General features: G+C 36.7%; 14 protein-coding genes, 1 long non-coding RNA gene and 1 pseudogene across 17 annotated transcripts; 6 read left to right on the top strand and 10 right to left on the bottom strand.

Moving 5' to 3' along the window:
• Positions 10850–31572, bottom strand: LOC18785995 (callose synthase 2). The gene is made up of 43 exons (XM_007220512.2): positions 31336–31572; positions 30546–30781; positions 29772–29872; positions 29383–29504; positions 29191–29284; positions 28981–29091; positions 28780–28896; positions 28600–28692; positions 28403–28494; positions 27921–28047; positions 27297–27434; positions 27121–27197; positions 26946–27039; positions 25921–26043; positions 25721–25838; positions 24271–24605; positions 24034–24086; positions 23876–23936; positions 22154–22235; positions 22034–22083; positions 21849–21935; positions 20890–21030; positions 20665–20759; positions 20460–20547; positions 20222–20382; positions 20004–20127; positions 19815–19912; positions 19592–19727; positions 19266–19417; positions 18131–18240; positions 17905–18030; positions 17726–17794; positions 17444–17633; positions 16756–16915; positions 16400–16519; positions 15836–15951; positions 15618–15701; positions 13632–13744; positions 13324–13553; positions 12447–13241; positions 12291–12341; positions 11469–11654; positions 10850–11299 (listed from the first exon to the last, which is right to left on the bottom strand). Exons 2-43 carry the CDS (start codon positions 30727–30729, stop codon positions 11042–11044), a joined length of 5862 nt encoding a protein of 1953 aa, XP_007220574.1. The 5' UTR covers positions 30730–30781; positions 31336–31572; the 3' UTR covers positions 10850–11041.
• LOC18786693 lies at positions 44262–47502 on the top strand. Its single transcript, XM_007218531.2, has 3 exons — positions 44262–44586; positions 46730–46837; positions 46990–47502. The coding sequence occupies exons 1-3, from the start codon at positions 44524–44526 to the stop codon at positions 47209–47211; spliced, it is 393 nt and encodes a 130-aa protein (XP_007218593.1). The 5' UTR covers positions 44262–44523; the 3' UTR covers positions 47212–47502.
• On the bottom strand, positions 48110–50048 carry LOC18785167. Its single transcript, XM_007220708.2, has 2 exons — positions 49806–50048; positions 48110–48562 (listed from the first exon to the last, which is right to left on the bottom strand). Exons 1-2 carry the CDS (start codon positions 49940–49942, stop codon positions 48310–48312), a joined length of 390 nt encoding a protein of 129 aa, XP_007220770.2. The 5' UTR covers positions 49943–50048; the 3' UTR covers positions 48110–48309.
• LOC18787309 (citrate synthase, mitochondrial) lies at positions 50638–58209 on the bottom strand. Of its 2 annotated transcripts, XM_020557490.1 has the most exons (20): positions 58097–58209; positions 57848–57924; positions 57634–57696; positions 57324–57365; positions 56934–56999; positions 56653–56718; positions 56412–56525; positions 56049–56112; positions 55655–55737; positions 54784–54833; positions 54617–54694; positions 54146–54274; positions 54015–54057; positions 53745–53831; positions 52576–52677; positions 51939–52046; positions 51784–51834; positions 51406–51479; positions 51256–51307; positions 50638–51158 (listed from the first exon to the last, which is right to left on the bottom strand). In XM_020557490.1, exons 2-20 carry the CDS (start codon positions 57896–57898, stop codon positions 51060–51062), a joined length of 1422 nt encoding a protein of 473 aa, XP_020413079.1. In that variant the 5' UTR covers positions 57899–57924; positions 58097–58209; the 3' UTR covers positions 50638–51059. The 2 variants fall into 2 exon arrangements, with proteins under 2 accessions (XP_020413079.1, XP_020413078.1); XM_020557489.1 differs by having other exon boundaries at positions 57848–58191.
• On the top strand, positions 58419–60130 carry LOC109947457. Its single transcript, XR_002270190.1, has 2 exons — positions 58419–59375; positions 59749–60130. It is a non-coding gene; the product is annotated as an uncharacterized LOC109947457 (long non-coding RNA).
• On the bottom strand, positions 65183–65698 carry LOC18784580 (VQ motif-containing protein 25). The gene has a single exon (XM_007219733.1). It carries the CDS (start codon positions 65696–65698, stop codon positions 65183–65185), a length of 516 nt encoding a protein of 171 aa, XP_007219795.1.
• LOC18786344 lies at positions 69209–69761 on the bottom strand. Its single transcript, XM_007220430.2, has one exon. It carries the CDS (start codon positions 69663–69665, stop codon positions 69375–69377), a length of 291 nt encoding a protein of 96 aa, XP_007220492.1. The 5' UTR covers positions 69666–69761; the 3' UTR covers positions 69209–69374.
• LOC18787033 (E3 ubiquitin-protein ligase RLIM) lies at positions 69233–74185 on the bottom strand. The gene is made up of 2 exons (XM_020557491.1): positions 73019–74185; positions 69233–71260 (listed from the first exon to the last, which is right to left on the bottom strand). The coding sequence occupies exons 1-2, from the start codon at positions 73758–73760 to the stop codon at positions 71250–71252; spliced, it is 753 nt and encodes a 250-aa protein (XP_020413080.1). The 5' UTR covers positions 73761–74185; the 3' UTR covers positions 69233–71249.
• On the bottom strand, positions 81766–83232 carry LOC18784950. The gene has a single exon (XM_007218513.2). It carries the CDS (start codon positions 82390–82392, stop codon positions 81973–81975), a length of 420 nt encoding a protein of 139 aa, XP_007218575.1. The 5' UTR covers positions 82393–83232; the 3' UTR covers positions 81766–81972.
• On the bottom strand, positions 83178–85651 carry LOC18785150 (AAA-ATPase At4g30250). Its single transcript, XM_007218902.2, has one exon. The coding sequence runs from the start codon at positions 85034–85036 to the stop codon at positions 83354–83356; it is 1683 nt and encodes a 560-aa protein (XP_007218964.1). The 5' UTR covers positions 85037–85651; the 3' UTR covers positions 83178–83353.
• On the bottom strand, positions 90197–92693 carry LOC18785517 (ATP-dependent Clp protease ATP-binding subunit CLPT1, chloroplastic). Its single transcript, XM_007218236.2, has 6 exons — positions 92238–92693; positions 92100–92135; positions 91900–92009; positions 91162–91341; positions 90772–90899; positions 90197–90699 (listed from the first exon to the last, which is right to left on the bottom strand). The coding sequence occupies exons 1-6, from the start codon at positions 92465–92467 to the stop codon at positions 90670–90672; spliced, it is 714 nt and encodes a 237-aa protein (XP_007218298.1). The 5' UTR covers positions 92468–92693; the 3' UTR covers positions 90197–90669.
• LOC109947188 lies at positions 92780–98942 on the top strand (annotated as a pseudogene).
• LOC18784894 lies at positions 100134–100804 on the top strand. The gene has a single exon (XM_007220056.2). The coding sequence runs from the start codon at positions 100245–100247 to the stop codon at positions 100635–100637; it is 393 nt and encodes a 130-aa protein (XP_007220118.1). The 5' UTR covers positions 100134–100244; the 3' UTR covers positions 100638–100804.
• Positions 103836–105122, top strand: LOC18786667 (protein YLS3). Of its 2 annotated transcripts, none has more exons than XM_020556843.1 (3): positions 103836–104327; positions 104511–104615; positions 104758–105122. In XM_020556843.1, exons 1-3 carry the CDS (start codon positions 103991–103993, stop codon positions 104889–104891), a joined length of 576 nt encoding a protein of 191 aa, XP_020412432.1. In that variant the 5' UTR covers positions 103836–103990; the 3' UTR covers positions 104892–105122. The 2 variants fall into 2 exon arrangements, with proteins under 2 accessions (XP_020412432.1, XP_007219100.2); XM_007219038.2 differs by having other exon boundaries at positions 103838–104327; positions 104761–105122.
• On the top strand, positions 129625–136870 carry LOC18787490 (major facilitator superfamily domain-containing protein 12). Its single transcript, XM_007217926.2, has 13 exons — positions 129625–130026; positions 130791–130974; positions 131744–131813; positions 132707–132903; positions 133323–133398; positions 133490–133573; positions 133661–133740; positions 134413–134539; positions 134795–134854; positions 134959–135009; positions 135100–135258; positions 135843–135975; positions 136525–136870. Exons 2-13 carry the CDS (start codon positions 130817–130819, stop codon positions 136692–136694), a joined length of 1365 nt encoding a protein of 454 aa, XP_007217988.1. The 5' UTR covers positions 129625–130026; positions 130791–130816; the 3' UTR covers positions 136695–136870.
• Positions 136837–138142, bottom strand: LOC18784612. Its single transcript, XM_020557681.1, has one exon. It carries the CDS (start codon positions 137543–137545, stop codon positions 137042–137044), a length of 504 nt encoding a protein of 167 aa, XP_020413270.1. The 5' UTR covers positions 137546–138142; the 3' UTR covers positions 136837–137041.

Below are 143057 nucleotides of genomic sequence, written 5' to 3'. Positions count from 1 at the left end.
ACTCAATGAATGCAACCCCAGCGTTCGCGTGAACAAATCGCCCATTTGTTTGAAAAAGTAAGTTAGTTGGGCCCATTTTTTCAAGAAACGGGCAACTTTACTCCACGAACGTAACTCATCGCGTTCGCGTGAACAAAAAGCCTGTTTGTTTAAAAAAGTAAGTTAGTTGGGCCAATTGTTCCGAAGAACGAGCAACTTTACTCAACGAACGCAATCCCTGCGTTTACATGAACAAATAGCCCGTTTGTTTGAAAAAGTAAGTTAGTTTGGCCATTTTTTCAGGGAACGGGGAACTTTACTCAACGAACACAACCCCTGCATTCGCGTGAACAAATAGCTTGTTTTCTTGAAAAAGTAAGTTAGTTGGGCCCATTTTTCGGAAGAACGGATAACTTTACTCAACGAACGCAAGCCATTGCGTTCGCGTGAACAAATAGCCCGTTTGTTTGAAACAGTAAGTTAGTTGGGCCCATTTTTTCGGGTAACGAGCAACTTTACTCAACGAACGCAAGCCCTGCGTTTATGTGAACAAATAGCCAGTTTGTTTGAAAAAGTAAGTTAGTTTGGCCTATTTTTCTGGGGAACGGGCAACTTTACTCAATGAACGCAACCTCTGCGTTTGTATGAACAAATAGCCTGTTTGTTTGAAAAAGTAAGTTAGTTGGGCCCATTTTTCAAGGGAACGGACAACTTTACTCAGCGAACACAACCCCTGCGTTCGCATGAACAAATAGCCCGTTTGTTTAAAAAAGTAAGTTAGTTTGGCCCATTTTTTCAGGGAACGGGTAACTTTACTCAACGAACGCAACCGATGCATTTACGTGAACAAATAGCCCGTTTGTTTGAAAAAGTAAGTTAGTTTGGCCCATTTTTTAGAAGAACGAGCAACTTTACTCAATGAACGCAACCCATGCGTTTATGTGAACAAATAGCCCGTTTGTTTGAAAAAGTAAGTTGGTTGGATATATTTTTTCGGCGAACAGAAAACTTTCCTCAACGAACGCACATGTTGCGTTGGTGTGAAACAATACCCCGTTTGTTTGAAAACGTAAGGTGGTTGGGGCATGTTTTCGGCGAACGGGTAGCTTTTTTTAAGGAACGCACGTATTTCGTTCGTTTGAACAAATACCCTATTGGTTTAAAAAATTAGCTATGTTGGCCTTCTTTTTCGGCAGAACGCCGAGTATTTTTGAACGAAAGCAAACCCTTACGTTCGTTTGAACAAACTCCCCATTTGTTTGAAAAAGTAAGTTGGTTTGGCCAATTTTACAGGGAACAGATAACTTTACTGAACGAACGCAACCCTTGCGTTCACTAGAACAAACACCCCGTTTGTTTGATAAAATATTTTAGTTAGTCCAATTTCTCGGGGAACGACTAGCTTTACTCACCGAGCGCTCCCCTTGCGTCTTCGAAGTAAAATACCTTTTTTGTTGAGTAAATCAAGGAGTTCGTTGGGTAATTTGGTCAACGAACAACATTATTTACCCGATGAACGAGTCGCTTAGCGTTCTTTAGGTAGGTTTGTTGGGCATAAATTACTGAATATAACTTTCATGATTTACTACTAATTTAACCCAATGAAGTATTGAGAATAAAATTGAACTTTGTTGATTATCTCCAATTATTCCTATATTGTTAATTTAAAAAAAATTCAATAAAATCAAACATATGATTGTTGGTACAAATATAAATTTAAAAGCTTTCACAAAAATTATTACTTAATGGTCGATTGATTGAGTCACATTGAATTGACGAAAAAGAAAATTGGACCTTTTCGATTATGATCAATGCCCAATTGATAATATATGACCACGAAGTGAAGTGGAAATATGAGAAGTCTTCTTATATCCAATCTCATTGCTTAGCCCACATACGAATCATATTCCAAGGATTGTTGTGCTATTATGATTGTAGACTAAATAACATAGATGCAAACAATGATTTTGCCCATAAATGATGGTGAAATATCCAAAAAAGAACGCAATATCACATGTTTGGCTTTAAGGCATATATTTAATATCCTTTCATATTATTTAATTTTACATAATTCAATTATGTTTAACGTATGAAATGATCAATGTGCCCTCATATTTAATGACAGATTGGACGAAATGTTAGGGAATTAAACGGCAGGGGAGACATTGGTGATAAAGAAAATTCATATCCGTAATATTATGAAAAAAAAGGTCATGCGATAAATTGAAAATTGGATACAAGTTCAAGGACTAAATCAACAATTTAACCATGTTAATGGTTTTTGTGGGCATATATCGCATATTTGATAGCACGTGTGCAATTCTCAATTTATAGTATCCATATGCATATGCCTGTATGCAATCGCGTAGCATCTATGTGCAATCTCATTTTACAATATGCAATTGCATATATATATATATATATATATATACGCAATTTCGTAACGTCTGTTTGCAATTATTAGTTTACAATATGCAATTGCCTTCCGCCCTTTTTTTGGTTTTTAACTTCTTTCGTTTTTACTAGAAGGCTCATTGGCTCACACTCTTATAACGTATGCAAAGATCACCAAATTTCCTCTTTTTGGCTAGAGGGCCTCTTTTGTGTGTGTGTTCATTTGCATGACAATACGGATAATCTACTACTACCTAAAAGCTATAGAAAATTATATGTGATATCATCTATTTTCTCTAACCAAGACTACATGTCACATAAATAAGAAATAAGATCTCAAAAAAGAAACATAAACAAAGAAAACACTTCACCTAAAATATTTTGTAATACGTTTAGCTCAATTTATAACTTGTAGAGTACACAAATGTTAGCCCCTAAATATTAGGCTCTCAGAAGAAGGTGAGAATCTCACCAAGTATGCATGAAAAGTCCAAGTGAGCATACCCCTTTCTGCAAATGAGAGGGAGGTAGAGAGAGATTATTCAAACACTGTGATGGTATCTCAAAACACATATTTCAGTGTAACAAAAATGCACTTGTCTTAACTGCTCTTTTCCTGACTCCTTAGCCAGAGCAACCAATATATAGCAATTACGGCAATCACAACAACCAATATCAATCATGAACATCACATTTAAACCATACACTTACAGATTTAGCAATACAATCTTTGAAATGGTAATGGCAACCCAAGACACTTCACCTAAAAAAAAATTATACATATATATATATATCATGTCTTCTTCTTTCTCGTGAACTCTTATTTTTTCTTACCGAACATACCAACATTTAAATTTATCAAATGACCGCAACATACTCAACGAACGAAACCTCAATTGTTACTAGATTGTTAATGGGTAAATAACTCAATGACATAGCATTCAAGTCAAACGTTTCTTTAAACATCACACTGTCGCTAATTGCATACAGGGGGTCAAAAATTGCATAAACTGTATGCAATTGCATAAAAACTATATGCAATTGCACATAAGAAATAATATAGCCAAAACCAAAACCAGTTATGAGGTTTCTTAGTTAAAGAACTCATCTTTCTCTTTTGATGCCAACCTCAGTTCTCCACTAACAAGCCCGAAAACTCCAATTGGATTCATCATGACCAGAGTTCTTGAGTAATAAAACAAATTTCAAATTGAAAAAAAAAAAAAAAAGTAGGAAGAAAATTCAAGAATCCAAGACTTTAAAGAAAATCAACAACCTGATTGTTCAAAATTTCATACCTTATTTTGAAGCACAAATCCATAACCTCATACATGGAAGAAAACAAATCCTCCATAAAACGAAAATTACATGGGTTTGATGGAGAAAGGATCACAGTGGGTCTGATGCTGTGATGAAATTAAGAGAAAATATTAAAATATTAAAATATTAAAAATTATTAAAAGAGGGAAAAAAAATCACCAAGATTCAGTCCAAGGCGTTGAATTTTTTCTCCCATCAAAGGCTCTGCAACACAGACATCCTCACTCCAGATTCAATACTAAGTCGTTGAATTTCTACCCAAATAAAGGCCTTTCACACCACCCCCGTCGAACTCGACTGAATCACCCACTCTGTCTCCTCTCCGATGGTTCTTGCATCGCAGTGTCGGCAGAGAGGAGATGCATCAGATTCCAACTTGGGGACAAAGATGAGGATTGGATTTGAGAGAGAGAGAAAGAGAGATATATTGCAAAGATGAAGCAGCTCCCAGTGCACGCGATGTCCGATGACTGTTGCATCTCAGCGTCGGCAGAAGTGAGACGCCCAGATTCTGATTTGGGGACATAGATGAGGATTGGATTTCCAAGAGAGAGAGATCGATCCCAGAGATAAGCAGGTCCAATGCACGCCAGGGCTTCCGCACGTTCGTTGAAGCTTTTCACTTGTTTTCTCAGTCACGTGTATGTCACGTGATATTTAATAACAAAGGGCTCAACAAGTCTTCAGGTCATTCAATCTCAACCCTTTATTTTTAAGATGCAATACTGACCCTTGGATAACGGGCTGTACCGATACAGCTGAGGCACCACAGAATTTTCCACATTTCAGACCACTTTATCTGACCACATTTTAGTTGTCACCAAGATGTGAACGTAACTAGACTAGCTACATCTTCCTCTCTCTCAAAAATCATATAATGTATACTGGTGATTTGGCCCATGAACTTATACCTACTTTTTAATTAACTTTTTTTTTTTTATTATAGAAAATTAAGGATATGAATTTTTTTTTCCTCCAATTTCTCCTTACTGTCTAAATCCTCAACATTTCATACAATTTTCATTTAAATCATTTTTAAAAATTGAAGAAAAAGAGGAAATTGACCACCACACCAAAAAAAAAAAGAAAAAAAGAAAAAGACACTAAAGAAAAAAAAATCCAGAGAATCCAATCCCAATTCTAAAAATAAACATCATGACCATGTTGAACATACTAAAAGGCAGCTTTCTAAGAAGGAACTGAAGAAAAAGGGACTCGAAGAACTTGAAGTTGTTCTTGCAGAGCTAGGATACGGTGCCAAAAGCGAGACCAGCACCCTTTGCCCAACTACACTCAGTTCGCCATGGCCTACTATGTCATCAACTACTCCAATCAAACCCTAACCTTCCTCCAATCGAAGCCCTAGAATCTCAACCCCTTACTTTCTCTAATCTGTCTATTGAAACCGTACCTCCCAATTCTCCCATGACCACCCCTTACCCCTACCACCCTCCCCCACAAACCCAGAAACCCCCTTCTATTTCTTATCACCCCGCGCCTGCCCCAACCACAAACTCTAGTCTTTACCGGCCAACCCCAGCCTCTCCAACCACTTAGTCACCATCCTCCAAGCCACAGCCAAATGACGACCCCCATCCCCACGCGAGCCTGCAGACAGAGAGAGAGAGAGAGAGAGAGAGAGAGAGAGAGAATTTCAGTTATGTTTTTTTTAATGTACAAAATGACCATTTTGTCCTCATTTTTAAAGGCAAATTGGATGAAATGTTGTGGATTTAGACGGAGGGGGGAAATTGGCGAAAAAAAAGAGTTCATTATAGGGAGTAAATTAAAAGTTAGGTACAGGTTCAAGGGGCAAATCACTAATATACCCTAATACATAATATGATTCATGAGAGAGAGAGAGAGAGAGAGAGAGGGTGAAATTTGTTAGCGAGATCCTAGCTTAATTAGGAGATTTATTTCCTAGTTTATTATGACTATATATCTTTCCTTTTGTACAAATATTACGTAATTAGGATTTTATCTTGTTTCCTAGTTTGACCTTACTTGGGTTACATCCTTGTATTATAAATACCTCCTTTTGGAGAATGAAATACAACCTGAAACTATTTTACCCATATTATTTGACTTGGCATTAGAGCCAACTTTTTTGGTGACCTATGTGTTGTGCCCACCCGTGTTCTAGCCTCATTTTTTTTTTCTACTTTGTCATGTGTGCCCTCTCGAGTTTGTGTGTTGTGTTGTAGTGTTCATGCCTCTACTGTGTTCGTGTCATTCCTGTCTTCGTGCATCTGCCGTATTTGTGCCTTTGTTGTGTTCCATTGTGTACTCTATCATGTTCGTGTCTCTACTGTCTTCGTGCATTTGATGTATTTGTGCATCTGTTGTGTTTCATTGTAGACTCTACCGTGATATGTTGAGTTTATAATGCAATTATGGGTGATAATTGCATTGTTGGTGCTGTTGCTGCTTCTTTTGCAAAATTGAATGTTTCTGACTCTATTCCAGGTACTGGCTTCAATACTTAGATAATTGACATTGGTGCTTCTGATCATATGACTTATGATGCTAAATTTTTTGATGAGTTGTCTAGTAACACCCGTGCAAAGTTGCAGTGTCAAAGATAAACAGCAAATTTGGTTATGGCATCGTCACTTGGGACACCCATCATTTGGCTACCTTAAGCGTATGTTTCCATCTTTATTTCGCTCTTGTGATGAGTCTAGTTTTAAGTGTGAGACATATATTTTGGCCAAGAGCGTTGCACTGTGTTTCCTTTGAGTGACAGTAAAACTGCAAAGCCTTTTGATTTAGTGCATTCTGAATGGATTTCGTTGGTTCGTCGCATCTATTGATGATTGTACCCCTTTACTTGGGTTTTCTTGCTGAAAAATAAACATGATGTTGCTTCCATCCTTCCAGAGTTTTGTACTATGACGTCTACTCAGTTTCATGTTCAGGTAAAAGTATTCCGGACTGATAACAGAGGCGAATATGTGAATAATACTTTGGCTTCTTTTTTTCGTGCTCAATGTATTATTCACCAAACGACAACCCCTTTTACTCCTTAACAAAATGGTGCGTCTGAAAGAAAAAACTGAATTGCTTGAAGTTGCCCACTCACTCATATTAGATATGTTTGTTCCCCATCATCTTTGGGGGCATGTTGTTATGTTTGTTGCCTATTTGATTAATTGTATTCCTAGCTGGGTTCTTGATTTCAAGACTTAGCATGATGTGTTTGGTAATCATGTTTCCCTTGTCTCTGTCTTTGTCTCTAAGCTGCCCCCTAAAGTTTTTGGGTGTGTTGCCTATGTTCATGTCTACTCTCATCAACGGAGTAAACTCGATCCTTGTGCTCTACGATGTGTCTTTATTGGTTACTCTTCTACTCATAAGGGTTATAAGTGCAATCATCCACCTGCTCAGAAGGTGCATGTTACTTTGGATGTGACTTTCCATAAAGAAGTGCCTTATTATGTCTCTCCCTCATCTCCAATTCAGGGAGAGACGAGGAGTGAATTGGAGAATCTTGAATAGGAGAATCTTGGACTTGAATTTGAGAATGATGTATTTGAAGATAACGCTCTCGGGAAGGAAATGACCGCACTAAAGTAAGCGACCGGTCGCCCATATTTGGAGATGAAACATGTAGTCTTTGTGAAGAAACGACTGGTTGCCCATATCTGGAGATGAAGCAGGTGCTCTTGGTGTTGAAACAATCGGCCGCATTGAAGCAAGTGACCAGTCGCCTGTATCTGAAAATAGTGATACTGATTCTTGTACATACGAGGTCGATGCAATACCCTCATCTGCCTTGCTAGTGCCCCAATCTACTCGTGATATTGAATCAAGTGAGGTAATTTCTAATGATCTACCTGTGTCAACTTATCAATTACCCCCATAAACCACTCGTGGGAATATTCTCCTTATATAAGTGCGAAATCTAAATATCCCATTAGCTATTATATGTCAACTCATCGAGTGTCTAAGTCATATGCTTCATATTTGTGTCAATTATCTAGTATATGTGTGTCAACTAAGATGTAGGATGCTTTATCTAACCCCAAATAGATGGATGCCATAAATGTTGAAATAGATGACTTGAACAAGAATAAAGCATGAGCTTTAGTTCATTTGCTACGAGGGAAGAAAGCTATTGGATGCAGATGGGTGTTTACTTTGAAGCTTAAGGCTGATGGTTCTATTGACCGTTACAAGACTAGATTGGTAGTAAAAGGTTATACTCAGACCTATGGAGTGGATTATTTGGAGACCTTTGCTCTAGTGACAAAGCTCGATACTATGCGTGTACTATTGTCCCTGGCTACTAACTGCGACTGGCCCTTATTGCAATTCGATGTCAAAAATGCGTTTCTACATGGCAACCTTTAAGGAGGTGATTTATATGGATCTCCCTCCTAGTATTCCTATAACTTCTAAGGAGGGTGTTGTGTGTAAGCTGCAGAAATCCTTATATGAAGTGAAGTAGTCTCCAAGAGCGTGGTTTGGGAGATTTGCAACATCTATGAAGAAATTTGGGTATGTGCAGAGTAACTTAGACCATACTTTGTTTCTAAAGCGTCATAAAGGTAAATTGACAGCTTTAATAATTTATGTTGATGATATGATTGTGACTGGAGATGATCAGGCAGAAATGCAAAATCTTCAGAAGTATTTGGCTTCCGAGTTTGAGATAAAGTCATTGGGTGATTTGAAGTACTTTCTTGGGATTAAAGTTACTAGATCTAAGTATGGTATCTTTCTGTCTCAAAGAAAGTATATTTTGGATTTACTTGTAGAGACTGGAATGCTGGATTGTAAACCAATTGATACTCCTAGTGAATAGAATCATAAGTTGGGATTGTATCCATATCAAGTCCCTATAGATAAAGAGCGTTATCAACGACTTGTGGGGAAATTGATTTATTTAGCTCATACACGTCCTGATATTTAGTTCAGTTACTGATAGACGTTCTACGTCTGGGTATTTTACATTTGTTGGTGGTAATCTTGTTACTTGGAGAAGTAAAAAGCAAAAAGTAGTGTCTAGGTCTAGTGTCAAGGCTGAGTACCGTGGAATGGCTCAAGGTGTATGCGAGTTACTATGGTTGAGAAGATTGTTGAGAGATCTTGGGTTTGGACCCCAGAAACCCATGGATTTGTATTGTGATAATAAAGCTACAATTACAATTGCGCATAACCCTATGCAACATGATCGTACAAAGCATGTAGAGGTTGATCGACATTTTGTTAAAGAGAAGTTGGATGCTGAAATTATTTCTTTTCCATTTATATCATCCGAGTATCAACTGTGAGATGTTCTTACAAAAGCTGTGTCTACTATAATCTTTCTCAACTCGCTTGACAAGTTGGGCATGTGTGACATCTTTGCTCCAACTTGAGGGGGAGTGTTAGTGAGATCCTAGCTTAATTAGGAGATTTATTTCCTAGTTTATTATGACTATATTTCTTTCCTTTTGTACAGATATTGTGTAATTATGATTTTATCTTATTTCCTAGTTTGATCCTACTAGGGTTATATCCTTGTATTATAAATACATCTTTTTGGAGAATGAAATACAACCTGAGAATATTCTATCTATATTGTTTGACAAAATTAAGATCGATGGTGAAACATTTCAGCCACCGCCATGAGTTGTGCTCATATCAAGTGCAAGAGGATGATGAAATCATTTGCTCCAGCTGTGAGCTACCTCTAGACCTCATGATGAATTCAGGTACTTCTGCTTACAAATGCACCAAGTCCAAGTGTAACTTTTACCTCCACGACTTGTGCTTTGAACTTCCCCAAGAAATCAAACACAAGTCTCACCCCAAACACCCTCTTACTCTCTCCACCCCTCCCTATGAATATGGTGAGTTCACGTGCGATGCATGTGGTGAATTTGGCACTTGTTTCACCTTCCACTGCACCCATTGCAAATATGATCTTCATGTTCAGTGTGCTACTTTGCCTGAAACCCTGAGCCATCACCATCATCACCACCTGCTCACTCTGCTTTATTCATTGCCAGATCATCATGAGAATGAAGGCAAGCTTAATATCTGTGATTTTTGTCAAGGCACTTTCCCTCGGGGCTGCTGGCTCTACTCTTGCAGAGATTGTGACTATAGTATCCATCTGGGGTGTTCAACTGCTGAATCTGATCAAGATTACCCGGAAGATCAAATAATAATCTCATCTTGATTCAATTTTAATCATTTTCTCCCGCATTCTTTGCTCTCTCTCTCTCGTCCTTGTAACTTTCCCCACTTTTATGATAACTTCTTGTTCGAGGACTGTTTGTTGGGTTATGATATTATAGTGTGGAGTAGGCAGATGAAGGCATAGGGAACCATGTGGGTACTCACCACCTCCTTGCTGCCGTGAACAAATCATTGTGGTATTAGGCAGATGAAGGCTTAAAAACAGGCTTGGAGGACAGAGAGATGGAACTATGAACTTACACTAACAGGAGACAGATTCTTCTGAAAATTAGAATTGAATGCATATTCCTAATCTTCCAAAGGCAACGAATGAAGGAAAAAAAACCCAAAAAGGACAGGCTGCACTATTTTTTGGTTTGAATGATATGTGAAATACCATTATTTGCATTATGATTTTTAGGGAAAAACAAAAACTTATATGGCATTGTTGCAAGTTTTAGGTTTTGCAAGGGTTGGATGATATATTTGGTCCCCTTGAAAAGTCAAATAGGTTTTTTTATTAGAGTTTGAGTATTATAGGTTTTTTTTATATATTTTAGGCCCTATTAATAGGCTTTCATGTGAAAAGCCCTAAGAAAATTTGATACATACCTATAAATGTCTAGAGCAAGAATTAGTTTATAACATACCTTGATGTTTTTTTTTCTTTTATGCGGCCTCCAAAACCTGTCTTTCATGCTCACCAAACGTTTAATTATCAATCTGCAGGAGAACAGGTGGTTTTGTTTTAAGATAATTTCGTCATATAAAGTCTGTTCCTTCACATAATCACAACTTTTGTTATTTGGGTCAATACTAATCAAACTTCTTACTTTCTTACTATGGACAACATTTTCAAAATCCTCAGTTCAAACTTTCCAGTCATGAGCACCAAATTTGCGGTCTTCTTTTTTCTTTTTGTGGTCAAAACATTGTTTTAAACCAGGTATCTCGTCCTCTTAAGATCAGCTGAAGATATATATCATACATCAAACAGGCAATGAAATTGTTAAGTTTCAAACCTTTATCATAAATATACATGTACAAGTATTCTAAGTTTGACAAAAAAGCATAAAGAAAGACATCTATGAATTCTTTTGATGAATAATTTGAGCAAGCACTGGAGCTATTTACATTGAGCTAAACTAGACCATCCTTAAAATAATTTGGATAAAAATTACTCCTTGTTGCTGGAAGAGTGGTGGCCCTTCCTTTGTCCTCCTCCTCCAAGAATACGTGAGATCTGTAAACCTCGACTGAATGCTTGGTTGAACAGCATTCGTGTTTGGAATTCGGAAACGAAAGGGAACCAAGCCAAGAATGCAACTGGGGTGAAAAGAAGCAACCCCATGATTATTTCATAACCACGAGCAAGTGTTTGAACTGACCCCCAAAATCCTGCTTGTTGAATTAGTGGCTTACAAGCTTGTGCAATCTATAGGAATATTTATGAAGAAAAAAAAAACAGAAGAAACAATTAGAAATAATTAGAAATAATCAACGAGTTAATAGACAATTGAAAACTAGGTTACAAATATTAAACACTAAATAGTTTGAACAGGAAATTAGCAACAACAAAAAAAGGATTAATATGATTTACTGACCAAAAGCAATCCCCATCCAGTTGGCATGAAGGCAAGAATGCAGACTACGACATCCCGAAGCGTCATATGAGGGAGCACTATTAAGGTAATGAAAATAGATAAAAATGTAATAAATATAAATCCCTTAACCAGTCGAAACAAAAGTTGATAGTCTGCACTTAATCGTCGCCTTCCAGCAGACACGGCCTGAAAAATTTCAGCACAATTGTCAAAATAAATCTAAGAAGCAATAAATTGATTTTTTACCGTCGTAAATTAGTTTGCAATAACAAAAGAGCTGGTAAAAGCCAAGTAAAACATTTTCTGACATGAAAAATATGCAGAAATTAACATAACCACATACACAAGCTTATTGACTCCAAAAATGCCTATATGAGCATTTGGCTTCTATGTAAGTACGTTGAGAACAAGACTCTGAAAAAATGGTTAAATGGTTTGTCAGATTTTGACATGCAGCAAAAAGTTAAGTACACTCCATTGGTTGGTAGAGGAAATCATTTTTCAGAGCCTAGATGGTGACAGTTTAAGAACTGTTTCTGTTTTAACGCTGTATTTGAGAGAACAAGAAAAAATAAAGTCAGATTTTTGGTTAATTCAGTTCTTAAAAGACAGATTTTGATGTTTATAACCTAACAAATACAAAATGCCTCTGCCTCATAAAAAGGCACGAAAGAAGAAAGCTTCTACGTGGTAATTTTTGCCACCAAAATAACTCATGAATGACATCTTAGGAAGTTTCAATAAATACAAATCTTGAAACAAGAAAGTATGGCTATGTTTGGAAATACACATATTAGGAGTCCTGAAATTTTAACTACCCACCTTCATCAACACCAAAATTAGAAGGATCACCAGCCACGAAACACCATAGACCTGCAAGCGCATTGAAAGGAAAATTAATATTTCCACCTGCTTTATAAAAATAATAGATATTAGAATGCATTAATAACGGTCGAAAGACGCATAAAATGCACATACCAGAAAACTTTTGTTTTTTGTAATGTTGAGGTGATAGACAAGCCCATACTGGTAGATGAAAAAGCGCAATGCTAATATTATCTCAGTAATGATACCACGTATTCCAGAGTAACGAAGATGCTCATGTTCCTTTTCCCACCAGGATTCCCAACTTTTATCGGGAGAGACACCGATGCCTCCATGATTGTTTATCCACTTCTTCCAATCCGTCCAGTCATCGACAATCTTTTGCCACTCAAACCCTGATGGATTGAAGAGGAATGGAGCAAAAAGCCATGTTCCAACCATGAACCAAATTTGTATCGTAATGAGGATATACACAACTGCACTTCTATATGAACGACCAAATATGTGGTACACAACAAGCAGAATCAGTAGCTCAATGCCCTTGACAAAGTGGCTTCTGGAGTAAAGCCTGTAATTATCAGCGAATTTGGCATGAAACACTACAAAGCTACGACCCGTTGCTCGGTATTCTGCACCTCCATGAAGTAATGTCTTTCCATAATAATGCGTCTTTGTACCAAGAGAAAATGTGAAAAATACAGGGGCCAATTGTAATTGCATTAATATGAAATCGCTTAGTGCAACACGGAACCCCTTTTCTAAACCAATTTCCATAACCATAGGCAAGGCCATCAAAAATCCAATTTGCACAACAGACTGAGAAGCAAGAGCTATTTGAAGAGGCTTATTGTCTCGAATAGCTCGATGAGTACTCAGACCATCTTCAAGCCCACTGAGAACAAGATAAAGGCGACCGTAGAGAAACACATAGACCGTAAGCACAGTCAACTGTCAAACCAGAAGCAAAACATTTGAGATAATGGTAAAGGATTATATAATAAATGAAGAGAGAGGTATATTTTATACATACTAAAGTGCTGAAATAGAAACCAATTGTTGTGAAGTAGCAGGATAGCATCCGGAAGAAATCAAATCGATGCCCAAGCCTATAGATGTCACGACTCAGTGTCTGTTCGCCATTCCCATTAGCTATTTTTGCCTCAAAAATCGAGATCTGGTTCAGGCCAACATCTCGTCCTTTACCAACTTGTATATATTCATGATGAGTAACACTGCCTTCACGTACAGTAGAATTGAAACCTGCAGACAAGAAACATGTGAAATTGGTACACTACCAATCCAAAACAAAACAAGTCTTAAACAAAGTGATGAGAGTGCCTGCAAATATGTCCTCGCTTAAATTGATGACTTTGGAAGCTTTGCTGACACCCCCTCTAGTCAGATGAAACAGTCTATCAAATACATCTGGATGGCCATAGTGGAATCTAACTCTGAATGAGGAAAAAAAAAGGATTCAGCAGCTTGACCTAGATAAGAAACATATGGTAACTGAAAATGTGTGTAGTGTGTTTCTTGAAACACTTCAAGAAAAACACAACCAAAAAAAAATAATGTCTAGTATCATACACTTGTGTTACAAATACGCCCTAGAGTTTTCAAAATTGTTCCTATCTTTCCCTGACCCGTTTAAAGGAGGGCCATGAGTAATAATTGATCACATGTAATAGGCCCTTCTTTGTGGTCGGCTTTGATTCTTAGCATTACTTTCTTTAAACATAACTTTCTCCATGTTTGCTTTATATTTGAATAACTTGGTGATTCAAAACACGTAACTAATGTTAAAATTCCACATACAGGATTCATAGTCTAAAACAGTCTAAAGCTTGATGTTGAAAACTTAGTCAACATCTATGCGTTCCTAGAAGTTAATATCCAAATTTTAAAAACATCCAAAAAAATTGATTTTCAAACTGAAAAAAAAAACCCTGAAACTCCAAAGATATAAAAATAAATAAAATACCAACATGACTACTCTAAGCTGCTATTTTCAATTTCGTAGATTTAAATGCCTTTTTGTCATATTTTGGACTGCATTATGTTTATTTAAGTGGCTTAGACCGCATTTTTCGATGCCAATTAATTGGACCTGTTTCTAATTTCAAGCCAAAAGTTGATACCAGAAATAAAAATTGGAATTTTTGGATCCAGTATCTGATAAATACTTTCTATGTGGAACAATCCAATAGCATAAAAACGTAAAACTGGTGTCCCATGTTGAATATTCAAAGCTTCGTAACTACAGATACCTATTAAACTAAATTGAATTACAGAACTGTTACTATTATTAAAAGTTTCAACAAAAAAATACACACTTTCTCCTGAAAACTTTTGTTGGTTAAATACAACAATATTCCATTAAAATAGTGCGACTTTTATTGTCCATGTTTATTTTTTATAAAATAAATTATTCTTAGAAAGTACTTATCGAGATCAATGAAATTGTATAAAAAGATTTAATGTTTTTGTCTAAAGAAATATAAAGAACAATGGATAATTAATCAAACTATCAACTGTGTAGTGTATTAAAAAACAATTCCATTGTAGCATAGCTGGGTTTCTAATTAGAACTGCATTAAGACTGCATAACCATATAAGAAAGTAGTTATAATCTATCTGTTCTATTGAATATCTAATAAGTTGTGCCACTGTTACCTTTAACTAAATAATGCAAAACTATGACACAAGTAAAGAATGCAGTAATCAAACTTTGCAGATGAAACTAATTTAATCATGTCACAATTACTATGATTTTTTTATTTTTTTTTTTTTGCATAATTCAATATTTGACATCGACTTTGTTTGACAAACCTCAAAAATGTTTCCAGGATTACAAATGTTATCACAAACAGAAGTGTAAAATGGAAGTTATAACTTATAACATTTTAAAGTTGATACTTTAGCTTTATTATAATAATGAAATTAATTTGGATATTTTCTGACAAAAACACATGCGCTCCTTAGGGATATTGTAACCTGCTTAGAGGGATTAAATTTAACAAAATCAACAAAGCAGGAGCATAGTCCAGGAAAAAAAAATACAGAAAATCAATAACCACCATTCCAACAAACAAAATACAGAAAATCAATATCATACGGGACCGTAGACAAATTAACTAATAAATATTTGAATGAATGTTGAATATGAAAAACATTCTCAGTCTGCCTAAAATCATAGTTGGTACGAAATTATGATGATCAAACGATTAACACAGATTGTGACAGCTAAATTCTCATTGGGCTGGGAAATAAATCATAAATTAGAAGTTCTGGAAACAGAATATAAACAAAATTCCGAATTCTTACCTCAGAGGGTTAGCCAGCAGTCTCTGTCCAATAGTTACAAAACTAGTCTCCTGATTCGACATGAACCATGCAAGAGATGAAACACTGCAAAAGATAACCGAAGACATGAAACGCCACACACAAGCACAAAAGAAAATTTTAAAAACAAAAAATTTATGAAGTCTTAATTTACTAGCAGCACTGGAATTCCTGCTTCAGAGCAACAACGCAACAAATACCTGCCAGTGAATATATGCTCCCTAAGTCCAAGTATTGTCGGATATCTAACACCATCATGTTTCTGAAATTCTTGCAGCAAATTCCTCATTTTGAATGCTTCTTCCAAATAGTTATCCTGTTGAACAGATACAACAACGCGGTAATGAGTTTCAAAAAAGCACAAGCATATAGAATTTATACCTAAACTGTAAGCGTAGCCGATACCCTATTCCAGTGTGACCCCCAACTTGTGTCGAGCTTTTTTCGCCAAAAGACCCCAGCATTAGACACATAAGTTCTAGCGACTCTAAATACATAAGGATTGTAAACATGTCAAAGAATCTTGAAATCACTTAATGTCCAAGTTCCAAAATGGCATATTTCATCCACCCTCTCTCATTGCCCTTTCCTCTCTATGACCCAAACTTGGCCACTATTCCTACTTTTTTTAGCCTTAAAATCCTAATTCCTCTCCTCTTAATGACTTGGTAGTTGGTGCTTTTGTTCTTTTTGTAATAACTAAGTATATACTTTTTCACACGCATGCACAGCATTTGCATATGGTCGTTTGTGTGTGTGTATACCTGGTTCATATCTATTGTTTGCAAGCCTTCCCCACGTGTGAAAATGATTGCATGGTTTTGATTTTCTGGCTTTCCCTCTCCCAATATTGCAGGTCCAGGAAGCTTTATCCGATAAATATCCTGTACAAGGAGATTTAAACAATCCATTGTAAAGCATTATTCATGCATAGAAGATGTGTTACAATGTTACAATTGCCTACTGTTGGATTGAAATAAAACAATAATTACTCTAAGAAGCACAAAAGTGAAGGAAACAAACTTGGGGTGACCCCTTCTCTTACAGGTCTAGGAAGCTCTGCCAGAAATATCTCAAATTACTGTCAATGCCCAATATTGAATGTTATAAAAATTATTACCTGATCCAACCTTTGAACAGGATCAGTGGAATCAATTGTCTTAGTTGGAGGAGCTGCCTTTACAAGAGCCGAATAGTAGACCTTCCGAACATTTTTTTTGGATTTATCTTCGCTAGTTTTCTCAACCTCGTCAATGTAAGCTACCCGAAGAGATGGATAACTGCAACAGGGAAAATAGGAGACATTACCATGACTTGCTTCTGGAAGCACCTAGGCCATGACTTGCTTCTGGAAGCACCTAGGCTTTCTACAAACACCTCTGTGTATGCTTGTGTGGCACGAAAGTTTATCTTTACAATATCATTACATGAAAGGTAAAGTTTTAGCAATACCACCTGAACTTAACTCCTTTTGTCAACTGACCACCTGAAATTTTTTCTTTATTGTTGCCCACATGAACTAAATTGTTGTTATATTAGTCAAAAGTTGATTTACCATTTTAAACCCCAAATTTTTTTTTCCTGTAAAATAGTTATAATTTTTTGTGTGAAATAAGTAAAGCTTTGACCATTTGGGAGAAGTTTGGCATAATATAACTACCTCGCTGAAAACTTGATGTTTGCTTAACCTATTACAATAAACTATAAGTATACTGTATTCATATCACACACACACACACACACACACACACACACACACGCACAAAATAAAAAATATAGATAAAAATACTAGATAATGAAGAACATACGTTGCCATAAGTTTCAAAATGTCCTTGGCACGAGCATCACCAGATCGCTTGTGAATTCCATATTGTTGGCATGACACAACATATGAGAATTTCATGTCAACTACTGCTTGGCATTGAGCTAATAGTGACGTTTCAGATTTTGAGTGTTCCTCAATAGTTGATTCAGCAGCCTTATAGCCTTCCATTAGAGCTAATAATAAGGGAAAAAATAAATCAATATGCCCTTTACAAAATTAACCGCACAAGAGATAGGGTAGTTACACTACAACTAAGTTTCAATACCTTCATCTTTTGCCATATCCAGGAAGGCCTGAAGTTCCAAAGCTTTTCGGTAATACATCATACCTCGTACTTAATTGTAGAGAATAGGGGAAGACAAAACTCATAATCATACATAAGAAATATAACAAATCAAATCAAGTGTCAAAGAGAGGGGGACAGTAGCCTGCATCTGCTTATACCAGTTTTGGTCAACGTTTGGCCTCGATATGATGCCCATAGACGGAGTTTCTCTTCCAGTTCATCATTTGCTCTAAGTTCTTCTTCACTTTCACATTTGACCCGCTCAAGAAAGTTAGTCCATTCATCTGCAATCAATCATGGGTTCATAAAAGAACAGTTCAGATAACAATGCACACTATATTGTAAGAGGAGAAACAACAAAAAACAAAACAGAAAACAATTCACCAGGAAAGATCTTTTGCAAGTAGAAAAGAATAGAGACACCATCTTCGTTCTGCTTTTCCAGGTGATCGACGGAGAAAAGAACTTCTTCTGAATAGTATGGTGTCAAAACCCTACAAAGTAATTACGAAAATATCAGGCGATATATGGTTAACAAAAAAAACTTTTGACCCACAAAAAGACAAAAATATCTGCCATCCCATATTATTTTACACACTTATCAAAATTATAAAGTGGTTGATACAAAATATGTCCAATATTTATTTTATTTTGAAATAGTGAAACCATAAGTCAGATCATCAATTTAAAATACGGATCAACTACAGAAAACCCCCCAAACTATATGGGTAAATTCAAATTCATTCAAAGCCACATAGGCAGTTAACGCTTGGACTGAAGGATTGGAGTGGTTTAAATGTAGGGTTTATGGGAATTTCTGTACGCGTTTATGAAAAAGTGATAGTTCGTGAATGAATTTGAAAATATCCCTATAGTTTGGGGGTTTTCTGTAGTGAGATTTATTATGTCCTTGAAATGGTTAAACCGAAGAATGTATTACTTCATTAACTGTAATGTAATACCCAGTACCCAAATTTATTGGATCATTATACTTGAAGAACATTTAAATTTCTGTTGTGTAAAATAAATAGGGCCTATACAGTTGCTTATTCGTATTAGCTAACTACATAGTTGGTCAAAGTTTCTGGTTACAAATTACATGCTTATACTGTTATATATATCTTAGTGTATATATGTGACCACCTTGCAATTTACTTGAAACTATAGTATTGTGAAGATGTGTCAAGTACACTTTCATTTGGTATTATCTCTCCTTGTCTCAACCGTGAGACAATGGTGTAGAGAAAAGTTTAAATTTATTATTTGTCTACGCTTCCACAAACAGTTTAGTTACTCGAATTGGTTTAGTACAAGAACTTATACACCTAACATCTATCTTATTGGTCATGGCTGCAACACCTGGCCAATAAACAAAACTTCAATTTGAGAAAATATTAAAGAACATTTTTCCCATGTCAAGGGCGTGACAATAATTGACACTGAAATATCTTCACCCCCGTCACCCATGAAAGGAAAAATGCAACAACAATGAAGAAAGTCCAAATTTAAGATAACTTACGAGAAGGAAAGCATATTTCGAACTTTAGGTGCAGGAGGCATGTCCATAAACAATGAGTTAGAAAAGAAAGAAATGCGCCTTCTAGCTTCCAAGTTGGATGGGACATCCATAGCAGACTCCTTCTCCGTAAGCAATAGATGAAGCCTTCTGATCTATAGAAGATAATGGACTCACATACAGGATAAATTTATTAAATGTAACTTTTACGAAACTCATTCAGACTGAGAAACCAGATATGAAAGGTCAATGTACTAACATTAATATTCAGGTCATGATGACTGTAGCTAATCCAGCTCTGAAATCATAACATTGTAAATGAAACATACCTTTTCTTTCCAAGCTTCTGTTTTTGGGGTCACTGGCACTGGGAAATTCAGTTCACCGAAATATGTATCTCGTTGATCAAGGGGTGTCATTCCCTCATCTTTCCCATAAGTTCCCCCATGGCTTGAATCTAGCAAGCTGCATGAAAAAGAAATTAATGGAGGATTGAGGGGAACAAAATTAAAATATTAACCTAGTTGAGATATCAGATTCCAAATCATTTACGTGGGAATTTCATCCTCCATTATGTCCCTTGTCACAACCTCTAACATGTTAAGCAAGACAATTACAACCTGGTCCTTGTCCTCCTTTTCGTTTTTCAGCTGTAGGTCATCAGAAAGATATGGTTGGGACTAGCGACAATCTTGATTAATCAATAAAAATATGTGAAGGTTCACTGTCAAATAAGAATACCAGATGGTCAATCAACTGAACAAATTGCTCATGGAGGCTTGGGAGAGCACTCATATTGAACTCCGTTGTCAGATTTCCCTCAGCAATATGCGCATCAACTAAGGAGAAGATATCATTTATAACCCTGGACAGAGGAGTCATCAGGAAGATAACAAAAGTCTGGCAGATGAAATGTTTTCTTTTTATTCTGAGACATATTCAAGTAGTATTGAACTCACTTCTTTTCACGCTCTCCAAGGACCAAAAAATTAATAATACTTTTAAATGAAAGATAGCACTCGCGAATAGCACAGCGCATATAATTGTCTGTACTCATTCTCTTTTTCAGCTCACGATCTTTATCTTTGCTGTCTTTTGCCATGTCCAGCGCTATTGGGATCTACAGAATTAGCAGAGTAAATACACGTATGGGTCTTGGTGAGACTAATGGAAGAAATTACTCATGAGAACATAGACCTTGCTAGCAAGCAGAAAAGGAGGCCACTGGATGAGGTCTACTAAATCTGGGTCAGCCCCATATGGGACAAGCAACAAGTTCTTTTCCCTGAAAAACAAATACAAGCTTTCAATATCAAACTATTTAATCCAAAAAGTAAAATAATGGAACTCAACATTCATTCAAGTTAAGGAAAACATTTCCTTGTCTGGCATCATTATTTACCTATCACTTATCAGATCCTCCTCTCTGAAACTGCTGATTATTTCGTTCCACATCTGTGCAAACTTTGCAGCCTCTTTCTCTTTGCTAGACGCGCTCTGAAACAACCAGCCAATGTGCAAAGACTCAAATGATGGTCTTTCAATGATTAACCGAGGGAGGTACCAAATTGTGCAGAGAAGGTCATTATCTATATTGGTAACTTCTCAAGCAGAACAGTGATCAAACCTTATCAAACTTGCGGGAGAAAGTGGCTTTTAGTATTCCCTTTTTCTTAGTCTGCTCATTCTTCTCCACAGGAATCAAGTAATTATTAAAAGCACCAGGCAGTGATTCAAATCGAGATCTCAACATTCCCAGTGTACGAATCTGGAAGAAAGAGAAAAATTTGGTAAGGTGATTTAAGTTGAAAAAACCTACAATCAGAGCAAGGATTATCCAGGCAAAATATCATAACCATCAAGTTTTTAAATTCTCTTTCAAGGATTATCCATGCAAAATATCAGCTAAATAGAAAAATTGTTCAGCCATTTGATTATCCATATTTTCATTTCAATTTCCTCTGAATGATTCTTTGCAAGGATAGCCCTTGAAGGATGAGCTCAAATATAGACGGATGTGTGCACTTTTCTCGCAATAAGGACACCTTAACATAGGAAAAACTCATCATATATATAAGGTGAAGATTTTATGCAAAAAGCATACTAAAATGGGAAGATTTAATTTGTCACCACAATAAGAAAAAAAGAATAACAGACGAACAGAACCAACATCTACAAGATATTCTATGGAAAAAAACTGCTCGTGTTGAAACCAAGTGAGGATCCTTTTCTCTATTTTTCAGAAAGCAAAACAAGTTTCTATTTCCACGGCAACAATCTCGCATAATTTCTATTAGTATTGCTTCACTTTATTTGTTAAAAATCATAATTGGACATTTTTTTTTAAAATTGATTAAACCTCGAATGCTTTGAAACAAACCCCAAGTGATGAGATTGTAGATTCACCATGACTCAAAAGCAATTAATTAGAACTACCCGGCATTCTTTTACTTTTTAAATAAAATCGCCCAACCAAAATGAAAAATAAGGATGATTGGGCTTTTGGCAGATTGGATTTATTGAGCTTCATCAATATGGAAAGTGATATAAACATGAGGATTGAAGAGAAAATAAAACTCCACCAACCTCTCCAAGACGGCGAAACGCGCCATATATACCTCCAAATATTGTGGAAAAGATGGCATACCAAATTTGAGTATCCATAAAGTAGACCTATAGAGAAAAATATGAATAAAATTTTACGAGCAAAATGAAGACAACTAAGTGAATGATAAGACACTGATGTGAAAATGGGAGAAACATTAACATACAAGAACAATTGGAGCCCAGAGTGCAATCACCACACCAATGTTATTCTTAGCTGAAAAGGTCAAATCATGACATCATAAACCATCTGAATATAAGGAAGTTTATATCATTTATGCATTTACCTTGAGGAAAAAACTCATGCCATTGGTAGGTCCCTATGTGAACTTTCATGATATCTTTAGTTGGTTTCACAAGAGGCCTAATCTGCAACAATGAAGAACAAACGACGCTGATTCAACAAGTTTGGTACTCAAGTCTTTTTCCTTTTCTTTTTATTTTATTTGTTTGAGAAGCACAAATCTTATCAAAAGAGATAATAAACTACAAAAAGTGAACAAGCCTTTTTTTCCTGTGAAGAAACAAATCTGATTAGAAAGAGATAAAAACTACAAAAAGTGACAAGCAGTCAATCATTGAGCAGGATAAATACCGATCACAGAAGAATTAAACAAAGATATTATCCCATATCTGCCCTTCAATTTAACAACAGATGCCCAAAGTGAAGATAGAAATGGATCACCCTCTCCAGAAGATCTTCAACCCCCACTCCCTTATAATTGTCAAAAATCCTCCCGTTCACCCTAAACCAAAGCCCACAAGACACAAGACAGCCATCCTGCAGCAACCCCACAAAACTCTAGCCTTCTTTCCTCTACCAAAGACGGAAAGTCACTAAGCACTCACTCCAGCCTACCAAATGATAAATACCACAAACTTAGAGCTACTGAACAATGAACAAACAGATAGTACTCTCCTATTTTATCTAACACATATACAGGAACTATGAGAAAGACAACAATTAAGTCTCCTTTTCTGAAGCAACTTATGCTTATTCACCCTCATGTCAGCCACTAGCCAACCCTAAATTTCTGAGAAAATATTTCTAGGAGAAGTCCCCTGAAATTTCCAGCTTCCAACGCCTCAAACCCTCTCTGCCTCCATAAAAATGAACTTTTATCTAATAGCAGCAGCAAAACTGATAACTCCATTACCTCTACTCCTTCAGAATTTCTTCTGAATCCAAAATCCCAACTCCCTGACTTAAAAGGAATAGATGCAAGCCAGGCGATGACTATATTATGAAAGCTGGATAACCTGAAAAACCGCAAGAAAAGCGACGCCAAAGGCTGTTCTCCCAACCACAACTCCTCCAACAATCTGACACTTTCCTTATTCCCCACCACCAATTGACACTTACTCCACTGCCCACCACCAATTGACACTTACTCTATTGCCCACCACCAATCTGACAATTTTCTCATCTTCTTTACCCAGCTTTAAGACAAGACTATTGCCCCATTGCCAAACAGGATGCTATTATTAACAAATCATAGACAAAACTCAAATTGGCCAAAAGATTAAATAACTAAATCTGCGACAAAGCCCTTGGGGTTAGCCCAAGTGGTGAGGGTGGGTGCAAAACAGGTTAGGACTACTCAAGGATTCGATTCTCTTCCATTGTAACCATAAGTAAAAAGTCTGCGACAACATGCTAAGGTCATTGCTTAAGCGTTTTCCTATTTCATTGATATTCTGATATTCAAATGGGCTTTAAATTCTCCCCTCAAGCAATTATGGGTAAAAGAAAAAGATGAAGAAAAGGCAAACAATTAAAAGGGGGGAGGAGGGCGCCCTCCATTACCTAATAAACAAATAAGTCATGATAATAAAATGGTGTTGACCCTTACTAGTATGTGCCCCTCTAACATCATAAAATTACAAGTATGCCAAGAATCATCGGCATTCACAAGAAGTAATCATTCAAACATAGATATGGACATAAGAAGAAAAAAAAGTTTACTCTGCGGATGCTTGTAAACGTTGAAGAGGGACTAAAGAAGTACCTCTACATAGTAACTGAAGGCTAATTTTGACACAAGCAGAAGAACCCAAAAAATGGTATACCTAGAAACAAAAGCAGTCAGTAACAGTGAGACCAGTGAATGTCTATCCCAGGCCATTCCAATAGAAAGAAAAGACAAATCAAAATATCTATGGTTACTTGAAAAGAGAAACTGAGCTTTCGTGCATTCCCCTTCCAACATAAAGCCGAGACTGCAAACATATCAAAGAAATGAATTAGACTGAGGCGAATATACTGGAAAAAAAAAAAAAATTTTGAACAAAAATTAAATGTCTAGAAAATGAATGATTCAGGTATCATATCCATAGGAGGCAAGTCCTGACTGCTTCAGTCCATAAAACACTTTACCAGAAATTACAAGGTACAAATACGCACCTGAGACCACCACATCATGAGCATCACAACCCTCAAGTGTGACCTTTCAAGAAACCGACGGACAATTGGGAACATAAACAACAATGCAGAGAGCATGTTTGGAGATAAGTAGATGACAACAGCCAAAATGAACAAAGAAGATGAACTTGGACCATTTCCAAACCAATTCCTGATAATCCGTGCAAATCCAGGAGGGTTTTTCCAACTATAAGCGTAAGTCACTGGTAAAATAATAACCCATGCTGCAGCAGAAACAGCCTTCAAAACATATCTTAGCCTGACAAAGAAAGACATGCTTCGCCTAGCTTTCCAGCTCAGAATTAAATCAAGAACAGCTGTAAAAAAATGAAAAAATATTAATCAAATTATAAAATTTATAAGATATCATAGAAGGCTCATATTAGTCATCATTAAACAATATGTATTCGAGGATAAAGCATCCTTGTGCAATTCTACAGAAAATCCCGTCATAATCTTCACCTCATCAGAGGTATTACATATTTGATATTACTGAGTTAAAAAGAAACACCAAATGAATCGTTCACAAGTTTAAACATAGCTTAAAACTCTTCATTACTGAACAGTTTCCTTATAGACTACGACCTTATAGCCTTATGCCAAGTGGTAAGAAAGGTAACATTCTAGGTTCTGGCTGGGAACAGGTATGACCCAGCAGTACAGATTAATTTCTTCCAAATTTTTCAGAAGATGATTCGCTTAATGTTGGCCTGATATTAGGGCTACTGACTGAGTTAATTTAGATTTGATTGAGCTGATTTGCAAGATTTCTAGTAACATTTTCTAGAAATTTTACATTGATTTTTTTACTCAATTCATATGATCCTCTTCTCCCTCTCTTAACTTTCTTTTCAACAGGATTGACCTACTTGATTTAATTAATTTTCTAAAAAGATAATCTAAGGAACTTTACATAAGGGTTGCCCCTACTTTATAGCTAGACCCCCCTTTGGAATATCACTAGATTATTGTGCAGGCACATAGAATGGGACCGTTCATGGTTCTATCATCCATGTATACCAATAAAGGCAAACATGGTTAATTTTTCATAGGAAATGGCATTGTAGTGATTTTCCAGCACAAGTATGTCACAGTTGAGGTCGATTATGTTGAGAATATTATCCCACGTCCGGGAAGTAAAGCCTTGCACCAAATAAGATATTGGCCTCTCCACCCATTGCCTATTGATTTAGGTTGGATGCTCTAATTGAATTATGGTATCAGAGCATCCAACCCAAAACCAAACGGCGATGGGCAGAGAGGCCCAAGATCTTTTATATTGTCGTGAAAGGCATTACTTCTCCCGTGTGAGACAATACCCTCAACAGATTATAGATACATGGAACAGCGACAAATTTGAATTTTGACCACAGATGCAACACTAAAATGAATAATAAACCAGCAAATAATAAGGTTAAATGGTTTTATTTACCTTGTCCAAGCTTCATTATCGCAGCAGTTATGAAAATACTCAGCACTTTCTTAAAGACATCACCTTCAAACATGGAACTTAATTTCCCCGATCCATTCCAAGCAACAATGATCATTGCCTAAAGGAAATTATTACGTAAGTCCAAAGAGTGCACAGACATAAGTACAGAAGATAAAGAAGGATAATAAGAAAAAATTCACCTGTAAACTCAATATATAAAAGCTCCACATTCTATCAAAACTTCTGAAAATGTGCCAAAACGAGCGTATTTCAACAAAGTTGACTTTACCAATCCATCGTTCCCCATTGTGAGGTTTCTTATTCTGAAATCATAAAATTTCAGAATCAAAAAACAAACAGTTAAACCAAAGAGTAGAATGAGAAAGATAAAAGCTTTTGTGATTATAGAGTACCAAAAAAGAAAGTTGTTTTGACCTGGTTAATCTAATTCCTACTTAAACATCTACAACAGTGGTAGCTTTTGATTTTTCCTATAGAGACTTCATGTATTCCAATAACAGATAACCTATTGATAAATTGCATCAGTAAAATTATCAGAACTGAAACTGTCGGCATTCAGATATGTTATCCATAAAACCTGAACTTGTAAGAACATGACATGATGATTTGAGACAAACTGAAAGTGCTGCATATACAGCCGTCAACGTAATTTCTGGGGGAAGATTTTATCAATGAAATCAAGAAAGTTGAACTATAAACAAGTAGTGATAAATGATCCATGTCATTAACTAAGTAATTTGTAAAGTTATATTCATGCATTAAGAATGTTTGATGATGATGGTGAATTGCATAATCATCTAGAGTATAGCCACTCTAATTGAAACCTACGATTTAAGCTTTAAGCCCTGCAAGGACCATCCAATTAACAAAGGTAATTTGTTCAGTGGCAGGTGTCTGTGATTACCACAACAGATTACCACAAACACCTGCCACTTGAAGTTTTTCCTTAAACTTCCCACAAGCAGAGGGCCAGTCCCACTTACAAGGCAGATGCTGAAGCATCTTTACTAGAAATAATAAATAATAAAAATTGAACAAACAAACAAAAAGGTTTGTACAAAGCAAGGTTGCAGATACCATAACAGTACAAAAAGAAATGGATATTTTTACAGTGGACGAATTCAATAGTTACATAATGAAAATCAGGGATGATAAACAAAGAAAGAAGGAAAACATATATTTTATATCCAAAGTTACAGCATACCTCATCTTTTCCAACTTGAATCTCTTCGACTGGCTGGCAAAAGAAATCAGCATCGGCACGCATAGGCCATCCTAGCTTAAAACAATCAACTGACCTACAATTCCATACCAAACAAATCTTGTAATGTACAGTCTTAGCATTGGAAAATGCAACCTAAACAGAGAAAAGCTTGTACCAAAAGTATTCATTCAAATCATCATAATTCCTCCACTGAGAATGCTTTGATTTTCCTCCTTTGCTCCTTTTAGCCTCCTGTAAAAAAGAAACAAAAAAAATTTAACGAGATATGAAGTAATAAATGTCAAAAGGAAAGAAAGAAATTTTATTAACAAAAGAAAAGTAGCAGAACACCTTTGCTATTGTATCATATATTGGAGTTACTACTTTCGTCAAAAAGGCCTCTTCTTCACCACCATAGGCTGGTTTTATGTGCTCACCCGTCATTGGACTAACACTCCCAGCTAGCATTCCATACAATTCAAATGCCATCTACAAAGTGTAAAGTACAACTGCTGAATCATACTGCTAAATTAAACATAGGCTTTCTCCCAATTACTTTGGCTTGGGTAACAAATAACAACGATCGCATTGGTAAGAATAATATAACTTATCCAATAAAAATATATATAGAGAAAATTAATTTAATTTAATTTTTAAATAAATAAATAAAAGCAAAAGAACATGAAAAATTATTTATAACATTTAACAATCTCAATACATAGTTGCAATATGTCTATAAAGAATCCTGACAATAGAATAGAGCATGAAGAAATAAGCTTTTAAGCTTCTAGTACACCAACCCTCCACCCTTCTGCAACAATTGAGTCCCAAGGAGAAAAAAGTAGATAACGTAACTGTCAAATCCTATGTGTTTAAGGTGTACTTGGGGTTTAGGGACTACAAGATGTTGTAGATTAACTTGAATTCCAGGAATACACATGTCATAAAGCAAGGCAAAAACATCTTAAAGCGTACATGATGATAAATATAGCAAAGGCATTCTGGCATGAATTTCAAATTTGCAGCTTCTCCCCAGATAAGAAGATATAAACCCATGTATAGTAATTTTCGCTGCTGCACTTCCTGCTGAATTGTTGGCAACCTGCCAGTTAAAAACAGATTTTGTATGTTAATAGTGTGGAAACAAAAGGACAGAAGCAAATCACCATATTTCAATGGACCACTATAAACCACAGCTAAACAAATCAGCAGCTCCGCTTTTCAGAAGACTATAACTAATCCACTTTAACATTTGCTAGAAAATATTGTTGGCGTGATATATTAGGTTTAGGGTTTATTATTTAATATAGTTGACTTTGTATACTTACCTTTTTTGTATACTTTGTACATCTTATAAATACCTCAGAAGAAGGAGAATAAAATAATTCAATTCATTCAGATTTCTAGAAATATCAATATTACATTAAATTACAAAGCTTTCAAAAAGGATTCCTTACCAAAGGCTACTTTTGCGATCCAAGTATTTACACCATTTCTTGTAATTTTTGAAAAGTTTCTTCATTACGTCTGTTAAAGCACGATCGTCCAACTATACAGGAAAAGATTTGGCAAATAGAGTAAGGTAGTAGCAGGAGGAAGGGGAAGAACTAGTTCAGAAAGGGAAAAATAAGGTAGAACTGAGAAGGATAACAACCTTGGGCTGTTGATCAGGCTTTGGTAATTGTCGTATGTGAACATTAGCAACCAACAGAATCAAGTGCTCCCTTTGATTTGCCACATTATCCTTCTGCACATTAATGAGTGGAGCTTAAGCTGCTCGTAAAATATGAAAAACTCAGTAGTTTATGACATTCATTTTTGTTAGTCACTTCACCTGGAAACCAAACATAGCCTGGAGCCAGTCTAGAATGTCTTCATCTACTTTCTTCTTGTGGTCCTTCGGCCATGGTAGGCCCCTAGTGTTACGGAGTGCTGAAACAGTTGCATGAATCTGGAGAGCAAAAACAAGAGACAATGTGTTTCACCTGTAATCTATAGACATAATAATCTCAGTTTTAAATGAAAATGTTCAAACCTCGGGAAATCTCATGATTGCCTGATTTTGACTATCAGGGTCAAGAGGAAGAATATTGTAAGGTACATATATCTGCTGTTTTTCTTCAACCTTGGTGTGAGCTTCCAAAATCTACAGTACAAAAAATACAGATAAATTTTACAAAGGAAATAGGTGTAAAACGAAGATTAGTATTATGAAAAAGTTTCAGGTCAAAAATTTCTGTTTCACCTCCTCAGCTACTTCAACAGCTTCCGTCTGATTGACAGCCTTCAAAACCTCAAATAAAACAGCAGCAGTTTGGTATGCTTTGGTCAGTTGCGCCCTGGGTTAGGAAAAACAAACCTTAAAAAACTAAAATATAAAGCAGCTGAGCAACTTTTCAATAAAAAATGGAACACGTCAATACTCCTAGAGACAAACCGATCTGCTTTATCAACAGCATTCTGCAAGGCTTGAATGTATTTTTTGTAGTAATCTCGATAAAAACTCTGCATTTCCCGAGCATCACTCTTTTGCTTTCCTGCCAATGTTGTTTCATTTTCCTGAAAAGAATCAAAATGATAAGTAATATCTCTGCTGAATTCCAAATAGTCCTAGATAAAAAAAATTAGGAGATATAGTACATATGATTTCCAACAAATGAATAACTTCTTATTGTTTATTATTTATTATCTAGTTATCTATCTGTTTATTTATTGTTTATCTATTTCTTTCTTTCTTTCTTGCTTTGGTAACAATGTCACTGAAAGATCACATCACATATATGAAAAAAGAATTTGTTGCAATTACCAGGGGAAATGAAGGCTTACCCTTTCTAGACGCTGAAGAAGTGCAGTTTTAAACTGGCGGACACCACGTCCACTAGATGTGGGATCTAGTCTGTGAGCTTTCTCAAAGGCATAGAACCGACCTAATTCCAACATACACATTAGTATGAATTGGACTCCCAAACATACAATATAGTTCATTAAAATGACTTTGAGTTTGTCTAAAGGTCTTTTTTTGCCATGATAAAATGTTGAAACATAACCCGTCTTATTACAATAGGTAGATTATCAACTAACCAACTATTCCACTGACTATGAATAATAAAGTAGCCTCAAGCATTGTAAACAAAAAAAAACAAAACAAAACAAAAGTTACTAGAAAAAAGATGCATTTAAAAACCCCAACTGATGGCTTCATTGACAAGCCAACATGCCTCGGAAAGCATAATTCTTCAAGTTCAACCCTTGGGGCCAGCTCCTCGGCAGTTGTGGTACTCTTCACCACATGTTTCAGAAACAAGTTGGTACATTTATAAACAAAATCCATCATGTATTCCTTTCACATATGACATGCCCTAATATTTGAATCATGTATAATGAGTATCAAGACAGACAATTTACATCCATCACATTTTCCTTTCACATAACAGCCAGAAGCTATGGGAATAAAGTCCATACTGCAGTGTATCCAATCCAACCAGTTTCATGAGCTTTGATTAATCAAACATGACTCCCATTACGAAACACGTGTGACTCTTACATACAAAGAGATAATAGAATACAAGCTTACAAGATGAGAAAACAAGTGCAACTCACATAGATAGGCAACTCTTGGATTCCTGGCCTCAACTTCATTTGCAACACGGAGAATAGGAGCAATATCCACCAATGAAGAAGGCACCACCTCACTATCCAACATGGGCTCTCCAAAACTTCCTGCAGTCTGAGTCCGCAGAATCCGCCTCTGCGGCTGCTGATCAAACCCCCTTCTATATGCCATCTCTACAACTTAAGCCCTCAAGGGCCAATCAAACTTGCTTGTCAATGTCTACCTGTTGAATCCAAGGACACGTAGCAAGTGGCATAAGCATAAGGAGAAGTGGAAAGTCCCATAAATTCCTAATCGGGTAAGGATCAATTTGGATGCCAAGTAGAAATTCGGTCTTAACCGTTTCCCAATTTGTGATCCATGGAAACTATAAATTTCACTCAAGCGAGTCTAGTAATTCAACTATATGACTTTGTTTTGAGTAATATTTCCATCAAGAAATTTAAACAACGGAAGATGAAATATGTGTACTTTTTGGAAGTCTTCCCTTAACAGCAGAAGAGATTGAAACAGAAACGGAAAAGATCACAAATTAACTACTTGGTCACTTTCGGGGAGATAAAGAAGAGCAAAGCATAGCATATATATAGTAGAGAAATGAAAGTGAAAGACAGAAACAGAGCAATAAAACTCAAAATAGCAATAGGCTTTCTCATTCTGAACTTGTGACTGAGCAATAAAACCCACCAGGACCATATATATTGTTCCTAATCAAAATCAACCAGAAAACGAAACCAAGAAAACAATATGCGCTGAAATCTGAAAGCTTTTTTTTACCGCTTTGTGTTTCTTCCAATTACTTAGGCCTCAGCTTGTGTGGGCAAGGCAGCGAAAGAAGCAAGCAAGAGAGAGAGAGAGAGAGGTGCGGCTCATATGAAGTGGGTTGTTGTTGTGTTGGGGGGGGAGGAGGAGTTGAGTAGGAAGAGGAAAACGTAGTGAAGAAGATGGAAAAGAAAAGCGAATAAACGCTTTACCAGTCGTTGCTAGAGACGAGATCCCTCAAGTCTCCAAGAAACATTAAAATAAGGAAACCAAGATATTTAGATATTTACACCTGTAATCATACACATGCACACACACTGTGATGTGAGACACTGACATTTAGAGAGAAGAGAGAAGACAGAGAGAGATGGGCCCTACCTATGGTCCTATGATGGGTGCGCAAGTCCAAGTGCAAGTGCAAGTGCACTGCAGCGTTGCTTCTGTTCAATTCAATTCAACTTTATTAGAAGGTGCCGTGGGTGGATGCCAAGCGCTACCTACAAACAAAGTTCAAGACAAGACTCAATACGCAGGAAGAAAGAAATGCATAGAGCATGACTATACTCTCTCTCTCTCTCTCTCTCTCTCTCTCTCTCTCTCTCTCCAAGTCAAGGCACTGGGTCCCCAATACCCAATGAAATCGCGCCACGTCATCACTTAAGTTTCTCACAGTGTCTCTCTCTCTCTTTCCTCTGCGATCTTGATCCTTTTCTGGGACACTGGACAGTGTGATATAAAAAACTAAAAAAAGGTGGGTGGTGAGGTGACTGAGGGTCGGCCTATCTAGTACGCACATGTGTACAGTGTACATACATGCCCCAAAAAACAAACCGCAAAACGGCAAATCTGAATAAGAAGGCGAAAAACAGGAAGCCAGCAAGGCGTAGACCACCAGGGCCAATTAAAAGATCAAATGTGTAAACTGACCAAATAGGCATGAAATTTTAATTACAAGGCCATCAAAAATGGAAATTTCAATCTCAATCAAACACTCATGTTGGATCGTCAAATCCCGCATGAACAGTAGAATGAAGGTCTTTCTCCTACCTTGCCAGTCAGGATAGCTCTTCTTTCTTTATCATATCCTTTGCACAAATACTGTCGCATCAAATAATTATAATTAATATTAAAGCAAGCTCTTTTCAATATTATAATCATATCATCTCCGGAGATAAGCTTGCCAAGAAAGAGCTACATGGCTATACATGGCTATACATGGCTATACATGGCCCCATTCCCTTGACGACGACATATAAATTATAGTCAACAATTCCTCATGAAACGACCCTCTTTTTTAATCTTTTAGCGCAACCAAACGGAGTTCAATATATCCTATTCACATTTTGGCGGTGTAAAGTATCTTTCGCGCTAAGGTTTGATTAGAAAAGCTAAATTTTCCGCTTTAGAATCTTCATACCTTAACACATTTTTTATTGTCACATTGACAATGTGTTTGAATGAAATAATTCTAATTTTCATAGAAATTGTAAATGGTGGAATTTCGAATTACATCATTTTAAATGTCTTCAGTTGTAAATTTCAGTACTTGAATGTCATTTATGTGAAATTTAAGAAATGACTGTAATAAAATGATATTGGAAGTTGATGTTTTTCTATTAAAGTATTTATTTAAGCACAAATTTGCACTTCAAAAGTCTCACTTTTATTTTTTTATTTTGAAGAACCATATTATTTCCCTAATTTTATAATATTTAACTAGCCTCTCACAAAAAAAAAATATTTTATTTTATTTTAGAATTAAAAAAGATAATGGGTAGTTGTGTTCCATAAAAATAGGATCCATAATCTGATTTTTTTATTAATTTTAATTTTTTTTAATATGAAAAAGTATGAATTTACCATATTATCCTCATTTAATTAATAATTTCAATTCTTAATGTTTGCATTAACTAAGTGTATTTTTTGATATTTTAAATATTTTACCATTCTCTATACTAGCCTCTCTGCACGCGCTTCCGCGCATGCGAGAGGTTTTTTTTAAAAAAAATTTAAATTTATTTTAGAATTAAAAAAGATAATGGCTATTTGTGTTCTATAAAAATAGGGAATTTTCTTTTAATTTTAATTTTTTTAATACGAAAAATTATGAATTTACCATATTATCCTCATTTAATTAATAATTTCAATTCTTAATGTTTGCATTAACCAATGGCATTTTCTGGTATTTTGAATGTTTCACCATTCTCTGCCTTTTGCTTTATATATACTAGCCTCTCTGCACGCGCTTCCGCGCTTGCGAGAGGTTTTTTAAAAAAAATAAGTAAATTTATTTTAGAATTAAAAAAGATAATGGGTAGTTGTGTTCCATAAAAATAAGATCCATTATCTGCTTTTTCTTTTTCTTTTAATTTTTTTAAATATGAAAAAGTGTGAATTTACCATATTATCCTCATTTAATTAATAATTTGAATTCTTAATGTTTGCATTAACCAAGGGCATTTTCTGGTATTTTGAATGTTTCACCATTCTCTGCCTTTTGCTTTATATATATAGATATATATATATATATAGATATAATTCATATATGTAGCATTAATTCTGACACGTAGGTGGTAGTTTCGCAAAATAAAAAGCCAATAAGAAAGCGATTGATTAAATTAAATAATAAACATAAAATATCAAAAGTTAGGGATATGTTAGCATCAGCAAGATAAACTCTATCTGCTCAAGAAAGCAGCATGAGCACGAAAAATGACAAATAATGGGATGAGACCAACATGTATGATAAATGGCATGATGTATGATGTATGGCCTAACATACATTTATTACCAATCAGGACATGGAGAAGGAACTATAAGGAGCACAAGCACTTGACGCCTATCATGTAGATTGCAAACTTCACTTGCCAGAAAGCTTAGGACCTAATGCAATTTTGATCATAACTACTTTTGGGAAAAGTATTCCGCGGTACTTCTTCATAAGACACTTTTATGATCTACAAATCATTTTTAAGGTTTTTCGTCAAACATCTTGAGAAACGTTTTTAGTTATCAAAAAAACATTATTAATCCTTTTAGAAGTAATATCAAACTGATAACCATTTAAAATTAAAAGCACAAATAGTCTAATATTATGTAATAAAAGTTAAAGTTAATCTAATATTGAAAATCCACTTTTGTATTTCCTAATGTGAATTTTGAAGACAACCTTTTTCCAGTGAAATGTACCTTTTAAATGTTGATGTGAGTAAATCAATTTGTTAGTGCAAAGTAAAAACTTACCATGATTAATTTTCAAGAAGAAGCAACCTCTAAATATGTTTATTTATCATGAATAGATTCCTTTTTTAAAATTCCGAGAAGCTGAGTTGTCATTCTTCATGTGGGCCACAAACATTAAAGGAATTAATAACATTTTTTTTTTTTTCATAAAAAAGGAATTAATAACATGGTTACTTATTATGAATGAATATTGGAATGACTCTAATTCTTACTCTTGTGTGTATGGATATTAGAATAATAATACAAATTTATCTGACAGTCTGAAGTATTAGAATAGAGGTGGGCTTTGTTTGATTTGGTTCAATTTTGAGCCCAAACCGTGCGCCGAACCGTAAACATCAGTTTGGAGAAAATTCAAACTGTGCGCCGAACCAATGAGGTGGGAAACTGATCATCTCGGTTAACCGGTTACCTCGGTTTGGTTTGGTTTGGTGAAAACCTGCTTGAAAATATTTAGACTCTAAATTCATTCAAAACCTGTTGAAATTCATTCACCATTCACATCACAACATATTCAAATTCATTCATTCATTCAATCCTTTCAAACTAAAACATATGCATCGTTCATCATTCACATCCATTCAAAGTTTCAAAGAAAATCATATGCATCATTCACCATTCACGTGTATTATAATTATTTAATTACATATAATTTAACATATTCGGTTTGGTTCGGTTAACCGATGGTTTTTAAAATTAGAAACCGGGCACTAGCCCATGACCACCGGTTCGGTTTGGTTCATACACCGTTGACCAAAAAGAGAAAGAAAAAATCAAACCAAACCGAACCGAACCGACCAATTTGTTTCTGTCGGTTTGGCCGGTTTTCGGTCCCATATGCCCAGCTCTATATTAGAATGATTCTAATTTTTAACTTCCCTTGCATTTACTATCACATAAGAATAAAAATGAGATGTTGATTCCACATTAAAATCTACAATAAAAAATCAAGAATGAGATCAACTAGAGGGTCCCTTATCTAAATTCCCCGATTCATGGCTTCCCCGATTCATAAGGGCTGGCTGACGCACAGAAGGATAAGGCAAACCCATGGCAGCCAGAAAGTTGGTTGTGAAGGTCCATATATCGGCGCCCCAATAATTGGCTGGTGTGCGAAGTGTTCGACCAAAGGCCTAAATGAAAGAGGGTGTGTTATTTTAAGCGCCTGGCATGTGGATGTATTTCCGTGTTTCATTGATGTAGGTGATTCAAATATTTATCAAAACAATACCTGGTGGTCAGTGAGAGCGACTGTAATTTATCTCCTCTATATTGAAAGTAGTATTGTTCATCAAAGATTTTCCTTCTCTTCTCACCGCCAATGAAGTACTCTTTTTTCTATGGATGTTGTCTTATGCCTGTGATGAGAATCATTAAAGTTATTTTTGCTCTATTAGTGAACTCACGTTGTGGGTTCTAAAAAAAGACCAGATCAACGAAAATTGTAAAAAAATAGCAAATTGGACATACATAAGATGGACAAGAGATCAGATTCGACACAAATGAAAGTAATTAGGTGCTGAAAAATACAAGACAAACAATTTATATTAGTTTAGTATGATAATCAGGCAATCAATTTATTTGTATCAATTCAAGGAAGTAGATAAAAATGATTTGTTTTATTAGTTTAGTTTAATAATCAGACAATTGTAACTTGTATTGTTGTTGTTTTTGCCATGAATTATGAATGAAAGTACTATCTTTCTATATTTTAGTGTTATTTTTATTTAGAACTTTTACACTACGATCGCATACGGTAACAATCATGAATCCGCTATTGTCCATTCCTGATAAATAAATATGCCAAAGGGTCACTTGAAAGTGGTAACCGTGCTATACAACCCAACTGTTCTATGATGCTTAAGTTACTTTACCCTAAAGTAGCAAAGGCTTAAAGTGGAAGAAGATGGTGTACCTTCTTTATGTAAGTACTACGATCATTTTATAAATGGATACGAGTTTTGCCTCTTATGTTATCTTTCAATGTGGAATTCTTGAGTACTATCTGACATGGCATCCGTTGAATGGTTGGATTGACTATTCAAGACATGCCACCTAACACCTACTAGCTCATTTTGGGAGAAAAACTTAGTTGCAACGGGAATATCACTGTTTTGCTATTCAAGACCAATAATGCTATGTCACATGAAAGTGTTATCACACGAGTCATAGCTTTATTGGTTGGGATATATCAAAATAGTGTTATCCCCGTTTTATGAAAATCTTTCTCCTATTTTAAGGAGTCTGGCGTCATGCACATGTTACTTCATTTATTATGTGCCTCAGAGCCATTCAATGTAGGGAGAATTTTTATTGGGTTTTTCTTTTTTCTTTTTTTGGAGAGAATTGGTACTAGTATTGTGGAATGATGACTTTCAGGTTAATTAAAAAGATATTATTTTTATCTTTGCACTCCAGGTACTACATTTGATTCTCCCTAGTATCATTTGTATAAAAAGTGTATATTATTTTTATATGGAAAAAATTATTGTTTTTAATTTCTATGTTTATATAAATTAAATACATGTGTCAAATTTGATGTAAAATAAAAAGAGGTAAAAGGTTTCTCACACATACTATGGAGGTGCCATGGAGGTTTGAACTTGAGACCATTTGTCTAAAAATCAAGGTAATTTCTTTTTTTATTCATGAAAAAGGTCATTTCCACTTAGTTTGACCGGTTGGTATTTTTAGATGTGATTGACTAGGGGTGGTTGCGGTTGGGTTACCGCAAATGAAACTGTGAACCGATCGATATATTGCTGTATACCGCAATTATCAGCATAGGGAACAACATAACATCAAAGAACTTTCTATCAACAAAAAAAAGTATGCTCATGCTTAAAAATACTGTTGAAATAAGCAGAACTTTATATCATTAGCAATGATTTCTTAACTCATATACGGAGACAATGAACTTTATTAGTAAAAACCAATACAATCCACAATCATGCTAATGCACAATTAATCAACTAAATCGTTGATTGCAAGCTAGAGATTATCTCAACTAACCCACTAATAATAACCTAACAAAATTACCAACACAACTAATGAGTTTGCAATACTAATTGAAACACAGGTTCCTACTAGATAAAAGTTTAATTATTTACTAATTAAGTTATATTAATTTATTAAATATTCAAATGATATTTCTAAGAGAGAAAGATTAATTAGGGTTTAGGGTTTAGGTTCATCTAAATGATTTTTCGGTCTATACTACATTATTTGGATATGTGCAACTGCATATTGCAGTCGATTTTATAAACCACATGTTTTGATCGATTTTCGTGATAATTCAGTTTAGATACGGTAAAACTTCAGTCGTGTTGTAAATATATGTGGTGGAGCCCACCTCTACTTACCTATAAATAAGCCCCCCCTTCTCTTTGTAATACACATAAATGAGAATGAGAAATCAGTTTCTCTACTTTCTCTCTCTCTCAATTTCCTCTCCAATTTCTCTAGATTTATAACACGTTATTAGCACGAATTCGCTAAAACAATACCAACTGAATTCTCTGATGAAACCCAGATCGCCTCAACACACTCTCTCTCTCTCTCTCTCTCTCTCTCTCTCTCTCTCTCTCTCTGTCAGCCACAACTACAGAACCAAAAAAAAAAAAAACATCTCTCTACTTCACAATACAAAATCCCTCTGACTCTGGGGATATTCCATTCGGTGTCTTAAATTCACAAATCACTCCAATCTTTTACTTAACAATTGTTTAATCATTTCTCCACCACTACACTCAACTTGTTCAGTGAAGTTGGTACACAATCTCACTCACTCAGAGAAGTCCCTCGTTTGGAGAAGAAGCAGAACCAAGATGGGCTCTGTTTCTCTGAAGATTGGTGATGGAACAGCCAGTGCCTTTGTTGGACTATAACCCAATTCAATCTCATGATGATCAGAGCTTGTCGGCCACCTTCGACGTGAGCATCACTGCGCGAAACCCCAACAAGAAGATCGGCATCTACTACGAAGGCGGCAGCCGCCTGAATGTTTGGTACACAGGCACTAAGCTCTGTGAAGGAGGTTTGCCAAAATTCTACCAGGGTCACCGCAACACCACTCAACTTGTAGTCCAGCTAATAGGACAGAACCCAGATGCAAGCGGCCTGCTCAGCACCCTCCAACAACAGCAGCTCCCAGTCCTCAGAAACGAGTTCCAATTTTGGTGCTGTTCTCCAGCCCAAGAAGGAGAGAGGTAAGAAGAAAACGAAGGGCAGAAGCAGCAATTTCTTCAGCACTTTAGGATACGGCGCCGGCTCCGATGCCGGGAATGCAAGGGTGGCAAGCGGTAGCGTTTAGGATATCAGGTGACAAGGCATACTTCTCAGGTTGTGGCTTCTATCGTGCCCAAGACACACTTTGTGACGATGTGGGGCGCCATTACTTCAAGGATTGTTACATTGAGGGTTCCATAGACTTCATTTTTGGGAATGGTCGGTCCATGTACAAAGACTGTGAGCTGTACTCGATAGCAACCAAGTTCGGGTCAATTGCGGCCCACTACAGAAACTCAGCGGATGATAAATCAGGCTTCGCTTTCATGAACTGCCGAGTTACGGGCATGGGTCCTTTGTATGTGGGTCGGGCCATGGGCAAGTACTCCCGGATCGTATACTCCTACACCTACTTTGATGACGTTGTCACTCATGGTGCCTGGGATGACTGGGGCAACACAACCGCCAGCACTACAACAAAGACACCGCTTTTATGCAGCTTGAGGAGAAGGTTCGGTGACGGAGATGTAAAAGAAAGCAACTTCTGAGTTGGCATGGTTTCTATTCAAAGACATTAATCGGAAATTTGGGGGTTGATCATTGAGTTGCTTTTGAAGGCGTGCAATAAGGAGGCAGCAATGATGAAAGCAAAAGAAAAAATAAAATAAAATAAAAGATCACTCAAGGGCACTGACCCTAAAGTGCTGAAGCATCTTTTAATAAAAATAGCAAAACCTACCGACCCACCGAAAGAATAAGCGATAAGATCTCTGCTCCCTGATCTTCCCTATTATTTCCTATTATATTTATCTGCTTTTCTATTACTAACCATTAACAAAAATGGACCCTTGGTAATACTAAACATATTATCAGTAGGAGACCGTTACTAATACTAACACTTTCCTTATCTTGTTCAGTGGTGGTTTTTATTCTCACATTTATTTTATTTACTGTATGGTGTAGGTTTATTACCCATACAACAGTATTTATTTAAAAGGGTGGTGCGGGTTTATCGTCCACGCCTTTACTTTTATTTAAATGTATGGAGCAGAATTAGTGCCCATACAAGCACAATTTACTTTACCGCACATTTAATTTTATTTAAAGTATGGTGCGGGATTAACTTCCATACAGCAAGCAATTTAATTTATGCATTTACTTTACCGCACATTTAATTTTATTTAAAGTATGGTGCGGGATTAACGTCTATACAGCAAGCAATTTAATTTATGAATTTAATTTACCGCACATTTATATTTATTTAAAAGGGTGGTGCGGGTTTATCGTCCACGCCTTTACTTTTATTTAAATGTATGGAGCAGAATTAATGCCCATACAAGCACCTTAACTTTATGAATTTAATTTACCGCATATTTACATTTATCTAAAGTGTGGTGCGGGTTTATCGTCCATACCAGTAATTTATTTACCAGTAATTTATTTTATGGATTAATTGTGCTGTATGATGAGTTTTTACAGTATGCAGATCAGGACCAGAAGTTCCTTGATCCTCATCATACAATTACATCAGGACTTGAAGATCCTTGATGATGATGTTAATATGAGAGCTGGCAGTCTCTCCGGTACTATATTTGTTAATGTGATTGGACTTGAGGGTCCTTGATCCTTGACATGTAAATAAGGACCTGAGGTTCCTTAATGATGTAACAGTACCGTATTGGTTCATAATGCCGTACACATGGATGATAACTGTACTGGCAAATGTACTGTACACATGAATAGTGCCGTATACATGAATAGTGATGTATGCATAAATATTTACCATTTTGGGTAAACTATCACCATTCAAAAGGGAACCTGCAGTTCCTTAAACTCATTGATGAGCAATTAAATGAGATGCCAGAAGTTCCTCAAAATATGGACAATTATGTAAGGGCTTGAAGTCCAGAAATATGTACAGAAAATTGTAAAAATGTCCATACCATGAGAATATGTGATTTTGGCCTGAAGTTCAAAATCTAAGGGGATTGAATGTCCATACCATGAGAATATGTGATTTTGGCCTGAAGTTCAAAATCTAACAGTGTTGAGAACCTGAAGTTCCAACAATTAAATGGACAACCCTTGAGGTATTATTGCAAATTGTGGTACGCCACATATTTCTTTGGCATAAGAGAATGATGAATTGAGGCTCCCCACATATTTTGTTATATCTGGGCCGGAAGCTCATGAACCCAAATATATGAGATATTAGCATGGCTTTTACTCCATTCATATTTCATGTCCATTTGAAAAGGGCAAATAAATTCTGAGTTTGTGTTTAGCCCAGGCCAAAAGTTCCATACATTGAAATATGAAATTTGGGAGAGTCGATGTGGTTATTTGAACCTATAAGGCACAATGTTCCAAACCGTCACTTTGAAAAGACGTAAAAATCACAGGTGCAAGTTTAAGAATGTGCGCAATTATTATAACAGGAACATACAACAGATAGATTTTTTCCTGCAATGAAGGTGCAGGCCCTGTAAAATCTATAAAAATACATTATGTTCCGGAAGCCTCTGAAGGAAGAGGACGACGCCTCTTAAGCTTAGCCATGAGCCTCTCATGGTCTCCCAAAATTCTTTCATTGGAGACCTGCAGCATGTCTAGCCTTCTCAGTGTATCAACAGAGTACGAACTCACCAGTTTCAACAAGGCATTATTCTCTCCTTTAAGTTTCTCAACCTCCTGTTGAGACTCATGAAGCATTCTTTGGAGAGACGAATTTTCAGTTGTTAAATTCTCAACCTCGTTTGCTCTGGCACGCAAACGATCAGCCATGTTAGAAACAGAAGCAGCACTCTGAATGCTAAAAGCCATTGAGTCATCAATAGCCTCTTCCTCTGATCTCCCTGTCAACAACATTTCATCCATTGGAGTAATGAAATTCCTAGCTACTATGACAGCAGTAGCATCATTCATCATCACAGAATCATTAACTGTGAGATGACGATTTTTGGATACAAAGGATGGACGCCAAACTTGGGCGTCACTGGTTGTTGTGGGAGTATCATTTAAATTGAAATGATTTGGGCAGGAAGAAGAGGAAGCCATTTTTAAGAAGGTTTCGAAGAAAGCCTTAAGAAAACTAAAGTTTCAGAAAATGAAGGAAGTTAAGTTGAAACGCAGTTGCTCCAATCAAGTTTTGCAAAGACAATATCTATAGGAGGAAATATGGCTACAGTTTTTTCAGGATCCCAATATCTTTTCGGATCCCCATATTCTCTTTTTCTTTCCCAGAGTCCAAAACTTCACGTGGCCTTTGATAATGCCTGTCGGCACTTTCGGCGTTTTCAAGTATTATTTTTGTCAAAAACCGATCTTGCTTTGCGGATTTCACGGAGCTACTTTTTCAAAAGTGCCCCGAGAATCTCGCAATTTTCCTATGGTTAATTTGAAATTCACCGGTTCTACCTATTCCTATTATTTGTGTATAAATGTGTTACTAACGAAATTTTCTTTGCAGAAGACATCCAGTTTTCTCCATACCTAGTGATGCGATATCTACTTGTTTTTCTTATCAGTAAGCAATACTTGTGTTATTTTATGCTTATATACTTATTTGATATTTTATCTTGAAAGGTAACCAAATTTCCAAAAGAATGACTTGTATGTATCCATGAATTATTAATGCAAAATTTTACAGATTGTAAGTTGGATACATTGATAATACACTGCACAGATTAAGGCCCCATAAGAACAGAATATGGGTATAGCAGTGATCAATATGATGCACGCCTGTTGCGTAGCAAATGATGTGGATTGAAGTCCCGAAAGGACAATCCTTTGACATGTTAATATTGATATTATGCACGCCTAATGCGTAGCAAATTATATGGGTTAAAGTCCCATAATATGGGTTAAGGTCCCATAAATTAATTGACATGTATGTATTAATCTGTGGCATGCCTTCAGCATGACAGATATATGGGTTCTAAATGTTCCAACTCCCTAAATGGAGATTATCCACGCCCTACTGCTAAATAACGCTCCAATGGAGGTTATAATCCACATTCTCACATAATAAAAGCCCCACGAAGTGGCTTGGGTACCCAAAAGCAAAGAAATGCTTATAATTGATGCATGCGCATACAAATGAGAATGGTGGGATCATGAATTGATGAATGAAAATTTTGGTTTTGGAGTAGCTACTCAAATCATCAATGGGCTGTGTTGATTGGAACCACGTTCAATTATTAAATGTCGACAATATCATTGGCCAAAATGGAATGAGGTAATTCCATTATAGATGAGAATAAACGTGAATGAACAAACCCACAGTACGAACCCCAAAAGATGTTAATACTGAAATTTATACTTGGGTGTTCGGAATAAAAGGGAATATACCTACTTTGTATGACACACTGTTTCTGGCAGAAACAAGGAATGCTGGGTTTTCTCCATATTTACAGATTCAATTGTGCCCCCCCTTATTACACAATTACGGAGACCAACATATTATCTTTAAGGGTTATTAAATGCACGGAGCATATCGAGAGAAGCGATTTCCTAAAGATGATAAATAGCTGGGTAAAAGCTATATAATGTGTTATAAAGTTTAATCCCTTTTTAGACAAAATCCGTTGAGAGGATTGACATTGCATAAAGCAAGTCCCTAAAGGACATGTGCTTGAAGCACAAAATTTGTACTCAATATTAATATGCATAAATTACCTCAGTGAGTACATTGATTATAATGTGATTGCAACACATTAAAGCTTCTGCAGAATTCATGAAATATTTGTCTCGATCGAGCATTATGCCAACGAGATTCTTGCTTATACTAAGAAAGTATTGAAGCATTTTTATGAGTCTTATCCGTTGGTCCTTAAATGTTTTTCCGGAAGTATACTAGACCAGATAGAGCTCAGCTCCATCACTACCACTTTGGGATGGCTAGTCATAAATTTTTCAGGGGGAGATATTCATCAGGGGGAGCGTGGTTTTAATAAAGACCTTCATACACTGTACTCTTTTTCCTTCATCCAGGTTTTTATCCCACTGGGTTTTTCCTGGTAAGGTTTTAACGAGGCAGTGTCGCTCCAAGATTGACTCACAGAAGCAGTGTCAACTACGATATTCAGAAAGGTGATCAACAGTATGACTTAAAGATATTTTGCCAAGCATCAGGGGGAGCGTGCTATCAATAAAGATCTTCAAACACTGTACTCTTTTTCCCTTCGTCCAGGTTTTTATCCCACTGGGTTTTTCCTGGCAAGGTTTTAACGAGGCAGTGTCGCACGCGCGTCAATATACACAGAATTTTATGTTACACATGATTATGTACTCTTTTTCCCTTTGACCAGTTTTTGTCCCACTGGGTTTTTTACTGGCAAGGTTTTTAACGAGGCATATCTCATATCATTTGTGGTCTCCAAGGGGGAGTGTTGTAAATATATGTGGTGGAGTCCACCTCTACTTACCTATAAATAAGCCCCCCCCTTCTCTTTGTAATACACATAAATGAGAATGAGAAATCAGTTTCTCTACTTTCTCTCTCTCTCAATTTCCTCTCCAATTTCTCTAGATTTATAACAAGTCGGTATTTATAGTTTTTCGGTCTAAAATGTCAGCCCTATGATTGGCAATGCTTAAATGTCATAATATTTTGACATATATGATTGAGTGCTCAAAGCAAATTATCGGCTGCCCATATAAATTCCCTAGGTACGAGCTGAAAACAGAAACAAAAACGAAAAAGATCCCAACAAACACATATGATCCCATCCCATGGCAGAGGAAGGAAAGCCAGATGCCCAACTGTTTCAGCTCCTCTCTGGTATCCTCCAACAGGTGTTATTATCCTCTTCTTTCCAAATTCACCCATTATTTCATTCAATTTTGCCCGATTTGATTTGCTTCGCTTTGCTTTTGTATGTTCTCCAACTTCTCTTTTCGGTTTTCATATGTCATAATTATGAATAGGAACATGGTTATAATCATCTGGTTATGGCAGACAACCGTTTTATGTTTTGCCTTGATGATCTGGGTGTTTGAGTTTGTGGTGTTCTAAGGTGTTTGGATGGTAATATTTCTTCCTTGAGTTTGGATATATCCCATTCGTAGGTCAAAGTTTGCTTTTTAGGATGTGTTTTGCTAGGGCACGTGGGTCCTTAATTTTTGGCTTGATTTGGATTCTCTTGAGAAACATTTGATAATTTAATAGATGTCCTTGTTAGCCATTTGTTGTGTATTAGTTGACTCTTGAGTACTTGGGTTATATGATTCTAAATGCCTGCGTAAAACCTTATTCTCTCATGCTTAGTATGCTAAAGATAACATTGAATACAGCCATGCCCGTCTAAACTGTTATGCAATGTGATGCTGTAACACAATGTGAGAGCTTGTAGTTTCAGTGGTAGTGAACATTTACCCCCACACTTAAGGGCAGTGTTTGAACCCCCGCCCCTCCTCTCCCCCATCCCATATGGCCATCTTTGTAACGAAAAAAAAAAAGTCTCTTCTGAGGGATGTGGTACATCTTTGTTAAAAAAGGAACCTTGTCATGGACGTATGTAGGAAATCATTTCAACATGATGTCCAATTAAGAGGTGAGCACTGGAAGAGATTCTGGACCATGTCAAGCGTGTTATGTGTTACGTGCACAAGTTATTGTGATTTAACTCAATGCAAAAGAGGTGACTGAAATCCCAAAGAGAAAATTGAAAGAAAATTTTTAAGGTCAGCATTTGAGATTGATACTGAGGTTCACTGCCTCTTTCTTGGTAGTAATGATGCCAAATCCTTCTTCTTTTCTATTGAAATTTGAAAAGCAAGTAGGGGAGTCTGGGCTAGCTTTATCCTCTGAGGGTGAATAAGATGCTGTCATCTGTTGGACCAAAAGTCCCATTGATGGGCAAGATGCACAAGTGTATGCTTGCTACGAAGCAATATCATTCTCGTGATTTTATGACACCTATGCCCATTTTGTTTGCTATAGGACCTATTAGGACGTATCTAACAGAGTAAGTTTTATCTGTCACTCTCTCTAATTTTGTTTAGTTTAGTTTGTTTGGATATTAAGGGGATCTAGGGCCTGGATTGTTGTGATTTCGTGATGGATGTGAATGGGTAAAAAATGAGTGTTATACACCCTGCACAGGGTTCATTTTCTATCAAATTAATGATATAAGTAGCAAGGAGAAAGCCACAAGGGATGTAGGTGTCATGAAATTGAAATAAAACACAACGATATCCTGTATTTTAAGAGTAACTGCACGGGTCTATATTTTTGTTTTATTGATAGAAATGATCCTTACTCGTTTAATATATATGCTTCTTTTTCCTAATCTTTTGTTTTTTATTTTTGGGTGCGAATTATCACCTCTCCTTCAAACCTTTCACTCCAAGGAAGGTTTCAGATTGTAAAGTTTGCATAGCCAAGAAAAATGGTTTAATTATAAATTCCTTGATGTAAAAAGGAAGTTATATACGTTCTTCTGAGGGTCATTGGTATTAATATAATATGAAAGACTATAATGAAGTTTTATAATATGATTATAATGAATTTTTACAGTTAATGTAAATATAAGGCAAGACTTGCAGCAAAATATTTGGGGTAGTAGTTGGAAAATTCAGTCATAAGAACCTTCTCATAGCCTTGCTTGGAGATTGTGTTTTTATTCATGAATGTAGTAGCATTGCAAGTGCACCAAAGCCTTGGATTGGTATGCTACATGATTACTTTATCCTTTCATCTTTGTTCTCAAGTATTGAAAGCATCACCTTATTGGGAGAAGAGGGTCGCTGTGGGGTTTAATGGGATGACAACTATCCTTTTGTCTAGTGCTGAATTACACTTTTCTAAATCATGGTCTGATCCATGTTGTCTTCGTTTTGGTGCTACCTTTTGATGCTTGTCTGAATGTTTTCCTTTCACTTTTACCTAAAGAGACTTTCCATCAACAGAACATTTTCTATAACTTATATTGTGCAGGTTGAAGCATTGACCAATGAAGAAGAGGTTGAATTGCGTTCAAAAATTGAAGCCCTTGGATTAGAGGTTACTAAACTTCCGTCAAAGTCAACTCATCATCTGGATGAGGTAGTTTTGAACATACATTCTCTTTTCCAAGTTTTCCTCATTTCTCCTCTAAGTTTTACCATATCAGAAACAATACAACCATGTATTCTATATATGAAATAAACATTTCAATGTCTTCTCTCTGTTGGTATATCTGCATACCATCTTTACAGCTGGAAATAGCCAAGGAGTTGGATAAGTTATCGGCAAAGTTGGATGATGTAGATGAGATGATATCTTCAGCGATGGCTTCAGATCCACAGGTGAAGTCACTGCTGAGTGGTACTGCTGATGTATGGATGCCAGTTATTACTGCCAATGCTGATGAACGACGTAATTTTACCTCATCAATAGCAGATGATAGCCCAGAAGCAAAAGGGAAAAGTTTCAATTAGTTGTTGAATCTTATTCTAATATAGTTTCATTTTTCATGTTTGTTTGATCTTCCTAATAAGAAATATATTCTTCTTCTTTTAGGCTCTTACATGGCTAAATTTTTTGTTTTGTTTTTATTTGTATTTTGATTTTTTTTTTTTCATCAATGGTGGAGGGAAGATTTGAACTTGGGACCTTCCAAGGTTGGGAAGAGAAATACCAGTAGACCAAATTGGTGTAAATGTTTTGTTTCTTATGTACTCATTGATATATGTAATATGTGTTGGTTGTCCATTTTTAGAAACTGTAAACATATCTAACTCTGTTAAGTTTCAGATTTTTCAGCCTCTCCAAAGTTCCGGGTTTTTGTTGTATAGTGAACCATCCTTATAACCGTCTAAGTAGAACACTGTTACTAATGATGATGAGTTCCAGGTTCTACACTGGTACTAATTATATTCAACATAAACCCATAATAAGATCCTGGATTTGTTTTGGTGGTTCTAGCGTTACTCATTTTCCATGCAAGAACGACAGCAAATTAAGCCGCTCATTTTCGGGCCAAGCCCAGTGGGGAGTCAAAATAAGGGTCCTTTGCTCGAGCTATCCTCCCTCAGAAGATTGTCATGAGAGTTTGCGTGTTTGGTAGATGCAACCAAAAAAATTCTCAAATGAGTGATCTTTACACCTTTGACACAATTAATGGTTGCCCATCAGCTTACTTAAAATGAGATGAAGTGTCATTAGGCTCAAATGGCTATCGGTGTTTGATGCGCATTGCTCAAATCAAACCAATCATGTTAAATACGGGTTCAGACTCATAAAGATGATATTGTGCCTGTTTTATTAATCCCAACAAGGAGATAACATTCCTCTTGCCTCGAATTTCAAAGTGAAAATTAATCAACTAGAATATCGACCTGTAATGAAAAATAATTTATAATGAATATATCAGGTTTTACATTACATCTCCATTCACTCGTCTCTACAAAAGGAGGGGAAAAAAACAGGCAAGGAAACAAAAATTTGTGATCCAATACTCATGTTCATTGTTCATAAATATAGAGATGAGTACATGCTTTTTAAAAATAAACGGCAAAATTGATGAAAATATTTTCTTATTTAGGTGGAGGAAATCTAACAACTAGACCAATCAACCACATTAGAGTTGACCCCAAAATCCAAAATAAGAGAAAAAAGACGACAAATCCAGCCACAATGGTAAGCAAAGGAGGGCCTTGTGCAGCATCATTGGTTTTAACCCCACCTGATTTATCTTCAACGGAATCTCCACTTGAAGGGTTAGAGTTTGATGCAGACACAGCGTGCCAGCTTTCCCTTATTTTCAATCTCAAAACATTCCTCTCCAAGCTGATTAAAGGAAAGAAACTAAATTTAGGATATTTCACATCATCTTGACATTAACTTAACTTGCAGTAAAACAAGCATAACAATATACGAAGAACCACCATCTTATTTTCTACTGGTTCAGCCAACTAATCAAGAAAACAAGAAACGGAAGTAGACAGAATGAAATACCCACAAAAATTCTCATATCTGTTGTTTAGATGGGAACCATGACAAATAATGCTAGTTGTCGAGAGCATAGGCTTAGAACTTGCAATAACGACCCGAAAAGTTAGGAAACATTTTCCTTCAACCTTGAAGGGCCTTATCCATATTGACATATTAATTTAGCGATTGTTAATTAATAAGATCAAAGCAGTCCATCTGCATTGGATGTGACCCTCCAATTACATAACTAAGAAAATGACTCATCCATATTTGTAGAAATATGGTCTAGTAGAGTCTAGACATGGGCTTAGGGATATATGAGAATTCAAAGCTTAATGTGGGTAAGGTGCTAGCTTAGTTAACTAAAACATGAACGTTTACAATTTGTATATCAACACAACGAAGAACGAGAGATGGAAATTTCAGCCACAGAAAAATACATTAAGTTCAGAAGTGAGAAGAAGATGGTAAAAAAGTGGCTCCAAGGCTATGAGTTTCATCATATTTTCCACCATGTACCTTTTTCCTTTTATTATTTTATCTATAGTTGTGACAACAAAATTTGGATAATAAATTTGGATTTTTTTGGTTAGAGAGGAGGGAAAAGAACCCTTGACATATCTTAATCCTAACCCATTACCTCAACCTAGCTCAACCTACCTCACCACGTGATAAATAGCCAAAATTTTGATTGATTCGAGGAACTTTTCTGAGTCATTAATTCTGCGTTTAAAGTTGGGGTTTTAGAGGCAAAGGAACTGCATTTTCTTCTTAAGGAACAAAAGCGGCAACCCATATCTCACCCAACTCCATAACAGCAAATTTCTCTTCCACAAGGTTCACTCACAGCAGCCTAATGCTAGACGACCATTTTCAGAGAGGAAATATTCAACTAATTAAATTGCTCAAAGTTTCGCAAAGGAATAAGCACCAAATAATGCAATTACTCCAACGGTAACGCGCTTAAGGAAGTATCCGTAAACAAATACACCACAATGAGCTCAGAAACCCATTCGAAATAAGAAACGAACATCAAATCGTTACAATAGAAATGAAATGGGTATGAAGACTGAGGAGGTAAGAAGAAACTCAAAAGTACCTGAAATCGAAAGGCGCTGCTTTAACGGCGCTGCGTTTGAGGGAGTGAGTGATGGGAATCTGATTCTGAGGTATTGGACGAAGCAGCTGGGATGAAAGTCGTGCTTGTGCTGCAGCCAAGACGGATGCCATTTTCATCCAATTTCAATCAATTTGTGGGTGAGACGCAAACAAATGTAATGTAAGCGGCTCTAACATTTTAAGACTTTTTTCATATGAAAATAGAAACATTTGTTTTGTATTCTTTATATATTCCAATTTTCTCGTACAGACGTGCGGTTTCATATGGATTTGTTTAGCAGAAATTATTTTCGTTATCTATATCTATATCTATACATATAAAGCAAAATGTTGAGAATGGTGAAACATTCAAAATACCAAAAAATGTCATTAATTAATGCAAACATTAAGATTTAAAATTATTAATTAAATGAGAATAATATGATAAATTCATATTTTTTTCATATTAAAATTAAAAAAAATATCAAATAATAGATCTTATTTTTATGAAGCACAACTAAATTTAAAATTAAAAAATAAACCTCTCGTAGACAAAAAAGAGTGTGCGGAGAGTAGGGTTTTCATAAATTCACAATTCATATGGAATGGAGCTCCTTTTTCTTCAAAATTTTTCTAAAGATCAAATTTAGAAAATTAAGTCAGAGTCGCTGGCGTCCACGTTTATACTATATGGTTCATTGTGGAGCATGCAAGAGGAGAGGTAAAACCGCCCATTTTACTGTTTACCAGTTAACTTCCGAAGTATCCTCAAAAAAACATATGACAAGAAAAAGAAAAACCAAGCATAGCAGAAGAAAATACATCGTGCAAAATGAATATTTTGTAACTTTTTCTACACTCACAAACATAAGTGCACAAGGGTAAAAAAATGAGTGTTAAAATTGATTTGCCCAATGCAATTACAAATGTGACTACATCGGCTTTACAGTAAACATCTCCAAATCTGAAAGAAAAGCCTAAAATGCAAGGGCCATCTTCGACTATACTTATTATTCCAAATATCTTCTTCAGTGCGTTTATTAAAATCAGACAGAGCAGTAAAACACCCTGAGCCTAAGTAACTTCAAAATTTCTTCTAAGTACTTAAAAATGCTCTAGTGTTGAGGTTTTCCTGTAACAACTCAACTAAAAACAGCAGAACCTGAAATTTTACACCCCTCAATATATCCTTCACAAAGCCATGAATTCATCAGAGCAATTATTACTGAAAGAGAATGATACAACCCTCCGATTCTCAGGATGAAGCTGCTTTCTTGCAGTAATTTTCAAGTGATTCCATCGTAACGCTTTTTGGCCTTTCAAGAGGCAAACCAAGAGCCCGGTCCCATATCAGCTGAACCAAACAAAGAAACAACGAAAAGTTAACAATTAGCATTAAATTAGAGAAAGGTTGGTGGACGGGTAGAGAGAGAGAGAGAGAGAGAGAGAACCTGAGAACCAATCCCTATACTCCTTGATACGCCAAAGAGAACAGTAAAAAATCTGCCCACAATTGAATTTGAAGAACATTATCATCTCACAACGGTTAACATCTTCAGAATATCAAGGAACAACACAATAAATATCATGAAATATCATACCTTGCCTCGGTCAAACCAAAATGGTTCAACAGAACTCCACTGTGAGCATCTACATTGGGCCAGGGGTTTTTAACCTACAAGCATGGCAGATTTTCAGGTATATCCAACATCAGATTGCTCCTTTGGTTGATAAGAAAAGACAGATATAATAATTGAGTGAAAATCATCAATTTCTCACTCAGCTTTAGTGTCAAAGATCCTAATTCCAGCCACCATAAAAAGATTTTACACGCTTTGTAAATGAAACTATTAATTTTTCAATGCAATATAAAAGATAGAAGCATATTTCAGAGGGGAAAAGATAAAGATTAGGTAATTCACAGCAATGACAACTCTAGTGAAATATTTTACATTCATAAAATGAAGTTATTAAATTACCTTGCCTAGTTCGATAAGAATGGGAGGCACGACTTCATAAAGCTTGGAGACCTGTTAAGGTAATGACTAAGTCAGCTCATAAAGGATGCACTTACAATTATGATCCAAGAGTGCATGAAAAAGGCACACCCTCATGTGATCACGGTTATTCATACCAGCTGAAACAGCGGATCATCAGGCAAGTGCTTTAATGCAAACTCCCGTTGACATGAGTATCGTGGATCTGTTTTACGCAAGACTCCGTGTCCAAAACCAGGAACAACCTGCAATATGAGCAAAAGAGGGGATAATTAAAGACAAGACTATTAGCAGCTCATCAGACTAAAGCATAGAATGTAGTTTTGAAAATAATTTGAAATAGCCAAGATTCAATAAAATGAAAGCCCATTTTTCTCAGGGAATAATACACAAGCTAAATGAATAAATCAAGTCCCATGAGGTAACTTCCTTGGCAAGTTTAGGACTTCTACAAGGATCATAGGGCAAAATACTCAGACTACCTATTAGTTGTGAACACCTATTTTATTTATTTATTCAATGAAAGGACGGAATTCAGTAGATAAGTTCTGACAGGATTGTACAATTTAGCCATTTTCTGCTAGAACATGGCAACGAGCAAAGAAGCCTATTGCCCACTTGATAATAAATCCAGACAGAAACGAACAATCAAATTCATGAGCAGAGTCAACCGTGCATGTTAAATTCAATAACAAGAGAATTAACAGTTATCAAGAATAAACTAATCATAGCACAAATTTAAATTGATTATTTAGGTAAAACTGATGGCATTACCTTCCCACTGTTTAATGTTTTCCAGACATAATCTTTCAACTGCTCTGTAGTTACGTTCTCCCCAACTTCATCTACCACAGATTTTATCCAGAGCAAAACTTCCTGCAATCAAAGTAGTGTGGCCTTAGAAAGGAGAAAGCTATGAAGACATCATTAAGCCAACGAAGTTAGGGAAAACACAACTTTGAACTCCAAAGTTCCTAAATTAACAGTCTACCTAATGTCAATTAGAAATCTGAACAACCAAAACTAGCAGAAGAGGGATGAATCTTTTTTATTTTAAAGTAGATCATGTAAATTGTAGATTTGTGATAACAATAGCAAGATAACTACAAGATGATTGATTAACCCAAAAAAGTCCATCCGCACAAGATTCATTAACAAAACTCCAGCAATTATTCACATTGGCTGCTCTTCAATCAATATATCATACAAAGTCCACCCTTAAACTGAAAATACATATATTCTGACATTTGCCAACTAGCTGTATGGTAAAACAGAAAACAGACAAAACGCCATTCTTCCGGACATTTAAAGAATATGCATCTGCACAACTTCAAGTCACATCCAAATCCAACACTAGTGCAAGTGAATATTCCACGCATTTTTTTTAAGAGATCCAAATATTATTGACCTCCTCTAAGAAGTACAATAGTTGTGGACAAGAAGTTCACATTAGAACTACAAAAACAGCTCTACAGTCAAAGATTCAACATCCCCGGCCAAAGCTAAAACAAAAATGTAACTCTCTGGCTGCTGCCTTCCAATCTATTTAGGCATGATGCGTAAACATACATGTGCAGTTCTTTTACAATTATCACTGCTGCACCAAGCTGAGTGCAATGCAAAAATCCAAACAAGAGCGCCTCACATAACAACAGTCGAGGTTTGGTAAAGCTTACAGTTTACATCAATACCAACAGTAACTAAAAGCACAAAAAATATTTTGGATACCATACTGTGAATGAAATCTTCCTCAGTATTGAATGATGTTTTTTTTTTTTTTTTCAAACAAAAAATTATGAGAAGTATTGACTGATGTCATTTTAACCTTTAGAAGCATGCATCATTTCTTTACATCAATCAAATTTTTTAGATAAACAAATAATCGCTAATGCTTTCAAAAGAATAGACAGATGGAAACAACAGGACAACAACAAATGTAATACCTGATTAGCCAAACCATGGAGTGGGCCAGCCAACCCATTTAATGCAGCTGCAAATGAAAGATAAGGGTCTGACAGTGCACTAGCAACCTGCATTCAGAATGTAATCAATTAGTGAACATAGACATCAACATTTAAAGGTAAGAAATATCAAGTTATGGATCAAATAATCACATCTTTCAAGATTAAATGATGGTTAACAGAGTTCTCATAATAGAAGTTTAAATTAATTATATGAGATTTAAATCTTAGAACAAAAATAGGGTAGCTTACAAGGTGGCCGGTGTGAGCACTGACATTCCCACCTTCGTGATCACTGTAATGAATAATTACTTAAAATTCATAAAGCTTCGATTTGTAGTAACATATCATGTATGGTCCTAGGAAGAGAAATTTATACAAACCTATGAATGGTGACATAAAGCCTCATAAGCTCATGCATCTTGGGATCGTCAAAGCCCAACAAGTGTGAAAAATTTGCACCATAATCCAGGGAGTCATCAACAGGTATTACTTTTCCATCCTTAAAAATTCTTCAGGAAAAAAAAAAGCAATGAATTAATCCCAATGCTATTTAAGACAAATCATATATAAATATTACATAGGGACTAGAAAAGACAGATGATATCCATTGGAGTCAAAAGACTGGTGGTGGCTGCAGATCACATGGAGAAAAGCATGCCATCACTCATCAGTCAGTGGACAATGTCGTACATAAGAAACAACTTTTTAACACTTTTAGAAAAAGTTTTACACATTAAGATTAAATGCAGTTATTAAACATGTATAAATCAGTCGGTTAAACATTATTTTTCGTGGAAAGAACACAAGGTCAAACATTTAACTATAAGTAATGTGTAATATGCTTTACCAACCTCTGGTAAACATAAGAAGCTACTACTGGCAGTTGTGCAATCAAGCTAAGTGAATCCTCAAAAGTTGGCTCCCAGTACCTAAAAATAACTCATGTTAGGAAGCTTTAAGAAACTAAAAACCAATGGAAAACTGAGTATCAAGATCACAAAAGTACAAACATATTTACTTCGATTTATGTATCCCCTTATCGTATGCCTTCTGGAATTCACTCTGAACCTGAAAACAGAATTAAATGATTAGAAACTGTTAGTTGCATTGCATCTACTGGATATACTCAGAAAAGCTGGTAAATGAGTCCAGCCACCCTTTTAATGCACTATTCAGGTATTTTATTTATGTGGACTAGATTTCATTTTCCTAGAGAGAAATATAATTAATAAAAGTTTTTTTATAAAACCCAAAAGAAACACTGAATCTGACTAATGCTCCAACAAAGAATATTCAATTGAAAAATTTAGCCTCCTTAACTCTAGATCAACAAGAATGAAACTGAACGACAATACACGTCTTTGTACCACATAAGAAGTAGCACGTATCAACCTTTGCCCTTCTGGTAACTTATTGTGATAGAAAAACTTACAAAGTAAACTCAGGTCAATTAAGTCTTTATCTAAAAAAGAAATTGGGAAAAACTTACAACTTAAATAAACTCACATTAAACATATTAGGGATGCTGATAATCATAATTTGTAATATAAAATAAGAAAGGCTAAAGAGGGTAACAATAAGAAACATCTGTGTACATGATAACCAATGATGTATTATGGATCAAAATATCATTCAAGTTATTCTCTTGTATAAATGCATCCTTAGCTATGGATAAGGTTAAAAGATTATGTCCCACTGTCTTCCATTGCATATTTACCGTGAAGCCTGAGAGTTCTGGTAAAGACAATTTGGGTGGAGCCAACCAAAAAGTGCAAATCTAAATGCATAAACAGAACACACCAAATAGTTTCGACCAGACAATGATTATGCCAAAAAGAAAATGTAAAATAACTAATATATTTGTATGAAAAGCAAGCCCATTTACCAACCTGGAGGGCCATAACACCGGTGGTAAACTGAGTCATTGGATGTGCTGTAATAGGCAGAGCATCAATGGCCTTATACACATAATCTGCAACCATGAATGGCAGCTATTTGATGAGCAATCTTGTATTAATGACCATAAGAGTATAAAACTTCAGTGACTGCTAACAGAAGCACTTCAATCAAACCTTATGCACTTAAAAACTTTCTAGATACAAATGTTTAAATGAAACAAACATCTGCAGTTCGTAGCATTCTCACATATGACAACTTTTTAAGTACCCGGTTTAAGCCATCATAACTATTTAGTCTTTCTTAACAAAATATATAATATAATCCTGACTATTATTCAATTAATCAAATATGGGCAGTGAAATTGATAAATATAAGCTACAGCACCTGGAACTGCGGCACGGCTCCTCAATTCCTCCGATAATGCATCAACTTGCTCTTTGCTTGGTACCTATTGTGCATAGGCAAGACAAAAGGTGTGTTTAATATTAGAATAAACCGAAAACACCGCATACAAAGCAAAAAAAATAAAAGAATGGATAAATAAATACAAGTAATATGTTGGTACATGTTATGGGCAACTTATAGACATTAAAAATGACTGTCAGCTGATTCTACATCTTCCAGAAGGTCCATATGAAGTAACAGTTATCTTGTATGGCTACTCATTACATTAAATCGACACTTTGTTTCCTTTTAAGAGTGCATTGTCAAAAGATCTTGTAATGAAATATGACTAAAGCGACATACCTTTCCTGTTAAAAGTAGCCACAGAAGACCCTCAGGCAAAGGTTCCCCACCAGGCTTTGCACCTGGTAATACTTTCTGGCATTCTGGAATTGACAAACCCCTGAAACGAATCCCCTGCAAAAAAACAGACAAGATATCATATTATATGACCGTATGTTTGTCGACTAATTGTTAGAATTATGAAAGAAACTAGTTCATAATAATTCACAAAGTTTCAAGACTGCATAATTAAAATGTATACCTCATCTGGGTCAAGTAAGGAAGTTTCCCACAGCAACCCTGTCATTCCTCTCATTCCACCAAGAACCTATGCATTAAAAAGTGAATCCAAAATGAATTACGCACTATGATCACATATTTAGTTCAAAGTTGCAGTTTCACTCTTTCTAAAAAGAAGAAGAACAAATATCAGATGAAGGTTCGCTATTTTTCCAGTACTACAAACATTAACTTCTTCCATTGATAGCAAAGAGGCACATCTTACAAGAAAACTTATAAAGAAAAAAGAGAAAGATACTTTACCATATCAACAGTGATATTGCCCAGTTGAACTTTTCCATATTCTGCCTTGATTTTCTTCAGACGTTCCTGTAAAAAAAAAATATAGGTGTGATAATACTCTAAACAAACTTATTAACATATTCAATGTTTAAATATAAGAATTCTTTATACACAAAACAAACTGATTCACCCATCCATTATACCCAGTCATCTCAACAAACAAAGAATGCACCAAAAGGAAGTAGCTCAACTTATATAGACATGGTTGAATTATTTTGCACTACTAATAGAACACCAAAGCAACACTCAATATCAAGAATACAACCTATCGATCTCCAAGCATGAGTAACAAAATATGAAAAAATTAAGTTAATGGTGTAAGTGAATGCTATCATGACTAATAGAAGAAACCTGTTGTTCTGGAATCAATTCCTTCAACTGAGAACGAAGGTCCTGCATGGCAACAATGATGGTCATGAGGAAGAATTACTGTAGAGTAAACTGTAATTTACATAAAATGACCCTCATAATATGAGAATTTACTGGCCCCGACTTGGACGTAGTAATAAAATTGCATTGATCAATAAAATATTTCTTCATTTGTATGCCAAAACGACTCTTGTCATTTCCCCAAGTGCATAACAAATTTAATCAGAAATAATGGTACGACCTATGAACTATGAGGAGAGGGAGAGAGAGAAGAAGAAGAAGACGAACTCACAAGATCTGTGGAGGTTTGCGTTTGAAGCCATCTGACGGAATCTCTGAGATTCGACTGTTGGCCCTGCAGAAAACAATGAATCGAAATAATCAGAGTCGGTTCCAAAGAAAGAAAGAAGCAATTTTCCGATGAATCTGAGAATAATATAAAAGCAAAACGATATCAATCTCTTTCGCTCTGGGTTTCGGAAAAAGAAAAAGGAAAACCAACTTACAAGACGAGAACGGAGCTTGGAAAGCGCATTGACACTCCTGAAGAACACCATCGGTGACAGCAGCCGCTATCAGGTATCTGCACCGCACCCACCCAATTTACGTATGAAAATTATTACACAAAATACAAAGAAAGCAATTTAAACGGCAGAAAAGCCAAAGCCAAAGCCAAAGGCAAGGAGGTGTTGGGTGAGAATGAAGAAGAGGGATTCACAATTCCAATTAAATGGGGGGGCAGAAAAGGAACTTACAGAGTCAAAGTCAGAGAAATGGGCCGTGAACAAGTATTGCTACTGGAATTTTCGAGTACCAAACGTGATTTGGCTCCAACCACCACCAAAATCAAACCGACTAATAATAATTAATATAAAAACGCAAAGGGCGCGGTCAGTCGTTTACCTTTCAAAGCCGATTTTATTTCATCCCATTTTACATATCTATTTTATTTATTTATATTATATATTTAAATTTATTCATACGTATAACATGAGAGAGTTTCAGTTGAGGGCTCATCACATATTGTATTTCAGTTATTGAAATTGTCTAATTTTTAAATATTCTGTTAAAGATTATTTTTACAAAACTTCACTTGAATCAGAAATTATTTGACTACTCAATTAGATAGTTGTTATTGTAGTATTTTCTTGAAGCTGCTTTTATAAAATGAAGACTTGAAAAATAAGAAGATTTGGATTGTTAAAAAAGAAGAATGTTGAGGACCTTAAAGGGTGAGGGATCCCTCTAATTGACATTTTTGGGTTTGGTTACTTTTCGTACTAGATAAAGTTGTAATGGCATTTGTAGAAAAATGGAATGGAGGGCTGGCTTCTGCTTACTTTTCATTTTTCAATCTTCCAACCCAACTACCGAAAGCATGCATGGCATTTTGGCAATGCCATTTCGAGTGCTTAGCTATCTATCAACATCACCACTTCCACCTTCCACCTCGCAACCGTATCTGATGCTTGCTGCTGTTCTTGTTGGCACCATTCAAATCCATCGGCCACCCTATGTCATTTTATACTTCCAATTGTTTTATGATTTTCTATTCTTATTGGCTGTCAAAAGCTTTAGCCCATGTTGGTCCATGTTCCCCACATGTTCTTGTCTGTTGGAAGAAAATTAAACAAGGGGAGCTTGAGATTCAGGCCCAATAGAGGGGCTGAAATAGTAGAAAACCCAACCCTATAGATTCAAGCCCATTTGCTGCAATGATGTTCCTTCAAGCTGCTTCAGCGTTTTATCACCGAGTTAAGAGTTCCATTGTAGTACGAGTACTACAGTACTACTGCACTGCACTGCACTGCACCGCAAATCAAATTTGTACTACGTCTTAGAAGATGTGTACTAATGTACTTTTGCATCAGAAATATTAACTTTATATTATGTACGTACTGTGTATATAAAACACAACAGAAATGAGGTTGCAGCAGCACTACCTCCCTCTACTGCTAAACTAGTTAGTTTTACTTTAATGCTGTTATTGAACTATCAAACACGGCCTCCTCTGTCTCTCTATCTATGTTAAGAGTAAGCTTTGCAGTCTCTGTGTGTTTCTTATATCATATCTTTCATATGTTACTTTGATATGTTTTTCCTTTGTTAATTTATAAGCAGGGGCCATGTATATACAAAAATGGGGTGCCCATTTTTCATATCTTGGCACCAAAGTCACCACCCGACTATTGTTACCATCATCAATTCGTCCTCCAACAAGTCCGTTATCTTTATATGTAGACTATAACTCTGAGAATATGTGACAAAATGAACTACAATAAGATATAGTGCATATATAGTTAACAGACTTGTTTGAGGACGAATTGAAGATGTCAACAGTCTGGTGGTAACTTTGGTGCCAAGGTATAAACAATGCTCACCTCAAATTTGTTTTCTTTGTATACAGACTGCATATAATTAACAAAAGAAAGAAGATTATTATTCGATGAATTTCAATCCAGAAGTGGCAGAGTGGTTTGCAATCTGAGCTGAGATGGTATATAATCCAATATAACTGCATTTTGGAGTGGCACTCACTTGAAGGGAATTTGGTGGTAGAAATTAAATCAAAAGCTCTGATGTGACAGCAAATGACGTTGTTGATTGTGATCCACACTGGATGTCGAACTGGTCAATTGCTATATGTGGTGGTGTTGCTGCTCTCGGCAATCCACGCGTGTTCTTTTAATTTGCCTTCATTTTCCAATTGTAACTTTGTTCCTCTCGTGTATTGAGAAAATAATAATAATAAATCTTTATAGTGAAAAAGTAAATTCCAATCACAAAAACAACTCTGTTGTAATTAGCATCACAATACTGTAGAAACATTAACTTAATACACTCAAAAATGATTTAATAATCAACTGTGGGAAAATGATTTTGGCATTTTACCTCTCACACTCCTCTAGGCACCAACTTACAGACAGGCAAGAGTCCGATGATATGGGACTACAAGCAAAGCAAAGCAAGAACACTAGACATAGATTTGATACAGATTGGAAAGCAAACAAAGACGCTGCTGCTTCAACAAGCCAAGATACGTCACAGCCAACCCAAATCTGTCAAGAGACACGCCGCGGAGGGCAAGGGAGACCATCCTTATTTAGAATGCCAATCAAAGAGGATGAGAGCATGTCGACCCAAACAAAAGAGCGTGATTAGAGAGAAGAGAGGTTCTGTGGGATTTCCAAGGATGCATCATGCATGGGTAAGTCTCTCCCTTGGAATTATTTCATGTACTTTCTTAATTGAATAAGAGCATGTCTAATGCAAGGGAAGGGGAAAGGGCGTTAGGTGTTGTTTTAGCCCCTCAAAGTGGTACTATTCACAAAATTTAGCTTTTCAAATTTCTTGTGGTTCTAGTGGTGAGGGATTAGGGTTACAACTCAAAACTTGTTATTTTAATTTATTATTATTTTATTGATGATAAAAATCAAAGCCTAAGAAAAGTAACACATTAATTTATTTTTGGAAATGTAAAAAACAACTAAGGAGGAGGATTGAACCAAGAGTCATGAGGGAAAAAAGGGACCAGCAACTAACTGTTGGACCATTGCATTTGATAGAGCCACATGACAGCTCCTCAATGGTTGTTGAAGTCAGCTTTTACTGCTCTTTTTAAAATTATTAAAAAAAATAAAAGACAATGTGACCCTTATCTTGCTCGGGCCAGCAAGTGGGCAAAATCAGTCCCTCATCTTGCCTTTAGGCCAAACACATGCATTAGAAAGTGTTCCCCCTTCCCCCAAAACAATTTGAAGCCAAATTTGGACCTAGTCCAGGCCAGATAAGTCTCATTAGACATGCTCTAATGTTCCATCTTTTTCATTAACAGAATTAGGGGTTTATTGCATCAACACTTTTAGGGATTTTTGTAAAATGTTACCTGAATTTATACATAAATTTCAATTTGTCACCTTAAAGAAAAATTTAAGAGAAATGTTATCTTAATTTTTCAAAACTCATGATTTGTCATCTGACTTTAACACCATCCAATAGGGTATTTTAGTTTTTCCATTATGAAGAAAAAAAATAGAGAAAAAAGAGACCTCTCTCTCCCTTTCTCCCCCACCCCAATTGCACCAAACCCCAAAACACATTGCGCAAGAGACCTCCCCTCCCCCGCTTCTCTGAGCATGATAAGGAACCCATACTCCCACATATATGCCCACCCATGGCAAATTTTATAAGCTATGTAACCCATATACTCCCACAAATAAAGTTGCAGCTACTTATTGCATTTTATTCAAGAAAGCCAAGGATGAACTTGTTTGGTTTCTAAATTCTCTAAACCAATTGAAGAATCTATTATAATATAGAAGAAGCTAGATAAATAAAAAAATTAGCCCATCCCGATATAAATTTTTGGTTCCGCTCTTGTTTGGTTGGGTTGAGGGAATTTGTGTGTGGATGGTAGGTGTTCCATGGTAGAGAGAGAAGGAGGAAAGGGGGAATGAATTTCAAGGTAGGCGGGGTTGGTTGGAGCCCCCGGTGGTGCGTAGGGGATGGGGGAAGGTGAGATTTTTTATTTTTTATTTTTTCAATTTTAATTGTTTAAAAGTATACAATTTTTTTTAATTTTTTTATAATGATTCTTTCCATTTTTAAAATACCCTTGAAAATGGAAAGACTAAAATACCCTTAAAAATCAATGGAAAATTGGATGGTGTTTAAAGTCAAATGACAAAGCATGGAATTTGAAAAATTAAGGTAAGATTTTTCTTAAATTTTTCTTTAAGGTGACAAATTGAAACTGAGATATAAGTTCAGGTGACATTTCTACAAAAATCTCACACTTTTACTCTGGCTTTCAGACATAGAAAATAGTCGTCTTCAGTGTCTATCCAAGGACATAGAAAAATTTGTGGGAAACATGAAACAGAGAGTTTAAACCAAGTAATATGCCCACGCCCTTGCATCCGAATTCGAATCAGACTTTTTAAATAAATAAAAAATCTTTAATAATTTAAGTGAAAATTGAAATTCAAATAACACGAAATTTTTTGTTAAGATTCATATCACAATTGTTTTTTCTTTTTCTTTTTTGCCAAATTATTGACAAATCATTTTAGCCATTAGATACATCCAACAGCTGCCTAATATTAAAACAAGAAACCTCACTCCTAATTCTCTCTTCCCTTTATCTGCTTCCTTCATTGTCTTCCTCACCGGCCCACCACATCATTGATGCAAAACCTCCCAAGTTAAATTTGGAATATGGGATTTTGATCAAAAAATTAATATATAAAAAATTTGGAGTCTGGCTGAGCTTTGAATTGAGACAACATAAATGGGAAAGAATGAATTTCAACACTAAGCAAAGCTGCAAACTTGGGTGTTCGAAACTCAAACAAAAAAAACCACCATACACAAATTATTGATTTGTGTTTTCCACAAACAGTCACCAAATAGCCTATGAAGAAGATAGCAGAGAAGAAGATAAAGAGTGAAGAAGAGAAACATATTGGAAAGAGTATAAGAGAGAGAGATGGATACCTGGAGAAGAGTGAAGAAAATAACTATTGGAGAAGATAGCAGAGAAGAACCCTAGGGAGAAGAAGATAAAAATAGTGTCTGATTTTTCACATAGAACATGTGTTCTTTTTTTCCTAGCCTTATAATTAATCGTGTATTATCTAAACCGGGGTGTGTGGATTGTATTAGTTAGTCAGGTTTAAAAAGTATTAAAAGCCCAAACTGTTTAAAATAGTTAGATAATTAAATAATACAAGTTGACACCAAACAATTGACATGAATTATTTACTTATATACAAAGTCTAATACGGTGTACCAAACGAGCCCTTAATGTACTATGTTGATATCAAATATCAATTAGGCCCTCCCAGAAGAGTCTAAGAGGTCGTTTGGCACGGCGGACTGTCATGAACTGGACTAAATCCTGGGACTGTCTCGGATTAGCTCGGATTGGCCTAAGCTGGATTAAGTACTGACCTACGTTTGGTGTTGGGTCGGACTAAGAAGCTGGATTGTAAAAATAGTGAAGACCTATGTTTGGAGTTGTGTCGGACTAAAAATAATTATTTTAATATTTAATTTTAATTAATAAAATTCTAATATTTAATTTTAATTAAGGCTTTTTTTACCTAAAAATAAATAAAAAGAAAACAAATAAGTAAGTATGTGGTAGTTTATTATCTTATCTCTGGTCAAACAAACAATTAAACCACGCACTTCAAACTATATTATCTTTTTTTTTTCTTCTTTTCTTTCTTCCTCTTCTCCCCATTGACTTTTCTTCTTCTTCCTTATCTCTGCCCGTTTCTTTCTTCCTCCTTTCTTATTCCTTCCAAAGCCTCTTTTTTTTTTTTTTTTTCTTTCTTCCTTTCCAGGCCGTTCCTTCTATTTCTTTTTTTCTTTCTATTCTTTCCTCTCTTTTCTTCTTCCTTCATTCCTTTTCACTCTCTCTTCATGCTGCACCCCAACTTTTAAGATAGCCATATCCACTTCTGGATATGTGGTGGCTGCAAACACTCACCCCTCTCTCTTTCTGGTTCCACTAATTAATGGTTGTGGTGGTTTAATTAGGTGATGATGGTTGTTGAACTGAGTATGTGGTGGCTGTTTATGGGTGGTGATGATGCTTTGTTTGACTGATTGGGTGGTGATGATGGTTCGATTGGGTCTCTGGCAGCTGGTTATGGGTTTGATGGTGGTGGTCTGACAGAGATGGCGAAGAGAGATGGTTCTGGGTTTTGCGGGTGGCTGTGGTGGCGAAGAGAGATGGGTCTGTGTGTGGCTTGCGGGTGGTGGTCATGAGGGAGAACAAATTCGGGGGAGAAGAGGGAGAGCTGGGCATTGCCAGAGTCTGTCGATTGGGTCTGTGGTGGTGGTGTTTTGATTCAAGGCGTAAGGAAATCCAGCCGGACTCGTGTGTTCAAAATAGCGATGGTGCTATTTTGCGAACTGCATTTGGGGCTCACTGAATTAGACATGCGAGTCCGGTTATTTTTTCACTGTTGGACTATGCAGTCTCATTTAAGTTAATCTCATTCCTTACCAAACATGGGTTTTAAGTGTTATTTAACACAATCCAGTCCAGTGAGGCATAGTGAGGCCTACCAAACATGCCCTAAGAGACTCAGACGCAGACCACTTGAGGAAGTGACCGGACCCAAATGATTGGTAGGACATAATCAACCTTCCCTTAAACCGCTCAAGTCTAAACAAGGAGAAGGAAGGTCGTCCATGCACAAACAAAATAAAGAAAGGATTATGGGCCAGTATGCCATCCCATGGGTCTCACCCTCGGAGACCCCAAAAGTGTCAGAAACAGGACTCATAATTTAGGGAACACATTCGCTCTAACCCACTTGACTAAGTTCATGTCCACAAAACTTATATGATATTATCCAGTTTGAAACAAATATTCTTCTTGTTGGATCAGAATTAAAACTAAGGAGGACCCTCCTCACAAATCCCAATTTACCCTCCACTTTTAAAAAGATATTAAAAAATGCAATTCCCAATTTACCCCATCCTAGTTCCACCACAGTAAAAAGAAGCCTACACGCTAATATACATGGGAACAGATCACATGATCATCGCATTGGTCTTGAAATGGAGCTGATCTAAAGAAAAATAAACTAGAAGAATACATGCAGAAAGTTTGCAAATTAAGTACTATAATTAATTGCAACTGCCCAACACAAAAACGAAAGTAAGAAATAAACAATGAGCATATAACTACATAGTCTCCTTGCTTATCTAACATGAAGCAGGTGACTAAAAGAGAGATGTTCTCAGAAGAGAGAGAGAGAGAGAGAGAGAGAGAGAGAGAGATCCTGAGCGAGAATATTCTTAACCAGAATATATGAATGGTACTACTGATCATGCATCTCCAAATGCATCCAAGGGGATGGAGCGGAAGAGCTCGATGAATGAAGAGAAGGAAATTCACTACTTAAATCTTCAATAAAGCCATCCAAATCTGAGAAACCATCCAAGAAACTATTTATCTTCTCTGGATGATGATCACCTGATGATGATCTCCACGTGTAGTTTTGTATTTCCTCCTTTACACTCCGATCTCCATCATTTTGCAATTCCAATTTTTTCTTGCTTGGTGATGAATAAGTAGAACATCTTATTGTTTTCTTCCTACTACCATTTACTACTTCCGGTGCTGCCGCAGGTTTTCCAGTGAGATTCTGCACCAGTTCCCGAAAGTTGGCCACATCTGTCTTTATGATTTCAGGTGCAAATACGTGGATTATGCGAATCTTTGGCTTGCCCGCCGTCTTCGATATTTTATGTGAATCATTGTGCATGCCCAGTTTAGAAGAAGATGAACTTGGATTACATGATGAGTACTGTGGTTTCTTCATCATCTTCTCCATGGAGTCAACTATAAGAGATCTGGTGTTTAAGTTTGTGTGGGGAAGTGGTTAGCTAGATAGCTATTTTGTGTGGGAACAAAGCTAGACAGTATGGGGGTTTTGTAGATAGAAGAAATATATTGATACGAGGGAAGGGAAGTACTGTTCAAGAAATTGCAGGTTTAATTGAAGGCAAACCATAGCAAAGGTGTCCTTCGGAAGCAAAGATTAGATACAAGCTAAATATTACGTACCCAAGTCAATGAACTACCACAAGACCAATTTATTAGGCCCTGCCAGCATATATAATCACTTTTTAAAAATTTTCAACATTACACGCGTCCATTCAAGCATATATAATTACTTTTTAATTAGCTTAGTCTATTCGTTACTTCTTTTTTTAATGTTAAAAAATTCAAAATTCTAATTCCACCTATACCTCATTGATAAAAAAAAAAATAAAAAAAGTTCATTGGGCCTTCATTTGGTTATAATTGAAATTATTATGTCAACATAATGACCAAACTAAACCGATCCTTGATTTCCACACACATATATATTATGCGTATCCGATTTTGTGCAGAAAGTCATGTCTTTTTTAAAGATAAAATCGTTGAGAAAACCTCATTTCTAAATTTTGATACAATCTATTATAACATGGTTAATTGTTTTGGGGTGTAGAATCATCATCAGTTTAGAGCTTACACTTAAGGTTTCTAGTCTCGGATTAAAATCCAAAATTTCAAAGTTCTTTATCCATTGCCCATTGCTCCTCAATGCCATTTGATTTGAAGACTCTGTTCATGACAGGAGAAAAAAAAAAACAAGGCATGCAGTGTACCACATGAGGGTACAATGATGGTCTGGCATGCAATATTGTTGATATGCAATGCATAATGCACGTGACGTGAGTGCAAACGCTCATATTGTTGCAGATTGCAGTTGGGTGAACTTATTACAACTGTGTTGTACTTCTACTACTACGCACTAGTGCTGCTGCTGCAACAATTCAACTTTGTGCAGTGCTGTGCAGCAACAAGACGACCCATTCTTGGAGTTGGTGTCACGTGGTCATGGCACTGGCAAGATGGCCCCCTCCCTGTGAAAGATATGTTGCCGATCATCATTTGCCTCAACTTCACTTGCGGTTTTGTTTGTCCCCACCACCACCACCACCACCACCACCAGCAGTGCCCAATTTGTGCTTCCAAACCAAAAATAAATAAATAAACCAATTTATCTTAACCTCCTTGTCTAGTTCATTGTGGTGGTTAATCAATTTTCATCACACATATTATTATGGAATTTAAATGATAATTTAGAAAATAAACGGTTCTTTTAATTAAGTAAACTTTGCGGTTTAATACGCAAGTGGGTTACCATATTTTAAGGTCAAGCTCAAGGGTTTGCTGTGGGATGGTGAGGTTTATGGTACTCGCAAGCCAAAAAGTGTTTGCTCTATCCCAATTTATTTTGGACAATACTTAGGTACACGTGTTGGTGTACCTTCTTATCTACTTCGTTGTGGTTAATCAATCTTCATCACATATACATCATGGTCTTTAAATGATAATTTAGAAAATAAACGGTTCCGATTATAACTTTTGCAATGACAAAATTTTGTGAGTCATAACAAAGTGGACAATTGAAGTGAACAGTGAACCTAAGTATTTTTCATTTATTCTTAAGTGCCTTTTGGTATTATCATATACATGGTTGCTTCATTAAAGAAGTTGCTAGATGATGAATAATATTTCTTTCTAGGTCAAACATGCTTTCTAAATCAAATATATTAATAATTATCATTACAATATTAATTCCAAGTTTCATCATCAAGGAAAGGAGTAATGTAATCCCTGAAAGATATTATTAAATTTGGTACATTTGAAAAATATGAAGTATATTTACAATATCAGCATATGTATGATTATGTATCAATTCGAATCATTATTATGTGTGTGTATTTGATGTGAATAAAAAAGAGTGTTACAATTATTGGAATACATTCTCTATATACTATATAGGAAAAGTATTATTGGACCACCTTATACAGGAAAGTGTTACATTATTTATTCGAATCACCTAGCTAAATATATATATATAGGGGTGGAGCAGGTGTCGTGCACCAACCCAGAATAATTGGATTAATCCAGTTAGCAAATAGAATGTCTATTCTTCCTTTCTTTTCTTTTTTAAATCTGACCTTTGGAAGAGAAAAAAAATACATCTTTAATGACACAATAATTTACTCTTTTTTTTTTCTCTTCTAAAATTGCTCAATCAATTTATCACTTACAGAAGGCCTATGCTTTTCAATTTCGTTGAAACTGATCTGTATGTTTGTTAAACAAATAAAATGCACGCTTGGCGGAAATTGACATTCCATTTTAAAATTGATTTTTTCATTCGGGCTAGTTTTGGATCACCATATTCTTTAACGGTCTTTGAGTCGATAACATCAACTACCTTAACCTTGTGAGGTTTGACATTCTTCAATAATTGATGTTCCTGGCTTGGCCTGATTTTAAGAGAAACACTTGTACGAAACAACAATTTTGTGTTTGTTTGAGGTAAAAAGCCAAAGCTGAGCAAGCAAAATATAGGGCTGCCTTGTGGCAATCAAAATACACTTCTAGCAAATAGAGGTGGCGTCACTCTATTACCTACCTCTCTTATTTTTCTTTTTTTCTTCGTAAAGTGATTATTGCATTTTAAAGCCTTTAACTATTTTGTAACCGAAAAAAAAAGAAGAAAAAGCCTTTAACTATTTCCTGCAGATAAATCCCAGCCATACAGTCCTTGTTGGCATAACACGTGTGATGATCAAACAGAGGGCCTCTTTGTCAGCAATTCCTTTCCTTGTAAACTAGCTGCTGCTGCTCAAGGAGTGTACTTTGACTCCTTAAACATCTCCTCCAATTGAAGATCCAATAATTTTTTAATTAAAGATAGTTTACGTTGTTAACCGTGAAAATATGTTTGGTCATTTGGAAATTGGAACACATATATGTAATCAAACTGGTTTGCTGGGGCTACAACTAGAAGCCTTTGACTATTTCCTGCAGATAAATCCCAGCCATACATTGTGAGGAAGAAGGTTGTAGAAGGATCTGGAATTTAAATGTGAAGCGGAGATAACACTATCTTCAATCAATCACGACATGTCATATGTGACAACTTTTTCACGTGGTAGTTTGTGATTGGTCAAGTTTTTCTGTGATTTTAGGCTCATGAACGCCTGCTAGAAGATGTTTGTAATGCAGTTTGACTTTCCTATTGTTTTTGAGTTGGATGTTCTCTTCGCATGATATCAGAAATATCAAGTTATTTAAATATTGATCCTATCCTAACAGAGAACTCTCTGCATTGTGAGAACAAACCTAAAAAGCGGTACGAAGTTGAAGAGAGTAAAAAATTACTAAGGTAAGTTGTTTCAATCTATTTCAAGAGTTTTTGTTTTTGGGCAGGTGATTGGCATTTTTTCAAACTCATAAAAAAAAAAAAAAAAAGTGCTAAACACTGAGCAAACCATGAATTTAAATTGGCAAACGCTTATTGTATCAAAATGCTATTGTCAATAATACTGAATACATATTTAATCAAAGAACAAATGAATCTCTCAAACTCACAAACATATATATTTAAGCAAACATATTAACAATCTTGTACAAAAATCCAAATGGAATATGCATGCTGATTAGGAGTATCGAGGCGTTGCATTTTCCTGGCTAGGAGGAGACTGCAAATTATCCCTTGAATAATTTGATGAAGGAGAGAGCTCACCGCCGGCGGGTAAGTCGGCAAGAGCAGCAAGTATCCGACGGATGCTTACAGAGCGAGCTGGTTTGAAGCTATGTGATCTCCTGGTGGTTTTGGAGAAGATGTTTGATGAGTTGGAAAGGATGAGATATACCAAACCCTGAATCAGTATGAACATGGCTACCTTCACCAAGACATCTGCTATGCTGCTTTCCATAATCGTCATCATCCTTAATTATCTGTTTCAGACAAGCTTGTTTTGATTTGGCTGGAGGAGGAATTTGGCAAGTGATGAATGAATTTGGATTTAAAACTATGTACGACAGATGGTATTTATAGAATTTCCATGAGAAGAGAAGCATGCGGATTTGATTATGGAAAGCGCCAACCTCTTTGACTTGCCCTCACAATCTAGAACTTGTGCTGACGTGGTTTTTATCATGTTGACCATGTTGGAGTAGTTGAAAAGTAAAGCAACTAATCTCGACGGTCTTCCTAAGTCCCAAGCCAGCACCGTAATCAAAGGAGGAGCAGAGAGACTGGGTCAGTTTTTGCATCATCGTAATCAAGATGACGTGTCACGATAAATAAAATAAATCACATAAAAGACATAATAAGTTACGCGATGAGTGATGCAAGATAGCAATGAATGAAAGACAAGCGAAAGTAGCTAATAGTTTGCATGTTAGAGGAAGCAAGCACTACTCATCATCACCTAATCCGCGTCAATAAAATAACTCCTGAATGGATTGTACGCATGGCGACTTTATGTGTGTGTTTGTTAGTTTGATTAGGATGTGTTTGTTTGATAATAGTTATAATAAGAGATCAAAAGCAGCACGTGATTAAAGAATCTGGGTATTATTACTTTACGCGTCTTTGATGACATCTATGACATGGGAACAGACGTATGGCGGTTATGGAGATTGCTTGTGCAGCCCCAAATGGAGATGATGATGATGATCTCCACCGGCTACTGCCTGTTTCCAGAAGAATAATTGAAGTGTGGAAGATTGGCTAATTGCTTCCACGGCTCTCAGAAGTCGTAACTCACAAGTTAGGGACAGCTTAGCAGCATTTCTCTCTTTCACGCACTTGAAAAGTTAATGGTCAATCCAAATATTCATGTTAAAACTTTTCAACAATCCTTTTATTGACCTAAAACATACTAGGACAGGCTGCCTCACTCTGTTCAAACACCATCCCTTCCCACCCCAAAAATACAGATTTACAAAGAAAAAATAATAAAAGAGCTGAGAGCGTGATCAGTTACAGTACATAACAGTCGATGAGATAATCTTTCAATTAAAACCTAATCATGTCAGAACTGGCACCAAAACCTGTTATTTGGATTATGAAACGAAGCTGCGTTCCTGGGTGGATAAGCCGGTAAGGAATGTGAACTGCTACTTTTCAGATCCAGAACACACATCACCACAGGTAACAAACTCCCCTTGTTAAAGAGAATGATGGAAATAAGCGACATCACAGAACAGTAGTCAGATCAAAGGTTGACCGATTCAAGGAACAAACGAGGTTAAAACAACTTTGCGGCATCACAAACCAAAAAGGCAGACAAGCCTTCCATTTATTAACTGAAATTGAAGACTAAAAAGGTATACACATACTTTAACCCCAGCTCTGTAAAGGAGAGAAGGGAGGGGATAATGCACGATTATCACATATGATCAGGGTGCTGACTAGTTGACCTAGACCAAGGAAAAGGTAAACAGGAAAAAGTAGCACAACCATCCTCTGCAGATTTACACTTCAATTTTATGGTGACACTCAAGTTTCCTCAAAACAGATCTAACTACAAATTTCCTGCAATCAAATATTGAAAGAGATATATTAGTAAAATCTATAAAGCCTTGCTCTTGGATATTTGGCATTTAAAAATTGATTACAAGGTAAGAATTAGCCAGGTGACATGGCATTGTGACCTTCACTCTGGCCATCATGGTTTAAGCATTGGCCATGCCAAAGCAAGAACAGACATTTGCAACTTTGGCCCCAAAGAATGCCCAGGAAGATGATTTCATTGTCATGTTTTAGTCTTAAGTAACTACTACAAAAAAGAAAGAAAACAACGAGAAGAGTTTGCCCCAACTCAAGGCTGCAGTGGCGGGAACCTTCAAATTGGTACATAAGGCAATTTATGTTATCTTGAATAATCATATTAATCCCTGTATGTCCGGTTATAAAATACTAATCCCAGTACAACTTCAATATAAATAAACCCATGAACCATAACGATGGGTATGAAATTGTTGGATTTAAAGAGAATAGCTAGATGCGTTGGAGGAAAAATGGACAAGACAGGCATATTTTAAAGTGAAATAAGATTTACCCATCCAGCACTTATGGTTTGAATTTATACCATAACATGGATTTAGTAAACCCTTGAAGCAAGACCTTTATAAATGCCCAATGGATAAGTGCCAACTTCTTAGTTGATCAAGCCTCCTAGCAAAGTAACAGGAGCCTATAACTCACGTTCAGCCTCAGCAAGAATTGAGAGGTGTATGGAGTGGGGGATGCTACAAGCCAATTATGGCCGGTAATCACAGGACAGGTCCTGGGCCTCCACATTGATGAACCATTTAAGCTAATGCTCACAAGTTTGAACCATGATCAATTGGGCATGAAATTGCTGTCAAAGATAAAGATGGGGCATCTGGGAAACACCTAGAAGGAGAACAACCCCCGAGCCACCCCCATTAAACACTGACAATGCACAAAAATGGGAACTCGCAAAAAGTTGATATCACCGAAGCATAATCTCTGGTATGATCTAAAGGACAGAACCCATAAAAATGTTATCCATACCACAGCAAAATAAGTAGGCTACCTATACTCTCATGTAGAAAGGGGATCAAGGACTTCTTTCAACCCACACATGTAACTATTCACTCTTGGACTTTAAGCTACAACTCGGTAGATCCAGCATCAAAATCAACTCTTGTCTAGTTTGACTCATAGCTTTACATACACCAGTGAATGTTAATTATTTAAAGGCCAGAGTCTCTTGCTAATTTTATGCAAGAATTTCAAAATTGTATAGAAAATTTTGGAGGAAACTCTTAGAAACTACCTAAAACATGAATAATGTTTGTCACTGATATGAGTATGAGCCTCTTTGGCAGCCAACCAACTACCAAGTGCTCACTAAAATTCTTCATTTGGGATATCATTCCTAGTGAAAACCAGGAAGAGCTATTTAAACAGGATAGCACACAGCATAGCTGTAGAAGACAAATCAAGTTTTATTGTGAAAACCAAGAAGAAAATAAAAGGTATTCCTGTTTATTTTGGATTAAAAAACACAAAACTCCGGAGGCTAAGACTTCTCTGAAGTGTTAATTACAACTACAAGATAAGCTCATGTTTGGCAAAAGCTTCAATACCATAGATTTGTTTGGTTAGTGAACTCCTAATAGCATTCAAAGAAACACAGAATTTCAACCTAACTCAGAGGACATGCGAGGGGTTGTTAATATGAGCAGCACACAAAAAATGCAATCCAAACAAGGCACTGCAATTGATAGAAATTACGACAATGGGAATGAAAAGAAAACGAACCGTTGAAAGATGAGTCGGCATTGGCATTGGCATTGACATTGGGGGAGGCAGCGGCAGCCATTTCTCCTGGGTTGGCCATTTGCCTTCCACTGGCAGCAATGTAGCTGAGGCGGAGACTGCCCCCATGGGATCCATATTCCATGAACCAATCGTACTGATCGTCGTCGTCGTCGAAGGGCAAGGGGGTGTTTTGGTTTTGGTGTCGTAGGTGTGGTTGGTGAGTGTCGGTGGGGAGCTGGAAACGGCAGAGGGGGCAAGAGCTGTGGGAAGAGAGCCAGGGGAGAATGCAGTGGGGATGGTAGAGATGGTTGCAAGGGAGCTGCTTGGCGTCGACGGAGTGAAGGAATGGGTCCTTACAAACGGCGCAGAGGAGAAGGGGGTCGAGATCGAGCATGGAGGAGGTGATCTTGAGAGTAGGGATGGCGTCGACGGAGGCCTTGGAGGCAGGCAGAGAAGAAGGGGGGACGGCGGCGGTGGGTGAAGGGAGGCGGTCGTCGTGGTTGATGGGGTGGGTGGAGAGGTGGTGGATGAGGCGGTGGAGGAATGGGCTGTTGAGCAAGAAGTTGTCTTGTGAGTTGTGCTGATGGTCAGAAAAAGAAGAAGAAGAAGAAGACGAAGAATCCATGAGCTCCAAGAGATCGCTGAAGCAGTGAGGGCAGAGCAGAGTCTCCTGGGCAGAACAAGGCACCAGGCTCACGCTCATGTCGCATTCGTGGCACCAGAACGTCTGATGATCACCCATTTCTTTATTTTTTTTTAATTGATGGAGATTATCGTTGGCAGTGCAGAGGGGAAGGGGAAGGGGAAAGGGGGAAGGGGAGGCGGCCAGTCCCAGCAACCAGTAGGACTAGTCAGGAGGAGGGAGGACTTGCATCTTGTTTTGGATTTGGGGATTAATGCCATCGAGGGCATTCTGGTCATTATGCTTTTTCAATCTCTGTCTCTATCTGAGATGAGATGAGCAAGCAGCAATGAGACTCAAGACTGATTTGGTGGATGATGGGTAAAATAGTGAGAGTGAGTGATCCTCCCACCCCACTCTCTCTCTCTCTCTCTCTCTCTCTCTCTCTCTCTCTGTTTCTCTGTCCTTGCAGTGAAGGAGCCTCAAGTTCAACCACACGTACTTACTGGAAACACGTTGATGTGTTGTCACTCGCACCTCTGGCAAGTCAGATCTCCCCCTTTCACCCCTATTCCTTCCATTGCATATTTCTTAATTGTTAAGCTATTACAATATATAAATATTTTTTTATCTTTCTTTAATTGAACTCCAACCAAAATACAAATTTCTACTTTCTTTTTGGTGGAGGACGTGATGACCAATTCACCATTTTTGTACCCATCAAACTACCTAAACACTCATTTCTACTTGGGCTAATGTCTACCTTTTTACTTTTGACAACAACAACAACAAAAATGTATACATTTTTACATTTTAAATACATATAGTCAAGTTATGGGTTTAAAAAGCATTCAATATTGACTTCTGGCAGACATTTCGGAAATTTGTCCTTTAAAAAAAAGTTTAATTCCTAAAAAAAAAAAATGAGAATGGTTATTAGCAATCATCTAGGCTATGTTTGATTCACAAATATGATTTGATGGGAAATAATTTTCTATGTATTTTTTGAAGGGATGAGAATGCTTATTTGCAAGGGTATATGCGGTTAAACACCTATAAGCTCCTTGTGTTTTCTCATATTTGTTAAAGCAAAGAAAGAAACCAGAAAATACCACTTTATTTTATTTTTCATGTTTTAATTGTTAGAAATAAAGTTTTCCAATTATACCATGTTAGATATATAAAGAAAAAAAAACCAACAATCTTTGTTGTTGGATAACATTGTTGGTTCCTATGTTTTAGGAAATCAATTGGGTTTTACCTATTCAATAGGTGTGTACTAGTTGTGGGAGAAGTCTATTAGTATTAGTAGTAGTGGGATGTTTAGTTGTTCCTTTATTGTATGAGTTAGTTGCTTTGTATGTGTTATTTAAGTTGTGTTTCAGTCAATGAAAACTCACTTCAGTTCAACATAGCTTTCTATCTCTTATTATTCGAGTTCTCTAAATTTTTCAACATCTGGTATCAGAGTCCCCACTGGGTCTGACTTAAATTCTCCAAAAAGAGCGGCTTTCTTGACTTACAGCAGCAAGGACTGATGGCATTCGACAAGTTTGAAGAGAACTACGTTCAACCAACCATACCTCATTTCGATGGTCATTATGACCATTGGAGCATGTTAATGGAGAATTTTCTGAGATCCAAAGAGTATTGGAGTCTCATTGAAACTGGAATTGTAGAACCAGCAGAGGGAGCATTGTTGATGGAGGTGCAACAGAAGAGGCTTGATGAACATAACTTCAAGGACCTCAAAGTGAAAAACTATCGGTTCCTGGCAATTGATCGATCCATTTTGGACACTATTCTCTAGAAGGACACTTCCAAGCAGATATGGGAGTCTATGAAGAAAAATAATCAAGGTTCCACTAAGGTGAATCGTGTAAAGCTTCAAGCATTTTGGAGAGATTTTGAAACTCTTAACATGAAACGAGAAGATTCTATTGTTGAATACTTCTCGAAGACAATGGCAATTGCAAGTAAGATGCAACTTCACGGTGACAAGATGGATGATGTCACAATCATTGAAAAAATTATGTGTTCAATGTCGCCAAAGTTTAACTACGTTGTTTGTGCAATTGAGGAAGCAAACGACATTGAAACAATGTCAATTGAGGAATTTCATAGTTCATTGTTGGTGCATGAGCAGAAACTTAAAAGTCAAAATACTACAATAGAGGAGATAGCTTTAAAAAGCTCCACTAGCAATGAATCCTCATCATGGAAAGGCTCGGGTCATGGTCGAGGTAGAGGTCGAGCAAGAAGAAGAGGGAGAAGTCCTCATGATTCTGGCGGTAGAGGAAATCATGATTCCGACGGCAGAGGAAATTCTGATTCTAGAGGTAGAGGCAGAGGTCAATACAAACAACAAAGACATCATAAGTCAAAACTCGACAAATTACAGATTGAGTGCTATAGGTGTGGTAGGTACTGTCACTATCGCTCTGAATGCTACATTAACATGTCTAAAGAAAGGGGCGAGACATCAAAATTTGAACAAAGAGATGAATAAATTCTTTTTATTGCTTGCGATACAAAGGAGGAATCCCATTCCAATTGATGGTATATTGACTTAGGATGTAGCAATCGTATGTGTGGGAGTAATTCTGATTTTCATCATTTAGATGAATCCTTTCATACTACTGTGAAGTTTGGTGATTATTCTGTGATTTCAGTGATGGAAAAAGTGATATCCAAATCAAAGCATAGGATAACTCCCTTCAAACAATTTCTAATGTGTATTATGCTCTTACCTTAAAAACCAATTTGCTTAGCATTGGCTAGCTGCAAGAGAAGGGCTATGTGATCACCATCAAAGAAGGCACTTGTGAGATCAGTGATCTAAGAAGAGGAATGGTTCCTCAAGTGAAGATGAAAAAGAATCGATTGTTTCCCTTGCCAATCCAAAAATATGTTCAAACTTGCCTTATTATCATGGTTGAAAATATGATGTGGCTTTGGCATTTTCGATATGTTCATCTCAATTTCAATGGTTTGAAGACGTTGCACAAGAAGAATATGGTGACTAGTCTCCCAGAAATTGATTCTCTTTCTCAAATTTGTGAAGAATGTGTGATCGGAAAGCAGCATCGTGAGTCCTTTCCAAAAGGAAAAGCTTGGAGAGCTTAGCAACCTTTAGAGCCGGTTCATTCCGACATATGTGGACCTATAAATCCTGTATCGAATGGAAAAAAGAAGAAGAGGTATTTCATACATTTATTGATGACTATAGCTGAAAGATGTGGGTATATTTCTTGCAAGAAAAATCAGAAGCATTTTCAACATTCAAAAGCTTCAAAGCTCTTGTTGAGCATGATGCGGGCAAACTTATTAAAGTGCTTCGAACAGATCGTGGTGGAGAGTTCAACTCACAAGAGTTTGTTGACTTTTGTGATATCAATGGCATTCAAAGATAGCTCACAAAATGGTGTAAGTGAGAGGAAGAACACAAAAGTCCATTGGTGTCAAGTGGGTCTACAAAACAAAGTTCAATGAAAATGGAGAAGTTGATAAGTACAAAGCACACATAGTTGCAGAAGGCTACAAGCAAGAATATGGTGTTGACTATAAGGAAGTCTTTGCTCTAGTTGTGAAACTTGATACCATTCGTTTGGTCTTTTCACTTGCTACACAAAATGCTCGGCCTATCTTCCAGTTAGATGTGAAGTCTGCCTTTCTACTTGGAGATTTGCAGGAGCATGTATATGTAGACCAACCCCCTAGTTATGTGAAGCAATGGCATGAAAATAACTCGAGCTTGGTACAGTCATATAGATGCTTATTTTTTTAGAAAGGGCTTTCAAGAATGCCCATATGAGCATACACTATTTATAAATATTGGAGATAGGGGAAGATACTTATTGTATACTTATGTATAGATGATTTGATATACACAGGAAACCATGAGGCCATGTTTGATGATTTTAAACATTCTATGATGAATGAATTTGACATGTCACATTTAGGACTGATGCATTACTTTCTTGGCATTGAAGTGGTACAATTTACTAGAGGAATTTTTATTTCACAAAAAAAAAATATGTCCAGGGTGTTTTGGACAAGTTTGAAATGTAGAATTGCAACTATGCTAGTACTCCAACTGAGCTGGGCTTGAAGCTGACTAAGAATCGTAGAGGAAAGAAAGTTGATGGTACGTTTTTCAAGCAAATTGTTGGTAGCCGGTATATGGAAAGTCCAATCAAGTCTCACATTATGGCTTCAAAATGGATATTCAAATATTTACAAGGGACTAAGGAGTATGGTAGTTTTTACAAGAAAGTGAAGAGTTGTAATTTGCTGGGTTACACTGACAGTGATTATGCAGGTGTTCCAGATGACAGTAAAAGTACATCATGCTATGTGTTTAGGATGGGGACATGAGCAGTGTCATGGTCTTCAAAGAAGCAACAAATTGTTAGTTTAGCAATTAAAGTTGGGAAGAATCTTGTTCTACATGGAAGAACTAAGCATATCCATGTGAGATTTCATTTTTTGCATGATCTTTGCAAAGATTGAATCATTGACTTGAATTATTGCAAAAGTGAAGATCAGATTGCAGACATTATGACCAAGCCCCTCAAGTTATATGTGTTTGAGAAGTTGAGGAAATTTTTAGGAGTGTGTTTCGGGAAGGATCTTCCTTAATGGTGAAGTAACAGCAACAAAGTTACTTGGAGACTCTTTCTAAATTGAAGTTTGAAGAACATTCAGTTTAAGGGAGAGTGTTAGAAATTATTTATGTTATTTGTTATTCAATAATTGTTGGTTCCTATGTTTTAGAAAATCAGTTAGGTTTTACCTATTCAATAGGGTTTTTCTAGTTGTGGGAGAAGTCTGTTAGTATTAGTAGTAGTGGGATGTTTAGTTGTTCCTTTATTATATGAGTCAGTTGCTTTGTATGTGTTATTTAAGCTATGTTTCAGTCAATGAAAATTCACTTCAGTTCAACATAGCTTTCTATCTGGTGTTATTCGAGATCTCTAAATTTTCCAACAAGAGAAAAGGCATAAATTAAAATTTTTTTTTAAAAAAAAACAGAGAGAGAAGGAAATGAGAGAGAGAGAGAGAGAGAGAGAGAGAGAGAGAGAGAGAATAATGAACCCGGAGAGAGTAAGAAAGAAAGTTGAATTATTTTTTTAATAACTGGGACCGAGTTTTTGAGTGTTTTTATTTTTTAAGATTTAATCCATTGAATGAATCCAACGGCTACAATAAATTTGTCTCTCACAGGTCCTCAAAAAGAGGACCTCAGGTTAGCAGCACTGCCCAAAAGGGGATGGTGGGTTTCATTTTCCCCCTATTTTCCTTTGTTCCAGTAAAAATTATGTTGAATTATTTGGAGGTTATTTTTATTTATTAGAATTGTTATAAAAAAAATATATTTAGAAGGGTCATTTGGGGAAGATGATATGATAGGAAAATAGTAGAGGTAAAACAAGTTCGTAGAATTTTTCAGGGAATTTTTGGGAACTCGAATGTATTTTTAGCAAAGTTTTGAATTTTATAAAAATAGAAAATGTAGTTTTAAAACATGACGAGCTCATAGCTACCCAACTAGCGTTGATGAAGCAAATTAGACAATGGAGAGGCGCTTACATCATGTTGACAAAGCACCAAAATGGCATTATATTGACACCTAAAGCTCACACTACATGACTCGCTCTTGGACACTGGATGCACGCGTCAACCCACGAAGTTGTCTAACCCTACACATTACCCTTATGCCCTTATCTGTCGACCTAACATTATCAACAAATTTGGACTAGCAACCCTACATAACATTTCGTTTCTCACCAAGGAGCAAGGTATTCTTCAAAAAATTTCTCCGACTTTTGATGCAATTTTTTATTTTTTATTAGAGAAAGGCACTGGATTGCATTAATAATTCAGACCTAAAGGCTGTCAGCCACAAAGACTAATACAAATACAAATAAATAAAGTAATTAACTTCTAATTACTTTATCAAGTTAGGTGAGTTGAATATTACATGATGCGTGAGAGGTAAGTAAACAATCTCGTTAGTCCACTTTTAAACATGAATCTAGATAAAGCTAATAGTTATTTTTAGTCAGAATGAAAATGTATTGTAAGATGAAAAATACACTACGTTAATTACACAAAAAACTCAAAACATGTACTTAGTCAAGTTAGTTAGAGCGCATGTGCTCCCCATTCTGCACCCGAGTTCGGATCCTTCATCTTATAATTTAGATTAAATTAAAATAGAGTATCGCTTATTATTATTAATTTTTTTTTAAAAGAAAAAAAAAGTAAGCTCAAAACAACAAGCCCAAGAAAGCAACACAAATAGGCCAAAGGCCCACCCCAAAGGCAATTAAATGCCACAAGCAAACATGAAGTCCAATCCAAACCTAAAGTATGGATTTTCTCAAACTCTAGCATAAGCATGAGTCATTCTATAATGAGGGTTCTTAAGTGAGATCTTATTTTTTAATCGTTGAATTAAGTTAATTAATTTAATCTCTGATCCCCTTTCTCCTTGCTGACAACCGACTGCGAGGAAGCTAAGGGGGGGAGATGGCCACTGCCTCTTCTCCCATCCACCCATCTTCCCCTTCCTCTCCTCATCTCCCTTTCTTTTTCGCCCATATTTTCCTTTCCTCTTATCCATTCTTCTCCTCCCCTTCCCCTCTCCAGATAGTCTAGATCTGTTTGAATCTAGGTCTGTTTGTCTGCTTGTCTGTTTGTTTTGTTTGGTTGTTTTTGCAGTGTTCTAGGTGACTGGTGTTGTCTTTGTCTCGGCGGCGGCGACAGTAGTGATGCTAGATTGTGTCTCTCATTGGGAAAGTTGTGATACCTAGTGGTTGATGTTTTGTCTTTGTTTTAATAGCGGCGGCAGCAGCGACGTTGGTCGTAGTTGTTGGGATGTAATGCTCTTCTTTACTCTGCGCCGACCGAAGAACTATGCTTAGTCATAGGAGGTTTTCTTTGTCATGTTTTGAGTTGAAGTGGAGTGCTTCTCATGGGTCTTTTTACTGTTGTTTCTGTGTTCGGCCTCCGTGTTCTCTCCTGGTTTTTGCTATGGTATGACTTACAGTTTGTATGGGTGTCAAAGGACTTTGATTTTGCTCATAGAAGGCTTCTTTTGACAATTGGGATGTTCTGCGGGCTATGCATTCTGTAGAGTATTGGCGTTGTGCGACACTAGTCCTGTCGTCCTCCTAATTAGTGGGGAGACATTGATGTACGCGGTCAGCGGGGTAAAAGATCACCAGACCTCTCCTGTGGGTTTACTACTTGGGGTTTCTACGATCCTCTCATGTGGGTCTATTGTGTTGGTCTCTAATTGCGATTCTCGTCGGAGATCTTTGTGTTAGGTTTTGTTTTTGACTTGTTCTTTTATTCTAATGGTCCAAAGTGACATGAATTGAATTCTCTTGTTAGTCCATGACATGTGTGGTACTCTTTCATTCCTTGGGATTTGTCCCATGAGCAGTGGTGGACTTAGAATTTTTTTAGCGGAGGTGCAAAATTGATTAATTATGAAAAATGGTTTTTCGGAATAATCATTTTCTCAAGATAATTTTTGGCGGCTTTTATTCCTTACACATCAAATAAGAAAACTTGATTTTATGGGATTTTAGTATGAAGTATATATTGACTTAATGAGCCATCATTTTTAGCCTAAATCATATTTTGCACTAAAACCGATTTTTCATATTTTGATTTGGTAGGAATTTGATTTTCTAGTATTTTTATTTGAATCCAAATGAGGAAACTTAAGTAAATGGAGTAATATAAAAATAAATTAAAATAAAAGAACAAAGACATTTACTTAAATGTTGAAAATAGAAATAAGGTAATCTGTACACGAATTGAGTAAAGGACTTGCGCCTTAATGGATCCAAGGTTGTCCTAGAAAGGTTTTAACGGGACCGCTGTATCATGTCGCCCTTTATCTGTGTGTGATTTTATAAATGAATTTCTCCTTCTAAAAAAAAGTTAATTAATTTAATCCAACGCAATTTGATTCAACAACTAACTAATTTCATCATACGCGTAATTAATTTGTCTATATTAGTTACAATGACCCACATAAACGAGAAATTATACAGGCTGACGCGGTTGGTATCATCATTCATCGAGATATATAGCAGAGGACATTGGAGAGGAGAAAATGGAGTAGAGATTGAATTCTATTTATGGATGATAATATATCTTGATATAACATAAAGACAGGCTCAACTCCTCATACTCAAGGCTGTTTTTTGCAGTTATATAAAAGAAAAAGAAAAAGAAAAAGAGCACAAGATAACAACACATGGTCTGCAGAAACAAACTAGCGGAGGCGGAGGAAAGTGAGAGTGATTCAGATTCAGAGGGAGGTCTTGGAAGCCTCGAGATCGGCAGCCTTCTTGAGAAAGTTTTGGTCGTCGTCCTCCAGAACCATCTGAATAGGGGATGAGCCGAGCCCGTCGGCGATGGCCAGCATAATCTTCTTCATCTCCTCCCTGAACTCGTCGAGATCCACCGTCCCGCTCTGGTCGGCGTCGAACTTGTCGAATATGGAGTCGTAGAGCTGAGTCAGCTGCTCCGGTGGGGTGGCCACGTCGATGCCGAAGTGGGCCTCAATCAGCCTCAGCGACTCGAACGCTTTGCGTAGCTCCGCCCGCGACAGAACGCCGTCGCTGTTAAGGTCCAGAGCCACAAACTGCTCGTCAACGCTCTTCTTGAACTGCGCCTCCTCTTTCACGAACTCCCTCACTGTAGTTCCGTCGATGATCACCACGCCCATCGTCCTTTTACTTAATTAATTCCACTATCTAGAGCTTCAACAACAATACTAATTTCACTGACTGAATGAACCACCTCTCCCTGTCTGTCTGTCTCTCTGAAGATTGATTGTTGGTTGGTGGTGGTATTTGTTTATTTATGTTGTTGAGGCTGATGATGAAGGAGAAGATCAAGAGGTGACTTGCAGCTTGGCACGTGCAATGAGTGCACATAAAAGCATGGATTGGATTGGATTGTGTCGGTATCCTCTGATATTCTTATCCAATGTTAATTTATTATTAAAAGAAGAAAAAAATAACAAGTAAATGTAAATAAAATGCTTCGCTGGTTGTTAGATGAAGCGGTGTCCGAGTGGGGCAACTGCCACAATTTGATGATGACACAATATATATAGGATTTCTAACTTCAATTTCAACTATTATTTAAAACAAATATTATAAAAGAATTAGAGAAAGACCGATGAATGTCTTCCAAGGAATATTGCAGGAATGGATTTTGAGAAGCGCTTATGTGCAAGGGAGATAATATTATGTTGCTATTTTTTATCAGTTTTGTTATAATATGTGTATTAATTTTTTATTTGACATAATTTGATTAATTGTGATAATAAATACGTGTTATCTCTGTTCAATACAAATTTTTCTGTTTTGACAGGTAGCAAAATAACTGCAAAAATGGTAGGGTTGGCAAAGTTTAACTAATAGCAGCGCAGTACTCACCTGTAAAACAAAACGGCTGATTTCTGAGCTTCGGAAACCAATTAAATTGAAAATTATTAAAAGTTGCTAGTTAGAAAGAGTACCTCAACTACAACATACACCCAAAACACACAAGATTAGATCCTCCTACCTACCTACGAATTAGTAACATCACTAATTAACCAAACTAATTCCATTAATTCCAAAATAAATAAAAATAATTCATTAAGACACCCAAAATTTCTCCATTAATTTATCAAGGAGCTAGGAATTAGGACAGGTCAGACAGACCCCCCTTCTTCCGGAGTCAGACTTGGTCAAAGACCTCAACCTCACTAAGAACTTCATCTTCATCCTCTGGCATTGATCCCCTTCGGCGGCCTTCTTCTTCCTCCCACTCCCCGGCGGCGATGACGAAACCCAATTCTCTGGCGACCCACCACCCACACCCACCAGCACGCTCTCCGGAGACGACGTTGCCCTCATCATCACCGTCTGATCATCGCATGATGAGTATAACTCCGCTAACTGATCTTGGCCGCCCCCACCACCGCCATCCAAATTAATTCTCGCCTGCATCGCCGACACCACATCCTTCATTGCCACGTCGGCATCCCCACGGTTCCTGAGCAGAATCTCTCCCACCTGGGCCGGCGTGAGGGCCCCACCCAATCTCACGCACCGGTCCACCGCCTCGAACAGTGGGTGCGAGTCCAATCCCAGATAGTTCTTAGCCATTGCCCGGAAGGCGTGGGGTCCGCAGTTGCCGAGGTTGACGTGGACGTCCATGCGGCCACAGCGGAGCAGCGCTGGATCCACATTGTCCCTGTGGTTGGTGGTGAAGATTATGATCCGCTCCTCTCCGCAACACGACCACAGCCCGTCCGTGAAGTTGAGCAGCCCCGACAGCGTCACTCGCCCCGCGTTTTGCTCATCGCAATCCTCGTCCTCCTGCTTCTGCTGCCGCGATCTTACTCTAGCCTTTGATCTAGTACTCTTGGTATTCATGGACAGCCTGAGCTGCTGCCTGTCCGCCGTCAGATCGAGGGAGCAGTCTATGTCTTCTATGACTACGATGGAGCGGTTGGTGGTCTGTATGAGCAGAGCTCTTAGCTCGGAGTTGTCTGAAACCTTGGTGAGCTCGAGGTCGTAAACGTCGTAGCAGAGGTAGTTGGCCATGGCAGCGATCAGGCTGGACTTGCCAGACCCCGGAGGGCCGTACAGAAAGTAACCCCGCTTCCAGGCACGTCCCACCCTATGGTAGAAGTCTTTGCCGTTGGCAAACGCCTTGAGGTCTCCGGTTAGCTGACTCTTGAGTTGGGGCTCGAGAGCGAGTGTGTCGAAGGTGGAGGGGTGACGGAAGGGGACGGAGACCCAGCCGGAGTCGTAGGAGGCGTGGCCGTTGTTGGTGAAGAGCCTCCTCTCGCGCGAGACACGCTCGAATTCCTCGGCACGGGCAGTGAGGTGGTGGAGGTAGGGGTGGAGAAGGGCGTGGCGGTGGCGCTTGGGGAGCTTGAGGACAAAGGAGCGCTTCTCGTCGAGGGAGTCTTGGACGGTGTCGACGTGGTGGGTCCAGGAGAGGATGTGGCCGCCGAAGGAGTCGCTGACGGAGTGGTTGGGTGCGACGGTGAAAGAGATGCGGTTGGAGGAGTTGGAGCGGGAGAGGGTGAGGCGTGCATTGAATGAGGATGAGGAGGGGTTGGAGGTGACATTAACGTTAACGTTGACGAGGGAGTTGAGGTAGAGGTTGACGTGGCGGTAGAGATCGTTGAGGTGGACGCCGCAATAGCCGTTGAATTCTGGGACGTCGAAATAGGAGTAGGGGCAGAGCATGTCTTGGAGAGACTGGTACAAGGAATGGAGGAGGGACAGGAGCTGGGAAGGCAGGACATTCTGGAGGACTGTCAGCAGTCCTAGCAACGACCACAACTGTGACAACATCTCCATAATCGTTATCTCTCTCTCTCTCACACTCTCTCTCTCTCTATATACTGATCCTTTGGCTTGCTTGTTTTGCAGCTGATATATATAATCACTCTCAGTCTCAGATTCTAATCAATTATGATATTGTCTCTGTCCACCAGTCTAGTACTAGCTAGTACGTGTGAGATCCAGTTTGAAGACTTGCCATTCATGCATCAAAAAGCATTATATATATATATATATATGGTGAGGGAGGTAAAGACAAATTAAGTAAGGAACATTTGGGCGAGGTAAGTATAAAGAGAGAGTGTTAATTTAGAAGTGGCTGAAAAAGCGGCAGAAGCAGCAAAGCAAAAGATGAGTAATAAAGATGATGCATGAAGCCGACTGATCTTCTTTTGCTTTTCTCTATCCTCATTCCCAAGAGTCCTTCATATTCTACCCCTCACTCTCTCAGCTGTAAAAGCCTTAGCTTTATTTATTTGTTTATACTCTTTTACATCCTCAATATTCCTTCATAAGCTAGCAGGATTAGTTATAAAGGAAATGCTCTTCTTCCAAATTAATCAGCTGGTCCAGTTAGAGACATACAGACATGGCTGGCGGACGTCTTTTGCTTTTGCATGTTTCCTTCTTTTACGAAATTTGAGTTCTCCACAGGTCAGAGAATGTTCTAAGAATAATGTTTATGTTTCCTCTCAAACAAAAATTAAGAAATTAAGAAATATTATTCTGCTGATTAATTAAGCTCGCCCCTACTCATTAATAAATTATGTGCATAAATAATATGAGTGATTATAGAATACTACGGTAGTACGGTCATGTAATATATCTTGTACATGTATTATAATATAAGTGGATATTTATATTTCATAAAAAGAGGGAATATAAATATTATCGTCCACCCATATTATCACACGTATACAAGATGTACACGTGATATGATAATAATCATAGCATTAGCATATTAATATTGGGTCCTCTCTCCTCTGCAGTTAGAAACTGGTAGGTGGTGGATAATTAAATGAAGTTTAGAATGATGAATTAGGATGAATTGAGCACCACCGCAAAGGCCAAAGAGCATATATCTTTCCATACCACCAACAAAAGAGAGCATATATGATCTTTTTCTGCACGATAAACCATTAAAAGTTGAATGAAAATTGGATGGACCTTTCATGCATATATAGCCGACGATGCCTCAAAGTTGAAGCACTTCATCCAATTTGTTATATATGTCTTTCTTTTGCTCCGGGGAGGCGGGTAGGTATAGGAAAGAGATGGTAATATTCTTTTTTTTTTCTTGGCCACTAGCAATTCTCCTCTTTACGGGTTACTTTTATATAAAGTCCATTTGCTCTTCTTTTTTCAAAAATTTAATTTGTAAATTCTTTTTAAGAAAAAGTGAGGCCTTGAGCACCATCAGATTTTGATCTGGCGGTGCTTGGCGGTCTCGTATGCATTTTGGCGTGCCTTTTGAAATTAGATAAAGGAAAGAAAAAAGGGAAAGTGAAAGAAAAAGAAATTAAAGAGGTGTTGGGTTGACATAAATGCCCACACACCAGAAGGTGGGTAAGGTTAGAGTGTTGATCAGCCTTGCTAGAATCAAGAATAAAGCCAAAATATCCTTATCCAGAAGACAAAAGATAAAATAAAAAAACAAAATAAAGCCAAAACCAAATACGCTCCAAAGCTCCACCAGAATGTCAAAGCGAAAGAGTGCCTTTAGTTTCATTATATATAAATAAATAAATAAAAGGCGTGCCTTTAGTTCAATTCATGCAGTTATGTTGAGCACCCACGTGAATTCAAAGCCTAGCGTCGTGTTGGATCTGTGTCATGTTAGCAAAGGTAGAATTAGAAATTTTTTAATGGATGAGCTAGTTAAAGTTTTTTTTTTGAGAATGAGAAATTCATTCATAAAACTACAAATGTACAAAGAACGACATGATACAGTGACATCGTTAAAACCTTCTTAGGACAACCTTATGGGATAAATTTCAGGGGAGGAAAGAATACCACACATGTCATGGACTAACAAGAGAGTCCAATTCAGGTCACTTTGGACCATTACAATAAAAAAAAAAAGTCAAAAACAAAACCTAACACAAAGACCTTCGACAAGAAATGCAACTAGAGACCAACACAGTAAACCCACAGGAGAGGACCGCAGAATATCCCAATTGTCAAAAAAAGCCTTTTATGAGCAAAATCATAGTTCTTTGACACCCATACAAACTGTAAGTCATACCATAATAGAAACCAGGAGAGAACACGGAGGACGAACACAGAAATAATAGTAAAAAGACCCATGAGAATCACTTCACTTCAACTCAGAACCTGACAAAGAAAACCTCTTATGACTAAACATAGTTCTTCGGTCGAAGCAGAGTAAAGAAGAACACCACATCCCAACAACTACCACCAGAGTCACTGCCGTCGCCGCCGTTAAAACAGAGACAGAACTTCAGCCACCAAGTATCACAACTCTCCTAAAGAGAGACACAATCCAGCATCACTACTGTCGCTGCCGCCGAGACAAAAACAACACCAGTCACCTGGAATACTGCAAAAATAACCAAACAAAACAAACAGACAAACAAACCTAGATCCAAACAGATCTAGACTATCTAAGGAGGGGAATGGGAGGAGAAGAGGGGATAAGAGGAAAGGAAAATATGGGAGAAAAAGAAAAGGAGATGAGGAGAGGAAGGGGAAGATGGGCGGAGGGGAGGAGGGGCAGTAGCTACCTCCCCCCCTTAGCTTCCTCTCGGTTGGTTATCAGCAAGGAGAAAGGGGATCAGAGTGCTGAGCTAGCTAAAGTTATTAGCTTAAAATCTAATGAGTCAGACTGAATTTGAAGTTGAAGCCTCTGTTGTGTAATAACAGTAAATTGTTTCTAAAATTAGCAGTATTTGTTATGCAATAACAGTTATGTGTTATGATAACAATAATGCTATGGACACCAAATTTGAATCTCAAATGATGTGGCATATACCATGTCATTCATGTTTAATTAATAAATTCCAACTTGAAGTATTATTTTATTTATTTACTTTATGGAGAAAATGAAAAAAACTTAAACTTAATTAATCAAAACCCTGCAGTTTTTGTTCCTAACAAAAATCTATTACTAGCCCTAAACCATCAATCTGCCGTCATATCCTTCCCACCATGTTTGCTGTTCTTTCTTCTCCTTCTTCTCCCCTCGTTATTTAAATTTTTTCTTCATAAGGTTTTCTTCATATGGTTTTCTACTTATGAGTTTTTTATGATTGTGCTACTTTCAAAGAAAAAATAAAAATAGAAAAACACGAGGGAAGAAGGAGAAGAAATAGCGGCAACATGATGGGAAGGATCTGACGGCAAATTCATGGAGTCACAACCGAACCGGATTTTCATTTTAAAAATCTCAAATTATTCTTGTTTTCAAGATGATGATGATGATTAGAGCCAATAATGGTACGCTGACAAGCTAATTGTTTAGGGTTGCAGGGATTTTGATTAATTAAGTTTTGATTGTTTTAATTTTCCTTTTCAGGTACATTAATTAAATTATAATTCAAGTTGGAAATGGTTATTTAAATATTTATGATATTGCACGTGCCACATCATTTGAGACTCAAATTTCATGCACATATCTAACATTACCCTACGATTAATTATATGTGATTAAGGGCCAGTTTGACATTACTATGTTGTGAAAATAATCGTTGTCAAATTTGCTGTGAGAGAAAGCAGTTTGGCGTTTGGTAAACTTTTTGTTAAAAATGTTGTTGGTATTGATTCCCACATAATCAGAAATTGATTGCCGCATAATCATTAAACCCAGCGCCTCTTCGAAATTGATTTATACATAATCAGAAAATGAAAGCATCTCATTAGCTGCTTTCCCTTATAGCTTTCTCTCACATCAATTTTTAACAATAAGTGATTTTTCTCATAGTTTATCAAACGAGCTGGGCATCCCAAATTTCTTTAAAAATAACTTATTACCCTAAATAAGTAATGCCAAAATGGCACTAAATATTAGTAATTCATAATTGTTGACGTCACAATGAGGAGAGAAAAACACCCTAAACTTGAAAAAAAAATCTTTTTTGCAACAACCAAAATTACCCTATTGTTCTCTTCTTTTCCGTGAAGCCAAAAGCCATAGCAACTCTTTTACAACCAAACAACGTACAATTCCAAAACGAAACGACTCACCATTTTCTCACCGAATCATTAAGCATCGCACACAAATGACATATCAACAACTGAAACAATCTCATAAGTGTTACTTACTGCTAGGGATGCCTATCATGTGAAACTTAGGTGGCGTTTGGTATCCTATTTATGTAGGGAATTCAAAAACTTTGATTTTTCTTAAAACAATTCTAGAAAAAAAAAAATCTTAAAAAAAACTTTGATTTTTCTGTTTTCAAGTATTTGGGTGTTTTTGGGTTTAAGTTTTCAAAACTAGGTCTACCAAATATATATATATTTTTTTGGACTCAAATTCTGTTTTTAAGTTTAAAAAATTGAATTCAAATAGAATAACATGCACTTATTTTTGTAGCAGATTCTGTAGCAGCCAGTAGATATGCCGCCGCCTGCAACGATTGAGGACCCAAACAACGCAACTAGACCCCGGCTAATCCACTATTGAACCGCAATTGAATTCTGTTCAACTTCAGCTCTAAAGATTTACAATAGTTCTCATGGTAAAGCTAAAAATAATACCCATTTCCAGTTTCTTTTAATTAAAAAACGTGCTTTTCAAAAATATGCCAAATGCAACATGACATTTAAAAAAAAAAAAAATTTCAAGTTCAATACTTTAGAAAAACTCCATGCTGTACTTTCAAGTGAAAAAATTGTAACACACTAAGAACCAAAGAAAATGACAAATGTCATGTTAGAATAGGCATAATTGTGAAAACTCCATGAAGTGCTTTTTTCTCCAAATAGGCTCTCTCTAAGGGTTTTTGTATAAATGTCATGTTAGAATAGGCATAATTGTGAAAAGGTATAAAAAAAGGAACCCTAGAAATACTAATCTAACAGTGTTTAGAACCCCTCAAGTTTTTGTACTTGAAAGAGCTGTTTCTTCAATATACCTGCCACAGACCTTAAACCACAGAAAAAGAAGGATAACCAGCATCAGAACAAATTTTTTTTTTTGGGTCGAAACCAGCATCAGAACATAATTGAAGGATTTATATACACAATTTCAGTACTCATTTTATAAGTTCCATGAATATTCCAACTCTTCAGCTTATAAAAGAAATTCCATTGTGCCCCAAAAAGATTGTCAGTACAACTGAACTGATGTTGGAAAGTTGCTGAACATAAGGAACAAGGCAAGGTAAAAATTAATAAAACAAAAAGAAGTACAAAAGAGAAATAAGTGAATCAGTAAGAGAATACATCAATCAGTCATTTTTCTTTTCTTTCCAACCTCAGCGGTAGTAAGAGCCATTGTGGTGGTGGGTTAATGCTGAATGGAATTTTAGAATTCCAGGATATCAAATTTATATCGAAGAAGCATTGTCAGTGAATCCTGAAACACACCATATGCAGAATAACTTCCTGAAGAAAAAGACCACCAAGCAATATCTTTTGGAGGCTGTATAGGCAAAGGCTTGACAGTATGCAATTTTTCGGCCTCCTTATTAGAAGCTAGGAACATAATCTGAGTCCATCTGTGTGAAACAAGAACCATATTAGCGGTCATAGACGAGAGTAGTTAAAAGAAGATCCCGCTTAAAACTTACAGATTTGGAAAGCTCTTTAGCTTTCTCTTCATCAAAACCTAGGGATGCCAAGATCTTGTGACCTGCTGACTCTTTTTCAGACCAAATCCCAAGAAGCAGATGAGTTACTGTTATTTCCCCATTTTCTCCTGCATTATAGAAGACAATCTCAATAACAAGTAACGATTAACATAAAACCCCACATCCAACCACAGAATTATGCAGGTACAGCAATGTCTAGATGGAAAGGTGGATGCTTATCCTATGGGATATGCTAATGGCGATCTTACCAAGAAATAACTGTACGTAAGAATATAGTTTAAAGTAGTAATAGAAGATTATGACATTCCTAGATTTCAAAGAACCACAAAATCACCATCTCTAGAGTTTCTGAACATAAATTTACACAACCTGATTTTAGCTTCTGATCAACGGCCCAGTCAAGGGCCCTCTGAGCTGGTTCAGTCAATGGAGGATGCTCAGGGCTGAAAAAGTACAGGTCTGATTTTCCAAGTAAATTTACAGTTTCATCTCGAACCTTGAAAAGTGTAATTCCATTAGCTCTAAGAAACTTTGCAGCTAGGCTTGTTCCTGAAGTGGAAAACAATGCATTCAAATAACATGAACACAAAACAGAGAACACTAAACAAACACTGACAGAGCAGCAAAGTACATAGAAGCCATTGAATGAGCTGCCAGGTGAGTTTCTAGCATGAAATAACTCTTGAGGTAACCAATTTATGACCCTGTGAACCAAAGCTCATCCACATAAGTTCTAAATGGCAACAACAACATCTCACAGTAGAAATATGACTTCAAACAGTATGAAAATACGTCTGTTAGTCCATGATAAAGACTTTAAACATAACATTTAAAAAAATTATAGCTTTTCCTCTCTGGTTTTTTCCATTAATCCAAGATACAGCATCATCAATTCAGGAACCATTAATCGCAAGTTTCTCAAACACACTTTACTCTTAGCAGCCGAATTACTCAGACAGGAGCCACTTCTACAAGCACCAAGAAATACGTATTTGCTATTGTTTATGAAGGAGAGCCATTACCATCGCTTTTAACATTTCATAGATGAAAGAATAAACATGAAAGCACAAACACAAATTAAAATGCGCTTGAAACAAGGTTACTAACCCTCAACCAAAATCCCCATTAGAAGTGCTTCGGTCCCAGTATTGGGATATTTAAGCTTCCGCGCTTCCAATTCACCCATAGCAAACGACTTTATGGCTCTGGCTGACCATCTAAACACCAAAATACAATTAAGAACTCACTCAAAAGAAAACATATAGCCACACACAAACACACGAGATGCAATGAAACTAAAAACTCACTTCGGGCTTTTCCCAGTAGAATTCCTATCGGGTTTCCTGGAAAATAAAAGTGATTCAAAGCAACTATTATCAGCGAAACCCTTAGATGGGCATTAATTAGATACAAAACCAAGAGTTGCAAACAATTAGAAACCTTACGCTGTTGGGAGGCTGAACAGGACCGTGGCGACCGCCGTCCTATGCTTTGAAGCCAAGTGATTTAAATTCGGAACTCGAATTGAGAGCTTTTTGCCCATAAAAGTGGTGGATAGGTTGTAGGGAGGAAGATGGCAAGGAAGGGACGGAGAAGAAGCGCTAGGGTTTCTGTGTAGTTGAGAGGTAGAGGGTGAGATTGAGAGGGCTGAGAGCGTGATGGAGGTGGAAGCCATGTTTTGCGCCCAATTATGAAAAACCCTAGCGGGGTTTTGGTGGTTGGCTTAGAGTTGTTGTGAGTCTCTCTCTCTCTCTCTCTCTCTCTCTCTCTCTCTCTCTTCAGAGTGCTTGAGCTTCAGCCTTCAGGGGAAACTGGGAAAAAAGATTGGTTGGATCGATCTTAACGGCTCAGAACAATTCGAAGGTCACGTTTTATTACTAAAATGCCCTTCCTATAAATAGAGCCGTAATGACCAACTCTATTCTTGAAAATTTTCATTTTCTGAAAGCAACTTTTCTAATGTTTTCTCGCGCCCTGGAATTCTCCCCCGCTTTTCCTCCCTCCCCGCTCTCCCCCGACCACGTCACTGCAACCCCTCCTCCTCCTCTTTTTTTCTTTTTCCTTCCAAATGCTGCGACACACACGCCTCCATCTCCACCTATGGCGACACAAATCGCATCCCTGCTTCTACTTAATGCGAGCTCTCCAGCAGCGGCATCTCCCTCAACCACGCCCTCGCTGGTAATTTTTTTATTTTTTAATTGTTATTATTAATATATATTTTCATTTTTTGTGATTGATCGAAGCCCTAATAAACATATGGCCCCAAATGTTTTTTTTTTTTGGGGGTTATGGTGGTGCTCGGCATGCTTTTTTTTAAATGTTGCAATTCCTTAGTATGAAGGGTTGATTTTCTGTTTTTTTCTTCTTCAATTTCTTATACGATGAGTCAAATTGAGTGTGTTTGAGTTTAATTTAAAGTTAGTGTAATGATCGGTTCACTAGGTTGTATATAATTCACAATGATTTTAATTAATCTGGGCAACCATTACCATGAAGTAGCATATTGAATCAATAGTCAAGGTGAAGAAATAAGGAGATCCTTTTATATAGGCAAATTCATAACTCAGAGGTTTAACATGAATTATCAACTTTTGGTTTTGGTTGAGTGTTCGAAGGAAATTTTTCATTCTCGTTAACGGCCAAAGAATTAGTTAACTTAGAACTTTAATTTCTTTATTTTCTTCAACCAATTTACCAAACAATGATTTATACCTTTGATTTTACTTTTGGTGCTCTTGCATGAATGCTTGAAGTCCTCCCAATATGGTTTAGAATGGAATGAATTAGGTGTAGAAAATTGTTGGTCATGGAAACTTACCTGAGGGTGAGACTCAGTTTCCAAATCCAAGTTTGGAAGGTTTTTTGTTGCTGGACTGTAAGTCTCTCAAAAAGGAGAATATGATTTTTGATAATTTTCTATAGCAGCACACTGTTCATCGTAAGCTTTTTCATCTCCTGCAAAAATTGACAATTTTTAGTGCAGTGACTAATCTTAGAGCAAATATCACGAACTTGATTAACATCAATTTTATAAACATGTTGAGGTGCATTATATTTTTCAAGTTTTAAAGCAACTACTTCTTTGGCCAAATTATCATACTTTACTTAATAATTTTCTTCCTCTCCTTTACTAGCAAGAAAGAGATGAGAAAGCCTGAGTTTATTTACATTTGAATTTGGGTTTTATTTGATCTTCATGTTTTCTTGTTTGTTTTTTCTGTAAAGTTTTTTAATTTTAATTTTTGAGTTGAATTTCTATTTTTTTAATAAACATTTTTTTTAAAATTTATTTTATTTTAATGTTTTTTTGCCCCACATGGTGCAATTTTTGAGTGTTCTAAAGATTTGGTAACGGAGGTCTGACATTATAACTGAAAGGTAACTTTGAGTGTTCTAGAAATGAGATACCAAATTGACATTGAGTGCAAACTTAGAGGAGGGGCTAAAACAAAATTTGCCCTAAATGTTAAAATATTAAAACACAACATGCTAACATGCCATTTGAGTCAAACTAAAATTGACCCCAAAAAAAAGATAATCCTTTTGAGGGTTTTCTTCTGCTTGCTCTTCCCATTCCTATCCTCCTTACTGACTTATCCTTTGCCAGTGGCTATTGACAACTGATGCGGGGCCCGGGCCACTAAAGGTGACAGTGTTGATCTCGATTTCTCCTTGCCCAGTTGGCTGGTAAGGAGTACAATTTTACTGTTGCTTCTGGTTACCCTTATTTTCGTACCGATTAAGTTTGATGTTTTTTCCTTTCATGCTTTCTCTGTGTTTCAATTTTGGCTTATTGCTTATGGTTGCTGTTGACTTGCTCTACATCATTTGTTTTATCAGTTGGAGTGTTAAATTTGGCATTTCTATTGTCATGTTTCAATTCAAGGAAATTTAAAAATGTTGTTTGGTGGTTTCTGCAACACACAGAAGAATAATATGGAATCTTAGAAAAAATTGATGGTTTGGTTTTGATGGAGTGACTTTTCTTGACTTGGTGTGATTTGCATGAAGCATTTTTACTCATAGGATTCTCTTCTTAAAAATATGGATGACTTAGATTAAAAAATAATGAGGCCCATAATAATTAGTGCCAAGGAGAGAATCTGAGTCCTAAATTTCAATTGTAGGCTACTGTATGGATAGTTGCTTTTTTATTTTTGTATGAGTTGTTTCTGATATGGGCTTTGATGATTAGGTTTGACATTCACAGTGATGTCTTTGCCTCTGATTAGGATGCTTCCCTCCCCTCGGTTCATCACCATCAGGACCTTTGTAAACGCCAAGGTAAAATGGGTTGGAGACCCATACTTGGACTGTGCAGTTTAAAGACAGAAATACCTTAAACGATCCATTTCCTTCAAGAACCAAATGATTTCCAACCCTTCCAAGTCCCTTCCTCTCTCTGCAGCCACTTAACTTAAGCCCCACCTCAACCTCCCTACCACATCCTCCAAATTCTTAGAAAAATACTCCTCATTCTTCTCCATATTTCAGCCCTCCCCTGGTCTCCCACCTCATCTTAATCTCACCCCACAAACCCTCTCACTCCACAAAGTGGAGTCAACCATTCATACTTCAATGTCTAACAAATACAGTGCCATTGAACGACTTGCTAAGCTTTTGATGCTAGCCAGAGTGACTAAATTGCCTGTGCACCTGATTAACAGGTTGAAATGGGATCTGGGTCCTCATGATATTTTGGGTACCCTTGTTGATGATTTTTCTGATTATTCTGGGGCTTTTGAAGTTGAGGATGTGGTAATTGGTAAAGTAGAGATTGGTTTTGGGGTCTTGTTTGTTGGAGAAAGGAGCTTGCTTTCTCTCAGTTGGAAAGAAGGGCATTAATGGGTTATGATCAGTGCAAAAATATTGAAAGCACACTTGGATTTTAATGATTTTGCCCAAAGGGTTTGATTTGGAGAAGAGGGTGAAGGATTAGGTTAAAGAATGGCAGGGATTGACATACAGTTCGCCATATGAAAATGCAACCCATCTTTCACCAAATAGCGACCAGGCTGAGAACTAGATGGTGGCAGTGGTTCATGAGGTTCTTTGTCTTATAGTTTCAATGAAGACAGAGGGGGAAAATTTGTTTGTTTTGGGAGAGCATTTGGGGTTCTAAAGTCGAGGCATATAGGAAGGATTTCTTGATTGAGAAGCACCCATTAAGAGTGATATGGAAGAACTAGTAGAGCAGACAATGAGAATGGCTCTTCAGATGCTGCGTGTTAAGATTATAATATGTGACGATATGGAAATATGAGGGGATTGATGTGATCTGTATAATTCTTAGGAGGCTTGGCAAATGAGAATTTTGATTGAGAAGCTGAGTTAGTCTATTTGGAGCTAAATCCCTGCCTAAAATGAATTTATGTGTTATCTGGTTTGGAATTCGATGATTGTATTAATTAGTGGTTTCTGCTATTTGACATGATTTTGTTAAATGCTTTGTCACCTTGATAATTTGAACCGTGCTTGAACAAATGAAATTGTGTTTAAATGTCTGTGTATGTTAAGGTTTGGATTTTATTATAATGAAAAATATTTCAGTTACCTCTTTTCGTATCTTCTGTGGGTACTGGCTACAAATATTAGAAGTGAGATTTTTGAAGTATAACTATCCTACTGTTGTCTTTTGAGAATGAAATACGAATTAATTTACGTGCAATACATATACATTATTCTAATATATAAAACAATTCGCTTTTCACGTCAAGATAATGTATATATTCCCACAAATACAAACTCTATAATTGTGTAATAGAATTTACTTGTTCTCATAGTGATAATAGTTTTTTTTTTTTTTTCCTTCTTTTGGATCAAGGAAGAAAACTTCATTAAACCTTCAAAAACAATCAAGATACACCCATAAAAAGTGGGGAAAGGAGGTGTACCTAGGGTGGCCTGATTAAAACCTAGTGGAGGAAATGTCTGTCATGGAAAGAGTACCACACACCTCCAACAAACTAACACTTCCATCTACTCTATCCGCCAGTAATGTCGACGATAACCAATGTGGAGCCAAACCAGACCAATACAAAAGTCGCTGTTATCGTAAGCCAAAATGAACCAAAGAAGGCACCTCTGCATTCCCTTTGAGAGGTTGGTAAAACACTTCACCCACCTGCAAATGCACCAATAAATTCCTCACATCTTCAACTAAATTGCAAAGATTGTTGGTAAAACACTTCACCCACCTGCAAGTGCACCAATAAATTCCTCACATCTTCAACTAAATCCAACATTCGCCAAATCTTGTTGCCCTTGAGAATCAGAAGCCAAAATAACGTTACGGTAACCCCCGCTATAAAGCCATTAACAATCCTTCTTGCATTGCAACGAGTTCGGTACCCCGAACATCAAGCTCAACAGGTCCATCACATGCAAACTTGCAATAAAACTCACCATCATGGTATCGAATTAGCTCGTTAGTCCTCGATCACTGCTCTTCGTCGCCATCGCACCTTGACAATTAATAATCAGAATAGTGCTGTGGTTTTATCTAGTGAACATGGGGAGGCATCAATGCTGGTTTTTGTCTCGCTTTACACTTTTGGACGCTTTCTTTGAAATCGAAAGTCCTCTTAATGGCCTCACCCAACATACCCAACTCCGTCCCATGCAGGGTAACATTACAAATTTTCCAAGAACGCTAGCACAACTTGCAAAAAAATTAAAATGGCGTGAGGCCATGGTTAATGCTCGTTTCAAGAATCAGACATGAGTTCTAGTTCTTTCTCCTCATCACGAACTTGTGGTTGGATGTAAGTGGGTTTTTAAGCTTAAACGAAACTCCGATGGGTCTATTGAGCAGTACAAGCTTGCCTTGTTGCTAAGGGGTTCCATCAACAACTTGGTATTGATTTTGATGAGCAAAGGTGGAACCAGGAATTTTTCAACAGGTGGGCTAACTAAAGTTATTAGCTTAAACTTTAATGATTATTTTTTTTGGTACTTACAATTTCTATAGTCTTTCTAGAAATAAAAGTAAACACTAAATCATATAAACCAAGCTAGTTCTCTTATTGTATGTTGATGATATTGTTTTGACAGGGAATCTACCCTCTCTCATTTTCTCATTTGTTGTTACACTTGGTAAAGAGTTTGAACTTATTGATATGGGTATGCTATCTTATTTCTTGGGGCTTGAAGTCACCTATGGCCTCCTTCTCATAAACCAAATATGTTGTTGATCTTCTCAAACATCATTCCATGACTGATTGTAAGGCTTGTAGTACTCTTGTTTGTGCCTCTCGTCAGCTATCCTCTCTTGATGATGAGTTAGTATGCCACTGGATATAGGCGAGTTATGGACTCCCTTCAATATCTCACTTTCACTAGACCCAACATCTCCTTGTCTTTCATCATATTGCTCAGTTTATGAGTGCTCCTCGTTCTCCTCACTTGGGTGCTGCTAATCATATTCTTTGTTATTTGAAGAGCACAATTTGGTTTGGTCTTTCCTTTCGTCAATCTCTTAGTCCCCTTGCTCTTTGTGGTTTCTCTGATTTTGATTGGGCTGGTTATCCTAATACCTGTCGTTCGACTATTGGTTTTTATGTGTTTCTTGGTTCCAACCTTATTTCTTGGTGTGCTAAGAAACAATCAACAGTTTCTCGCTTCTCTACTGAGGCTGAATATAGTTATGTGGCTCATTTTTGTGCAGGCACCACATGGATCTCTCATCTCCTTCATGAGTTGGAGCTTCCTCCTTCTGGACCTACCATATTGTTGTGTGACAATATCAGCACTACCTACATGGCTTCCAATCCGGTGTTTCATACTCGCACTAAACATATTGAACTCGATTACTACTCCATTCTGGATCGTAGTATCTCTGACTCTCATCAAGTTCAATTTGTTTCCTTTTTCGATTAGCTCACTGACATCCTCACCAAGGGCCTTTCTACGCATTATTTCCATCTTCCTTCATTCAAATCTCGTCTCTTTCACATTATCGGATTTGTGGGGAAGTGTTAAGACAACATCCCTGATTTATAGTTGGCTTATAACTAATTGATGTATATACCGTGATAGTCTCTCAAGTCAACTATATTAATTGTCAATCCCTATAGACTAGGAGTTCCTTTATATTTTCTATGGGTTTTGTAACGTTAACTTAGCTGTATATCTACTTTCCTCCAACAGTGAGAAGAATAACAATTCAAATTTCACAAATTTACAATTCCTCATATGTATATTGTACTCATGAAGAGCATTATACCTATGGCGTTGAACGTGTCCCACATATATCATATTTTTGGCTGTAGAAATCAAAATCTTGGTGATTTGTGGGACCTTATTCCTTGTTTCTGGATGTAATAATCCTTTTTTCCTTTTCTTTTTGTGGGGTTTCTTGATGTAATGATTGAAACAGGCTTTGTCATCTTCAAAGGATGCATGATACTTAAAACGTTAAGATTTTCAATCATTTACCTAATATTGTTCTTTATGACTGAGTCGTCTCTCTTTGGATCTAAACAGATGTTGATTCGAACAAGGAAGCCTGTATATGTTGCCACCCACGAATAAAGTTGTGCAGGTAAACAGTGGAAAGCACCTAAACATTTGTGTGTTTTGTATACGTGTGGGTGAGAGGGAAAATAGACAAATAGACCTGGCCACTAAATAATAGTAATTAGTGGGATGCAGCTCTAAAGAGTAAAAGAAAGACATAGCAGCTAGAAAGAGAGTATTCTTCCAGTAGGCAAAGAAAAGTTGTTGGTGGGAACCCACTTTATGTGGACAAACATTAGTAGGGAAAAGATAGTAAATTCAGAGTTAGGGAGGGAAGTATTGTCTTTAATTTCTTGCTTTAAAGAATTATTTTGCGTCTTTGTTGATAGTTATGAACTTATGAGACTCCTCTGGTCCCTTTTATTTTATTTTTATGAAACATTATAACCTGATCTTGATCTAATCCATAGTTATTTGAACTTTCAATTACCAATATTTTTATAATTAGAACCAAACAATCAAATTTAGAAAGAAAGAAAAAAAAATTCTAGCTGAAAGCTGAACTTTACTTTATAATTTGTATCTGAATCATGACCTCAATATGTGGTCCATGGTCGGTGGTACGTGGCAGCTGCTTATTTAGTCAGCTTTCAAGAACTTAAATCTGCTCCATATTTATATAATATTCTCACCGTCCTTCAGATTGGAAGTATCCTCCTATGTGACCTGGATTACCAAAAGGAAAATCTTTATGTAAATCTAGCCCCTCTAAGCATATCTGTGTCAAAATTGACAACAACGTTGATATTACAATTTAAATATACTAAGCACTAGCTCTATATAAATCATCTTCGATCACCATAAACTTTCCCCCAAAACGAACTAGCTAGCTCCCATAGCGAAGCTCCATAATTAGAAAAACCTTCTGAAATTAAGTTCAGAAGTTTCATCCAAGTGTGTCTGCAGTGCAGATAGCGAGCTACAAATTAAACATGAGTGGAGGTTACTATTCTTCTTCTAATTCCCAGCATGATCATCATCATCACCCTACTTTCCCTCTGCACTTATGTTTCTTCCTTCTTGTATTGCTCACGTTTGTTGGGTTTTCATGGTACATTAACTACGAGTCTGTGCTGGAGAGCATGTTTGATCAGGTGAAACTGGTGCTCATGGTGTCTCCCTTGCTGTTGTTACTAGTGGTGCACTGGCTTTCCAACGATGACCGGAGGCGGGTGCACTCTCTCATACCCTTACCTGAAAAAGACTCCCTTCATAGGGCTGGAGGAACTCCATGGGGAGTTGGATTTCTGCTTGTTTTCCTGTTTTTTATGATTTCTTACCAGTCTTACTTTCAAGAACGTTGGTTTCCTCTTCTAAGCAGATAGCACCACTTCTACGTAATCTACTTTTCTGTTGTTATTATATGTGTAAACCAGGTTTCTGCAGCAGCATGAGAGTTCTAGAACTTCTGAAATGGCATCTTCTTTTTCCCATATTGTAGTGAAGTTGAATTATATACAAACGGAGTTGTTATAGTTTTATTAATTTGCTATCTTATATTGTGCAATATTGTATGTAAAAAATTTCAAATTAAAGGTTGCAACACAGAACTATATACACAAGTAATAATAGGAGAGAAAGAGACCCTGATGGCAACTCCTCATACTAAATAATTGGTTGGCCGCAAGAAAATCAAAGTTCGATTTAGGCTTTAAATAGCTTCAGGCCTCAAATTAGTTAGCATAACCGAGTCAAACCAACCTTTGAAGCATGTCCTTGGCTAGTGCAACATAACTACAGTGCAACTACAACGCATTGTGTTTGCATTATTGTACCAAAATATATCCCTAATAACAACTCTAAATCCCAAATGAACACATAAAACTTCTTAAAACATATTAATTAAGCTATTATTAACCCAAAAAAAATATTTTATAAAGAAACAAGTATGTGGAGTTTGAACTACAATTACACTATTTATAATTGCAAATTAATGGACACTCTATGGTGATTGGTTGAGAACCTTGCGGAAGAAAAAGTACATGGCTTGGATCACCACTAGCAACATCAATATTGTCTCTAACTTAACCACCTGTTTAGCAGGTGTGAGATTTTATACAAAACGCCTCGATATTATTAGGAGTGAAGCTATTCATTATATGATCAGACTTTCTATTTTATTAAGTTTCCGATGTAGGATTGTGTGTATTCTTCAATAGATATTTGGTTAAGGGTGGGCACAGTATGGTATGGTACGGTATTGAGCCCGTACCGCTACCGATACCGGAAATTTAAATCGGTATGGTACAGTATGAGATTATGATTTGCCAAAATTGGTACCGTATCGTACCGTGCCAAATCGGTATAGATACGGTATCGGTACCATTTCGATACCAAAATGACACAACTAAAAAATGAACCAATTCAATATTCAACATATTCATTCATCAAAATAAGTGATGCCTAAGTTACAAATTCAAAGATTCAACATATTCAATATCCAAATCATAATCAACATATTCAATATCCAAATATCCAAATCTTAATCAACATATTCAATATCAATCAACATATTCAATATCCAAATCAACCAAATCAATATCCATCAACAGATTCATCAAATCCAAATGGTTAAAACTCATGCCTTATGGCTTACAAACCAAAATAGTTAAAATCCAAATGGTGAAGGAGAATTTTCGAGTCCTATGCAGATCCATACCCAATAACAAAGCTCAGTCAATTGTTATGATTCATACAGGGAAATTTATGCTAATACAGTCAATGAAAGAAACCATATACATGAAACAGCTTTTAATTATCAAATGAATCAAAAATTATATTTCAGTACTATTCGGTATGGTACGGTATTGACCGGTACCAAAATCTTGATACCGCTACCATACCATACTCTATTGGTACGGTACGGTACGGTACCGAATATCTCCTCATACCAAATGAAACGATATGAAATCGATATGATACGGTAACGATTAGGGTACGATTATATTATCAAACTTTAAGTGTTCATGGAGGACATGACGTTATGTTGATGGGGTCCGCGCAAGGGGATTTTACCAAAGGTGATATCTCATCAATCTTATACAAATCAAATAGCCAAATCGGTTTTTGTACAACCAAAGTGCCTCCGATGAGGGTAACTCAAGAGAAAGAAGATCTGCCATGAATGACATTTTGTTTTTACTTTTTCTGACGGAGAGAAATGGTATAGAGGAGCTAGAGTTTATTTATGTATTCTTCCTTTAAAAATAGGTGATTTCGATTATAAGATGCCAAACTATGCGCCATTATGTCAGGGGAAAAAAATTTAGCAATGCCCTTCAACCCCAATTTTGGACTTTGGGCATCTTGTTGAACAGTTGAGGCTGGGAAATCAGAGTAAGGGATAGGATTAAGGTGTGCCAAAGAAAGTCCAAACTTCATTTATGAAAATTAGCTTTGGAATTGATTTGAACTTGCTAAAATTAGAAATGTTCGGATTGGAATCAACTGGAATCGGAATTTCCGATATGCCAGGAATTATAATAATTTTTCAAGATTTTTCGGTATGAGGTTTCAATTTTGAGTAAATTTTAACCTTTCAAATGGACATGTTTAAACAGACATGATATTAGCCAAGTTGGCTAGAGCGGATATGCTCCTCATTTTGCACCCATATTCGAATCACCCTTTGCATAGTTTAGATTAGTTTAAAAAAGAATATCGCATGTATATTAAAAAAAAAAAAAAAGGATATGTTTGAAATTTTGAACTATTATCCAATCAAAATATTCTAAATATTCAGAGTTTTTCGAATTAGAATAAATGTTGAAATTCTAAATTTTTTTTAAACGAAATTGGAAGAAAATTTTCATTTCAAAATTTTTTAGATTAGAATTTGAATCCATGATTCCTATTCGTTCCATCTGAAAATCAAGCCTAGATAGAATGAATTAGTGGGGTTCAAAAGCAAATTGAAAAGTCATAGGAAAAAATGGAGCACGGCCTATAATTCATGAGATGTTGCTAAATTTTTCCCTCTCTATCCATTATTCTATTTTATATCTCTTTTTTATATTATGAATGAAATGTGTTGGGGTGATTTCAGCAAAATGGTGGAACCATGTCATGATGGCATCAGTTCAGTGCTGAAAATAATCTGAAAAGAAGAATAAAAGTCTCATCCAACATCAACGTTATCTTCTCGGCCTTAGTGGGTTGGTGTTGGTGAAGTGACGCACTTAATTTGTCATCGTCCACTTTCATTTGATTTATGATTTCTAAGTTCAGACTCACAACACTTGGAAGCTGTTGTTTCTGTACAAATCATCGCCATCCCTTGAACTTTGGCCCGCATGATTTTGTCCATTCAGCCTATTGTTGTCGAAGAAGCTACTCCTCTCATCATCAACTGCACTTCACTGCAAAAGCTACTCTATTGATTATGTAATAATCAATAAAAGAAAAGACCTTTCAAAAGAAGCATGCGGTGTAATGTAATCAATGGCGACTCTAATCGCTAATTAATCATAAAAGAAGTGACTACTAACAATTAACAAAGGCATATATCTATGTATGGATGGACCCAAAGGCCACCACACCACCATCAGTCTACCACCTCAATTTCTCTTGCATATAAATAGCCGAAGCATCTAGTGGATTTGGAACTCCTCCATTCTTGTGATCTAACATCTTGGGATTGCATTGATTTGCTGCTGTATTCATACATTTGTTGCACAAAATGGGATTGGTGAGACTACCAGTCGTCCTGGTCCTGCTGCTAATTATATCAATAAGCTTGGGAATGGCAGCAGCAGATTCAGCAAAAGATAGAGACGAATGTACGCAGCAGTTAGCAGGGATGGCCACGTGTCTGCCTTACGTTCAAGGCCAAGCTAAGACCCCAACACCAGACTGTTGCAGTGGTCTCAAGCAAGTCCTCAACAGCAATAAGAAGTGCCTTTGCGTTATCATTCAAGATCGCAATGATCCAGAACTGGATCTGCAGATAAATGTCACGCTTGCTTTGGGCCTGCCTTCCGTTTGCCAGGTCCCTGCTAATGTCTCAAAGTGTCCCGGTATATTCTACACTCTACTACACTACTAAAATTACAAAAATCGAAACCCCGAGAAATTGCAATAAAGTCCATGATTTCTAGTTGCCTATGTTGCTATGGGATGGAATGAACCAGTTTTTACTAGTAATTTTGACACTTTTCTTTTGGTTGATGATATTGATATATGAATATGTATGTATACAGAACTTCTGCATTTGGATCCTAAATCACCAGAAGCTCAAGTTTTCTATCAGTTGGAAAGGAACTCTACTCAAACTGCCAACTCGAGTCTTGCTCCAAGTCCTAGTGGTACTATATATAATCATTCACTTCATATTTTCATATTCAGATTTCACAATCGTGAACCGTGATGTTGAAGAATTATTAGACTCTTATTTTCTTCTTAAATAATGAACTAAATATGACAATTTTGGGTTCTTTTCCTACGTAGCAGTTGAGGCTCCCGCCAGTGCCAAAAGTGTAGGGTCAAGTTCTAGCAGCCGAAACAAAGTCGGTGTGTTGCAGTGGAAAGAAAGAGACTCGTCCTGGTGTTTCGCCTTAATGGTTTTCTACTTGTTCATCTAGATACTTGTAGTCGGATTAAACTCTTTTATCAGAACCTCAGATTTTGAGACAGGTTGACATAGCAGCTGCCTTGCCTTCATTGTATGACTTATGATTTTCGTTCCAAGAATAAAAAAAACATAACTCAGCTCTTTCTTCAAAGGCTTCTATTTATATGTACTCGCGCAAATTACAATTTATATATGAAGAAAAAAAATAGTACGAGCAAAGAATACACAAGCTCTCTCCCTCCGACTTTCTGTTCAACAATTGTAATCGTTACCTTTTAGGTTATCTTTTAAACAAAATTTTAAAATAAAAAATCAATTAAATTGAAAGGCCAGAAGGCAGTAGCACCTCTTTGGGACAAACCATCGAACAGGTGGTGGGCTGCAGGACTAGCGACTAGCAGGGGTCAACTTTTTTTCCCCAGGAAGTGGTTTCCGGTCCATTCTTGCCCCACTATAGGTCCACCCCAACTGTGCTGGCTATATGGATTCAACACCTAAATTTAAGTCCATACGAGAACCAAGTAGGGAGCACGCATGTGAAGAGAGAACTGATATCGGGGCAACTTTTCAAAGGCAAACAACCACAATCCGACCTATGGTTGGGCATTTCTACCGAGAAACTCGTCAAACCGGCTGAACTGCATCAGTTAGGCTGATTTGCTTAGGGCCGTTTGATAACCATTTCAATTTTAATTTTTAGTTTTCATTTTTTGTGTTAGAGTATAGAGGAAAAAGAGTGAGAATGAGAGTAGAGATGAGATTGAAAGGGAAGATGAGAGGAGAGGATGGGAGAGAGAAATAACAAAAACTAAAAACTCAAATATATTTCGAATTGTTTTCAATTTCAAGATTGTGGTTTCACTTTTATTATTCTTCCCTCTCATCCTCTCATCATCTCTCAATTTGATCTTCACTCCCATTCTCACTCTCATTTTCCTCCATACTCTAGCACAAAAAATAAAAACTAAAAATTGAAATTGAAATTATCAAACGGGCCTTTAGGTTTTATGTTTTGAAAAATAGTTTAAAATTGAATTGGGTCCCATGGTTTGAACTTTCATTTTCTCCAATTTAACCAAATTGAATCGTACAATTAAATTAAAATTTTCTAGATCCCTACACATGTCCCCACTTCCTTCTGATTTCTGACTCTACATGTTCTCTCTTAAGGATGGAATTTTTGACTGAAAATCCGATTCGAATTGAAAAACGGACCAAACCGGATTGACTAGTTCAATGTTATTTTTAAAATGTTCTATGTCGACATATAAACTGGACCAAACCGCCCTTAACTGATTCGGCACCCGATTTGATTTTTGCAAGCTGTCAGTCCGACTGAATAGAAGCAACAATGGCTAAAAACGTTAAATATGTTGAAGTTGGAGTAAGAAGGTTCCAAACCCCTAACCTCTAACTCACATGACCATTTACCATTGCATCACAATGCTTCTTTGTTCAAATTAAGTATTCATAACATATTTAATGGTATCATTCGAATAAAATTAAAAAATTTATTTATTGGAAAACCCTAATATCACTTTAACACTATAGCCCCTAAGCCGCCATCAGGTCGATCACTGGTTTGTGCCTCTCGGTTCGGTTGTCAAATTGAATGAAATCATGTTTAGGGCTTCAATATTAAGCCCTAACTAACAAGAAATTAGTTACTCATGGTCTTGGATGAACTCAAAAATAAATACATAAGAACTGAAAATTAAAAGAAGGAAGGAAAAGAAAGAACTCGTTCGCCCACTACTACAAAAAAGCAAAAAGACGACGGTAAATTACCGTCGTGTATTTGGTTTTTCAATGGTCGTGGAATCCACCGTCATCTTTTCCCTCATAAACCACGACGCTAAATAACCGTCGTTGTTAAACAATACAACGTCATCAAAAAATACAAAACGACGTCTTTGTACTGCAAAAAGATCTAAAAAAAGCAATCGATGATGATAATAGACGACCAATTCTCTAAAAAGACCGTCGTTAAAAAGGGAAAATATGACACATATTAAGAGAACAAGGCCGCAAGATAGACATACAACGACGACAATAAAAATACGCCGACGTTAAATATAATTTTCACGACAATAAAAAATATGACGTCTTTAAATACATTAGAAGACGACGTTATTGATACCTACTACGTCGCACATATAAACACAACCGTCGTACAATTAATTTTCCACTTCGATTTTTTGATAAAAGATGACGTGGAAATAGTTGTCAGTGTCATTATTTACGACGTATGTGTTTCTATAGTAGACGTTGAAAAACTAAACAACGTCAGTTACAAATATATGAGAGTCGTATTAAAAAATTTATACGTCCTATTTTCAGAAACAAACAACGACCATAAATATTAGACGTTGTTAAATACAACAACGTCGGAAAACAATAAAAACAGACGTGTTTATTCTGCTAAAGTTCTACAACGTCTCTTATTTACAAAAAACCGTCGTGAAATAAATTTTCCACTTCGATTTTATCTAAAAAAGATGACGTGGAAATAGTTGTCAGTGTCATTATTTACGACGTATACATTTATATAGTCGACGTTGTATTTATATGTATTCATTACTCACGACGCACTTAATAATATAGACGACGTTGAACGTCTAAACAACGTCGGTTCCAAATAAATGAGAGCCGTATTACAGAACATATAGACGGCGTAGATTATGATGGGAGCCGTATTACAAATAACGTCGTTTAATTGTTATTAGACGGCGGTTATAATGAATTTCCGTCGGAATTAATTTCGTTCCTCTTCGTTTATAAAAGAACTTGCGACGTGGAAAATGTATGATGACGTCGTATTTTTTAACGTTCAGATTACATATCTCGTTTTTTAGACGTCGGTATTATGGGATTGGAGTCGTGTTATTTTGAATTACATGGCGGTTCTTTATCCTTCACCGACGTGATATCCTGAATAATTGCTTCACAATAGCGTCGTGGTTCTTCATTGTTACGTTGCTTTAAGACGTCGGTAAATATGCTGAATAACTGATTCACAATAACGTCGTGTTTTATTTGAACGTAGAAAGTGAAGAAATCACATTACAATATATTACAAAATTAATGTCATACACTGCCAATTACATAAGCATCATTCAATCCATATATCTTCACACCCATCTCGAATATTTTGACCGCCTAACTCACCTACCAGTTCATCAAATGTGTCAACATTTGGCATCCCTCTAGTAAATGGCTCACACTCAATTATCACATCACCTAATACTTCATCACCAATAACATCATTATATTCTCTACTAGGCATTGATAACACTACCGACCAACCACGATGCATCGGGTCGTCAACAAAAAATATTTGTTTGACTTGAGAAGCCAAAACAAATTGGTCATTCCTATGTCCAATTTTACTCAAATCTACAAGGGTAAATCCAAGTTCGTCGACTACAAGACCAGAACTATCTATCCAATCACACCTAAAGACTGGGATTGTAAACTTTTGGTAGTCAAGGTCCCAAATTTCTTGAATGACACCATAGAAACCCATATTTGAGAGAATTGGGTTTTTATCCTTGGCACTAGCAACTTGCATGGTATGTGCAAGTAAATAAACTCCACTATTTTGAGTTGTCCGCACATCATCTTGTGCCTTGATATTGAATTTAATACCTTTAATAAGATAGCTCCTATATAATGGCACTGACATGTTTGGACCAGCTGCTAGCCACCTTAAATTTTCTGATACGCCATGATTGTCTTCCTCAAGTTCACTTTGAACCTGCAAATTAATCATATCTTAATTCATCCTAACATATAAATAAGAAGAAAATTAAAAGAGAAATACGTTATTCAACAACATATACCTTGAAGCGTAGCCATTGAATGAAAGTGCTATTGTGCTTATCCTGCAGCCACTTTGTTCTCTTTCTAAATTTTGGATAAGCAGTCTTGATGTGGATCATATGTTGCCTACATGACACGAAAAATTCAAGCATTACGGTCCCAAATATATAAGATAAACATAAGAAATAATTTTAAATGGAAACTTAAAGAATAAAACTCATACGTACTCGATATAAGGTAGGACTTCCTCCGTATTCTCCAAGACATATAGATGTGCTTGATTCAACAGGTCCTGATCAACTACGCTCACTGTGCAACCTGATAATGGCTTTGAAACTCCCATCTTTTGGCTTGAAGGCACTCCAACTGTACTAACATCAGATAAATGCTGAGTACAAAACTCTACCGCTTCTTCAGCTATATACCGCTCAGCAATGCAACCTTCGGGACGAGTACGATTCTGAACATACCCCTTCAGCACTTTCATATATCTTTCAAACGGATACATCCACCTAAAATATACTGGCCCACATAGACGAACTTCTCTGACAAGATGTACTACTAGATGAACCATGATATCAAAGAATGAAGGGGGAAAGTACTTCTCAAGCAAACACAGAGTAACTACTACATCTTCTTCCAACTTATCTAGCTTGGAAACATCAACAGTCTTTGCACATATAGCATTGAAGAAGAAGCACAAACGAGTTATTGCATACCTTGCAGGCTTCTCCAAAACAGAACGAATTGCCACAGGGAGCAATTGTTGCATTAAGGTATGACAATCATGTGATTTAAGGCCAAGAAGTCTTGAATCTTGTACAGATACAAGATTTTTAATATTTGAAGAATAACCTTCAGGGACCTTCATACCATAGAAAGAATTGCAAACCTCTCTCTTCTCTGCTCTTGACAAATTCCAAGGCCCAGGAGGCAAACGAGTACGTCTTTCTCCATACTCGGGTTGCAAATCAGTTTTGACCCCCATGTTCAATAAATCTAATCGAGCAGCAATCCCATCTTTATTTTTTCCAGGGATCTCCAGCAATGTACCAATGATACTATCGCAAACATTCTTCTCAATGTGCATAACATCTAGGGCATGCCTCACAGGAAGGTATTTCCAATACTCGAGATCAAAGAATATTGATTTCTTCTTCCAACAAACTCTGTCACCATTTTCAACCATATGCAGCACTTCTTCTCCGGTTAATGGCTCTGGAGGTATGCCATATTCAGGTTTCCCATTAAAAGCTGCACGTTGCCTCCTATATGGATGATTGATTGGTAACCATTTTCTATGCCCAATGTAACAAATTTTGTGGCCATTTTTCAACCTGTGACTAGGTGTATCATCGCCGCATATTGGACAAGCTTTATATCCTTTAACAACACAACCAGATAAGTTTCCATAGGCGGGGAAATCATTAATTGTCCACATTAATGCAGCTCTGAGTGTAAAGTATTCTCCATTATGTGCATCATACACTCCTCTAATCCCAACCCACAAGGATTTTAAATCATCAATCAAAGGCTCCAAGTAGACGTCTATATCATTTCCGGGTTGTTTAGGACCGGAAATCAATAAGGTTAACATCATGAACTTTCGTTTCATGCACAGCCATGGAGGGAGATTATATGTAACTAAGATAACCGGCCAACAACTATATCTGCTACTTAGAGAACTGTGGGGATTGAATCCATCAGATGAAAGAGCCAATCTCAAGTTTCTCGGCTCATTACCAAACTCAGGCCATTTATCATCAAGAAGTTTCCAAGACGGGGAATCCGCCGGATGAGACATCTGACCGTCAATTGATTTTCTAGCAACATGCCACCAAGTCAAACTCTTAGCTGTCTCATGTGATTGAAACATCCTTTTAAACCTTGGAATTGGGGGAAAATACCACACCACCTTCGCTGGCACACCCTCTTTCAAGATTGCATCTTTGCCTTCCTTCCACCTTGAGATACCACAAGTAGGACAATTAGTTGAATCCTCATACTCCTTCCTATACAAGATGCAATCATTGGGGCATGCGTGCATTTTCTCATAACTCAGCCCCAATGCACACAAAGTCTTTTTAGCCTCATACATGGAGGTTGGTATTGTATTTCCTTCTGGAAGCAAATCGCCTTGAAGTATCAATAATTCTGTAAAACAGACATCACTCATCCCATGTTTTGCCTTCAAATTATACAACTTCACTAATGCCGATAACTTCGTGTACTTTCTACAACCAGGGTACACTGGTTGATCTCCATCCCCAATCACATTGGCAAACTCATACGGATCCGAACCAAAATCACCAAAATCATTATCATCCATATCAATTTCTTCAGACACAAAACTGTACCTACTATGGCCATCATCTTCTTCAACATTTCTGCTAGCATTAGTAGTTGCTTCCCAAGGTTCTCCGTGAAATGTCCAATTCTTATAGCTTTGGTCAATTCCATTAAAGTATAAGTGATCCCTTATAATTCCAACCCCAAACAACTTCAAATTAACACATTTAACACATGGACAACGGATATGTGTTGTAGTTAGAAGATTTTCTACAGCAAAGTTCAAAAATGCTTCCACCCCAAACTCATATGCCTTCGATCTTCTATCCGAGTGCATCCATGACTTATCCATCTCCGACACTATAACCTATTATCTATAATAAAGTGAAAATACAGGCAATGACCATCACTATAGCAGATTATACAATGATCTAATCGCAAGTAATAAACAACAGAGACGACGGGTTTTAATCAAAAACAGACGTATTTGGCATATATAGACGACGGATTTTCAACAGACGTCGTCTATTATACGTAATACAAACGACGGTTTATGAAAAAACCGTCGTGTATAAGTAATACAACGACGGTAGTTTAAAAACACCGTCGTGTAATCGTCGTCGTACGCCTTAAAATTCGTCGTGTCTCAGTTTATTTTCAAGAACACAAAACCCATTAAGAACACAACATATATATGAAACCAAGCAAGAAACCAACATATACATGAAACCAAGCATGAAAACAATAAATCCATTCCCAATTCAACATAACATAGGGTGATTAAAAGATACGACAAAATTAAATCCATTCCCAATTCAACATAACAGATAATGTAATCCATGAACCCATTAAACAGAAAATCCATGAACCCATACCTATAAGCATTGGTGCACTTTGCACCTTCTCCAGAGCGGAAAATGACAAGATCAAATAAAGGTGTCCTTTTGCTGGAAATCATTTGGAAGTTGGTGATGTGTCTTTTTGTGTTGATTTCCAGCAAAAGTACACCTTTATTTGATCTTGTCATGAACCCATTAAACAGAAAATCCATGAACCCATACCTATAAGCACATTATTAACAGATCGCAAAGCATATACCTAAAACCCTTTAACAAAACAACCTAATATCATTCAATGAATTTACAAGGGGAAGATAGGGTTTGTACTTACAGGTTGGACGAGCTCACAGATTCGACGAGCCTGGAGAGTGCAACTTTTAATTAGAGCAGAAGTGAGAGAGCGAAATGTTATGTCGCGTGAAATCTGAAATTTTAGGTTTCAGGGATCAAAGTATAAGACTAAGAGCCAAATCTAAAAAAATTTAGGTCGCGCGAAAATTTTTAGAGCGCGCGCGTTATAAAACGTCGAAAGAAAAACCAAGGCGAAAGTTCTACAAGTACCGACGTAAATTTAATATTCCACGACGGAAACTTCATTTTTCGGATTAAGAACGTAAGGCCGTTCATTTTTCGGATTAATTTTAAATTTATTTTGAATTTTTTATATAACGACGACTGAAAAACCACGTCGGTGTTAAGAAATTAAAGACGTTGTAAATTATATAAACCGACTTACATATTAAAATAACGTCGTTTAAAGCGTAAACCATGTCGTATGTTTTACTGTACGACGTAAAATATGTATTCCACGACCCAACCACCGTCGTTAAAAATTAATACACTAAACCCATAAAATTAAATTATACAATTTAAAAAATTAAGTTTATAAAAGGTTTTATGGTTTTAAAGCCTAACATATAACATAGACTACCCAAAAATTATACTTTAAAAATAAACCCCAATAAATAACAACACTAATCTCTAAACCCTAGACTCTAAACCCTAAACCATTAAACTAGAAGTGATTTTATGACTCATCAAAATAATTTTGTTTTGGATGGTCATTTTAAATTTTTGTTATTCAAAATGAATTTTTTCAAGGTTTATGTGGAAGAAAATATATCAATGACTTCATAGGAGTTGACTTTTCAATTTTCTGATTTATTTTAAATTTATTTTGAATATTTTGATATAAAAATAATAAAATATTCTTACCACAACAACAAACCACGTCGGTGTTAATAAATTGTAGACGTTGTAAATTGTAATAGACTACTAAGTCGTTAAAATGACGTCGTTAAAATGAGAAACCATGGCGGCTATTTAACTATACGACGTAAAATATATATATCAACGACTTAACCGCTGTCGTTACATAAACGTCGTCGATGATACCCTGAACCCTTAAGAAATTGAAGATGTTGTAAACCATAAACGACTCAATTGTTCAAAGAACGTCGTCTAACTATATTTTTACGTCGTAATTGTTTAAAACACGAAACAACAAAATACGACGGTTTGTGACTTTATTAGGTCGTTGGAAAAGTATTACACGTCGGTTAAGCAATTTGTATGTTTGTTTTTTTTTTAATTTAAGAAAACCTCAACAAATTTTTACATTACATATTATAGAGAAAATTTGTACATTATACATAAATATCAAGTGTTCAATAATTGCCCTGTTTAATAATTTGGAAAACAAACTCTGCCCATTCATTCCGGACTTCATCAATGGCTTCTTGGGGGTATGAAGCTTCCTGGTTTCCCTTGGCATACTGCATAAACAATGACTATTAGGGTTTATAAATAAAAAGAAATTCAATCACAGACGACGATATTTTTCATAACCGACGTAGTATATCCATTCAACGACGTTAATTTTACATGACCGTCGTTGATAATACAAAAAACGACGTGAAATGTATGAAGGTAATTTCTTCTTACCTTATTCTCAAACCCCAAGGAAGGATCCATGATGATGTCCCTCATGAAGCGCATCACATAATACCCGCATTCGACATTGCTGGGTTGCTTTGGTGTGCCTGAGAGAGTTTTCCAAATTACATTTTTACGTCCTGCTCGGGCTATGTGGGTATTATATATTTTTAAAGCACTGTTCACGATGTTTTTGGCCTCTTCATCGACCACACGATTTCCTGGCAGAGGATCCAGAAAATAGACGGTTTCTCTCTTTGCTCTTACAATCAGCAAAATCCAATGACGGCTGCACAAAATTAATATAAAAACGACGGTTATTTACAAAAACGACGTATTATAGTATTTCACACGACGAAGTAAAGTAGCTAACGACGACATTATATATTTATCACGACGATAAATAAATACCGACGTGGTTAGTAGTTTCAAACGACTAAATAAAATAAAACACCGACGTGGTTAGTTTATAAGCTGTCATTTATTGAAAATCATAAAAACAAAATCCTAAGGAGACTAACCCTGGATTGTAAGGCATCATGAAAATCTGTTCACCGTCTGTCTTCTGAAGTCGAGCTGCTACGAGTCGTGATCTTTCAGTTATTGTGCCAGAGTTGGCACTAACTGTAGCAGGGTCGATAAAGCCAACCATACTGCACATATTGGCTTTTTTCAAAACATCGTGTAAGTACCTAAACAAATAAAATAATATAAACAAGTCAGCACACAAAACACGACGGTTATGTATAAAAAAACGACGTATTATAATATTTCACACGACGTACTGAAATAGATGAGGACGTTATAATATATTTATCACGACGGTTGTTAGTTAAGACGACGTGGTTAGTTAGTTAAGACGACGCAATATATAAACCAACGAGTTATTATTTTAGAAGTACAAACCTCATATATACAGCCAATACAGTAGCTCCAATTTCTTCCATGCCTGCAAATTGTGTAATATCTTCAGGCAGGAGGAAGGTATCGCGCTCACCACCAAACACCTCCTTATCAATTGTAAATTGGACTGTCTTATCCTCAGGCAGGAGTGTCGTTTCCACAAAACGACAAAGGGTTTTTAAAGAAGATGGCGCCTCCATATTTGAATAAGCACCAACTTCAATAACCTGTTTAAAGAAATAAAAAAAATGACGTGGTAATTCAATAAAGACGACGGTTTAAGTAATAAAACGTCGTCTTAAAAGTATTTAAACGACGGTGAAAAAACTGTCGTGGTAATTCAATAAAGACGACGGTTTTATGAATAAAGCGTCGTTTGAAACCATTTAAACGACGGTGCAAAAACCGTCGTTTAAATATTTTATTACGTCTTAAAAAAATTCCGCCGTCTAAGTTTTAAACAAACGACGGATTAAATAAAAATATCGACGTCTGAAATTTTGAAAAACAAATAAAAAAGGCAAAGTTATGTGAACATACCTTGTCGTCATGCTTTTCTTCATCTTCTTTCTCCTTTTCTTCTTCCTTCTCTTCATCTCTTTTTTCTTCTTCCTTCTCTTCATCTGGCTGATGTTTCCCCATTTTGGCAGTATCATCCTCCAAATGTAGGGATCTCACATCACCTCCAGAGCAGCTAGCTTTGTCAGACATTGGATTTTTGGGGCTTTGGCTAATTCTTGGTTTAAGCATGCTTGGATCAAAATTGGGAATTAATTGGGAAAGCTGACTCAGGAAATGCTCCCTCTCAGCCTCTACCAATTGTTTTGTCCTAGCCTCCATCCTTAAGGCCTCTTCCCTTGCCTTAGCCTCCATCTTTTTAGTCTCTTCTTGAAGGAGAACTCTTAAACTCTCCTTCAAACGGTCGTCAAAGCTCACCCTCTGTGGTTTGGGCAAATTGAAATATTGCCTTGGGGAAACACCAGCACCAACTCCCCTCAGTCTGCCTGGATGCTCGGGGCCCAAAGCCATGGTCAGCACATCATTGCTGCCATCTACTCTGACTTTGCCTTCCGAGACTTGTTTCTGCAATTCATCCTAAAAAAAGATAAACAAAAAAACACACGACGGTTATTTATGTACAAACGACGTATTATATAATTTCACACGACGCAATAACGTATAAACCGACGTTATTATAACTTATCACGACGGTAGTTATACCGACGTGGTTATTTATTTAAAACGACGAAATGAATAAACAACCGACGTCTTATGCTATAATTAAAGATAACAGAGTAGTGATTCCTATTTAGACCGTTAACGACGTTTTTAAAAAATTTTCGACGTGGTAATATCCTTCACACGACGCGAAAATGAACCACCGACGTCTTATGCTGTAATTACAGAAAACATAGTAGTGATTCCTATTTAGACCTTTAACGACGTTTTTAAAAACTTTTCGACGTGGTAATATCATTCACACGACGAAAAATATAACATACGACGTAATAAGAATAATTCACAGTTTAATAAAAATTTAAAACAGAGTGATAGTAGGCTTACAATTAATTTTGCTTTCTCTGCCACCTTTGGATCAGGGATGTTACCATGTTTGTCCTGTCTAGCTCTCTTCCATAAGGTAGATCGATCAATTTCTACCCCAGGCATGGTTTCCTCCAATTGATCCTCCAATCCAGCATATCCTTTTCGAGACAATCGATGATTGTACTCGAGTTTCTCCCTAATCTGTGCATGTTGAGAATGCACAGACTCAAAATCTTTGGATAGCCTTGAAGCTACAAAGGCATCCCATTGTGCTTTCTCTATGAATTTATATGTTTCAGGGGGTTGGCTTAATTTCTCCCTGTCATTGGTGTATGGAAGGATATAATGCCTCGTTAGTGTAGACTTGAAATCCTTCCATTTCTTGGAAGCAGAAGCTAAAACAGAGGTCTTGCCCCCTTGGCCTACGACAAAAGCCATGTCAACTGCTTCCCAAATCTGCTCCTTTATATCCTTGGGGATTTGGGACCATTTCTTGTCCACAAGTGGGATCCTGGAGCGTGCCAACACACCAATATACGACTGCATCTCAATATGTGCTTGGCCAACACCTTTCCCCCTTTTATTGTACTCAACAATTGGCCTCAGTTTCTGAAGCTTTCTCTTCACAACACGAGGCATTGTGCTCATACCTCGACCAGTCTTTGAATCATCTGAGATTGTTGTCTGGCTGGTTTGTTCTGTCTCAGCAGATGATGAAGCAAACTTCATCTTCTTCGAAGACTTCATCTCCTTCGAAGACTTATCTTGAGGAGCTACCATTCCAAGCTTCTTGGAGCCAGAATCCTTAGTTTGTTGTTGAGAAACCATTTTAACAGACAAAACTGCAAGTGAAAATATTTCAGGAAAACATTAAGAACACAAACGACGGTATTAAAAAAATACGACGTATGATATGATTTTAGACGACGCAATGAAATAATCTCAGACGTAATAAATGTTTAAAACCATTATTCGACGTATGATATGATTTTAGACGACGCAATGAAATAATCTCAGACGTAATAAATGTTTAAAACCATTATTTATATAACGTCGTGGTATATATGTTCACACGACGTCAATAGTAATACACCGTCGTGGTAAACTATTATTTATATTTTATCGTCTATATTAGATACCAACCCTAGTTTCTTTTTCTTTATATTTTATCAAATAAGGGAAAAACAAAAACCATTGTTCAGCGAAATCAAACCTGCAATTAAACAAGCATATAAAAAAAGACTATTATTTTAAAAACAACTTTGTCAATTTTCAGACGACGCTAGAACAACTGACGAACCGTCGTGGTCTACCGTCGTCTTATTTAGTTGATGTAGTTGTCTTCAAAGTTGGAAACTTTCTCTCTTTGTCTGTATATTTTATCAAACTTGGAAAGAAGTAAAATGATTTTGGCCAGAAAAAAGGTAAAAAGATTTTTCAAACAAAAAACGTATGAGCATGCAAAACAGTAACCAAAATAGTGAAAATGAAAGCTTACCTTTTGCGTGCAATGAAAGCAAGAGGAAGATGATCGATGTTTAAGTTCAGAGACGACGAAGAAGACGAGAGGAAGACGATGAGAAACTCTGACAATGCTCTGACAAGGAAAAAAGACGAAAAGGTTTCTCTGGGAGATTGAAATTTTTAATCGGGTTTGGAAACAGTGCATGTGTAAGTCGAAAAGTTGCTTACATATAAAACCATTTCAAAAAAATAATACGGCGGTTACATTTAACTACGTCGTTTTTAACTAAAACGACGCAATATTTTTCATTCGACGTGGAATCATTTCATTTAACGTCGTTAGGTTTAATATAACCGACGTGGATTTTAATTTTTAAATTATGAATAGAATTTTTTTTCCCGTGACCTTTCAGTTTATTTTTCAATTACAGTGCGTTATAAATAGAGTTTTTTTTCCGGAGGAAATTTAAAACGAAGGAAATTAATATTCTGCAATATGTAAAGTTTCTTTTTTGGATGACAGATTTAAATAAAATAAGAATATAAAAACAACAAATGTGTAAGTCAAGTAGACGAAAAGTTGCTTACATATAAAACCATTTCAAAAAAATAATATGGCGGTTACATATAACTACGACGTATAAATTACAAAATACGACGGTACATTTAACTTCGGACGTGGTAAATAAATACGACAGTAGTTTGTAGGTACCGTCGTAGTAAACTCAAAAATTAAAGTACATAAGTAATAACTCGCGTCATGGTATATTATTTAACACGTCGTTTTTATTAATTTACCGACGTGGATTTCTGTAATATACGTCGATCATACCGACGTTGATTTTACAATTTAAACGGCGGTTTGTTTGTAAGGACCGCCGTTGGTTTTAAAAATTTATTCTATAAATTTGTCGCTTTCATTCATTTTCGGTTTACATTTAAGGTTCCAAGTTCTTCCTCTCTCAGTCTCTCATGTCTCAAAGATAATAATTTGGATGTTTTCTCAAAGAGAAATTGAGCTTACTCGCTTCAAATATATGTCCACAAGAAGAAGCTTGTCAACTAGCCTTCTCACTTCCTTGATCAAGCCTGATAGGACACTTAGTGCTTCTGAATACTCCTTGCTTTCCATCAAAAGAGATGCAAGCCTGGCCTCCACTCGCTGTCCAAGGAAAGTTCGCTTCTCAGGGAAATCTGAAGATCAGATGTGCCTGATCCTCTGCTTGATTTTCTTGCCTAAGAAGATCCGTCGGATTTATTGTGATAGCCTCTTCCTTTATCCGTAGAGCTTCAGAAGAAGAAGATGGGTTTCAAGAATGCGATAAAGAATAGAAATGGCTTCAGATGGCCTCTAAAGCATGAGCAATTGAATCAGTAGTTTCTGGGAGATATGATGAAGACATTGTCAATGCTTTGAACTACACAAGTCCTGCAGAAAGATATGTTAAAGAAAATGAAACAACGGCGGTTTTCTGTTCTACCGTCGTCTTTTCTCGTCGTCTATATTAAGTTACGATGGCGGTAGATTTATAATTACCGATGTAGATTATTTTGTTAAACGTCGTTAAGTGTACTACAACCGACGTGGATTTTAATTTTAAATTATAAATGGAGTTTTTTTTCCCGTATTCTTTCAGTTTTAGTTTTCAATTCCAAAGCGTGATAAATAGATTTTTCTTTCCCGAGGAAATTTAAAATGAGGGAAATTAATGTTCTAGAATTTGTAAACTAACACGACGCAATATTTGCAAATCTGTGTCATCTGTTAAGATTATGATGTGGAACAGAGTTCCATCTGGTAAGATTTCGTAACCCTTGGGATCTCAGACAAAACTGATTATGTCGGCGGTGTTCTATATAAACCGTCGTGGTTATTTCAATTCTTGTCATTAAGTAGATCTACCGACGTAGGATAAGAAAATCAAAGAAAAAAATTGTTAACAAAAATTCTTATTAAGACGACCGTTAAAATTAAAGGTACGACGTATAAAATGAATAAATACGACGATAAATTTTATTGTACGATTTAAAGATAACGTAGTAGAACTATACGAGAATGACGTCGATATATTTATATTTTCCGTCGTTGTAAATTAATTTAATACGGCGATATTTTGTATTTTAAAGCCGTGGATTTGTTTGTAATTATACGGCGTCTTATACGAAAACCTCGTCGTGTTATTTTATGAGTAAAAACGGCAGTTTTTATTGAAATCGTCGTCTTTACTTTCTACGTCGGTCGATTCATAACTTCTGCCGTTCTTTGTTGGCATTGATTTTACACTGAGGAAATCTGTTTCAAATAGACGTCGGTTGTTTAATTATGTACGTCGTTGTTTTTGAACAGCCATTTGAAACTCCATTTTTTAGTTGTCTAAGGTTGTATTACACGACGGTGTTTTTAGAACCGTCGTCTTTTTATAAACCACGACGGTTTTCACTTAGACCGTCGTTGTTTTCTGGTCGTCTTTTTCACTTTTTGTAGTAGTGAATGTAAGCCTCAAAGGTAAGAACACTAGAATCCAACATGAAATAGGAGAAAAAATCAAAGTTATTAATTTTGAAAATAGGGATAACAACTCTAAACCCTTAGCTAAAGCTGAAATAAATACTACCTCAAACCTTGGAAGCTCTAGGAATCCAAATAGGAATGAAAAACAAAAAATAACAAAAAAATCCAAATACAACCTCATAAATGGCGTATGTTGTTTTGGGCAAGTAAACTTCATTAAATGCCCAAAATAGTCTATATTTCATAGCAAAATAGTGAGTTTGACTTGTGACGCTGTTTTCTTCGAACCGACGAGTCATGGGCCCAAATAAGAGCTTGGCACCCAAACCTACAGTTTACTCGATTTGCCCTTACTTACGTGTCGCTCTAACTCTTCCTCAATCGCCTCCGCTAGCCGTTATCTATCACGCTCTCTCTCTCTCTCCAACTTTTCCCTTCCTCTCTCTTCCGCCAATGCATGGTCAACTCTGCCTCGTCATCGCATCGCCTCGCCACCTTTCTTCACCTTCTATTTCTCGTCATCACAGGTTAAATCTCACCGAGAAACTGAGTTGATTTCTCAACAAATCGACCAATCAATGGAACCATCAATGTTTGGAAAAGACGAACCATAGAGATTGATTCAATGGGTGATTTCCAGTCGACGACATGGGTGGGTTCGGTTGCCTAGGCCTAACCCCACCCCTACCCCAACAACCCCTCCTCACATAAGAATTTTTAGCTGAAATGGGTATGAACATAAAACTGCAACAAATTTATTTTTGTTATAAATCTAGCTGAATTTCATCAGAGGAAATTGAGAGAAAATTTGGGATAGAGAGAAAAACACAGAAGCTGAATTCGCTCCACTTTGTGTATTCTGAATGTCTGTGTATATACAACATAAGGGTGGAGGAAGCTTCCAATTGGAGGAAGCTTCGAGGAAGCTTCAGGTGGGCTCCACCTAATATATTTACAACACTCCCCCTTGGAGACCACAAATGATATGGAATATGCCTCGTTAAAAACCTTGCCAGTAAAAACCCAGTGGGACAAAAACTGGTCGAAGGGAAAAAGAGTACATAACTATGTGTAACATAAAATTCTAAGTATATTGGCGCGCGTGCGACACTGCCTCGTTAAAACCTTGCCAGGAAAAACCCAGTGGGATAAAAATCCGGACGAAGAAAAAAGAGTACGGTGTTTGAAGATCTTTATTGATGGTGCGCTCCCCCTGATGCTTGGCAAAATATCTTTAAGTCATACTGTTGATCAGTTTTCTGAATATCGTAGTTGACACTGCTTCTGTGAGTCAATCTTTGAGCGACACTGCCTCGTTAAAACCTTACCAGGAAAAACCCAGTGGGATAAAAACCTGGATGAAGGAAAAAGAGTACAGTGTATGGAGGTCTTTATTAAAACCATGCTCCCCCTGATGAATATCTCCCCCTGAAAATTTTAGGACTAGCTTTTGTCCAGTAAGCGACCATAAAAATTTTCATAGTATACCCTAAAACCTTGAGCTACACTGCCTCGTTAAAACCTTACAAGGAAAAAACCCAATGGGATAAAAAACCTGGATGAAGGAAGAAGAGTACAGTGTGAGCTGAGCTCTATCTGGTCTAGTATACTTCCGGGAAATCATTAAAGTGTCCAACGGATAATCCTCATAAAAATGCTTCAATACTTTCTTAGTATAAGCAAGAATCTCGTTTGTATAATGCTCGATCGAGACAAATATTTCATGAATTCTGCAGAATCTTTAATGTGTTGCAATCACATCAATGTACTCACTGAGGTGATTTATGCATATCAATATTGAGTACAAATTTTGTGCTTCAAGCACATGTCCTTTAGGGACTTTCTTTATGCAATATCAATCCTCTCAACGGATTTTGTCTAAAAGAGATTAAATTTTATGACACATTATATAGCTTTAACCCAGCTATTTATACATCTTTAGGGAATCGCTTCTGGCGATATGCTCTGTGCATTTTAATAACCCTTAAAGATAATATGTTGGTCTCCGTAATTGTGTAATAAGGGGGGGAGCACAATTGAATCTGTAAATATGGAGAAAAACCAACATTCCTTGTTTCTGCCAGAAACAGTGTGTCATACAAAGTAGGTATATTCCCTTTTATTCCGAACACCCAAGTATAAATTTCAGTATTAACATCTTTTGGGGTTCGTACTGTGGGTTTGTTTTTTCACGTTCATTCTCATTTATAATGGAATTACCTCGTTCCATTTTGGCCAATGATATTGTCGACATTTAATAATTGAACGTGGTTCCAATCAACACAGCCCATTGATGATTTGAGTAGCTACTCCAAAATCAAAAATTGTCATTCATCAATTCACGATCTCACCATTCTCATGCGCATGCATCAATTATAAGCATTTCTTTGCTTTTGGGTACCCAAGCCACTTCAGAGGGCTTTTATTATGTGAGAATGTGGATTATAACCTCCAATGGAGCGTTATTTTATAGTAGGGCGTGGAAAAGCTCCATTTAGGGAGTTGGAACATTTAGAACCCATATATCTGTCATGCTACAGGCATGCCACAGATTAATACATACATGTCAATTAATTTATGAGACTTTAACCCGTATTATGGGACTTTAACCCATATAATTTGCTACGCATTAGGCGTGCATAATATCAATAGTGACATGTCAAAGGATTGTCCATTTGGGACTTCAATCCACATCATTTGCTACGCAACAGGCGTGCATCATATTGATCACTGCTATACCCATGTTATGTTCTGATGGGACTTTTAATCTGTGCAGTGTATTATCAATGTATCCAACTTACAATCTGTAAAATTTGCATTAATAATTCATGGATACATACAAGCCATTCTTTTGGAACGGACTTATCTCCCCATTTGGTTACCTTTCAAGATAAAATATCAAATAGGTATATAAGCATAAAATAACACAAGTATTGCTTACATCCTTAGGTGGGAGAAACTTTTCTCAAGTATCATTCAAGCTCATATCAGCCCAGTAAATATAATGTAGCGCTTGATGATCTAGTTATATCCTGCAAGAGCAAAAATCACAACTCTTTTGCCTCTGTCAAAACAAATAACCCTCATAGTTAGGATTACTTCATGGATTCATTCTTCAGATGTTCATTCTAAAGAAATAAAATCTCTTAAGAACAGAGAGTTATAAAAAGAGAAAAAATGCAAAAATAATGTGATATTGATTGCAAGAGAAGGTAAGCAATCAGGGAAGGAAGCTGGTGGGAGTAGACAATAAGCTCTCATATCTCCTAGTCTAGAAGGACCTCAGGAGATTAGAGCATAAGGCCGCCTTTACAATTCCCTGATCTTGCAGAAACATGATCAGGGATAGTCTTGCTTCTTGAATGGATGATCAGAGATAGTCTTGCTTCTCGGGCACATTAAGTGCTCACTGATAAGAAAAACAAGGAAATATCGCATCACTAGGTATGGAGTAAACTGGATGTCTTCTGCAAAGAAAATTTCATTAGTAACACATTTATACACAAATATAATGAATAGGTAGAACCGGTGAATTTCAAATTAACCATAGGAAAATTGCGAGATTCCCGGGATGCTTTTGAAAAAGTAGCTCCGTGAAATCCGTAAAGCAAGATCGGCTTTGAAAATAATGCTTTGAAAACGCCGAAAGTGCCGACAGGCATTATTAGAGGCCACGTGAAGTTTTGGACTCTAGGAAAGAAAAAGAGAAATATGGGGATCCGAGAAGATATTGTGATCCTGACAAACAGTAGCCATATTTCCTCTTATAGATATTGCCTTTGCAAACCTTGATTGGAGCAACTGCGTTTCAACTTAACTTCCTTCATTTTCTGAAACTTTAGTTTTCCTAAGGCTTTCTTCGAAACCTTCTTAAAAATGGCTTCCTCTTCTTCCTGCCCAAATTATTTCAATTTAAATGATGCTCCCACAACAACCAGTGACGCCGAAGTTTGGCGTCCATCCTTTGTATCCAAAAATCGTCATCTCACAGTTAATGATTCTGTGATGATGAATGATGCTACTGCTGTCATAGTAGCTAGGAATTTCATTACTCCAATGGATGAAATGTTGTTGACAGGGAGATCAGAGGAAGAGGCTATTAATGACTCAATGGCTTTTAGCATTCAGAGTGCTGTTTCTGTTTCTAACATGGCCGATCGTTTGCGTGCCAGAGCAAACGAGGTTGAGAGGTTAGCTACTGAAAATTCGTCTCTCCAAAGAATGCTTCATGAGTCTCAACAGGAGGTTGAGAAACTTAAAGGAGAGAATAATGCCTTGTTGAAACTGGTGAGTTCGTACTCTGTTGATACACTGAGAAGGCTAGACATGCTGCAGGTCTCCAATGAAAGAATTTTGGGAGACCATGAGAAGCTCATGGCTAAGCTTAAGAGGTGCCGTCCTCTTCCTTCAGAGGCTTCCAGAACATAATGTAATTTTATAGATTTTACAGGGCCTGCACCTTCATTGCAGGAAAAAATCTATCTGTTGTATGTTCCTGTTATAATAATTGCGCATATTCTTAAACTTGCACCTGTGGTTTTTACGTCTTTTCAAAATGACAATTTGGAACCTTGTGCCTTATAGGTTCAAATAACCACATCGACTCTCCCAAATTTCATATTTCAATGTATGGTAGCCCGGAACTTATGGCCTGGGCACAAACTCAGAATTTATTTGCCCTTTTCAAATGAACATGAAATATGGATTGAGTACAAGCCACGCTAATATCTCATATATTTGGGTTCATGAGCTTCCGGCCCAGATATAACAAAATATGTGGGGAGTCTCAATTCATCATTCTCTTATGCCAAAGAAATATGTGGCGTACCACAATTTGCAATAATACCTCAAGGATTGTCCATTTAATTGTTGGAACTTCAGGTTCTCAACACTTAGATTTTGAACCTCAAGTGAAAATCACATGTTCTCATGGTATGGACATTTTTACAATTTTCTGTACATATTTATGGACTTTAAGCCCTTACATAATTGTCCATATTTTGAGGAACTTCTGGCATCTCATTTAATTGTTCATCCATGAGTTTAAGGAACTGCAAGTTCTCTTTTGTATATAGTGACGGTTTACCCAAAATGGTTCATATTTATGCATACGTCACTATTTATGTGAATAGTACTATTCATCAATTCATGAATACGTATCTATTCATCTGCCAGTACAGTTATCATCAATGTGTACGGCACTATGAACCAATACGGTACTGTTACATCATTATCCTTATTTACATGTCAGGAATCAAGGACCCTTAAGTCCGATCACATGTTTACAAATACAGTACCGGAGAGACTGCCAGCTCTCATATTAATATCATCATCAAGGATCTTTAAGTCCTGATGTAATTGTATGATGAGGATCAAGGAACTTCTGGTCCTGATCTGCATACTGTAAAAATTCATCATACAGCACATTTAATCCATAAAATAAATTACTGGCAAATAAATTACCGGTATGGACGATAAACCCGTACCACACTTTAAATAAATGTAAATGTGCGGTAAATTAAATTCATAAATTAAATTGCTTGCTGTATGGACGTTAATCCCGCACCATACCTTAAATAAAATTAAATGTGCGGTAAAGTAAACGTGCTTGTATGGGCACTAATCCTGCTCCATACATTTAAATAAAAGGAAAGGCGTGGGCGATAAACCCGCACCACCCTTTTAAATAAATACTGTTGTATGGGTAATAATCCTACACCATACAGTAAATAAAATAAATGTGCGGTAAAATAAATTTGCAGTAAATTAAACGTGCTTGTATGGGCACTAATTCTGCACCATACATTTAAATAAAAGCAAAGGCGTGGGCGATAAACCCGCACCACCCTTTTTAAATAAATACTGTTGTATGGGTAATAATCCTACACCATACAGTAAATAAAATAAATGTGCGGTAAAATAAATTCATAATTTAAATTGTTAGTATTAGTAACGGTCTCCCACTGATAATATGTTTAGTATTACCGAGGGTCCATTTTTGTTAATGGTTAGTAAAAGAAAAGTAGATAAATATAATAGGAAATAATAGGGAAGATAAGGGAGCAGAGATCTTATCGCTTATGCCCTTGCTGAGTGATCCCTTTTTTTCTTTTTTTTTTATAGTTATTTTTAAAAAAATGCAACAGACCCTTTTTTTTTTTTTTTTTCGGTGGTTTTGCTTTTCTTTATCGGTGGGTTTGCTTTCATCATTTGCTTTCCACCCAACCCATTAGCAAGAGCTGAGTGCCCAGGCCTGGCCTACAGAGATGCGGACCATGGTGGCCATTGTCCACCGTCCACTTCTTCTCACCATGTTTTCTGCTGAAAAAGGCCTGGCCTACAGGGGGAGTCAATGTCGTCGATCACGATGACCAAAGGCAAGGATGGCTCATGAGTAGCACCGGACATGAGGATCCTGAGGGCCTCGCGGGCCAAGGGGACGAACTGGTAGTCAACGAAGAAGACTCTGGCCCCCGAATGGCGGAGAATGGAGGCTATGTTTTTGGCATCGAGGCGGGTGTTAACGGTGTTAAGCACAGCCCCGGCCATGGGCACTGCGAAATGCATTTCATACATTGCTGGAACATTAGGAGCCAACACTGATACAACATCGTGCTTGACGATGTTAAGAGAAAGAAAGGAGGAAGCGAGACGGCAGCAACGATCGTAGGTTTGGCCCCATGTGAATCGAGTGCCTTCATAGATGACTGAGGTACGGTTAGCATAAAAGGCAGCAGCTCTCTTCAGAAAAGTTGTAGGGGTGAGAAAGTGATCCGTTTTTATTTCACCCCTCTCATCGATGGGCTTCCCAATAACATTCATAATTCTGCCAAGGGTGGCTCTACCAACTGCCACAGTGATAGGAGAGCCAGTGTTGAGGACTCTTTGACCTCTAAGAAGCCCTTCGGTCCCATCCATGGCAATGGTTCTGACCATGTTCTCGCCTAGATGCTGAGATTTGGGGATCGGGAAAAGGAGACTGGTAAGCCTCAGCATGGTGTTTCCCCTGTGTATGGGCCAAGTAGTCTTGGAAACAAGGTAAGGACTGGACCAGGGATTGATTCTATCGCTGCAAGTCGAGGACTTGGAGGGAGAAAACGGGTTCGAATGCCTTCATCTTGGGTCTCTGCAAAACCTCTTCTATTTGGATGCCAGTAACAAAGTCATTTCTGGGCAAATCCCATTAACCCTCCCGAGCTCTCTGCTCCAAATCTCCATGAGAAACAACAGCTTGCAAGGAACAGTTTGCAGGTGCTCAATCTGAGTCACAACCAACTCGAGATTAGTGTTAAGGTTTGATTTGTACAAACATGAGACTTGGGAGAGAAACTGATTTAGCGGGCAAATAAAGAGAGAAGGAAACAAAGAAAGAGGAAGGGCTATTGCGCTTCCGGGAGAGAAGGCTTGGCAGAGAAACTCATCTCCTCGGGAGAGACGAAGAAGAGCAGAGGAGGAAGCTCTGAATTTGGAGATAGAGAAATCGTGCTGATAACGTGTTATAAATCTAGCTGAATTTCATCAGAGGAAATTGAGAGAAAATTTGGGATAGAGAGAAAAACACAGAAGCTGAATTCGCTCCACTTTGTGTATTCTGAATGTCTGTGTATATACAACATAAGGGTGGAGGAAGCTTCCAATTGGAGGAAGCTTCGAGGAAGCTTCAGGTGGGCTCCACCTAATAAATTTACAACAATTTTGTTATAAACCTACTCTTGTATTTGCACATATGCCCTTCATTTAAATACGCCACCACATACTAATAATGTCTTAGTAGTGATCACTTGTTTATTTAATCTCTTTCTTTCTCTCTCGACAACCCCTCCTCACTATGCAAATAAAACTATTATTTTTAATGATTTATTTTATTACTTTTCTTTAATTTGTGGTCTTTTTATGGTCACATCATGGGTTAACAGTAGAGGTGTCAAATAAGGTCATCTCTAGCCATGAGTCATAAGCCAAAACCTAAACCCTATAGCCTTAAAATAATGCAAAATTCATCTCCAGTAATGGGCTTTAAAAAAATTTGGCCAAATTTGGAGGGTCACATTTGGCCCTTTAGCCCTCCAACCATGCTACTTGTAGCCTAGCTTTTCTAAGAAGATAAAGTCTCACGCATGGGGAAGAGCACGAAACATCTCGTGTAATTGCATATCCAATAGCCAATATTAAAGGCACGTTGATGTCATCGATGATGTCAGCTAACAATTAAGTTTTTATTTATTTATTTATAATCTTTTTAAATGTTTTCAAATTCGTTTTGTTTTACTGACCAGTTAGAACCAGTGATTGAATAAGTTACTTAAATTTTTTTTTTAAATTTAAAACCTTTTAAAAAGTTTTAAATTCATTTTGTGTAAAAAAAATATATATATCTATATATATAAAGCAAAAGGCAGAGAATGGTGAAACATTCAAAATACCAGAAAATGCCCTTGGTTAATGCAAACATTAAGAATTCAAATTATTAATTAAATGAGGATAATATGGTAAATTTGTACTTTTTCATATTTAAAAAAATTAAAAGAAAAAGAAAAAGCAGATAATGGATCCTATTTTTATGGAACACAACTACCCATTATCTTTTTTAATTCTAAAATAAATTTACTTATTTTTTTAAAAAAGCCTCTCGCAAGCGCGGAAGCGCGTGCAGAGAGGCTAGTATATATATAATGCACATGTTTCATATATGGAATATTATATCTAAATAGTAGTTTAATTAAATTAAACAATACATAGTTGTGGAATGTATGAGTGTTGTACTATAGTTGTTCTCAAAATAATAAAATATGAAGGGCCCTAAAATATAGCCCTCAATGGTTGGAGATGGAAAAATTTAACCATATACTATTTTTTTTTAAATTAATATTTTAGAGGACTAAATTTATAACTCTGAACTACATTTAGTCCTATAACTGAAGATGGCCTAAATCTATAAGCTTTTCAATAATCCCTTAATATATTTGTTGGAGGTTGAGAGCTTGTAACACTTTGATTAAAATTTGTGATATGTGACACTTGGTTAGTTGCGCCCCTCCTATTTCCATTAGGTATTTACTTTCCGAAGACTTATGTAGGTTTTAGTTGGGTAGTCTTGTTGGGTTTCAGCCAATCCCTAATTTGAAAGCATTTTATAATTTAGTAAGAAGAAAAATAAAAATATAAAGAAAAAAACAAACCCACCGGTCATGGTTGGACCATAACTATCTTTATTTGACGGTGATGCCTAGCAGTTGCAAGTTGCAGGTTGCAAGTTCCAACAACATACACTCTCTGTCCTTCAAACTTATGGGAAGGAAGAAGGACTGGCTGTTGGGAACTCTAAATGGTTGAAACTTGATGAACAAAGTGGGACCCTTTCGACAGTAGATTAGGCATATACGATGTGAGGCATTCAACACATCCACTTTACTTTGTTTCCATTTTTCTTATCTTGTGCTCGCTTCAATAAGTCCAACCCTTTTGTTTATAGGCATTTGTCAGAGGGGACAATACTGTCTTTTAAAACTTTTCAATTCTAGCGCTTTAAATTTCCGAGATCAGTTACGGGCTTAATTGCGGCACACTCTGACCAAAGAAAAAAAAACAACGACAATTTCGTTAAGAAAAGAAAAAAAGAACAAGAGGATCTCTTCTTGACGCCAAAATAGAGAACCTTATTCTGTCCACAAAGATAGCACAAGAAGACTATAAATTTGTCCGGAGATATCTACAAAGATCCACCGGGGATTGCCTTTTGGCATATGTTTTGATCGGTTTTTTTTTTTTGGCGGGTCTCCTCTGCTCTTTCCTGTTCCTGAGCAGTAACCACCCGAGTCAACAACCACCCTTGATAGGTATCCTTCGTTCCCTTCCACTTATTACAAGTATCTTTCTGATATTTTAAGCTTTGGTTTTCCATGCCAGCAGCATTTGTCGTCGGTTTTCTACTTGCGTGTTCTTCTTTCTGCATATGCAATTGCAATTTCTTGTTTCTTCTTCTTTTACTTGCTTGCTCTGTCTTTAGTATCTGATCCAACACCTTTACTTTATCTTTTGTAGAGCCTATTAATTCATAAGATGATGCAGCTCCTGGTTCACTAGTTATTCAATTGTTGGCTTAGTAACATAATTTTCTTCCTTAGGTTTGAAATTCTGTTACTAAAAATTCTTAACTTCATGCCCTGCTCGTGAAATCTCGATATATTGCTTTGACCTTTGTTTTTATTGTTCAATGTCCTGTTTATTTATCTTCCTGTTACGTGTGTTCCTCAGAGTTCCTTCTATTTCTCTGATTTTTTATGCAGCACCTGGAGTTTTTAATAAACTACGGATAAAAAAAGGACAAAATAAATGTTTCTGTGAGAATGGGGAAATATATCAGATCAAGTTACCAAAATTTTAATTTCTTGTGCTGGTAAAACAAGGACCAATTCAATGAATTTGTTGAGAAATTTTTAAAACCATATATTGCCGAGAAGTGAACAATTAAAGAAAGCTAGTTACAGTACGGTTTACTTAACCTGGATAAAAAGATGAGAATGCAAAATTTCAATAGAATGCAGTTTTGCAATTCCAACTAGAGTTTCCTCTCAGAAGCTTAATAAAACATGCTTTGCAGGTTTCCTTTAGTTTGAAACTGCCCTTATGGCTGATTCCACTGAAGAGGATGATTCATTCACCAAGCCTCTTGGAAGATGTACTGTCACTTATTATGGCGTGGGGCATATGCTCAATGACATTACTGCTTCCTGTTGGTTTACATATCTCTTATTGTATCTGACAGATATTGGACTGTCCCCAAGGTACATATCAGTGATATCACTTAGTTTGTATGTATGTGTTTGTGCACACACATTGACATGTGCACTCTTGCTTACGTTGTAATACATACATACAGACAGATTATGGTGAATGAGCTTGGATGTCATGTCAGTGAAACTTTCAAGTACTAGAAACACATTATGCTACAAATAGCCCATTTTAATGCAGAGTACGAAGAAAATTTTATTCACTGTACACAAATGTTGGTTTCTGTGATAGGAAAAGTAGGACTAGATTTGTATATATGAACAAAAATATATATAATCAGGTCGCAAAAATGAAGGTGGTTAGCCCCTGTTGAGGGTTTGTCTACAATTGTCAGATAGGAGAGAATGCAGATAAGCTTGTCAGGATGATTTAGGCTAACTTTTTCCGGGAACGCTATCTCATTATCATACAAAGACCATCTAAATTTGGATGCAAGACTTAAAATTCCCCAACACGGGACTTTATATTCTCAACATGCCCGCTCACGTGTGGCTGAAAATAACTAAGCACATGGATCAATTATATAGGGTGACGTGAAGCACGTGTTATAATTAGAGCATCCAAACCAAAAACCAATTGACAAATGGGACTGTGATGCAAGGCCTAGAACTCCCGTTGTGGGATTTGCTATTCTCAACATTATTGTATTATCATCTTATTGTTTCAGCATTTTGTATCATCGAGCTCTACAGATCTGTTTCTTAAGTTGCATTTTCTGTTTCTACTGTATAACTGTTATATATTTTTCTAATTTCTATCTAGGGATGCTGCTACGGTTATGCTTTCTGGTCAAATAGCTGATGGATTTGCAACCATATTTGCTGGCGAACTGGTATCTTGGTTATAAATTATATCCTACATGCATGATGAGTTATTGTGCAGCGTACAAACTGATATTTCTTATCTGGGCCATTGCTTCTTTGCATACATTCTGACACTCGTTCCTATCCATTTTTCACTATTCTTCAATAAAGCACTTAGTTTTACCATTACTTGTAAAATATTGTTCTCTCTGCATTTTTTTTTCTTTCCCAAATTTAGGAAGGGGGAGGGGGAAGGGGGGAAACTCACACACACACAAGTACCATGGGAGCTTGAACTTAGGACCACTTGGGAGCACACCAAAGGCCTTGACCAGTCCAACTAACACCCCATTGGTCTCTGTGCATTTAACTTCTACTCTTCTGTCATTTTTGGCTGCACTTCACATGGATTTTTCCATGGCCAGTCATTTTACATGGCCTAAATTTTGTGCTTTTGCTTCTATCATGATAATGGAATAGGAAATTATAGCATTGAGCAGCTTTTTTATTTGTTGTTCGAGTCCATATGTATTTATGGACAAGCTGGGGGTATTAGATATGGTTATTATATTTTCAAGGATCATGTCCTTTTTGATTGGGGGGGATATAGTGACTATTGAATCGAGATGATTTTTGGACAGTGTTATATAACGACATGAGAAGACAGGAAAATTTGTTCAGAATCTAGTAAAGACTTCATTGATCTCTGTTCTTGCTGCAGATGCAAGAGTAGAATGACAAGGCCTTTGTGATCCGATCCACCTATTCTATTTCCCAAATTATTGAAATCATACCATGCCAGGAAAAAAAAACATACCAATTAATTATTGTGAAATTTTCTTATTTCCTTTTCAGTTTTGGCAATTGCAACCACCTCTTTTTTTTGGGCAATAATATTCTGTTTCTATTTTTAACTTGATAGATAGACAGGTTTGGACATTTCAAATTGTGGCATGGTGCAGGCTCTGTTTTGGTTGCTATTTCTTTTTCTTCCGTTTTTGGTGGTTGCATGCCCTGTAAAATTTTTGGTACCTCTTCATCAACATTGCGAACTGTTGGTTACAGTATGTTTGCTGCTATATTTAATGTGGGCTGGGCAGCTACTCAGGTTTCACACATGTAAGTCCTTACTCAGAATTTACAGTAAAAGTTTATAAGTGTAACACCATTTGATAAGATGGTGAACCTAGTGTTGTTGAAGAACAAAACATCTTCATCCTCTGTTATAATTGAAATGACCTACACAGATCCTGTTTTTGTTTTTCTAACAAATTGGAACTTGAAATGGAGGCATTGCCATTTTCAGCTTGCTATGTAGTTATGTATTTTTTTTCTCGATTCATGTATGTCGTTCATTTGTTTTAAGACTGATTATTACATTGAGTGAACAGAGCTATTTTCTGAAATGCAATAAGTTTGGAGCATTAGTGAGCCTGCTCCCCCCACCCCCTCATTTTAGGTTAAAAAAAATGAAAAGGCATGTTCTTTTGGGCTTTGGAATATCTAAACACTTATGAAAAATAACTGTTCTATTGCAGGTCTATGTTGAATTGCATTACACTGAATTCAACAAGCAGAGTGGTCCTAGCTAGCTGTCGAAATGCTTTTAATATGGTAAGTTTCCCATTGAATTTTTGAATTGATTAATCAGCTCCATGTTTTTTTTTATGTTTGTGTTTATTGAAAATTTTTAAACCTTTTAAAGGTTGCCAACCTCAGCCTGTATGCAGTTGCTTTTATAGTCTTTGGTGTCACTATAGCAAGCACACATGCCGACATTGAAAATCAGGTATTGTCATTTTCTAAGCATTTGTGATCTACCTATTAAGGGCTTCTCTTCAAGCATGTCCATCACATCACGATCACAAATGAGCAGTACCGGTGGATTGCATATTTGTCAATCTTCATAGGATGCTGCTTTGTGGGTATATTTCATCTCGGAACCAAAGAGCCAAGGTTTGCTGATTTTTCTTTTTCACTTTTGATTCATAATGTTCACCAAATACTGATTTTTATTTATCATTATCATATTATAAGAAGCATTTTTTATGTGGGCTGCAAGAAGAATATTTGTATTTATTTTACAAAAAGCACGAGTCTATCAGGCCACCTGCACCCGTATGGGGATTTGAGCAATTGCTCTTCTGTCAACACCTATTTCTTCCTGATTTGCTCATTCTCGGCTTACCTGTTTCTGATTCCCAGGCCCCCTGTTGTTGAAACCCAACAAAATAGCACTAGGTTGCTCCCTGATTTTCACTCTCACTGAGTTCTCAAAAAACCATTCTAGCGTCTTACAGGTCACAGGTCCAGAGGCAGCAAGACTTTCTCCCTGTTCTTGGTTTAACTGTTGGCTGTTGCTGATTCATCAACTGTTTTGCTCTCTATTTACTCAATTTTCTCCTCTGTTCATTCCCTATCTTTATCAGAAAGTCCATCATTAGTATTCTTTATGTTGTTAGCCTTTAGGCATGTATCCACATTAGTGGTTTGTTCTCAGATTTCAAATGTTACTGTGTATGTTTCTAAAAAGTGAAGCATATTTTTTCTGTAATAATCCTTCTTGTAAGTTGTAACTATCCAACTGTTGATAGTTGATTGTACTAATCAAGTTTATTACACTTGCAGATTAAAAGTAAGCTTACAAGGAAATAATCGTTCAAGGATTTCATGGACATACTGGTTCAAGAGAGTTCTGTATTATCAGGTTGCTCTTGTTTATGTGCTTACCAGACTAGTGGTCAATGTTTCACAGGTCAGGACTTCTTTCTTCTCCCTCTTTGTGATGCTTGTTTTTCTTCATGAAAGAAATAACTCAATTTTTACTGTATCTAATAAGAAAGGGACAGCTGATAGTCCCTACGGAGCATCCAAGTTGAGAACTCCCTTATGATAGTGACTTCTTTAGGAAACCACTTTTGCAATATTATCCCCGCATAATAGAAGTTATTGCCAGGTCTTGGTCTCAACCTTTGCAGTTCTTATATCTAGATGGCTTTCTCTTGTTCAGGCATATCTTGCATTCTATGTTATAGATGATCTGCGCATGGCACAATCAGCTAAAGCTCTGGTACTACCACAAAAATATTGTCATTATATTTCTTCTGATGTTAGAGATTATTTAATTTTTGAAGAATGCAAGACTGATTTATCTTTTGTAATTGATGGGAATAGGTTCCTGCAATTATCTACATTAGCAGCTTCCTCGTATCTATAATACTACAGGTCCCCATGAAACTCAGTTTGTTTGTTGAAATTCTTATTCATATGTACTTTGTTGTGTTGATATCTAACCATCAAGTATTCATATTATAGGAGATCTCGTGGACTGGCCAATGCTTGAAGGCCTGCTATTCTGCTGGAGCCATTGTTTGGATATTTTGTGGGGCAGGGATCCTGTTTTTACCTGGAAGCATGAGTGCTTTAATGTACATTATATCTGTATCTATTGGCATAGCAAACGCGCTAATGATGGTATGATGTCAAATTTGGTGCTTTCATCTTCGCTTCATGAAATTTTGAAGTGCATTTCGTATTGCTTGCATTTTGGAAGGAAGATGATGAAGCATTGTCATGATTTTGAACTTAATTAAATTTAAGTCGTTTGGTTCTTTGGGATTAGGGTTTCAATTGGTTCAGGACAAGAAATATGAAGTATGTTAACATTAATACATTAATACTTGAAACAAATATTAAGGGACAGGAGCACACTGCCCTTAGAAAGCTGGACCATATCATATGCCTGCCAGCTGATATTTTGTCAACAACGTAAAAGATGATAGATGTTTACTCTGTTGATTTAAGTGGTACTACGGATTTGAAAACATGAGACAGCTCAGAACTCTGTAAGAACACTCTAGATTGGTTTGAAATGACCTTTAGGGATTGAAATTTCTCACTCTACGTTTAGCTATTTCCAAGTCTGAAGCTTGAGATTAGAGAAAACTAGAGCTTTTATTGATGGAAATCCTAATGGTTTGAAAACATACTGCCATTTTTAATCCTTTAACGTAGTAGTTGTTTATAAATTCAGATTTAATCATATTTTGATGTAACAGGTGACTGGAGTAAGTATGCAAAGTGTTCTAATCGACAGAGATCTCAATGGCTGCGCATTTGTATGTGGATCATTAAGCTTCATGGACAAAATCTCGTGTGGGCTTGCCTTATTTGTGCTTCAGTCATATCAAAGTAAGTTACAGTTTTGTGGATCATTTGCTATATTAAATATATATTTATGCTCATCTGTTTCTATTGAATAATATATGTGTGCATTTAGGAAGATACATGATTGGTTATTTGCGTTTTTTCTTACTTTTGTTGAACTGGATCTATAAAATTATTATGTGGTTCTTAGTTCATCAGGTTTAAAGAGTTTGGGTAGTGGGATCTTCCTTTCAGATAAAAAATTGCATTTCGAAGTCTATAATTTGGATGGTTAAGCTTTAAATCAACGTAGGTGTACGTGGAAATAGACCCAATCATTACTTAATGGGGTGCACATTGTTGAAGAATGTGAAGTCCCACATCGAAACTTGACAAAATTAAATATAACATATATAATGAGTGATTTCATTACTAGTCGAATAGCATTGAGGTGCACATATGCAGGGTCTTTAGGCCTAATTAAGTTAGACATTGGAGAGTTGTTTTATGTACTTCTTAAATCATGGTTGCCAAAACTCGGGAATGAAAAGTGATGACTTCTAGTATGCCAATAGTTAATTTTTTTACATGCAGGTACACGAGTCATACAGGAAAACCATTCAAATGATGTCTACTTCTCAGTCACAAGATTTGGTTTGGGTTTTGTTCCGGCATTTTGTTCACTCATTTCTGTGATAGTTACTTACACCATGAAACTCCAACCTGCTCCCTGTAAACCTTTAATGGAGCCTCTATTGGTATAGCTTCTACAAAAAAGCAAATTTGTCACGAAGTTCCATGATGTGTTCAAAAAGATGCTTGACCGAAATTAGCTTCGCAGTGCTTTAGGAGAAGCTGAATTTTTCAGCAATTGATCATGTAGCCGTGCAATTCGTCACTTGGTTGTATTCTTTTATTGAATAACCTCTTAATTGCTCAACATATCTTCACAGTATACATATATAGAACACATGTAGAGGAGAAGACAAAGCGTTTTAGTAAAGATTTGAAGAGGACTCAAATATGTAGGTCTTGACCACGGTCAAAACTAATGTTGCATTTGTAATCAGAAGATGACCGGCCTCCAGAAAATATTTCAGCTGGCATTGCTTTACATAGTTAAACGAAGAACAGCCTGCCTGGGTTCTCTTAGGCCTGGATCGCTCTCGGCTTTGACCAAATGTCTAAAAACTTTGGCACAACGACTCACCAATTTTTTCAGCTTCACTCCTTGCAAACTCACTGCTTTTTGCTGCTTCTTGACCAGTTGAAGGTGATTCTCTTCATCAGTGAAGTGTTGGCCTAGTGAACTTCTAGCTCTGCTCCCTTGGTCACCCGACTTGATGATCAGCTTTGCTTTTTCATCCCCATCGATCAGCTGCTTAAAGCTTTTACGATTATCATTGTCTTGATCCCCATCTTCAACTCTCGACTTTGAGGGAGAACTCTGATCTCCTCCATTGCCATCCAGAAAGCTCTCAAGAGCAGGGATGATTTCTCCACACGTAGTTCGATTGGCATCTGGGACTGGGACACTATAATGAAATGACTTTCTAGTCCTCTTTGACATGCTAATATCATAACAGCGTTTGTTGATGCTGCATTCACTCCCCATTAATTTATCCCTGCTTTGTTTAATTAAGGGGAGTGGGCCGCAGTGTTCCGTTCTCCGCGAGGAATATATGACATGATATCATAAATTCTAAGAAACATGTGGTGGTTCTAACTTCTAGGAGATTGCTTAGCGGTGGGGCAATTGATGAGTAGTTTGGCGTCTCTTCTCAGAAGGTGAAATGTCTCCTGTCTGCAGGTCTCTTCTCTTGTAACTGGTGGAATAAACCTTACATTCCCCCTTTAAAAGTAACTCTGGGGAATTGATTCTTGAGGAAAGGTGATGCGAAGTCGCACCAAATGCATTCATTATTTATTTGTTTATGTCCACCATTTGAGCTAGAGGGCACCTTTCTAGATTTGATCAGTCAATCTCTCTGCTTGTATTTTTCTTAGCCACCTTTTTCTTTTCTCTGGTTAGGTAGGTGACCTTCATGCTTTCAGATCATCCGTTTTAGAAGAACTATGCCATTTAGATTTAGGACACAAGCAGGATACAACCACCAAAACACAAGCAGGATAACATCTGTTTCGCCTTCCTCATTATCGTATTGAAGGAAGAAAATGTAGAAAATAGTATGAAGGATAAGAATAAAGAAGATAATCGTGTTGCTTTGGGTTATGGGGTAGCAATTGCTCCAAACCATTACATTAGGAGCTCAGATCCTCTCCCATTTTTGATCAGTCCCTTCGCTGTCCATTCCTTAAATTTTTGACACGTGTCATATAATTTAAGAGTAATGCTATTTAGACACACAAAATTGATCACATTTGCTGACAACTTTATGTGGCAACTAATGTGGTCATGTTATGTCAATTAATGAATATTGTCATGTAGATTTTAGGGAGACTTTGAAAAAGGCCAAAGAAGAGATTTTTTAAAAGAAGCCAAAATGGACAAAATTGCCCTTATTTATTTTTGGATTTTCTAAGGAATCCTTTACATTTGTATGTCTTTGGTTTGAAAGTTGAGAGGTTTTTCTGTCTTTTTTGAAAAAGCTTTAGCTTTTTCCAAAAGTGAAATTTCTGAGTGGCTAAAACCTAAATTTACTTAGATTTTGTTTTTATTTATTTCCTCTTTTTTAATAATTATTAAAAACAGAAATCAAAAGTAAAATAAAAAAAAATAAAAAAAAGGTCCCTGGAATTGTCTCCAATGCTCCCTTTTTCCTCCAACAAATCTACCTATCCCTTTCCTCCATTGTTGCTGAGATTTGGAGTTTTCTCAATAAAAAAGAAATTAAAAAACTTTGCGTCTCTGCATTTCTTCTCCTGCACTCCATTCCTCCATCAAATCGACCCATTCCCATCCTCCATTATTGTTCCATTGTGAAAGGAATTAACTACACTAAAAATTGAGTATGTGCCTCAGACTTCAACCTCTTCACGAGAGGCTTTTGGAGATTAATTGACAAGTAAACCTCTCCATTCTTCAACCCACTCAAATTGTTCTTACTGGCAGTAGCCTAGGGACGCTAATTTCTTTTCTTTTTTTTAAAATTAAAAAACTCCAACTCTCAGCAACAACAATGGAGGATGAGGATGGATAGATTTGGAGGAGGAAGGGAGGGCATGAGAGAGACAAAGTAGAGAACGGCGTGAGGCTACACACGTTAGGGTTTTTTTTATTTCGTTTTTATTGAAAAAGATTCAAAACTTAGCAACAATTGAGGATGAGGATGGGTGGATTTGATGGAGGAAGAAGGGAGAGTTGGAGACGAAGAGTCCAGGGACGCTTAGGCCCTGTTTAGTTCACGGAACAAATTTGAGGGGAAATCATTTCCCATGTCATTTCTTAAGAGATGGGAAATGAAAGATTTCTTTCCCAGGTTTGGTAATGCTAGGAATGTAACCGGCAAATATCACCTTATTTCCTTTTCCATGTTTGTTTTGAGTAGGAATGGAAAACAAAGTTTGTATAAATTTTCAATTATACCCATATTAAATCAAATAAAAAAAGAATGTTTTAATGATATATTGTAATTCTAAATTGCTAATGGGGACAAAATGGTCATGAAAAATGCTTATTTAATATTGGCTCATTTTCCCAAACTTTCCCATAAAGAGGGAAAACAAAACCCAAGTTGGAAGGATGACTTGACTTTCCCCTCTAGTTTCTCATGGGCCAAGCAATGATTTCCCATGTCTGGACTTACCAAACATGAGAAAATAATTAATTTCTCACCCCCCAGTCTCCTTTCCCATGAACCAAACAGGGCCTTAGGATTTTTTAATTTTAATTTCACTTTTAATTTCAGTTTTTAATAATAATTAGATAAATAAATAAATAAAAATAAAATATACATGGAAATATTCATTAAATGGCATGGCATGACCACGTTAGCTGCCATATAAGGTGTTCAACAAAAATGATCAATCTTGTGTGTCATAATTTAAAACCAATTAACTAAAACTTGATAGTGTTAACCTTTAAATAACTATGTTATCTCCCTTTTTTTTATTTAAAAAAAAACTAAATATTATGACACGTTTCTTCTTCCATCACTGTTATGTCCCTTCATCTATATATATAAAGCAAAAGGCAGAGAATGGTAAAACATTCAAAATACCAAAAAATACCCATTGGTTAATGCAAACATAAAGAATTGAAATTGTTAATTAAATGAGGATAATATGGTAAATTCACACTTTTCATATTAAAAAAAATTAAAATTAAAATTAAAAGAAAAATAAGATAATGGATCCTATTTTTATGGAACACAACTACCCATTATCTTTTTTAATTATGAAATAAATTTAAAATTATATAATATAAAAAAAAAGCCTCTCGCAAATGCGGAGAGGCTAGTCTTCATTAAATATTATAGAATTCTTCTTCTTCACACCTCACCAGCCAATGCTTCACCCATGGATTCTTCGATTTGTAAGAAATAGATTAATGCAATGACTTTCTTTGTTTATATATATTGTGGGAGCGATTTTTGTCCCACAAGAATATTCGTCTAAAATTCTGTCTTCCTCTTCGCTTCTCTTTCTCCATACAAAACAATACAGAGTAAAAGACCACACCCGGGGGGTGTTGGCCAAAAGCCTTCCGATGCTAAGTTAAATCGAGTGTTTGTAGGAAAATAATAGCTAACAATAGGATGAAGATTTTTCTAGGGTGAGAACCGGGTGGCCGGAGCTGTGTGTGGTGGCCGGAGCCTTGTGTGAGAGAGAGAAAGAGTATAGCGGCTATGGTTTGTGAGAGAGAATTTCTGCAGAGTTTCAGATAGAAGTTTAGATGTACCTCAACCCTTGTGCATAGCTATGTATTTATAGGAGCCTCAGAGGTTAGGGTTTTAGAATAATAATGCCACAGATGGAATGAAATTATTCTTCCCAATTTGGAGAGATTGATGTAATTAGGGATTTAATTTAAATCAAATCCCTAATTAATGCAAGTATTGAATAATTCCCAATTAAATCATATAAGTCCCAATTAGGTCAAATAATTCCCAAATTGATTGGCTTAATTATTTGACCTAGGATCTGAGATATTTTGCTTCCACATATATGTTTCTATATTTTGAGGCTGTTTTGAAATACCAAAGTGTGGCTTGGTTAAACTAAATAAAGAATTGTTGCATTAGATAAGAGCACTTTCACCCATTGTGCCATGGCAAAGGGCAAGGGCAAAGGGCATACACTATTTACGTGAATAGTGACTGCCCTGCTCTTTTTAATTTTGCTTTCCCACTCATTGCCATGGCAAGCAAAGGCAAGCACTTTTCATATGAGATATAAGGAGAGGAATTTGTATGAATTTTTGGTGTGAGAAATGAAGAACATGGCTAGGTATTTATAGAAAAAAAATTCTTGTTTTTTTTTTTGTTTTTTTCTTGGTATTTAAATTAGTCGTAGACGTCAGCGCCCCCATGCAGTAGCCTAGGCCATTCTTGCCTTTGGGCTGGCCCGGATAAGTGAGTTCATTCATGCCCAATGTCACGACCCACATGTTGGAGGTTCAACTCAACAACTATTGGGCCAACTTAGAAGATCCATTTGTGAAATTCAAGCCCAGCAAAAGAAGCTCAAGGCCTCGCCCATCGGATGGATCATTCTAGATCCCTTGACTTAGTCCACATGTCTAGATTTCATGTATATCTGTAGTAGGTAGCAATGATTTCAGACCGTTAGATAGTTTCGATCTTAGCCCTCCATTTTGGGTCGTAGGTGAGCTAGGATTTTTATATAATGAGGGTGCCTTCTTTGGTATCCTCACCCCTCAACTTGTAAAGCATTGAGTAGCAATATAAGCAAATATTCTTCTTAACTCTCTTGAGTGTTCTTATCATTCTAGCTCTTGTTCTTGTCTTCTTGCTTGGTTCGATCTTATTTTACATGAAGGAAAGCTTACTTAGCTTATTTGATAGTGTAAAGCTCTGATACCAACTATCATGAGATGACTGATTAAAGTCTTTGTTCTGTGCGGCCTTAGACTTAATCGCTACTCAATGCTTTACAAGTTAAGCGTGGGAGCAAATCAAAGAAGGATCGATCCAGAGATGTAGTAGTAGCAATGGAGTAATGGCTTTCAAGGATGGAGACTGATGTTCGCGACTTCGATCAAAGACTCGATAAGGATGTCCTCATGAAGTAGGCTTTGAAGGCATGGTTGAAAAACTTCAAGGCCAATTTCAGGAAGCCCTAAACTCTGTGCTTGACACCATTAAGTTGGATGTCCAAACCAAACTAGACCACTTCATGGCCGAACTCACTGCACTCCGCAATGAAGTGAAATATGTGAAGGGAGATTGGGCTTTGTGTCGAGAAGCTGTCTTGAACAAGGCTAGGACTCCGAAGGAACCCAAGGTGTTAGATACTTTAAAGTCCGAATCCTTTAATGGGAAGATGGAGGCGAAGGAGCTGGACACTTTCCTATGGAATATCGAAAGGTATTTCAAGTATCTTAAGATGGATGAGGATGAGTCCAAAATCTCTACAACGACGTTGTTTCTTACCGACAATGCTCTCATGTGGTGGCGTCATTGATCCATGGAGATCAATCAAGGTACGTTTAAACTTGAGACTTGGGGATGAATTTAAGAAGCATATTATGTCGAATTTCTATCCAAAGAATGCAAAGTATGAGGCAGGAGAAGCTGAGATGGCTAAAGCAACTGGTGAGCGTGAAAGACTATGGCTAAAGCAAATGGGGAGCGTGAAAGACTATGTCACCACATTCACTAACCTATTGTTCGATGTGCCTAGTATGATAGATGAAGACAAGCTCATGTACTTCATGATTGGTCTACAGAATTGGGCCAAGCTGGAGTTACAAATGAGACAAGTCCAAACCTTATCAGAAGCAATTGCTGCATCTAAGTCTCTTGTTGAGTTCAAGAAGAATGATCAAAGCGACTCCAAGTTCAAAGGAAAGAAAGGCAACAATGAATTTGGTGGGGGGAGACAACAAGCCAAAGGAGAGTGGCAAGTCCGATAGTCACAAGTCATCTAGAAAGAAGAATGACAAAGGTGACAAGTATGCATAGAAGTGGAGTCCTTTTACTCTT

Source organism: Prunus persica, chromosome G2 (genome assembly GCF_000346465.2).
Source record: "Prunus persica cultivar Lovell chromosome G2, Prunus_persica_NCBIv2, whole genome shotgun sequence".
Lineage (NCBI taxonomy): Eukaryota > Viridiplantae > Streptophyta > Magnoliopsida > Rosales > Rosaceae > Prunus > Prunus persica.
This window is presented reverse-complemented; position numbering and strand designations above follow the sequence as displayed.

What these genes read in the sequence shown, in the direction of transcription:
- LOC18785995 (XM_007220512.2), bottom strand. Translation starts at nt 30,729, where the DNA reads ATGGCATATAGAAGGGGGTTTGATCAGCAGCCGCAGAGGCGGATTCTG. An exon ending in AGCCTGATCAACAGCCCAAG is followed by an intron (nt 28,495 to 28,599) that starts GTTGTTATCCTT and finishes TTTCCTGTATAG; the next exon opens with TTGGACGATCGTGCTTTAAC. An exon ending in GATTTGAATGAATACTTTTG is followed by an intron (nt 27,040 to 27,120) that starts GTACAAGCTTTT and finishes ATGGAATTGTAG; the next exon opens with GTCAGTTGATTGTTTTAAGC.
- LOC18786693 (XM_007218531.2), top strand. Translation starts at nt 44,524, where the DNA reads ATGGCAGAGGAAGGAAAGCCAGATGCCCAACTGTTTCAGCTCCTCTCT. An exon ending in TCTCTGGTATCCTCCAACAG is followed by an intron (nt 44,587 to 46,729) that starts GTGTTATTATCC and finishes TATATTGTGCAG; the next exon opens with GTTGAAGCATTGACCAATGA. An exon ending in CAACTCATCATCTGGATGAG is followed by an intron (nt 46,838 to 46,989) that starts GTAGTTTTGAAC and finishes CCATCTTTACAG; the next exon opens with CTGGAAATAGCCAAGGAGTT.
- LOC18785167 (XM_007220708.2), bottom strand. Translation starts at nt 49,942, where the DNA reads ATGAAAATGGCATCCGTCTTGGCTGCAGCACAAGCACGACTTTCATCC. An exon ending in GCAGCGCCTTTCGATTTCAG is followed by an intron (nt 48,563 to 49,805) that starts GTACTTTTGAGT and finishes TCCTTTAATCAG; the next exon opens with CTTGGAGAGGAATGTTTTGA.
- LOC18787309 (XM_020557490.1), bottom strand. Translation starts at nt 57,898, where the DNA reads ATGGTGTTCTTCAGGAGTGTCAATGCGCTTTCCAAGCTCCGTTCTCGT. An exon ending in GCAATATCACTGTTGATATG is followed by an intron (nt 56,719 to 56,933) that starts GTAAAGTATCTT and finishes TTTAATGCATAG; the next exon opens with GTTCTTGGTGGAATGAGAGG. An exon ending in GTGCTCACACCGGCCACCTT is followed by an intron (nt 53,832 to 54,014) that starts GTAAGCTACCCT and finishes TTCTGAATGCAG; the next exon opens with GTTGCTAGTGCACTGTCAGA.
- LOC18784580 (XM_007219733.1), bottom strand. Translation starts at nt 65,698, where the DNA reads ATGGAGAAGATGATGAAGAAACCACAGTACTCATCATGTAATCCAAGT.
- LOC18786344 (XM_007220430.2), bottom strand. Translation starts at nt 69,665, where the DNA reads ATGATGACGATTATGGAAAGCAGCATAGCAGATGTCTTGGTGAAGGTA.
- LOC18787033 (XM_020557491.1), bottom strand. Translation starts at nt 73,760, where the DNA reads ATGGGTGATCATCAGACGTTCTGGTGCCACGAATGCGACATGAGCGTG.
- LOC18784950 (XM_007218513.2), bottom strand. Translation starts at nt 82,392, where the DNA reads ATGGGCGTGGTGATCATCGACGGAACTACAGTGAGGGAGTTCGTGAAA.
- LOC18785150 (XM_007218902.2), bottom strand. Translation starts at nt 85,036, where the DNA reads ATGGAGATGTTGTCACAGTTGTGGTCGTTGCTAGGACTGCTGACAGTC.
- LOC18785517 (XM_007218236.2), bottom strand. Translation starts at nt 92,467, where the DNA reads ATGGCTTCCACCTCCATCACGCTCTCAGCCCTCTCAATCTCACCCTCT. An exon ending in TGATCAGAAGCTAAAATCAG is followed by an intron (nt 90,900 to 91,161) that starts GTTGTGTAAATT and finishes TCTATAATGCAG; the next exon opens with GAGAAAATGGGGAAATAACA. An exon ending in CTAAAGAGCTTTCCAAATCT is followed by an intron (nt 90,700 to 90,771) that starts GTAAGTTTTAAG and finishes TGTTTCACACAG; the next exon opens with ATGGACTCAGATTATGTTCC.
- LOC18784894 (XM_007220056.2), top strand. Translation starts at nt 100,245, where the DNA reads ATGAGTGGAGGTTACTATTCTTCTTCTAATTCCCAGCATGATCATCAT.
- LOC18786667 (XM_020556843.1), top strand. Translation starts at nt 103,991, where the DNA reads ATGGGATTGGTGAGACTACCAGTCGTCCTGGTCCTGCTGCTAATTATA. An exon ending in TAATGTCTCAAAGTGTCCCG is followed by an intron (nt 104,328 to 104,510) that starts GTATATTCTACA and finishes GTATGTATACAG; the next exon opens with AACTTCTGCATTTGGATCCT. An exon ending in TCTTGCTCCAAGTCCTAGTG is followed by an intron (nt 104,616 to 104,757) that starts GTACTATATATA and finishes TTTCCTACGTAG; the next exon opens with CAGTTGAGGCTCCCGCCAGT.
- LOC18787490 (XM_007217926.2), top strand. Translation starts at nt 130,817, where the DNA reads ATGGCTGATTCCACTGAAGAGGATGATTCATTCACCAAGCCTCTTGGA. An exon ending in CTCGGAACCAAAGAGCCAAG is followed by an intron (nt 133,741 to 134,412) that starts GTTTGCTGATTT and finishes TTACACTTGCAG; the next exon opens with ATTAAAAGTAAGCTTACAAG. An exon ending in CACAATCAGCTAAAGCTCTG is followed by an intron (nt 134,855 to 134,958) that starts GTACTACCACAA and finishes TGATGGGAATAG; the next exon opens with GTTCCTGCAATTATCTACAT.
- LOC18784612 (XM_020557681.1), bottom strand. Translation starts at nt 137,545, where the DNA reads ATGGGGAGTGAATGCAGCATCAACAAACGCTGTTATGATATTAGCATG.